Here is a 144,179-nt window from a genome sequence, read left to right as displayed (position 1 = left end):
TGATTCTATTTTCTGTCTGCTCAAATCTGCTGTTGAATCCCTGTAGTGAATTTTTCATTTCTTTTGTTGTATGTCAACTTCAGAAATTCTATTTTATTAAATAATTTTAATCTCTTTTAAAAGTTTCTTTTTTTAACATTTACTTGTAAGTATTTGTGGGCTACAGGGTGTTGTTTCAATACATGCATATATTGCACAATGATTCATTTAAGGTAGGTAGCAAAGTTTTGTATCTGTTAGTTAATACTCTCTATCTGGTGATATATCATTCTCCTGGTGTCCTATAGTTCCTTTACCATGGTTTCCTTTAGATATCCACACACATTTACAACCAAATATATATTTATTTATTTATTATTGTAACAGTTGATTGTACAATCTGTGGGGTACAGAGTTTAATATCAATACCTGTGTGCAATATTTGATGCTCAAATCAGGATAATTAGTATATTCAACAACATGCAATGTCATCAGTTTTTGTGGCCCTTTATCAATTCCTCCCTTACTCCACCCCCCACCTTGCCCCACCTCTCGTAACCTCATTTCTGTTCTCTTCTTTGAGAGTTCAATGTATTATTATGATTGTTGTGCCTTTCTTACTTCTTTTTTTTTCATTTATATGTTTATTTTTTAGCTTCCTTTTATGAATTAGGACATGTGGTATTTCTGTTTCTGTGCCTAGCTTATTTCACTTAACATAATTTCTCTAAGTTTATCCATGTTGCTATGAATGGTAATATTTCATTCTTTTTATGGCAGAGTAGTATTCCATTGTGTATCTGTACTACATTTTCCTTATTCAGTCATCTGATGATGGACATTTAGGTTAGTTCCAACTCTTGGCTATTGTAAATAGAGCTGGATCGTATGGCAGTTCTATCTGTAGTTGTCTGAGGACCCTCCATACTGTTTTGCATAATAGCTGCACTAATTTACAGTCCTATCAACACCCTAGGAGGGTTTCCCTTTCTCCACATCTCCACCAGCATTTGTTATTTTCTGTCTTTTTGATAATAGCCAGTCTAAGTGTGGTGAGATGATATTTCAGTGTGGTTTTGATATGCATTTTCCTGATGCTGAGTGATGCTGAGCATTTTTTCATGTGTTTGTTGGCCACTTGTATGTCTTCCTTTGCAAAATGCCTATTCAGCTCTTTTGCCCATTTTTTTTTTTAATTGGGTTATTTGTTTTTTTACTGTTAAGTTGTTTGAGTTCCTTGTATATTCTGGATATTAATCCTTTCTCAGATGCATAGTCTGCAAATATTTTCTCCCACTCTGTAGGTTCTCTTTTCACTTTGTTAATTGTTTCTTTTGCTGTGAAGAAGTTTTGTAGTTTGATATTATCGCATTTGCTTATCTTTTTGTTGCCTGTGCTTTGGCTGTCATTTTCAGAAGGTCTTTGCCCAGTCCTACTTCTTGAAGTGTTTCCCCTATGTTTTCTTTTAGGAGTTTTATACTTTATGGGCTTATATTTAAATCTTCAATCCATTTTGAGTTGATTTTGGTATATGTTACGAAGTATTGGTCTAGTTTCATTTTCTACATATGCATGTCCAGTTTTCCCAGAACCATTTATTGAAGAGGTAGTCTTTTCCCCAATGTATGTTCTTGGTGCTTTTGTCAAAGATCAGTTGGCTGTAGGTATGTGGGCTGATTTCTGTGTTTTCTATTCTGCTCCATTGGTCCAAGTGTCTGTTTTTAAGCCAGTACCATGCTGTTCTGGTTACTATAGCTTTGTAGTGTAGTTTGAAGTCAGGTAGTGTCATGTCTCTGGCTTCATTATCAGTAAGACCAATATTTGGGCTTCCTCAGAGACAATACTATATGAATTTTCTTTTCCTTATAAATGGGCTGTGCTTTCTTGTTTCTTTATATACCTCATCATTTATGTTGTTTTGTTGTTTAAAACTGTACATTTTGAGTATTATAACAGGCAAAACTGGAAATCAGATTCTCCCCCATCCACAGGATTGTTATAGGATTGCTTGTTGTAGTAATTGTTGTCTGTTTAGTGACCTTTCTGAGCTAATTTTGTAAAAACCTATATCTTTATCACATGGCCACTGAAATCTGTTTCATTAGTATTTTGCATTCTTTTATGTGATGGTCACTGAGATGAATAAACACAAGAGAAGTTCAGGAAAACAAAGCTTAATATACTGACAGCTTCTAGAGAGAAGAGGAACTGCCCCCATGCAGGGCCACATGGAAAAGTGCTAGGGTTAAGCCAGAGACTTCATTGGGATGTCTGCAGAAAAGGCAAGGCAGGACAGGGTGAACAGTTTAGGATTGACTAGTTTGAATAATTTTGGTGTGTTTTAAGCTATGGATCTGGTCCCTGGTTGTCTGGTACCTCGCCCTGGGATGATTAAGGCAGAGGAATATTGTCTCCTGTGGTGTAGAGGCCAGGCAAAAGAGGTATGGCTCTGGATTGGATAGTTGGCATATCAAATGGATGCTCCCTGCTCAGCTCTTTACTATCTCTAAGAATTAGATAGCCCAGGGAAAGGCAGTCTCTACCCAGATGCATTTTTAAGAGGTCGATGCATACTATCTACCCTAATTGTATCATTGTAGAGTATATGCATATATTTTTCAGCATTTCCCTGATTGTTGTACATATTTAAATAGATTTCAAAGTTCAAAAAGAGGTGACGCTGATAGTTTTTCCAAATTATTCATTGATTTTATGGAGGAGTGGAGTTTTGGAGTTCTTTATTCCATCCTATTTGCTGATGTTATTCCAATCATATCATTTAAAATAAAATACTTGATATTTTATTTCTTCATTTTTTATTTATTTGGGTCTTCATGCTTTTTATTTATTTTTCTTGCCTCATTGCAGTGGTTTTAACTTCTATTACAATGTAGTATGAAAGTGGTGATGGAAGATATCATTATCATGTCAACTCAAAGGAGAAATTTAAATGGTTCACTCTTTTAACAACTATATTTAGGAATAATTTGAACAACATAAAATAAACAACATGCATGACTTTTCTGAAATTTTCAGTTATGCACCAATAACCAAATCCCAATTTCAGAAAATTTCTGTTGACCCAGAAAGTTTTCTCAAACACATTTACAGTCACTCCCCATTCTCACCCAGAGCTCCAGAGCCACAGGCAATCACTAACCTCCATTATGCCTCTTCTGGAGATTTCATATTAAGGGAATCATAGCATATGTCATATTTTATATCTGTCATCTTTCAGTTGGCAAAATGTTTTTGAAATTCATCCATCCTCTAGCTTGTACTAGCACTTTGTTCTTTTATATTGTTCAATAACATTCCACTTGTGTGGGCATATCATATTTGTTTATTCATTTGCCAGTTGATGTACATTTGAATTTTTTCCAATTTGTTTATCATTATGAATAATATTGCCATAAAAATTTTTATACAAAACTATTTTGTGAATGTATATGTTCATTTCTCTTGGGTAGATACCTAGGTGAAGAATTGCTGGTTTGTCTGATAAAGGTGTCAAATCATGTCTAAAGTGGCTGGCACATTTGGCATTCCCATAAGCAAAGGATGAGGATTTCAGTTTCTTCACAATCTGACCAATATCGTTTTGTGAAGTACTATCTCATTATGGTTTTAATTATTTGCCTTTTCCTAATAATTAATGATGTTAAAAATTTTTGATGTCCTTACTACTCATTTGTATACTTTTCCCTTTTTTTCTTTTTCTTTTTCTTTCTTTTTTTTTTTTTTTGATGAAATGTCTATTAAAATCTTTTGCCTACTTTTAATCTTGGTCATTTGTCTTATTGAGTTGTAAGAATCATTTAATTTTTCTAGATACAAGTCCTTTGTCAGAAACATAATTTGCACGTATACTCTCCGAGTGTCTGGTTTATCTTTTCACTTTCTCATTGATGTCTTTTGAAGTGCAAAAGTCAGTAATTTTCATAAAAACCTATTTATTATTGTTTTCTTTAGAGATTATGGTTTTGCTGTTGTGGCTAAACAATATTTGCTTACCTCAAGATCACAGAAATTTTCTCCTATATTTTTTTCTGGGAATTTTACAGTTTTGGCTCTTGCATTGTTATATTATTGATTTTAGTTAATTTTTGCATGTGGTATAGGATTTTGTCTTTCTGTATATGGATATCTGATTGTGTTAGAACCATTTTTTGAAAAGATTATCCCTTTTTCATTGAATAGCCTTAATGCCTTTGTTAAATTGCTTTGACATCATTGGTGACCATCTTTATACAGCTTTAATATAAACAAATACATATTACTATTATTTTTGTTGTGGTTTCCGATGCTCTTAAGATTACTATTATTATTATTACACTCAGCTTTTTTTAGCTAGAAGTGTCCTAACAGCACAGAGATCTCAGACTCATTAGTATTGTCACCATTTCTTTTTATTTAAGTAGCACAAAGACATTCAAAAACCTGTCACATACTCCAATTTTTTCCAGACTCAGAATAATTTTTGATTTATAATTATTCTATAATCAAAAAGTATTCATATAAAACACTTTCCCCTAAATATTTAAATGTGTTTTATCCGTTCAAATTGTGAATAATGGTAGATTAAATACCTGAGTTCTATACATGCCTACACACACACACACACACACACACACACACACACACACACACACACACACACACAGACTTTACCATACTGTTGTGTACCTCTTATTACTCTTTTTACTCTGAATTAAATTATGAGTATATTTCCATGCCACTGGTCTTTATATTAGTTACTTTTGTGGGCTCATGAGGTTTTATAATGTGGAGCTTACAATATAACTGTAATAATTTTCCATTGCAGTGTTGATGTTTTTTTCTGCCGTCATTGTTTACATGCCTCTCTCTAAAACAATTAGATTGTTCCTTAGAGTTCTGATATCTCTTCTGCCTTCAGTTTCATATCCTAGATATGATTTGATCAAGCCTAGAAAATTCAACAGGATGCCTTTGCTTGGTGTTCTTTTGTAATTGCTTTACCTATCTCGAGACTCAATTGTCATATGTTTCCAATATTCAGGACAAGTTGACCAAACAACTACTTGAATTATCAATTGATGACTCAGAAATAATGGAATTTGCATCAGTCAGTTTATTCCACTCTGAAACATTTTCAAAAAGATTGTTTTTCCCCTGGAGATAGAAATGTGATATCAGAATAATTAGGAGTAACTTGTACTAGTATTATTTTGGCTCTGTTTTATACAATACAAGTTTTTAGAGTTAGAGTTAGTTTCTTGCCTACTCCATATCTCAAGCTTTGACTCATAAGGCATTAGTCAAAATGGGTTTGTTATTACCTAGTCTCACAATTATATAGGTTCACATATGGGGCATGTGTGTGGGAGGGTATATAATAAATATTTGAATCCTATTGAATAATTGGGCAACGTAGATTCAACCTCACCAGAGAGCTATAGTACTAAATGTTATTTCAATTTTATTTTTAAAAAACAAAAACTATTTTGTATACGTGTGAGTGTGCATGCACATATTTGTATGTGTATCATGTGCACATACATAATTACAGAATGACAGGGTGAATCACATTTTTTATTTCTTCAGTGCTACACATTGGATTTTAGAAAGGTAAGGCAGGTCAGCTGTTACTAGACATTAAAAAAAACACTTCAAATACATCAGACTTAAGGAGCCCTTTAAAAGTGTTAACATAGGAACATGTGAAACTGCTCAACACATTAAAACTGTGAGAATTGAGCAGGACCATGTATTTCTCTACCTTAGTGACTATGAAACTAACAATTATACAATTATATTACCCAGATCACTGCATCAAAAATTTTCATTTTATATCAGTGTTTTCATTCTTTGTTCATTTCTGGTTGCTTTAGAAGAAAACAGTTATTCTTTGTCAGGTTGAGGGCATTCAAGTGAACCAAAAGGTCAATCTAATTAAAAAAGGGAAAGAACTTCAAACCACAAGGGGAAAAAAAGATCCAGCTAAATGCCAAGGAATTTATATTACTGAATGCATGAGGTAAACAGTCAAACAATGAGATGAATGCACGAAAGTGTCAGAGAGAAAAAAAAGGTAGAGTCTGTGACCTTTAAATTAATATTTTTTTGTAAATTAATGATATTTACTTCTTGAAAGAGAAACATTGTACATTAGAAATGTTTAAAAATATAATTCATTTTTATCTCAGCTGAGTTTTGAAGAGCTTTATTTTCCTCCAGTAATTCCAAAAATATTTATACTCATAAACTGTTGAACAGGGAAACTAGATTAAAAGATAACATTCTCTCCGATTGACTTTTACCAATTATTTACTTTTAATTATTTTAATTTTTAATTAAGCATTTTAATTTTTAATCTTTGAAAAACTATTTATTTGGAATTGCCCTCCCCCCCCAAAACTTTTCAAAAAAATTGTTAAAATTCAGTTAAACCTTTTCAAGAATAGATTTCAAAAGCTGCAGTATTAATATTTGCAAAGCGAAATAGAGACAAAGGTTGTAGCTGGACCTTCTCACTTTGTTTCTTTATTTTTTTTTTCATACTGCCTCTTTTCTTTCTTTCTTTAAACCAACATGGTGGCAGCACAAAGTATATAGTGCAAATTTAGCAGTTACAAGAAGGGTGAGGAACATTTTCCTGCACTAAGTAAATTGTCTCATATTGCAATCAGTCACCAAGTGGTCTTAATGCATTTTAACACTCTAGTTAAATGCTGTATGGTAGAATAGTCTATTAACAACCACTAGCTCAGCAGAGACTTTCGCGCCTTGGTGGCTCAATATACCTCACCCCAGCATCTGCTACTATGTCTTCCTATGCAAATATCTCTCAGAATCCTGAATGCCGCCCACCTAGTTCAATATTTGACAGAACCATTGATTTGTGTTGCTCTGCCTCACATCCTGAATAAATTCTCATATTCATGGTTGCTTGAATCACAACGAAGCTCACTCTATATTTTCTTTACTTTGAAAAAAATTGATAATAAAACTGTATGTGTTATTGTGCACAACATAAAGTTTTGAAGTATATAAACATTGTAAAATGACTAAATGTAGCTAATTAATATGTGCATATATACCGGCCAGCAGACAAAACAAAACAAAACAAAACAAACAGCATGTGCATTACTTCAAAGAGTTATTACATAGAACTAGACAGTAGTACGCTTGGTTGTCAGGAACTAGGGTGGTTGGGATTAGGAAGGCTTCCAGTGGTGTAAGTCAAAAGATGCAACATTTCAGTTTGATAGAAGGAATAGTTCAAGAGATCTATTGCACAACATAGTGTCTATAGTTAATAACAATATATTATTTTATTGCAAAATACTGAGAGTAGATTTTTTTTCTTTGCAGAATTTCTTATTGAATATAATGGGGTTTCCTGGCTACTCCATAGTATTAACAAAGATGTGAATTTATAGTAATAGGATCAGAATATAGTTTTAATTTTTCAACAAATTCTAATTTTTGAAAGGATTCTGAACATGAAGCAGTACTACAAGGATGCAGAAAATCAACCTCTTTTGAATATTTTCTCTCATCATCTTTTATCCCCAATATTTCAAACATGTTAGACATCTAATGCATATTATTTTGTGTCTGAAGTTTTTGCCCAACTATATCTGTTAACATTTGTGCCTTGGTGCTATTGGTTGCCGGTAAGATACAGCCTCTGTAATGGGGTTAATTAGCCCTAAATCAGTTATATATTTATTGAGTGAGTTTTTACCTAGTGCTATCTATCTTGTCACTTTCCTGTTGTCTTGGTAAGTGTTGTCAAAGTATTAGCATATCTTCTGCCAATGCTTTCAGTTTTAAAACACAACCAACTGTCATTTTCACTAAAAATACAAGATCAATCATAAAGTGGTTGATTGCGTGTCTGCATATAGGGCTTGTCAGTTACTCCCTGCACTATAGACCTTATATGAAAACATTTCTCATAGGGTATTTTTTACGGAACTTAATATTTTTAATACCTACAAACAAACCAAAATCAAAGGATTCAAAAATAAGTTGATAAGTAATATATCATCCATGTTTCTTTTTCATTTTGACATTAAATCTTATTTTTCATAACAAAGTGAAGACATGTAATTTTCAAACAAAGATGGAACCATGTCTGTAAAATGTAAAATTATAATATAGAGAAGGTAATGTAAACATAGGAAACAAAATAAATTGGGTATATTTCCTTAAAGTTGGAAATATTTTCATTTAAAGAAAATCTATTAATATTCACTTGTTGCTTAAGTCTTCTGGAAAGCTTCCAGAGCTTCTTTGCTGTGAATGAACTGAGAGACATAGATTTCCTTTCTGAACAAGATTAAGTCAATCTAGGCCTCAAAGCAAGTAGAATAACAAGGAGGCAGAATCCCAGTGGGTCTGATTTGTGGAAAAGTAGAATATTTTTTTACACAGTAGTACCTGTGCTTACGTAGTGACTTTTTATAAACGTTCACCAGTGGTCTAAAGATTATTATGACTTGTGAAATGTAAAAGTATCCTAAAGAATTAATAGGTTTGGTGACTTAGAACATGATGTTACTATTATCTCCACTCACTGTTGCATGTCTTAGGGCACTTCTTTGCAGAATTTCTTATTGAATATAATGGGGTTTCTTGGCTACTCCATAGTATTAATAAAGATGTGAATTTATAGTGTTAGGATCAGAATATAGCTTTAATTTTTCAACAAGTCTAATTTTTGAAAGGATTCTGAACATGAAGTAGGATTATAAGGATGTAGAAAATCAACCTCTCTTGAATATTTTATCTCATCATTTTTATCCCCAATATTTCACACATATTATTTTTTTGTTTCTGAATTGATTGAGAATGTTGTCATGTTCCAGATCAGACTTGAAAGTTTACTCACGTTGATAATTACAGTAAGCAAAAGCTGGTATGTGTAATAGCAATGCTCCCTCATACACGCTTTATACAAGTCACAGGAGAACCAAATTAAAATTTGCCAATTCCTTGGTAAGTAAAGACCAAAATAAAGGAAATTAGCATTTTCATGCACCAAGCTTACACACATCAATGACATTTGGAATAAATGTATCTGATATCAGATACCAGATATCAAATATCAGTTATGTCTGGTAACATATGTCACCGGCTCTTGGGGTGCCAAACCCTAAGCTGTGAGCCGTGATTGGAAAAGCATTCCTAAAGCTGCCTTCTCTATATCTCCTTTTTCTAAGGTTCTATACCATCAAGCTCTTTTAAATTCTAATGTGTGATAACAAAGTTATAGCGTACATATTCTTTCTTTAGACATATTGAAAACTTAAATAAATCTTTCTCTGTGTGGTTGTGGCACTATTGAGCCTCTTAAAAAAGATGCTTCTTTCTGTAATGACCATTTGTTTGGTGATTATAGTTTAATTCATATACCCATTGTATTAATGGTCTTCCAGACACCTTACTGTCACCCCAAATCTATAATTTTGTGTCTAAATATGTGTACTGGGAGGATTTGATACTATAATTTCTCATTTCAGACAACTACTTCTAAGCTGAAGCAGGAAAACAGGAAAAAGCCGCAAAAAAATTCTTTTTATGCTCCTGTTACATATGCAACATGAGGACACAATTACGCAACACTTATGGTTGGTAAAACATTTCTTTATATAAATAGGAAGCCACCAGATGACATTAAATATTTTTAGAAGAAGTTGTATTTACATTTTTCTGACCTTCCTTTGCTTTAAAAAAAAAAATCATATATCTCAAGAAATTCAAAGTGTTGTTCTCATTTCGCAAAATCTGAATTTTCTTTACTGAAACTATTTGTCTGCCAAAAATTTTGTCACATAGTGAGGGCAAGTGTTTCACATTTATATGAGAAACTGATATTTTATAAATGAAGAAACCAAGTCACAGTAGGATTGCAAAACTTTTCTAGGGCTGACAGTTTGACAACAGTGTAACAGAAACATTCTTATACATGCCACTTCAAGCTTACAGTTTATTAAGCCAAATTATAGAATTCTAATAGTGTTTTCTCCAGTTTCTAAAATGGCATATATAACTTTTCTATTTTAATCTCTGTCTAGTTATCAACCTATAGAAATATTTAGGAAATGTCTAAACAAGTGTTCAAAAATCAGGATGTATTACACTCCTAGACCGTGTATTTCATTGGAATTTTAACTTGCTTACTATCTTTGCTTATTTCTATTGCCATGAGTTCTGTAAATGCTAACAGGCAATCTCTGGCTTTACTTGTTATTGCTAGCAATGAAACATGTTTTCACTGACCCTAAGACCCTTTTGAGGGACACTCTTCTAGGCATACAGAAACTACAGAACAGAGGCAAAACCAATCCTCTGTGGTCTCTGAGCAAAAAGACGTAGATTGACGTATCTCTTCACTATTACATGATTCTAAGCTTTTTTTAAAAAAAATATTTAATTGAAAAATAAAAATTTTATGTTGAGGGTGTACAACATGATTTGCTATATGTATACATCATGTGTGGACTACCACAGTCATATTAATTAACTTGTTAATCACTATCAACAGTGCCATTTGGGGTGAGGACACTTAAAATCTGTTCTCTTATCATATTTCAAGTAAGCATTATAACTATAGTATTACTAACCATAGTCACTATGCTATACATTAAATCCCTACAACTTATTCATATCGTTACTGAAATTATGTATGTTTTGACCATTTCCCCATTCTCCCCCATATCCCCAGTCCCTGGCAACTATTATTCTACTCTTTGCTCCAATGAGTTTGACTTTTTTAGATTCAATGTGTAAGTGAACTCATACAGTATTTGTCTTTCTGTGTCTGGCTTATTTCATTTCACATAATGTTCTGTAGGTTCATCCACGTTGTCACAAATGGCAAGATTCCATTCTTTCTTATGGCTTAATATTTCTTTATACATACACACGCACACACACATTATTCAGAATGGTAATAGTAATATAAGCTTCTGTAGCATAACCCATCACTTCTACTAACCTATGGAACTCTTAAAGTAATTTGATTCAGGGGTATAAAACAACTAAATTCCATAAAAGTTAATAACAGCATTAATGACTGAGAAGAATGGCAATTTAATATTTTATTATTATTTAATTAAAATGATTAAAAAATTAGGACAGGTAGGTAAATAGTTGTAGACAAGTCATTAAAAAGTGTTTTCAATTGTTCTTTAGATCATGAGAAATTCAAGAGATTTTTATAACTGGTGATCAACATAATTGGCAAGTCCAATTTCTGTGTTTGCAAACAAGCAGCTTGCATTTTGAATTAGGAATGTTGGTAGAAAAATAACAGTTTTGACTATGAAAAACTGCTAATGAAAGCTGCTACTTTGTGCTCAATGCATAGAAATTGCATAACTATGGCACTGAATCGATAGTTTCATGCCACAGAACTTCATACAGATACCAAAGAATGTAATTCATAGCTTAGCGATTTTTCTTAAACATCTAGTATCGAATGATGAAATCAGCTGCACAAGATAACAGAAGTTTTGTTGGTGAATATACACAAGAAACACAAAATAGATGTTGCTAATTTATGATACAAATTTCAGTACATAAATATCTCTTCTCCTATAAATGCAGAATTAATAACCAACCTCATAACAATACATACATAATAATAATAATCGAGTTATCCCTCGATATTTGTGGGGGATTAGTTCCAGAACCCTCTTTGGATATCAAAATCCACGTGTGTGCAAGCCCTTATATAAAATGGCATAGTATTTTAGGCAACAAATCAGCAGAGGAACCATTTCTCTTTCAGAAGGAGAGAAGAAATCTAGGGTTATCAGAGGTGGAAGCGAGAGGGAGAGAGGGATGGGAAGGGACTGGACAAGGGGCATAGAGAATAAATATGATTTGTAACAATATATATGCTAGTAATATTGATTTGATCAACATATGTCAATGTTAAACCCCAAAAATATGTATATTCAACTATGATTCAATAATTTTTTAAAAAATCATTGCACATATAAAATTCTATAGCCAGTGAAAATATCCTTTAAAAGTGAAAACTAAACAAAAGTATTTCCCAATGAATAAAAATTGAGAGAATTCAGTGCCATAAATCTAAAACTACACAAATACCAAATCAAAATCTTTAGACAATGAATGATCCCAGAATGACACACAGGAGCAAATATGGAGCTTAGGAAATATTACTGACTGCAAATAGCAAATATAACAATGTTCAAAATATATGTATAATTAAAATGCATAATAAACATAGCACAAAAGAAAGATAAAACAAATGGAGTTAAAGTATTCCAAGGCCATAGTGTTATCTAGATGGTATTATTACATTACTATAAGTCAAAGATGCATATTGTAATTATGTGGTATCTGCTGCAATACCTGATCTGTGGGAACACCATTAACAAGACCTTTTTTACTCTAGATGTGAATAGATTATCTTATCACAATTTACTTACCTTTAAGGGAAGATAGATAATAATAATAATAAAAAAAAACCTCAACATACCAACAGCTCAATATCAGTCATGTCTCTTCTGTGAGAACTCATAGAAAAATTAAGAGATTTTTTTTTTTGTCCTACCAAGTGAAAGCTTAGGTGTGAAGCAACACACCTGAATGTGAAAACAACTCTGTGTTAGAAGCCATAGGCTCCATATAAGAAGACTTGGATATAATTCCCAGACCCCTGCAAGAAGGTAACTCTTTATAAATCATTCTACATGCAAGGAAATTCAAAGCTGTGTCTTCTAACCAGATGTTTATAATTTATGCATGGCCCTCTTAATTAAGCTTCCAGGAGTTGACAGTTTAGTACGATACCTGAAATTCCACTATCATCAGGTTTCTAGGGAAACAGCTATGTGAAAGTTAACCCAAGTTCATTTTTCCATGTATAAAGAAAGTTTTATTAGCTGTATATTCACAGCTATAAAAATAATAGTAGAATTTGAATATTAAACTACATAATTCATAGAGAAGACAGCACAAGGGAGAAAAGAGGGGAAAACCTGGTAGGACAAAGATGCAGCACATATGTAAATGATAGATATAAACCCAAACTAGTAAGCCACTATATAAAATTTAAATAGACTAAATGTTTACATAAAACTTGTAGAGTGAGTTAAAGAATAGCAATACCTAAATAGCTTACTAGGATCACATCTTTAGTATAAGAAAATAAAGCTAAATATAGAAGAATAAAAATCATGTACCATAAAAACACTAAGCAAAAAAATAAAAGAAAAAAGAAAGAACAGTACTTTAAAACAAAATAGGGATATTATACAAGGAGAAACAAGTTAATGATTTAGAAATTACCAGAAAATTATGACATTTAAAACTGTAATTGCTAAATGAATTTTATTCAATTTATATAAAGTTTTTTGACTAAACTATATTTTAAAAATCCAGTTCCACAATTAGAGTAAAAAATTCTCAGATTACTTTCTTCATAAATGATGAAACAAGCAAAAATATATATAAAATTAGAGAAATGCAAATTAAAGCCACACTGAAATATCATTTCACCCCAGTCAGACTGGCTATAATGAAAAAGACTGAGAATAACAAATGCTGGAGAGGATACAGAGAAGGGGAACACTTCTACACTGGTGATGGGACTGCAAATTAGTACAGCCACTATGGAAAAAAGTATGGAAGTTTCAGATAGAACTACTATACGATCTAGCAATCCCACTTCTGGGTATCTACCCAAAGGAATGGAAATCATGATGCTGAAGGGATACATGCACTCCCATGTTCATCACAGCTCTATTAACAATAACTGAGACATGGAACAAACCAAAATGTCCATTGATGGACTACTGGATAAAGAAAATGTGGCATATATAAACAATGGAATACTACTCAGCCATGAGAAATGAAATTCTGTCATTCACAGCAACATGGATGAACTTGTAGGAAATCATGTTAAGTGAAATAAGCTAGGCACAGAAAGAGAAACACCACACGTCCTCACTCATAAGTGGGAGCTAATAGAGAAAGAAGGAAAGAAAGACAACAGTGCAGACGGAGAGAACAGATCTACTAGGGTTGCTGGAGGTGGGGTGGAGAGGGAGAGTGGTGTTAGGAACAGATTGGATGGGGGACATGGGGAATAATTGCAATTTGTGGTGGTGGGCATGCTGATAGTATTGATGTGATCTCCATATCTTGGGCACAGGGGCTGATGGTCAGCTCTGTGAATATCATCCTGAATAGGGAAAAGCTTTCAGATTAAAAACCAGAACAAGACAAGGATGACCATTATCACCACTCCTATTTAACAGAGTGTTAGAAGTGCTAGCCAGAGCAATCAGGCAAGATAAAGAAAAAAAGGCCATCCAGATTGGAAATGACAAATTCAAACTGTCCCTGTTTGTGGATGACATGATCCCATATATAGAAAAACCTAAAGACTTTTCCAAAACCCTCTTAAAGCTAATTAACTATTTCAGTAATGTTGAAGGATACAAAATCAACATACAAAAATCAGTAGCATTTTTGTTCTCCAATAATTAACTAGTAAAAAAAAAAGAAATCAAGAAACTAAGCCTATTTACAATAGTCACCAAAAAAATAAAATACATAGCAATCAATTTAACAAAGGAGGTGAAAGATCTCTACAAAAAGAACTAGAAATCACTACTGAAAGAAATTAAAGAAGACACAAAAAGATGGCACAAGACACGATAACACAAGAATGGAATGACACAAGATATTGCATGCTCTTGGACTGGAAGAATTAACATTGTGAAAATGTCCATTCTACCTAAAGTGGTCTACAGATGCAATGCAATCCCCATTAAAATATCAATGAAATTTTTCACAGAAATAGGAAAAACAATCCTAACATTCATATGGAACAACAAAAGATCCCAAATAGCCAACGCAATCCTGAGCAGAAAACTGGGCAGAGACTTTATGAACAAGACCTCCAAAGCAAAAGCAACAAAATAAAAAAAAAATGGGATTATATCAAATTAAAAAGCTTCTACACCGAAAAAGAAACAGTTAACAAAGTGAAAAGACAACCTACAGAATGGGAGAATACATTTGCAAACTATATATCTAACAAGGGATTAATATCCAGAATGTACAAGGAATTCAAACAACTTAACAGTAAAAAAACCAAATAACCCAATTAAAAAATGGGCAAAGGAGCTGAATAGGTATTTCTCAAAGGTAGTTGTATGAATAGCCAACAGACACATAAAAAATACTCAACATCACTAAGCATCAGGGAAATGCAAATCAAAACCACAATGAGATATCATCCCACACCAGTTAGACAGGACAGTATCAAAAAGACTGAGACTAACAAACTCTGGCAAGGATGTAGAGAAATGGGAATCCTCCTACACTGTCGAAGGGACTGTAAATTAGGGCAGCTGTTATGGAAAACAGCAACGGATAGAACTGCCATATGAGCCATCAATCCCACTGTTGGGTATGTACCCAAAGGGATGGAAATCTTCGTGTGAAATGGACACCTGCACTCATATGTTTATTGCATCTCTACAATAGCTAAGAGTTAGAACCAACCTAAATGTCCATCAACAGACAACTGGATAAGGAAAATGTGGTATATATACAGAATGGACTACTACTCTGCCATAAAAAGGAATAAAATCCTGCCCTTCACAGCAACATGAATGAACTTAGAGAAAATTATGTTAGTGAAATAAGCCAGGTACAGGCAGAGAAATACCACCTGTCCTCACTCATAAGTGGGCACTGAAAAAAATAAACAAATAAAAGGAAAAGAAAGATACAACAATCACAATAATTCCTTGAAGTTTCAAAAGGAGAGAATGGAATTGATGTGGGAAAGGGTTGGGGAGATGTGCTAGGGAGAAATTGGCAAAGTGCCACAAAAAATGTTTAAATTGTGTAATGATAAAATAAAAAAAATTAAATATTGATGAAATCAGTATATTTCAACTTCTTAACATACCTCTTTCTCTTCCAACTCCTGTTCATAGTAGATTATAAGATTTTTCTTAGTGCTTACCTTTAAACATTTAAGTATTTTTATATGGTTGGGTAGCAATAATAAATAAATAAATATTTTTAAAGAATATTTCTTAGCTCCAGATACCTTTACTAATGAGTTCTTACAAATACTTAAAGAAGATATAAGAAAAATCACAAATACTTTTGTAAAATAGAAAAAATATGGAATACATCTCAGTCACTTAATGGGATAAGGAAAATATTACAAGCAAAATTTGCAAGGACATTACAATATAAAGCAATTACAGTCTAATCATTATGATGAATATATAAGAAAGAAAATAATAAACTAAATTATTAACAAAATAACTCCAGTGGTATATAAAGAGAAAAGCATATATCATGACCATGGTACATTTTCTCACCAATGACAAGTTGGGATTAATATTCAAAAATCCAATAATTCATTTAGTATAACACATTTGATCATTTCAGTAGATAAAGAAAAAGCATATGATAAAATTCAATGTCTATTAATGATAAAAACTTTTAGTCAACTACATTTAAGAAGATACTTCCTTAAACCAAAAAAGAATATCTACAAAAACTGATGCATCAAATTTAATACTTAGTGGTGAAATTTTTAAAAAATTTTCACGAGTGAGACAAGAGTTTTCATTATCTCCACATATATTTAACGCTGTCTTGGGAAATGCCACATAGGGTTATAAGGTAAGGAAAAAGAAAAATAAAACATTTTAAAGTAAGAATTGACAAAAATAAATAAATAAGATCACCATCATTTATAGATGTTTGCATATGTAAACATTCCAAGCTAAATTACAGAGAAGCATTTATAATTCGTAAATTAAGTTATCAATATTCCCGTAAAAACGTTAACATGACTTTGTCAAATCTGTGTGAGTGTATGCGTGTATGCATACCTGCATAATCACACATGCACACACAACCACACCATTGGGCAACTCATTTTCAAATTTCAAGTCTGTTGGGCATAAAATGGAGATCCTGAACTAGTCCTTGTCCCCCTTTCTATGTACACATCACCTGAACCTAAAGAAAGTTCTCATAAGAAAATGCAGAAACCCATAAACTTTTCTTTCTTAGGAAAGGGGTCTCTTTTACCATTGTACTAGCTGGTTAGAGATCTCTTTTACCCTTGTACTAGTTGGTTGCTAAGGTTCCTTCCAGCTCTGAACTTCTATGGCTTTATGATTCATGGATATAGTCTACAAACCTGCATAGTCTCATCCTAGCTGGGTAAAAACCTTCACTGTTCATTTCCTGACCCTTGTAACACCCTCTCTTACTTCTTTTAATGTTTCTGGTACATAGAAATAACCTTCAACAGTTCCTTGAAATTGTTAAGACAAGTGAACAGATATATATTGGGCGGGGGGAGTAGGGGGGAAAGAGGAATGGGAAAAGGGACATGAAAATCAACTACACTGTATATTGAGAAATTAAAGTAAAAAATAAATAAATAAAAATAAAATAAAATAAATAACCTTCTGATCTTTTTGGACTTACTGAAATATTTTGTTGTTTAAAAAAGTGTTTAATTAATTGAATTGTAATTAGTTTTCCATAATTTACAACGCCTTATGAAGATAAATCTGTCCATTCACAATTAGTCATTGTGCAGCAGTAATTGCACATTGTACAGTACTATGTATATGCATATATACAGATGCAGAAATTATTCATGTTATCCCTTTTATTATTAATTTGCTGTCTTATGTCATCTAATATATGTTTAATACATATCTCACCAATACCTACTTTTGTCAGCTGTTGTATTCCATGTAATAGAGAATTAAAAATTTAATATAACACGCCCTTATACAAAGGCAATATATGTACTAGGAGGTAAAATGGATTCATCAGGGATTCTTGTTTTTAAGTAAAGCATGATGATACTGTTTAAGAAAGTAATGCCAAACTGGTAGTGCCATGAAAGCTCCTGGTGTAAAGGAGGAATAGTGTATTTATCCACGAAATTCATGCTTTTAGGATTTTTTTTTTTTTTTTTAGAATAATAGAACTGTAAACATTTTCATTTAGCGCTGAGGATAATGTAATGTTATTCCCACATTTTGAAAAGGGAGTAAAAAATGTTTTCCAACTGATTAATAATATAAAAATAGATTGTGACCCAAGGAAATGCAAATATAAACTGAAACAGAGAAAATGCGGTTCCACTGTTAGCATTGTGCCCTGGGACAATCTTCAGAGAGACAAAGCCCTTTGTCACTAATAGATGTCAGGTACCATCAGTAAACTTGCCTTGAGTTTAGAGAAGGTTTAATTAATTAAGTAGATGGTTAGATAAGGTGAACTTCTTTAAACCATGATTTCAAATTCATTTCACTTCCTAGCATTTAAGATATGGGTGACTTTCCACAAATGCAAAGTGAGAGGATTTCATTAGAAAGGCTCTAATATTCCTATTTAATATAATTGTTTAAGAATCTGTGTACATAGGTAATTAAAATTTGTGCATTTTAGGATGATATCATGGAAGAACTTAAGCATTTCAAAGAGGAAGGAGATGATTTCAATAATATGGATCTTAAAGGACTCAGCTACTGCTCATGGAGGAACATTCTAAACATAAGCAATGCAGGGTTGCAAATTTTGATGAAAAATATGTGGATTTAGGAGAGCATAAGCAACTAGCTTAGACAGGTAATTTGAGAGAGCCAAGTATGTAGTGATATTTCAGAGCAATAAGAAAACTGGATGTAATCCACTTGGTACTAGGTGGCAATTCTAGGCTGCTACAGGAGTGTCTAATAAACGAAATAAGTGTATGTGAGGAATAAATGTATACACCTTTTCTATAAGTTATCTGAATATTTAATCCTCCTTATTCAGTCAGCACATGATGAAGGAATAAAAAATAAATGTTCAGATTTGTAATTTATAACATACAGCTTTGTAAACTGAGTTCTACATGGGAGGGTAAATATTTTCTCTGTAGCTTCAAAATCATCACATTGCCTAAATGAGTGGAATGAACATAGTAGGTGTTTAATCAATATCTATTATCATGTACTTAATGATGACTATAGGATGTGTATACACAGAAGAAAAGGAATGATTACCAATATTAAATAAGTAGAAGAAAAAGTATAGCTTACTCTCTAATAAGTATTCTTTTATATATATTTTTTATTTTCTTAATTTTTTAAATTGACAGGTAAAATGTATGTATTTATCATGTACCACATATTGTTTTGAAGTAAATATACATTGTGGAATGACTAAAAATTGTACATATTAATAATGTACAACATGTTGTTTTGAAATATGTATACACTGTGGAGTGGCTAAACTGAGCTAATTAACATATGACTTACCTCACATACTTATCTTTTTGTGTGAGTGGTGAGAACACTTAAAATCTACACTCAGCAATTTTTGAGAATGCGATACATTGCTATTAAGTATAGTCACCATGCTGTACAATAGATCTTTTGAACTTGTTCCTCCTATTTAACTGAATTTTTTTTTATCCTTCAACCAACATCTCCACAACCATGCCTATCCCCCCACCCCACCCCAGCCAGCTGCTGGTAAACACCACTCTACTCTCTATTTCTGTGAGTTTGACTTTTTCAGATTCCACATATATGAGATTTCATCCATTCCCATTACAACATATGAAAAACAAATGCATTTGTGCAATTTTCATCAAAAGCAAAAGCAAGAATCTGTACATCATCCCACCTTAAAAGTTATAAAAAAGTTATGAAATGTAACCCATGAAAAGTCATTGATTTATTTTGCAAAATCTATCCCACATCTATGGCAACAACTCAATTTAATAAACATTATTGAAGTACAGTCCCCAACATTTAAACTTCAAAACAGTTGGTATTAGTACAGCATATAAAATATTCAAATCAACATCAACAAATATGTTAAAATGCTCACTATTCCTATAGTATTTATTTAAATATCCAAACTAATGTCAATTAATTTCTTAAGTAAGAAAAATTTATTTTAACTTCAAATTCATGTTTATATACTAAGATATGCAATTATTTTTTCATCTTCATTCAAATGCATTTTGGCACAAAGTGAAACAAAATGACACAAATTAAGACTTCATCAAACAAAATGCAGAATTTCATTTTATTATGACATCAAAACGGCCATTGTGTATACAGTTGCAGTTATTTCACGTCAGATATCAGTTTATTTAATTTCCATCCTGTTACACAATGTAGTGAGTCTAATGTATATGGTGCCATGCAATCAGACACTATTCCTAATAATCATAAAGTCAACTGTTTTCTGCTTCAGTGGTGTAGTGAATTAATCGAAATTAAGGGTATCTCAACACAAATTTTGAAATGCCTTTGCTATGTTCCTTCTTTTAATACATGCATGAATTAAAAATTCATTATATACCAAGTAAGTTACTATAAATTTTCTTAAACCTCTTAATTATCTCATGTAGTTTATGTTCACTACCTTGATTTATACAAATTGTTGGTATGTGAGAATTAGTGAGTCACCACATTGTATATAAGATGATATCTTCTCTTATTTTATTATTCCTTTATGATTAAAACGTTACATTCTGAAAGATGAGAAATATTACTGGCGGTGTGAGTTTCGATGTATACATCTTATTAAGCCAAGAGGATGTCAAGGCATTTTATTGCTCTGCTGAGAGAGTGAAAAACATAAAAAAGCCAAATGTGAGCAAACTAATGAAAAGAAATTATCTTTGCATCCCTTTAAGAATTAATTGACACTTTACCTTTATTTCTTTTACTAGTTTTAAAAATTGTGACCTTAGAATAATTGTATGTTTTTTGTACTAAGATCAAGTTTTGATTTTTATAGTAGACTATTTCTTCAATTTATAAACAAATAGCCAAATATTAATTTTCTGTATAGCTAGCTATTTATCCAAATGAACCAATGTTCTTTGGTGCCTAATCAGAATCCTAAAAACACCTTATATCAGTTTTATTTTTAGAAATTTTTGGACTCTGTTTTTTCCCAGGACACAAATATTCCTGGACTAATATTCATGTGTAAAACCTCATTATTTCCAGGGAGACTCTAAAAATCAGACCTAATCTGATTCATTAATTTTAAATTCTAATTTAACTTACTTAGATTTTTACTTTTTTATTACCTAAAATATAGAATTTATAATTATAAAAATTCATTTAAATTTGTTTTTATTATATGTATTAATATTTAATAATCTCATTAAAATCACACTCATTTTATCTTTAGTTTATGTATACATTTATGCTGTTTCACCACCTGTCTACTGCCTTGACTCACAGATGTAGAAAGGTTTAAAAGTTGAGCAACTTCCTCTGGTCTCACATAAGCAACTCAAATTCAACTTGCTCAAATCTCAATGCTTTATCCTCAAGAATTTGGATACTTCAGTGATTCATGTCCCACTTAAAGGCATTACCTTCCTCCAATTTTACCAACTAGAAACTTGAAATCATCTTTGACACCTCATTTCCTTTTAACATCCATGGATATTCAATTAATGTTTCTATAAACTTCAATTTTTTTTTTTTTTAACTCATGGAGTTTTCTGCATATTTATTGCAGCCATCTGGTCTATGTACCACTATCGCTATATTATTTATTTGCAAAAGATCCATAACCTATTTCCCAGCACTATTATAAAATCTTTTTTAATTCATTTGTTCACAGTAGAGTTAGAATGATTCTTTAAAAATAACACATTATTACAGGTTTAACATTTTTATGTCTGACATTGTGCTTTATGTAAAGATCATCAGACGAGACTCTGGATGAATACACACTTGCTGTATCAGTTTCCTAAAATGGCCTTCTTCTCTAGCTTCTCTGCACTTCATACTATGCTCCTTTCTTCCTCTGGACCTTTGCACTTATTTACACTGCCTAAAACTCTGTCCACCAAGTTGACTCCTTGTTGAATCTTAATCAACAATAGCTACCAAAGTTCATTGCCCATAACAGGACCCTCTCTAGTTATCTACGTCAAAAAGGGATTGTATCAGCAGAAGTGGTTGGAAGGACAGGAGTTTCTGAATGCAGGATAGACATGAAGGAAAATCTCCCAAGAAACAAAATCAAGACATTTAGGCAAGCTATTGCCTCTGAGGACCTATCTGGAAAGAGAAGCTTGACAGTTTTTCCTTAAGAGTTTTCTTATGAATTAGTTTACTTCTTACACTAGTTTGTGTGTCAAAAATCCAGAATCAAGACTTGCAATGACTTCCTCCACCACAAATAAATCTTGACTTTCAAGTAGCTACAGAATGGAAAATAAAAGAACTTCCAAATTTTACATGATCTTGTTTAATTTGTAGAAGCAATTTGAATCTAAAGTCATGTTGCAATAAAGTCCCATTGACTGTCGTGGTGACTATCTGTCTTCTTTGGTAAAGAACAACATTCTATGAGGAGAGGAGAATGTGGATTGAGCAACCTAATCCAAAGTACTGATCAAGTCAACTTTCAGAGAACAACATAATATCACTCACTCAAGGAAGCCTTACTTGACTTCCCCAAATCGATAAAAATTTCTGTGATGGGATGTGATAAAAGCCTCTGATCACAACTGTAGTTAACAAACACTTGTTAAATATCTGGCTGCCTCACTAGAGTAGATAGAATGTAGCTTTCACAAAGGCAGGGAATAGGGTTTTGTTCATTGCTGCATGCACAGCATCATGCGGACAACTTTGCATATGGTAAGTACTCCATAAATAATTTATTGAGTCAATCACGGTGAGAACATAGATTATCAGTAGGTATTGTATTTGTTTTTCATGGAAATAAATAATTTTCTCAAGTACTCCATCAGGATCATATGAAGCACTTTGATAGGTCGGCTCTGTATAATAAGGGCAGTTATTGCAGCACTATGGTAATTTTTACAGAAAGTCCAACTGTTTTATTTTAACCTCACTAGTTTAACATTGAAAATTAACTAGAAGCAGGAATAAGGAGGAAAAAAATAAAACCCAAACCTAAATAACATTGGTAGTTGCTACATATATCTTTAAACAACTACTTTATGTAACAAAAAAAAAGAAAAGAGAAAAGAAAAATCTGGGTTTTAAATGCAAGTAAAAAGACACACAAAAGTAACAATGAAAACATAAAAATGTCTTTGAATTTACACCAACATGGAACGTATAAATTGTCATGCAAGCAAAAAAAAAAAAAAAAAAAAAAAATCTTAAAAATGTTGAAAATATGTAATGTGGCTTGGCAAATTGATTCTTCAGTTACTTTTAAAAAATCATTTACATATTTGTTTATTTATTTATTTTCCTCAAAAATATACAAACCAAATAGAAAATAACCAAAAGGAAAACCCTAATAGACAACACAACAAAGTGAAATAGCGGAAATGAGGGAGTGTTGCATAATTTACCAACCCTTCCTCTTCTAAATTTAACTTTGCCTGTGTCTTACCCAATAATTCATTACATTGTACAATAGAAAGAATTTTAGTATAGATGTCAGGAAGACCACTATCTACCATTTAAGTTTCACATGTTTTTTTCAGAGTTGAAAGGTAAATATGCATTTCTATTACGAGTGATAAACATTTAAATTTAATTAAAATTGAGATTAAGCTAGTTTCATCTACTATAAAGCTCATTTTGTTTTCACATGTGATACTTATGAAAATTTTCAAATTACACATCACAATTTATGCTTTCAGGGAACACAGATAATGAACCAGCTACACGTTACTCAATAAGGACCTCTATAGCAATCATTCAAAGCCAGGTTGAAGGCCCCACTCCACTCTGCCAGTTTGCTTTCTATGAATGTAAGTTTATTCTAAGAGCCAAACATAACACGTGATGAGACTACACTGTTGAAAAAATTCAAAATATGTAGTTAACCAATGATATGATATTTGGTGGGCTAAATTGCAGAATTCTGAAACTGAGATTATCAAACTGTGCCATGGACAATGCACAGGTTGAGTTTTAGGGCATGGAGGTCTGAGCACTATTGTTACGAGGGTGGGTTTGAACTTCATCTTGAAGTCCAGTCACCTTTCCTTTCTAGCAACTCCTGGTCAAATCTACTGTGTCACATAAAAATAAAAATGCTAAAATGAGTGAATGAATGAATATTAGTTTGTGGGAAAAAGCGAGGATTAATGGAAGCAGCAAGATATTAAACTTAGATTTACCAGTGGTACTTTAAGCCATTCATTTCAAACAGCTCTGATACTCGTATATAGCATAATAAATACTGATAGTGATGTTAACCTTCTAGGCTTGCTTAGTAAATTAAAATTAGTAAATAGATAAATTATGCTTGTTAAACATTATTATTTCAATTAGTAAGGCATATCACTGAAACTCGTAAGTTTTAGCATTAAAGAATGCAGTGTTGTGACCATTTAGCCTGATTCTTGTTGGGTAAATTTAATTTCAGACCAGATGTATCTGCAAAGCATCAGTTTACATATTTCAGCCAAAGCTCTGGACATACAACTCATTTTTAAGAAGATTTAAAAGTTAGTACCAGGAATGCAAAGCCTGGTTTGACTTAAGGTTCTAGAATGTGATTTTCCTCTGAATTGAGGGAGGGGGATTTCTACCTGATTTAGCCTACAAATTCAAATGCCAATCAAAAAAAAGTATTGTGGAAAAATCATGTCGCTAGGGTAAAGTAGAGGTTATTTGCAAGCTCTATATTGCAAGGTATAGTTTTATTTTTTTAGTTTCCTGGGTACAAAAAGATATTGTTTTGCTTGTAGTTAAACAAACTAATAACTCCATTATAAGTATGTTATCCAAGACTCTGCAATTCAAGTCCTCCAAAGCTGATGCTGTGGAAATATCATTTATATCAGGCCAATAAAGTGTTTTCCAGTAGACTTTTCTATTCAAGACCTGAAATTATATAAGTACAAAAGGAATAAATACATATTATTATTATTATTACAAATCCCTGGGAGCAGAGTGCATAAGAGATGATCTTTTTAGATCCTCATCTTCCAGCTTGAGATAAAGACAAAGCAATCTGGAAACTGAAAGTATTGATAAAAGAGATTCAATTTGTGATTTTTGGATTTTCAATTATTCACCTATGTATCACTTTTAAATAAATTTCATATTAATTATAGACAGATAGTAAAAAGATTTAGAAAGGCTCAAGATTCTAAGCAAGGTCTTATCCTAACCATCCTCATCCAATTAGAATTTTAAAAATACATATTCAGTTTATCTTATTATACTATTACTAAAAAAATTTTACACCGAATTAAAATTAATTCCTCAGATTTTAACAACCGCTGATTTTATGTGATGACTACAAAGGGCCTCATCAGAGAATTTTTAGGGCTATAATGTGACCTGTACAGTACTGTGTCAGTGGATACATGATTCCATAGAAATCAATAGAATCATACTCTACAAAAAATAAACTTTATTATATGCAAATTTTTAAAAATCAACCAGTATATCAGGGAATCTAGGGATGGAATACTCACTGTGGGGAATGAATCTCATTGTATAAAAATGAATGGCATAATGTCACCAAAGGAGGTGGGAAGAATCAAGGGAGGTGACCTAGTTAACTTTGGGAAACAGTGTTTTGATTGGATAATGTACAGCTAACCACATAAAGAACTGTCTGCAAACATTATACTCTAGTTGGTAATTCTTTTTGTTTGTTTGTTTTGTTGTTGTTGCTGCTGTTTAAATTTTATTTTATTTTGTCAATATACAATGTGGTTGATTATTGTGGCCCATTACTGAAACCTCCCTCCCTCCTCCCTCTCCCTCCTTCCTCCCAACAATCTCCTTTCTGTTCACTTGTCATATCAACTTCAAGGAATTGCAATTGTTGTGTCTTCTTCCCTCACCACCCAGTTTATTTGTGTATTTATTTATTTATTTTTAGCTCCCACAAATAAGTGAGAACATGTGATATTTCTCTTTCTGTGCCTGACTTGTTTCATTTAATATAATTTTCTCTAAGTCCATCCATGTTGTTACAAATGGCAGTATTTCATTCTTTTTCACAGCTGAGTAGTATTCCATTGTGTAGATGTACCACATTTTCCATATCCACTCATCTGATGATGGACATTTGGGTGGTTCCAACTCTTGGCTATTGTAAAGAGTGCTGCGATGAACATTGGCAAACAGGTATACCTTCGACTTGAAGATTTCCATTCCTCTGGGTGTATTCTCAGCAGTGGGTTGGCTGGGTCATATGGTAGATCTATCTGCAAATGTTTGAGGAAAGTCTATACTGTTTTCCATAGAGGCTGCACCATTTTGCAGTTAATTCTAAAACTACATGCATACTAGGATTGAACAAAAAAGTAAGTAGATTGTAGAAAACAGGAACCAGGTTTCTTACTGGAAGAGGTAGAAGTTACAAGTAAGAGGGGGAAAACTAGAATGAACCCTGTGATGCAGGAATAGAGTCAGATAGATAGTTGAGGACACATAGATAGATAGATAGATAGATAGATAGATAGATAGATAGGAAGAAATATACATAGTAGGTGATTCTTAAATAAAGGTTTGTATATTTACCTTAGTATACATATATATGTTTTTTAGCTCTGTCTGCTAAGATGGCCTAGAAACAATGACCAATAGAAATGAGCACAACTAGCCCCCATATATATCTTGGTTTCTAAATACCTTTCTTCAATAAACAAATACAGGAGATCCTAAGAGAAATGGCTGATTATAAAGCTAGGGCAGAAAATCTAAGATGGGCCTGCAGTATCCTGTAGTAACAGAAAAAGAGAAAATGCCAATATGCCATCAAGAGCCACTGATGAATGCTAAAGTTAGTGAGCAAAACTTTAAAGAGAATAATATATTTGTGTGGTCTCAAGGCAGCTTGCTCAAAATATTTATTAATTACTCTGGTGGTTTTAAAATATCTTCACAAATTATTTAATATTCTTCCCTCCAGGAGGTGGAGCTTAATTACTCTCTCTTAAGAGGTGGCTGGATTTATTAGCTTGTTCCTGTAACAAATTGAATATGAAAATGGAAAAAGATTAAATTTATGTTTACGACACCTGGAAAATACCACCTTAACCAAGTGATCAAGGCTAAAATTACCAGTAAGAATTCATGCTGATATCAGGTACCCCCTGATAAATGTGAGAAAAAGGCCAATTCATTCGTGATATCCTTTCCCCAAACTCATAACCCCCATCTAATTATGAGAAGGCATTAGACAAACCCAACTGAGTGAGTCTATCAATACCACCAATATGCTTCAAAAGTGACTTCCAAGATCAAAAAAACAGAAACAACAAACAAATGACAAACAAAAAACAGAGAAACTGTCACAGATTTAGGGAAACTAAGAAGACATGATGACTAAGTGAATAAATGGCATTGTGTAGTGAATCCTGGATCCAAGAAAAAAAGGATATTTGTAGAAAAATGTGTAAAATACAAAAGGAAGTCTGTAGTCAATACTATTATGCTAAAGTTAATTTTTTAGTTTTAATAAGCACACCAGATCACGTTCATAAGAGCTGTTGACATTAGAAATAGCTGGGTGCAGGACACATGGGAACTCTCTGTACTATCTTTGTAAGTCTTCATTAAACCTAAAATCATTTCAAAATAAAAAGTAGAACAAACACACAAGAAACAGAAAGAAAATTTTTTATTTACTGCCAGTTGTCAGCTGAAGCTCAGCTTACACATCTTTTGTTTTTTGTTTTCCTTATTTTATATTGTTTCCATTTTTCTAGAATATGACTGCATTTGACAAACTATTGCTTTAAGTTTCTTTATAAGACTTCTGACTTTTAAAAATTGACTGGTAAAGGACAAAAAAACTTATTCCCTGATCATTTCTTTATGCTGCCAATGGCACTCACATCCAAGATCTTTGACCTATAATTCTTTTAACTAAATTTCTGCAGTGTTGACTGTCATTCAAAGAAACATAAATCACATCCTCTGTGAATTGTATGTGCTGTACGGAGAGCATTGCTATCTTTGAAATGATTCAGTTTGTTTTAGAATTCATCACAAAAACAAGTACATGAAAAAACAGTCTTAAATTCAGGCTGAAGTAATATGCATTTCATTGATATAAATCACATTTATGACCCTATCATTTAGTGTTTATTGTTTTTAGAGCGGTAAACATAATGCAGCAGAACTGGAAAAAAAAAAAAAGTGGGCATCCTATCCTAAAATAAAATATAGAATTAGTGTGCAAGGATCATAAGGGTCACTGCAACTTTAAGACATGAGTTAATGAGTACGTATCCTGGAACACACTGATTTCCAAGAATTGTATAACACAATGCTTTTAAGTGCCCTTGATGATTAATACTAGTTGTCTTTGATGTCTAGCTAGGGACTTTAAGAGAATTAGAATAGTTGTTACTTTCAAATAACTAAGTTTTTCCCAATGCTCACCCTTACCCTTAATCACCAGGCATGTAAATGGGCCCCAGATTCTTGACCAATTCTATCCCAAGATGTTAGTCATGGCCTCCACCTACACACAAAAAAAGGAAGGCAATTAGCCTTATGGACTTACCCAGAGTGACTGTTTTTAATCTTAAATTTCCACTTCAATGGTTCTTTATTATGAATCATATAATCATTATGTACCCTGTTACCTAAGAGTGAGGTAAAAGCCCTATGTCTGAGTCATAGTCAGTGGCAAGTTAAGGATAAAAGGGTGACATCCAGAACGAGAAGAATCAAGAGGAGGTAGTAATAAATAGAAAGTCGATAAGATGGTACAGATTGGGAAGTTTAAATAAAGTAGAGGTCAAGAAGGAAATGTTGCTCAAACAGTCTAGCACTCAGACATCAGGAAGTATGCCCAAGCTGGGGATCAATTTGGTCAGACTCAGAAAAGGTTTTGGACAAGAAAATCGGATATAGCCTGTAAGAGATTAGAGGACCTTTAGCTGAAATAAAATCTGACCTCAGACATGAATAGAATTTTCACTATATCTTGCTGCAATAAGATTAACTGAGTGTGGCTACTCAGGGTAAGGAAGTCCAAACTGCTGAACTGAAGTAATTCTGTTTTCCAAACTTATATTCTGAAATATACGAAGTTAAGCACATTATACTCATCCATAAAATGCAGTCGGTCTGTGCTTTTAGCTTCCTTGGCTTTGATAAAGATACTAACAATACTCAATCACCCATACTGAAATTTATAACCTATTTTCTAACCCCTCACACCCGTCCATGGTAAGTAGATAAGGGATTTTACCCACAAATGCCCTTGACATCATCCTTTTGTATTTATATTATTGATTTAGTTTCATTTCCTAACATTTCTCAGAAGACATTTCAATAACCTCTTAAATGTATTCCTTGCTAAACATCTTTTCCATAGTTAATTAACTTTCTAAAATACTGGCATGATCATATCAACCATAGTCCAATAACCTTTGACTGCTTACAGAATAAGCTTTAACATTTAAAACCATATTGTAGATCCTTCATGGCCAGGCTATATCATATATTTTCCTATTCATGCAGGCTTTGTTAACTTAAATTGGAGAACTTAATTTTCCTGACACTTCCAACATGTCCTCATATCGATACGATTACATTGCTACTTCTCTAGATCTCTTTGCCCTCATCTCCACTTGTGAAAATTCCCACCATCCTTTACAGTCCAAGTTAAATGTCACCATGCCTATCACTCACTTAATAATTTCTCCTATCAGATACTTTTTTCTCAGTCTCCATTCGACTACACATGATATTTACATCCTTACATTTCAGTAATCATATTGGCTTTCTTTATTGATTGGAGCCCTCTTCGGTTGAGTTTTGTAAAACTCAACTCCTATCTGAACTGAATAATTGCTTAAGAAGGAAGCTGACCAATTTGACAGGAAATTAGAATTTGTGTAGAAGACCAAGAGAAAAACAAAACAAGGAACAGGAACAAGGTAAGATTTTATAAAACCTCACAAGGATGGGAAGAATATAAACGTTCTAAGCTTTTTGCAGCCCTTGATTGCAAGATGGTTATTTTCATCAAAGGGGCATTAATAGGAGATCCACACTCTAATTCATCTCTACTATTATCAAGCAATTACCTTGGAATACTCCTAACCAACCACCTGAGTTTTTATTCCCGTGAGTTAACTTGCACCTTTTTTGCCATCTGACTCACAATTTGCTTGTTGAACTATATTGCCAAGGCCAAGAGGAAATTGCTTCCTTTAATTTTACCCTAATATAGATACAATCCTAAAAATATCAAGGGATAATTTTTCAAGAAAGACAACAGGAACACACATAGCCCTCCTAGACATAGATATGTCTATCCTCTATCTTTCGATCTGTCATCTATCAATCATCTGTTTATCACTTATCTAATCAAATGCAGACAAAATTGTCCCTTTTGTTCAGTTATTGTGGCAGAGAGAGTGCTGTCAACCACATATTCCATGTGTTTCACTGTATTACTCCCTGTAGTTATGTCAGAACTTGTGACTAATTCTAAACAACAGGCTGTAATTGGTGCACATAAATTCTTACAAATAGTGGAGCTGAGCTCTTCGTGTGATTTCTTCCCTTGTCACAGTGATCAAAGAGGCCACAAGACAGAAACAGTTAGGATCATTCGGTCTTTGTTTGAAGTCTTGAATAGGTACTGGGAATCACAGTGGATTTCCCACCTATGAGAAATGAACTGTTGTGTTCAGCTGCTTCCATGTTAGGGTTGTTTGTCATTGCAGAATATCCTAGCCTACTCTGTCTTTGCTTTCAGACAGTAGGGAGACTCAGCATGTACTGCTCGTGTTTAAGGTACTTACAGGTAATCAATTAATCAACATTTTGAAAAATCTACTTTGGAAATAGAGCACATCAATGATATTTATAAAAGGCATTTTCAACATCACATCCTGTACACACTTGCATTTCATGTGCTATATAGTTCGGTAGTTCTCAATCCTGGAAATCACATTGTATTCTATCACATTACAGATATATATATCTCCCTCTCATTCAAACTAATTAATTCTTACAAACCTCTCAATTCACACTAACTAAATTAGAATAACTGGGTTGGCCCTGAGCAACTAGATTTTCCTACGTTCATATGATACTCTTTCATAGTGATGGTTAAAAATCACCATGGGGTAAAGTTACAGCCTTATTTTTTTGCTTGCTTTTAGATAAATACATCTTTGCCATATGTCAAAATTTTAGGAACAAACTTTCATAGCACATATATTTCATAATAAATAATAATAATAATATACATATAATAATAATACAGCTGCATGATTAAACATCAACTGACTCCTATTTATTTATGAAATATCACCTATCTCATACTTTTAGCAAGAAATTGTCTGAATCCAGTAAAAATGCAAATCAGTGGAAAGAGTACAGATTTGGAGCCAAATAAATCTATGTTCTAATATTAGTCCTTCACTTACTCACTGTATGGCCTCAGGTAAATTCTTAGTCTTTTTGATGTCAATTTCCTCTTCTGGAAACTTGAGATAATACTCTCTTACCGCATTGTTCTAGGATTATATGAAATAATTTGCACAAAGTCATAATCACAAGATATTAAGGTTACTCAACAAAATTAGACACTTTAATGTAAAATCAAGGGTATTGAAATGTTATGATGGCTCCAGAATACATTTGATACTACTTTCTCAATGCTGATACTTCCAAATTTATGGTCTATTCTTTTGGTTATTCTTTGTTTGCGTTTCATATGCACTTTAGAATGGTGATATATTATTTCTTATAAAGAGTGTATTTCCTTCCAGCAGTGCCCTCATGTCCTCCTCAAGATTCTTTCTTGAGAACTATCTTTGAGCAAAAAGAATATTGGAAAAAGCATTTGGCCACTGGCCTTAGGAGAACAGAGATTAAATGGAAGTACAACAGAGAAATGACTTTGAAAAAGGCATGAGTTACCTTTGTTCTTTAAAATAGACTTATAGAAACCTGTCCAGGAAAGAAAGTATTATAAAGATGATTTAAGGATTTTGGTATTATTCATTCTTACTAAGCTCTTTCTTCTTTCAGCAAACCTCCATTCTATCTGAGACCCTTGTATGGTGCCATGTACTTAAAGTAACTTGGATTTGAAAAATACCCTGCCTTCAGATAGCTTTCACTGCAATAGGCAGGAGAGGGTCAATATAAAACTAATAAGTAATAAGAATATGGTAAGAATATAAATCTATATGAAATTAATGTACAAGAAGAAGAAGAAAGAATAATTGATAATAACATTGATCAATTAAAGAACACATTCCCATCAAATAAATTTTCATCTCTTTTTATGACCCAACAAAATGGGAAAATAGAATGTTTGTGGGGAGATGAAGGGGGTGGGAAAGAAGGGTTGGAAGAGAAATATTGCTTTGGATGCTCCATATTCTTAATGTCATTAACATGAGATAATAGATGCCTTAAGGTCGTGCAAACATCCAAACCACTTGCTCTATTCATATAAGTTGTTCAAACTGTTGAAAGAATGAATCAATGAGTAAATGAGTGTTCTAAGTTAATACCACTGACTTTGTCAATTTCCCTAAGCTTGATCCGTAATTATTGCACCCAAATATCTGGTAATTTGTTGATCTTACAGACTTTTGAATTAAAATCGACAGAATCTGGAAAACTCGTTCTAGAAAAACAAACAAAAAAAACACATAAAATAATATTCCCAAAATGAAAACATTTATGAAGATAATTTTTTTTCAGAAATCTAGCAAAACAACAAAGATGAGTATACGTCTCATACAGGTAATACAAGTTTACACACAAACACACACGCAAACAATCCAAATTAAGAAGAGGACTATAATGTTTTATTTAAGAAAATAATTATTCATGATTCTGACAGTGTACAAAAGCAATTTTTCTAGTCTGTCTCAATGCTTTGAAAAATTATGTGCCCCTATCACAGGGCATGGTACAAAATCAACATTGCATTTAATATTTTTACAAGATACCAGATGGCATTAAAGAAGCTAGTGAAGGTTGAAGAGATAATGTAAAGAAAAAATTGGAGATGTTTCTCATTTTGTTTTGTCTGGCATACAGTTCTTCACACTCTGCAAATGCAGGGGAAAAACATTAGTAGTGAAGACATATTTAGGTTACTACAGTTATGCTTATTTAATTTTTTTCATAGAAAACTTTTCTCTAAGAAACTTGAACCATTGCTTTTTGAGGAAGTCAAGTGATTAAAAGAGCCTAATGAGGAAAAGAATCAATGACACAGAAGAAGTGAAATTAGAATTAAGAATTAATCAATTTTGAAAAATCATACTCAAAGGGAATATTAAATGCAATTCCTCTAGAACTATTAAGTGTATAGTAATAATATGAGTGCTTCTAAAGTGGAATATTTTGATTAGATAAGTTTCAAATATTCAGTGGTCAGTTTTGAAGAAAATTTCTCTGAGAGACATCAATAAATTCTTTCATTAATGAAAATAACATGAAGCCAGCGAGGGAAAGCTCCTTCATGAGAAAAAAGCAAACTCATGATTTGATAGAATCACTATCTTTATATAAAAGTATGCATATTGACACGTGTTGTAGGAACAGACAGGTTCTAGTTATAAACATAAAATGATTAATTTGCCCTTTCAAAGTCTCTTCCCTCTTGTCTTTGCTTTGAATGTAATTAGATTATTACATTTTGCTTTTGCCTTAAGAAACAGACAGTTATAATCTAATATATTGCTGTTAAAAGAATGAAACAAAGAGTAGAAAGCTCTTCTGCAAATACTTTCAAATTATTTCCTATTGGAAAGTATAATCTTTCCATTGTACTCTAAAATCAGAGAATTTCTGCAATTAATGTTGTTGGGAAATTAGCCATCCTATTGTAACCATCTTTTATTGTTTATGAAGTGTCTTAGATGAGCAGATGTGTTTATGTAATTTGGTTTGATAATTTACAGAAAATACAAAACACACAAGTGCCAAAGATACCAGGTGCTGAATAAAAGAACTCTAAGGAAGCATTATTGAATTTCATAGATTTATCATTTAAATTCCAAGAGTATATGATAGGATAAAACTGTAGGCATTAATGAAACACTAGGAAGCTTGATAAGCATGCATTCAAAAGGGGAAGAATTTATTTAGATAAGGCTGCCTCCTAGGAGATCTTCTCTCTCTCTTTTTCTCTCTCTCTCAATACACACACACACACATGCATAAGTATATAACATAATATGTGTAATTTTTCTAATATGTAATTTTTTGTGCCTGCTCAACAGACTAGCTGAGTGCATGGTTGATTGCATCTAACCATTAATGGTATGCAATGAATTCAATATAAGAATACTTTATGAAAATGAAATTTCTATATAGTTTATTACATTTTCAGATTACATAAGGTTATATTAATCTGGAGGGCAGCCAAAGTATAACTCAAAGTTATTATTTTTTTGACAACCTTTGTATGAACGTTCCACATTTATACTATTAACATGAACACAGACCATTGTGCTATAGGATATTAAGAAGTTAATATTAAAATGAAAGGACTTTCCTTCCTATCTCAAACAGGTCTTTTTTATCTTTACAAAAAACAAAACTATAGTTAATACAGTTGGAAATGGTACATTTAGAATAGTAATTTAATTTATTCATTTTTATTTTTCACAGAAAAATTAAAATCTTTTGTATTTTAAAGAAAACCAAAGGCAAACCATACTCATAGAAAATATTTACAAAACATGTATCTGACAAAGAGGTTTTATCCAGCTTACATAAAGTATGCTGAAAACTCAATTATAATAAGAAAATTAACCTAATTTATAAAGTGGACAAAATATTTGAAGAGACACTTCACAAAAACAGATAAAATGAATGGCCGATAAACACATAAAAACACGCTTGACACCATTTGGTGTCAGAGAAGTGCAAATTAAAACTACTTATGCACACATTAAGTTGGCTAAAATTAAAAATAGTGACAACATCAAGTGTTGGAAAGAACTTGGAATAACTGGAACTCTCTTATAGTGCTTTTGTCAATGCAAAATAGAACAGCTAGCTTGAAAGGCAGTTTTCAGTTTCTCATAAAGTTAGACATACAATTAATTTAACATACCTCCCAAGAATTCCACTTCTGGTATTTATCAAAGAGAAAAGAAAACATATGTTCACATAAAGACTGAAATGTATATATTTACAGTAACACTTTTTTTTAATATTTAATTTTTTGAAATTTTAATTGAAACATATCGATTGTACATATTTATGGGCTCAGAGTTATATTGCAAAACACATATACAATGTGTGTTGATCTACTCAGGGTAATGAGTCTGCTTATCATAGGAAAACTTAATCAATTTTTGTGATTTGCACATTGGATCTCCTCTCTTCTAGTCATTTGGTTACATGCAGTAAAAGCATTATTGGTTATAGATGACTGGGTTGACTGTAAACCAAGAGGGGTTATTTTTCTTACTTTGTTGTACTTCTGTGTCCATTAATTAGTCTTTCATTATCCCTGATCTCCCCTCCCTTTCCCCAGTTCAAGTCTCCATAGTTTTTTTCTCCTTTAATGGCTCAACTTACTATTACTATTTAGTTATTTTTGTTTGTTTGCCTTTTTGTTTTTTATCTCTCACATGTGAGTGAGAACATGCAGTATTTCTCTTTCTGTGCCTGGCTTATTTCACTTACCATAATTTTTTTTCCCCATGCTCATCCATCCAGCTGTGAATGGCAGAATTTCATTACTTTTTATGGCTGTGTAGTATTCCATTGTGTATATATACCACATTTTCTTTATATCACCTGTTGGTGGACATATATCCTGGCTATTGTGAACAGAGTTGCAATGATCACGGAAGTGCAGGTATCCCTTCCATATGATGCTTCACATTCCTCTGGGTATATACCCAGTAGTGGGATTGCTGGGTTAAATGGTAGTTCTACCTGCAGTTGTTTGAAAAACCCTCATAAAATTTTCCACAGTGGCTGTACTAATTTACAATCCCACCAATAGTGTATAAGGGCTCCCCTTTTTCTGCTACCTCACCAGCATTTGTTAATTTCTGTCTTTTTTCATAAGATCCAGTCTGACTGGGGTGAGATGGCATATCAATGTGGTTTTGATTGGCATTTGCTGATAAAATGGTGATTGGAATAAAGCTTATTCAATATGCTACTGATGAAAAGGAAATTTTCAAAAAAAATGGTGCATTGATAAAGACTAAATATTTTCAAGTAGACCTTTATAATAATGCTTTGCCTCAGAGTAATCATAATTACCATCAATTATCATCATAAAAGTCAGCTATCATTGAATTCAGACCCTCTAAAAAGTAAGTCCTAGGACTACCATTACCTCAGTAACAAGAAGTTACTGAAGTTTTCAGCTAATTTTGAGGAAGAAAAAATAACAGGTTAAATAATTGGATTTGTAAAATAATTCCATACAATTGTGGTCAGAATTTCGGTAAAGGTGTAGATTTCTGTTCATGTATCTGAATGAAGCTGGAACTCATTTCTTTATTGTGTATATTCAAAACTCTCTTCATACTCTTTCATTTCTACTTTTCCCATCTTGAATATCTCATTTAAAACCTGCACTGTCACTGGACAAGCCTTTTTACTGCTCCCACAGTACCGTGTGTTGAATGTGTACTTTTTGCTTTGCTCTGGCTCTGTAATGTACAGAGATTAATCTGTTGTTTCCTTTGTTGCCTAAGAATATTTAACTAAAAGTCTTGTATATTGTGATTATTAAGGGCACAAGTTCTTGCATCAGACTCCCTGTATTCTAAACCTTGCTGTACCCCTCTACAACTGAGTGACTGTGGACAAGACAGTATTTCTAACCCTCAATTTTCACTTTTATGAATTGAGAACTGATAATTCAGCTCTATTTTTCTGGGTTTTTGTTTTAAGTGAGATAATATAGAGAATGTCTTTAGTATTAGGTATTATAATTATCTTAGTCTTATTACACTTCCTTCCCTTAATCCTCATGTTGGTTATCTCCCATGTCACTTGACATACAGATGTTTGCTTGTGCCTTGACTATGTTACAGACTTATTGAAAGTAGGTACAGTGCTATATTCTATATTTCACATGCATTACTCTTAATGAAAGTTTCTTCACTGTGAAAACAGAAAATACATGGTATCTTAGCACTCTCTTGCTGATCTCATTGTGGCTAAGGTGAAAGAGAGTGGCTTGAGTAATTGGAAGCAATAATAATAACTGTAATTTTTAATACCACAATATGAGAACAGTATGATAGGCAATTTAGAGTATTTTATCTTATTTAAATCTCACAAAACATAATATAGGTCACACAGCTAGAGTATTGGAACTGGGCTACAAATATGGGTCTCTCTCATTTCAAAACAAAACTAGATATTAGAAAATTGGCATAGGTAAGAACATTTATTTTTTATTTACAGAATTATATACCTTTAACTCAAACTATGGTAGTTTTACAGTACATTAGCCATGCCATACAACTTAAGCCCCATCAGTTAAAGTTACTAACCAGTGTTCTTATTTACAAAAAGAGAATCAAAGCCAGAGAACTAATTTTTTTAAGTTGGTGATGTGGTTTTCAGAGCAAGAGTCTCTTTTTTTTTTTTTCCAAAGCACTTATGGAATAGACTTTTTAAAATTAAGTTAAAAATATTAGGTCCTGGTTTTCTTAGTTTGAGATTTATCTTCTGCAACCCAGACCATCATGTGGGCAAGCATGGTCTGGGACAATCCACATCACCCACCTGGGACTTGGGGACAAGGAGATCTGATGTAAATATGCTGATGTTCATGTTGCTTTCTGGGATGTCCTGTTGCCTGTGGCTACCTGAAGCCTACCCTTCTTTGGTGTCTACAAAAGTAAAGAAGACACAGTCTCCAGCCCCAGAGGGAACTTCCCACAGCCCCAGCAGATGCCAAGTTGAGCAGAGCCCCATGCACCACCAGGGGCACAGACCCCAGCCCAAGAGGGATACACCCATAGCCCCAGCAGGCACCAAGGTGAGTGGAGTCCCACATGCCTTTGGAGATCCAGACTCCAACCCCCAAAAACCATGCTCACTGCTAGAACAGGAGATAAGGTGGTGTATCACAGCCACTGCCAAACCTACTGTCACCACATGGATGCTCATCACCAGAGTAGCAGCCAGGTTCAGTCTACAGACAGCCTGCCACACAACTGACTACATTGATACCAGAAGAGTCACTACAGGAGCCTACAAATAGAGGAAATCTTTATCCTAATAGCCAACCCCAGAGTAATAGAAGCAAGTCCTTTACCAGATGACCAAATATCAATGAAAAAATACTAGAACTACAAAAGAAAACCAATAAGATGTGATTTCACCAAAGGAGTACAGCAATGCTCAAATACCAGACCCTAAAGAAAAGAAAACTCTTGAGATGTCTGAAAAGGAATTCTGAGCAATGGTCTTAAGAAAACTCAAAAGATAAGAGAAAACTCAATTAGAGAGCACAATGAATCAAGAAAAATATCCAGGACATGAAGGAGGAAATTTACAAACAGATTAATACCTTAAAAATGAATATAGCAGAACTCCTAGAAATGAAAAATTCACTAGATGAAATAAAAAATACACACACACACACACACACACGCACAATAGAGAGCTTGATTGGAAGGCTGGAGCAAGCAGAAGATAGAATTTCAGATGTCAAAGTGGTCTTTTCAAAATAATCCATGTGGACCAAAAAAAAAAAAAAATGGAAAAAGAAATTAAAAATAATGAAGAAAATCTAAGAGAGCTAGTACACAATCTCAAGCACTCAAACATTCAAATCATGGGTATTCCAGAATGGGAGAAAAGAGGAAAAAGCATTGGAAATCTATTCAGGAAATCATCATGTTGAAGGGATACCTGCACTCCCATGTTCATTGCAGCTCTGTTTATAAAAGCCAAGATATGGAACAAACCTAAATGTCCATCAGTGGATGATTGGAAAGGGAAAATGTGGTATATATATACCATGGAACACTACTCTGCCATAAAAGAAGAATGAAATTCCCGCATTTGCAATGACATGGATGAGCTTGGGGAAACTTACGTTGAATGAAATAACAAAGCACAGAGAGATAAATACTGCATGAACTCGCTCATAAGTGGGAGCTAAGAGAGAAAGAAAGAAGGAAAGAAATATGATAGTGGTGTATTGAACATGCAGAGGGAGAACATACATAGGGATACAAAGTGGAGTGGGGCAAAAAGAGATGGGGAGGGAGTTGGGGATAATTGGGTGGGGACACAAGGTATATTCACAATTTGTGGTAATGGACATGCTGCCTATATGGATCTAGCCATCAGATCTTGGGCATGAGTGGTGACAATCAGCTTTGTATCACATGAATATTCATAATCAATCAATAAAATAAAATAAAATAAAATAATAACAAAAAATTTCTAAGCACAGGGAAAGATGCAGACTTTGAGATCCAGGAAGCCCAAAGATCCCCAAACAGATTAAATCCAAAAAAGATCCTCTCCAAGACACATTATACTCAAATTTGCAAAGCTCAAAGACAAAGAATTCTAAGAGCAGCAAGAAAAAAGCATCAAGTCACATCAGACTAACAACAAACTTCTCAACTGAAACCTTACAGGCCAGAAGAAACTGAGATGATATATTCAAAATACTAAAAGGAAAAAATTGTCAGCCAAGAATCCTATATCAAGCAAGGCTCTTCATCAGAAATGAGGGATAAATAGTATATTTCCCAGACAAAGAAAAATTGTGAGAGTTCACCACCACACAACCAGCCCTGCAAGAAATTCTCAAGTGAGTCCTGCATCTGGAATCTGAATAACAATAACCAATATCACAGATACACAAGAAAGAGCAAAACTTGCCATTAAAATAAAAAGGCAAATGAGAAAGAGAAAGAAGCTAAATCATGCCACCTCAAATTTACAACTGTTTTAGTCTGCTTTGTGTTGCTATAACAGAATACCTGAGACTGGGTAATTTATCAAGGAAAGAGGTTTGTTTGGCTTATGATTCTGGGACAGCAGCATCTGGCACAGGACTCAGGCTGCTTCTACTCAGGGCAGAAAGTGGCAGGCTGCCAGTGGGTATGAGCAGATCACATGGTGAGAGGAAGCAAGAGAGGGAGAAGGTGAAGGATCTTTTTAAGCAACAAGCTCTCGCAGGAACTAATAGAGCAAGAACTCACTCATTAATCCATTCATGAGGGACCCGCCCCCATGACTCAATCAATTTCCAACACTGCCACATTGGAGACCAAATTTCTGTTTGAGTTTTGGAGGGGAAAATACATCCAAACTCCATCAACAACTAAGTTTGAAGATGAGAAATAAAAGGGGAAGAAATGAAAAAAAGACATTTAAAACACCTAAACAAAAAGCAATAAAATGACAAGTATAAAACAATACCTGTTAATAACAACCCTAAATATAAATGGATTAAACTCCCTATTCAAAAGACACAGACTAACTGATTGCATTAAAAAGCTAGACCCAAGTATATACTGTCTACACCTGTAAAGACACACAGATTAAAAGTGAAGGGATGGAAAAAGATATACCATGCAAATGGAAACCAAAAATGAGCAGGAGTAGCTATTCTTATATTAGGTAAAAGACACTTTAAACCAAAAACCATAAAAAGAGAGCTTCTGGTCAAGATGGTGGAATAGACAGTCCCCAGTGTCACTCTCTCTGACAAATCTGCCCAGTGACAACCACCGAGCTGCCACATGAAACACCCTGGGATCCTGAGCTAGGGTGGTGGGGGATGGAGTGCCTCAGCCTCACCCCCCCCCGACATCTGCAACCAGACCAGCAATGACCAAGCCACCACTGGAAGCCCCCTGCTCTCCCCTGACAGAATAAGGAGGGTACCATGGGCCTCAACCATGCCCTGCTTCCTTCTCTTCCCACCCTATTTCTCTCTACTTACCTATCCCTCATTCCCCTCCAAAAGCTCCACAACAATATCTTAGAATGTAAATAAATAAATAAATAGGTAGATAGATAGATAGATAGATAAATAAAAATAACATAAAAAGAGACAAAGAGTACCACTATATAATGATAAAGGGATCTATCCATCTAGAAGACATAGCAATCATAAATGTGTATACACACAACACTGGAGAATCCAGGTATATAAAGTAAACACTCTTAGACCTAAAGGAAGAATAGACCCTAATACAATAATAGTGGGTGACCAGGAACACCCCTCTCTCAGCATGGGGCAGGTATTCCAGGGAACAAAGCAACAAAGAGACACAAGATTTAAATCACACCTTAGACCAACTGAGCCTGGCAGATATCTATAGAACATTTCATCCAACAACTACAGAACATGCATTCTTCTCATCAGCACATAGAACATTCTCCAGGATAGACCACATGTTAGATTACATCCATATGCAAAAGAATGAAACTGGACATGCATCTCTCACCATATACCAAAATCAATTCAAAATGGATTAAAAACTTAAGTGTAAGTACAAAGGGAAAATATAGGAGAAAAACTTCTGGAACTAGGTTGGGTCACAGACTTTATGAGCAAGAGCCCAAAAGCACAGACAACAAAATAAAAAATAAACAAATGGGACAATATCAAACTAAAAAGCTTCTGCCCAGCAAAGGAAACAATCAACAGAGTGAAACAACAGTCTACAGAGTGGGAGAAAATATTTGCAAAGTATACATCCAACAAGGGATTAATATCCAGAATTTACAAGGAACTCAAGCAATTACATAGTAAAAATAATAATAATAATAAATAATAATAATAATAATAATAATAACCCAATTAAAAAATAGTCAAAGGAGCTGAATAGACATTTCTCTAGGGAAGATATACAAATAGCCAACACGTACATGAAAAAATGCTCATCATTACTAATCATCAGGTAAATGCAAATTTAAAACACATTGCAATATCACTTCTCCCCTGTTAGACTCACTGTAATAAAAAAGTCAGAATAGCAAATGCTGGCAAGGATGTGGAGAAAAGGGAACACTCTTACACTGTTGTGTGACTTTAAATTAGTACAACCGCTATGGAAAACAGTATGGAGGTTTCTCAAACAACTACAGATAGATCTTCCATATGATCCAGCAATCCCACTTCCGGGTATATACTCAGAGGAATGGAAATCATCATGTTAAAGGGATACCTGCACTCCCATGTTCGTCGCAGCTCTATTTACAATAGCCAAGATATGGAAACAACCTAAATGTCTATTAATGGACAACTGAATAAGAAAAATGTGGTATACATACACCACAGAGTACTAACTACTCTGCCATAAAAAAAAAAATGAAATTCTGTCATTCACAGCAACATGGATGAGTTTGGAGAAACTTATGCTGAGTGAGATAAGCCAAGTACAGAGGGAAAAATACCACATATCCTCATTCATAATTGGGATCTAAGAGAAAAAGAAGGAAGGAAGGAAAGACCACAAAGGTGTGTTGGACTTGCAGAGGGAGGGAGCACACCTAGGATTGCAGAATGGGGTGGGAGAAATGAGAAGAGGGATGAGGTCGGGGATAAATTGAGCAAGGGCACAGGAAATAATAGCAATTTTTGGTAACGAGAATGCTGATAGTATTGATCTGGCCATCACATCTTGGGCACAAATGCTGATGTTCAGCTTTGCACACCATGAATATTCATAACCAATAAAAATAAATAAATAAGTAATAAATACTTGGTCCACTTACAAATATGTTGACTGAGAATGAAGCCTAGATTTAAAAAAGGAGAATGTGATCTTTTTTAATCTCTTACTAATATTACTTAATATCTATTACTAAAAGAATAATGTCATACTTTTTTTTATTTTTAACTATCACAAGCTTCCAACTTGCTTTGCACCTCTGAAGTATATATAGTTACATTAGACTGAGGTTAAAAAAGCAAACATTATTGGAAGCAATAGATGCATGGCTCAGATAGATTTATAAAGCAATTTTATATTTGCTTCCAGAGGACAATTAGCTTTGTAACTAACATGATTTATCATAGAATGATAAGGTGGGAATGAGCTTGAGATTCCATAAACTCCATTTTTTTCCCTCCAAATAGAACCCAAACTAATTTATCTGAAGCAGATAAGAGTGTTTCAAAGTAACCAGAAGATTGTACTATGAACGGCTACTCTGTGGACCCATACTATAGTGCCGCTACAGATGAATTGGTTACTGATACCATGATATGAAAAATTGGTTAGTGTGAGAATCCCTTCTTGGGGAAGTAAGTTTTCATTCCCCTCAAGACTCTTATCACTGGTGTGACTTAATGCATCAGCTGCTCAGTACAAAGCAGCTGCAACTGTGTTTATACTAAAAATCAAAGGCAAAAACAAAAAGACCATTGGCTTCAATAAGAAAAATAAAGTCTTACAGAATTCATGTTTGTACTGACGAGGCAATCCATTTTCTGCTCAGGTTCCATTTAAGAAGTCACATTTTTTTCTCTAACCAAAGTGAATAACAACAACAAAAAAATTAAAATGACTCTTTATTGCTGCATCACAATGTGCAAATATAGGACCCAGCATACTCAGGTCAGAGGTAGTCATTAAAAAGCAACAGTAAGAATACGTGCTAAAGACTTCCAGTTTCTGATTCTGTGTGAAACAAGCTTAGAAGTATCCACTCCATTCTAACAATAAGAAAAAAGCTGAATAGAATGAAAAATCAAGAACTCTTCTTGGATCCATAAGGAAGATGAAGACATAGGACAAATTGCTGCTGTCAAGAGAGGAAAGACAGGTGAATACAGGGAGTCATGGCTTATCAGAGCAGAGACTTATGAGCACAAACCACTACTGGAGCAAGTGCCAGGGCAGGAAAATTTGAACTGTAACTGGTAAATTGTTGGGGGCTCATTGTGATCAAGCATGAGATTAAAAACTCTAGAGATACCCAGTCATATGGGACGCCCCCAAAATTTTGTGAGATTTATCTCCAGAAGTTTGCCAGTTTCACACAGTAAATACTGAAGAAAAATCCCCTGGTATTTCTGGCAAAGGGAGGGTGAAATGAACAATTTTGAAGTACACCAGAGCATCTGTTCTTAAAAAGACTCACCTTCAGGAGGGACTAGTTTATGAGAGCCTAACCTGCTTTGGTATTATCTGAGTGTAATTGACCCAAAGGAAAGAAAATACCCAACTCCAGTCAGTTCTGGCCTTCCATGAGGGAGAAGGGAAATACTTCCAGCCTACTCTAGCCATCCTTTCCTACTCCAGGGAGGAGAGAATAAAACTGAGAAACATTTGTGAAGTTCAGAGTTCAGAGTCATAAGCTCATTAAAAGACTGAGACCTAATCACTGTATTACAGAATGCTTCCCCTCCACTCACTCATTACTGAAACCCTATTTACAGCCAATTCTTTTTGCCTGGTACATTATGTCTGGCTATCAAGAAAAAATTATAAGGGATACCAAAAGGCAAAAAAACCCCACAATTTGAAGAGATAGATCAATCATCAGAACCAAACATGACAGGCATGCTAGAATTATAAGACCAGAAATTTGAAACAACGGTGATTAATATGTTAACTGTTCTAATGGATAAAGTAGACAGCATGTCAGCAAAGGTCGAAAATGTATTCAGAGAGTTGAAAATATGAAGAAAGTACCGAAAAGATATAATAGAGTAACATATCTGTAACAGAAATAATGAATGATTTTGATGGGCTTATTAGCAGACTCAACACGGCTAAGGAAAGAATCTCTGTCTTTGAAGTTATAGCAATAGAAACTGAAAATTGAAAATCAAAAAGAACAGAGACTGAAACAAAAAAGAACAGAATATATAAGGACTGTGTTGTATACATGCTCATTTATGACTAAAGTGAATGTCAAGCAATTATACAAGGGACAGTAGGAAGGAATTAGAATTATTGTACTATTATAAGGTACTTTCACTATTTGTGAGATGGTGCAGTGTTATCTGAAAGTGGACTTTTATTAGTTGAAAATATCAATTACAATCTCTAGGGCAACCACTAAAAGGTCTTATATAACGAATATATACTAAGAAAGGAGAGAAAATGTAATCATAAGTGCTCAATTCAATCCACAAAAGGCAGAAAAAGAATGAGAGACAAAAATAGGAACAAGAAACAAGAGTAACAAATAAAAAACAGTAAACAAGGTAGATATTAATTTAACTGTATGAATGGTCAGTTTGGCCATCAGTGGCCTAAATGCACAAATTAAAAGACAGAACTTGTCAGAGTGAATCTAAAAACAAGACTTATTTTTTTTCTTTTTTTGTTTGTTTTTCTTTTTTTTTGTTTTTCTTTTATTTTTTCAATAGATAAGGGGATTGCAACCCTCAGCACAGTGTTGTCTGCACCACGCTCAGCCAGTGAGCGCACCGGCCATCCCTATACAGGTTCTGAGCCTGCGGCCTCGGTGCTCCCAGTGCCACCCTCTTCCGAGTGAGCCACGGGGCCAGCCCTGTTTTTCTTTTTTTAAACATGACTCACCTACATATTATCTACAAGAAAGCCACTATAAATACAAAGACATATAGATTGAAAGTTAATTGTTGAGAAAAATAAACCATGGTAACACTAATTTTTTTAAAAAAGCCAGGAGTAGCTATATTAATTCCAAATAGAGCAGACTTCAAAGCAGGGAATCATGGATAAAGAAGAACATTGCATAATGATAAAAGGATCAATTCTCCAAGAACACATAACAGTCTTTAACCTGTAAGCAACTAAAAACAGAGCATCAGAGTACATGAGGCAAAAACTAATGGAATTGCAAGGAGAAATTGATTAGTACACTATCCCAGTTGAAGACGTCAACACTACTTTATTAGAAATAAGCAAATCCAGTAGGCAGAAAATCAGCAAGGACATAGTTGAAGTCAACAACACCATCAATTAACTGGATAAAATCAACATGCATAGACTACTTCATCAACAGCAGCAAAATATACATTTTTCTCAAGGTCACTTGGAACCGAGATAGACGGCATTATGGGCCATAAAACACACCTTAACACATTTAAAGAGTAGGAATCACACAATGTCTGTTCTCAGATTACAATAGAATTAAACTAGAAATCATTAAAAGATTACTAGAAAATCCTGAACTGTGTGGTGATTAAACAACACACTTTTAATAGCACACGGGTCAAAGAAAAAAATCTGAAGAGAACTTTCAAAATATTTTGAAATAAATGAAAATGAAAACACAATTTACCAAAATTTGTGGCATGCAACAAAAGCATGGCTTAGAGGAAAAAAAAAATAGCATTAAATGCATGTATTAGTAAAGAAGAAAGCTCTAAAATCAATAATCTAAATTTCCACCTTAGAAGACTAAAACAAGAAGAGCAAATTAAACAGAAAATAAGCAGAGGAAAATAAATAATAAGAATTAGAGTAGAAATCAATGAAATTAAAAACAAGAAATCAATAGAGAAAATCAACAAAACCAAAAGTTGGTTTAAAAAAAAATCAGTAAAATCAACAGCCTAAAAAAGAAAAATCACCTTATCATTTCAACAGATATAGGAAAAGCATTTGACAAAATCTATTGCCCATTCATGATAACCATCTCTCAGTAAACTAGAAATTGAGGGGGGTGTCCTCAACTAGATGAACCATAGACAGTCCCCTGCTTACAATGGTTTGATCTAGCAATTTAACAATGGTGCAAACTAGATATACATTCTGTACACTCTATACTCCTCAACTTATGATAGTGTTACCTCTGGGTAAACCCATTGTAAGTTGAAAATATTGTCAATATCAAAGACTATCTAGAAAAGACAAAAATACGGCGATGGTAAAAAAAGATAAGTGGTTGTCAGGGGTTGAGGAGGTAATGAATACGCAGAGCAAAGAGGGTTTTTAGGGCAGTGAAAATATTCTCTATGATGCTGTAATGGTAAATATATGTCATCATGCATTTTTCCAAACCCACACAATGCACAATATGAAGGGTGAACCCTAATGTAAAGTATGGACTTTGTGTGATAATGATGTGTCAATGTAGGTTCATCATTTGTAACAAACGTACCACTCTGGTGGGGCATGTTAATCATGGGAGAAGCTGTGAGTGTGTATGGACAAGAGATATAAGATAAATCTGTGCACTTTCTTCTTAATTTTACTGTGAACCTACAACTTCTCAAAAAAAAGTCTTAAAAAATATGTGACAAACTCTAATCAAGGAGCATTACATATTTTAACTCACTTAACTCAATTACTTGCTAAGAGATAGAAAATTCATTCCTTATATAATGAGTATATCATGAAATGCATTTTGCAGAGATTAAGAGGAAATAACATTCCTCAGGTATACAAACTATGTTATTTAATACATTTTGAACAATTGTGGGTCTGATTATGGGTTTATCCTTGATGTAAAAATTGGCACCCACTTCCAAATTTGGATTTGTTTACTCAAAAGTATTTACTAAAGGATTTTCATATCATGCCTGGGAACTGAACAATGAACCACACAGATATGGCCCTGCCTTTGTAAAGGTAAACTCAACAGCTTGGGACTCACAGAAGTTATGAGGAGAACACAGAAGAACAAAGCTGAAGAAATTCAATTTCTGTGTTACTCTTATATTGGTTTTTAAAATAATTTATGTAAAATAATAGGAACCTAGAAATTCATATCAGACTCTGTTTAACATTTGTAGTATTTAAACATAATTATGGTTATAAACATGTAGTAAAATATATATATTATTATTCAGTATTGTAGCTTTAGCCATTAAACTGTTAAAGAATTTGACTAATAATTATATTTCATTATATTTTACAGAATTTCCCTTATAATTATACTCCTGGTTTGTCATGTGTAAGCCTCTGCCATAATAAACAGTATGTTATCCTCTCTGGATATATTATTTTCTACTAAATTTTAAATGTTTTTATCTCTATTTTCAAAAATATCAGAATAGAACTTTGAGTCATCAGACCACATTTAGATCCCAAATTTTTGAAAGTTAACTGAATCTTAATTATAATACAATTTTTCTATAAACTAGCTAATACTATTGACTGAATATGGTGAATTTTAGGGCATAGTCTAATTTTATCAACACATATTTTCTGATAAATTGAGCTAGGAAATCCAGAAAGAGGGCACCATCGGGTAGTGCTTCTTTCTGAACCTCAAGCACTTGCATATAGGTGTGATTAGCACATACTAGAAATCCCATCAGCAATATTTCTTCATAGTGGTGTCTTTAAAACCTCAACGAAAAGAGTTCAGGGTGTGCAAAACATAGTAACATGGACATTTAATAAATCACTGTTTGCACCTATTTGTTTTTGACAAAGTTTTAAAAAATTCAGAAGTGCTATCTCTGAGTACCACAGTCAGAGTAGAAAAGCATTTGGGTGGAAGAAATATAATCTTATATTTCACCCCTCAGATTAGAGGCACATTAGAAATTTAAAATATTTGAGTAAACAGAGTACTGTAAGGAAAAAGGAAAAATCTCTGCCCCGAAATGAATTTTTCCTGTAAGATTTATTTAATTAGAGAACCTCCTTTAAAGATGCTCTCTGAATAACATGGGATAAAAAAGGAAATGATGTATACAGTAAATCAAAAAAGTAAGCTGACAGTGATAAAAAAGCAAATATTTTCCTTGTAAAAGTTAAAGATGACATTGTACTGGAATTGAAAGTCCAAGGAAATTATCATTTCATATCAAAAGCAAATCTGAAATATGATTTGTGTTTTTCCTTATCTCTGTAACTATTTTTTGGCCCCATAATCAATAGATCAAAACTATGCATAATATAAAGTCATATAGCTTGATTTATTTCATATATTGTTATTTTGTGTATGTGTGTGTTTTTAACATACACAAAGGAAGTAAAGTGAACATTTTTATTATAGTGTCTCATAAATTTTAACTCTCAATTTGGAACAACTTATTACATCTATTTCCCCAGAAGGTCACAACTTTAAATTTGATGATCACCAAGGGAAATCTACTGTTGAATTTATACGTTAAACCTGTAATTTTCACTCAGTTACCTCATCCCTATTGATGACTCGCTGAAAAGATCTTCATTTTTGCATTCGCCTTTCACTCTCATGCCACTGTGTTTACTTGTGCCTGCTTCCAAGAAAAGCTAACGACTTGCCAAGAAAGAGTTTAGGAAATTTAATTTTGAAAATAGTGTTATTAATATAACAGTGTTTGTAAACTTGACTCCATTTTACTAGACAAATTGACATTTACCTATTCAATTTACTGACCTTAACAGAGCTGTAAATTATAGTGAAGAATACTAGCAGGATGATGGCCAGATTTTTTGCCTGATATTCATGTTTTCAAATAGAAGAATTACAATCCCATTCTGAAAATATTCCCATGTGGAATATTTTGCTTCAGTCTCTTAATCTACAAAATCCCATTATTTTTCTGATTGGGTAACGCGTGCTTTGATTCCAAGGAGAACATGACAGTAGCTTCTTGGAAAATTATAACGATGTTTGTATTTTTGACATAACTTAATTAATAAACTCTCACACATGATACTAGATGTCAAATGCCTCTCGCATGCTTTTTGTTGATACCCTGAATCAGCTATCCAAGTGAATAGATTTAAGGAGTTAGATGTGGTTATTATAGAAAACTATGTAAAACATGTTAAAAACCTCTTCAACCAAGAATTAAAATGATCAGTATGAATCTGTGTAAATTCTGAATTATATATGCTTTTCTGGAAACATGAAATTTTACTAATAAAGCTAGGTAGTAAAACTAGTATATATAGTATATAATAAAATATTATGTATTAAATAATTTAAAAATTTGTTTTTAATAACTGGATAACAGTAACTTGTCCTTATTAGATAAGTTTTAGTGTAGGAATTTATTTTTAGAGTTTGTCAACACTTTTTTTTTTTTTTTTTAATATTCCGCTTTTAAACCTATGGACTTATTCAATTTAAATAATAATTTAAAAAACAATGATGTTTCTACACAATCATGTACAAATTGTCCCCCGAAAAGTTTTAAATACTAAAATGATAAGAACACCTTCGTAATGATTTTATTTACTATCAAACTAGACTGAGTGTCTAAAAATGTAACTTAGCATCCTGTGAGAATGTTCAAGTTAGAACTGTTTCCCATCTGATTGTTTTACTATAATTTTGATGAATGAAAAACTAGAGCAAAAGTTCAAAATCAGAACTTAAATTTAATTAGCCAATGAAAAGTCTAAGTGCTGCTATCATATTTCATGACTACAGTCAGTTCATAATTTATAGTATAGTTATGGGAAAGAGCCATTTACTCATATATAAACAAATCTGCAATATTTTAAGGGACAATCAACATGTCCCAAAGCAAGTGATTTTTTTAAGCAAACTTGCTGTACCAAGATGCAATTTGCTGACATGCTTAAAACATGCATCTTTGATGATGTTGCTTAATACATGAACCCCAAATTCATCCATTTTATTTTCAGCCTGCAAACTTTGAGTTTTAGTTTCACATTACATAGAGAACAAAGTTCAAGAACTTTAAAATGGCAACAAATCTTTACTTGATCTAGTCCCAGCATCATCCCCCATCACTCCAAAATGTGCATGCTAGTTTCCTGCAATTTCAAAATGCCTGTAGCAGCTCTCATACACATTAGGCTCTTTCTTACTTGAATGTCACTGAGGTGCTCTTTAATTTCAGGTACACTTGATTAGTTTTTAATTATACAGTAAGACTAAGTTAAAACTCACCTGGAGTAAACCTTCCTTGATACTTCTAAATGGGAGTATTCTAATTGGTCTCATCTTCTTGTCAGTCCCAGAACCTAGACATGATTCTACTATGGCATTATTATTTTTTCTTAATCCACAGCATACCAAAAATTAAGAAATTAGTGAAGACCTGATTAAATTAAATATTTAGTGATTTAAAAAAAATTAATATGTATTATCTATTTTAGAATATTTCCCATAAATCAATGCTATGCTCACCATACTACAGATACCTCTATTTCAATATTTATCACTTATTGATATAATTTACAATCAAATATATATGAAGTATAAGTAAACTAGACTAGATAAATGAGATATAAAATGTTAATGAAGCACAGACTTTCACTTGGAAATCCCTGATATCTAAGGCAAAAATGGAAATGCCATGAACTTCATATCACTATTTGCTAAAAAGGAAATATATATTGGCTGTGTTAATCAGAATTGTTCAGGAAAGCAGAAACCACTCTATGCCTTTCACACAGAAAAGATTTAGTTGAGGGGGCTAGATGCTTCCAAAACTGTTGTTGATCCAGAAATATGAAGATCAGGAAGGTTGATCCATCTAGTTTTTATGAAATTAGTTTTTAGGAATTGCTGGATAAACACCAGTGAGATCAAAGTTACCTGCAGAACTAAGACAGGTAGTTTTCAGAAAACTCCTGTACAATGCTTGTTTATCAATGCCCATGAGCATGCCTGCCACTGCTGGAGGTACACTGGCATGACTTCTGCTTCTTTTCTGCTTTCCAAATCTTAAACGAATACCCAGAAAAATCTAACCTAGACTCTTGCTTGCAAAGATTCTGAAAACATAGTTCTCAATCTTTCATTTCGTGTGATATGGTAGAGTACAGATGAGAAAAAAATGCTGACAAGAAAGAGTCACATTCTACCACCTTGGCTATAAGCATTCCTATAGCTTCTTCTATCCATATATACATTCCAAATAACAGTCACACATCAGCATTCTTAGCTATCATAATGCAACTATCTTTGAACAAAACAAAGACATTCTTTGCCTTGACAACTGCAAAATGGAAACCCAAAGTGCCATCTGCCACTGTATCTATCACTGGATATATATTTTTTTCCTCTTCTGCTTCAATCCTTAGTCCTTCCTGTGTTTTAAAAACTTAAACATTAAACTTTCAATTTATGTGCTGTGAACATACTATTGTGTGCTGTAAACACACAATTTTACTTAGTGTAAAATAGTAAAGTAAAGGTATGAGGGGAAAATTACATTGGATACAAGTATATATGTATGTGTGTGTGTGTATTTACCATAGTTACTCCAAATACTCATTTGTACAAATAATCATGAATTTAGAGCTGATATTTATAATCCTTCCTTTCACTAATCATTTTTTACTCTGTTCTCAACTGGTTGTGTTTTTTACCTCTTGGACACACTCAAACCTTCCATTCTAAACGGACTGAAATATTAGTGACTCTCCCTGTATTGGGTAGCTGCAGTTGTCCATTGACACTTAGCATTGACCATAGAATTGCTAAGGGCCCAAGAGACTCTCCTGGATTTTAATTATAGCTTTTCTTACCTGCATTGTTCACCAGTGATGGAATTTGGATGTGATGTCCCCTCCAAAACTCATGTGGAAATTTGATCTCCAAAGTGGCAGTGTTGGAAACTGATTGAGTCATGGGAGTGGATCCCTCATGAATGGGTTAATGCTCTCCCTGGGGGATGAGGGGTAGTGAGTGAGTACTCTCTCTATTAGTTCCTGTGAGCGCTGATTGTTGAAAGGACCCTGGCACCTCCTCTCTCTCTCTCTCTCTCTCTCTTGCTTCCTCTCACCATGTGATCTGCTTGTACCCGCCGGCTGCCTGCCACTTTCTGCCAAGAGTAGAAGCAGCCTGAGGCCCGTGCCAGATGCAGCTGTCCCAGAATCGTAAGCCAAATAAACCTCTCTTGTTTATAAATCACCCAGTTTCAGGTATTCTGTCATAGCAACACAAAACAGACTAAAACAGAAAATTGGTACCAAGGAGTGGGGTGTTGCTATACAGATACCTGAAAATGTGGATGTGTCTTTGGAACTGGGTAATGGGCAAAGGTTGGAGGAGTTTGGAGGACTTAGGAGAAGAGAAAAAGATGAGGGCAAGTTTGGAATGTCTTAGAGACTTACGTGGTGGCAAGCAGAATGCTGATAGAAACATGGACAGTAAAGACCATGCAGATGATGAGGTCTCAGATAGAAATGAGGAACTTATCAGTAATTGGACAAAAGATCACCCTTGCTACACCATAGCAAGGAATTTGGCTGCAATGTGTCCATGACCTTGGATTTTGTGGAAGATGGGACTTAAGAGTTGTGAACCAGAGTATCTGGCGGAAGAAATTTCCAAGCAGCAGAGCATTAAGGATGCTGCATGGTTATTTCTAACAGCCTATGCTGAGTTATGGCAGAAAAGGCATGATGTAAAGCCAGAATTTAAAACAGGAGCAGAGCATAAAGAATTGGAAAATTTGCAACTGGCCATGTGGTAGAAAAGCAGAGAACATGCAATAGTGCAGCCCAGCAACCATTAGCTAAGAAGATTAGTACAAAGGAAAGGGATTATCAAGAGAAGGAGAAAAAGGCACCGAAGGCATTACAGAAGCCTTGGTGGCCAACCCTTCAATTTCAGGCCCAAAGGCCTAGGGAGACAGAATGGTTTTGGGGAACAGGCCTGAGGCATCCTCCATGGGCTCGCTGCCCAGGACCACCTCGAGAAGCTGCTTCCAGCACCAGCACTCCAGCTGCTTTGGCTGCTCCAGCTGTGGCTAAATACGCCCCAGGTGTGACTGGACCCCCCGCTTTGGAAAATACAATCCAGAAGTCTTGGCGGCGTCCACATGGTGTTAGGTCTGCAGGCTTACAGAATGCCAGAGCTGGGAATGCTTGGAAGTCTCCACCCATGTTTCAAAGTATGTATGGAAAAGTCTGGGGGCCCAGGAAGAGCTCTATAGCAGGGATAGAATCATGGCAGACAGCTTTCACTAGAGCAATGCCAAGTGGAAACGTGGGGCTAGAGTTGCAGCAGAGAAACCCCATCAGTGCCATGTCTAGTGGAGCCATGAGAGCAGGATTGCCATGGAGATCCCAGACCTGTGAAGTTACTAGAGTGCAATGCCAGCCTGCAAGAGCTAAAGAATCATCTGAGAGCAGGAAATCCATAGGAGCAGAGCTGCCAGAAGATTTAGGGACCCAACACCCACACCAGCATGAAGAGGACATTGAACATGGAATGAAAGTAGCTGATTCACCAGCTTTGAGATTTAATGTCTGCCCTGCTGGGTTTCGGACTTCTTTGGGACCTGTTAATGCTTTCTTTTGGCCTAATTCTCCCTTTTGGAATGGGAATGTATACCCAATGCCTATTCCACCACTGTACCTTGGCAGTAGATAAATTTGGTTTTGACTTTTACATGTTCAAAGCTGGAAGGATTTTTGCTTTTGGTCTCAGAGGAGACTTTGGATTTTGGACTTTTAAGCTGGTGACAGAACAAGCTAAGACTTTTGGGACTGTTGGGATGGAAAAACTGTATTTTGTATGTGAGAGTGACATGAGTTTGGGGGAGCCAGGGGCGGAATGATGGAGTTTGGATGTGTTGTCCCCTCCAAAACTCATGTGGAAATTTGATCTCCAAAGTGGAAGTGTTGGAAACTGATTGAGTCATGGGGGTGGATCCCTCATGAATGGATTAATGCTCTCCCTGGGGGATGAGGGGTAGTGAGTGAATTCTCGCTCTGTTAGTTCCCATGAGAGCTGATTGTTGAAAGGACCCTGGCATCTTCTCTCTCTCTCTCTCTTGCTTCCTCTCACCATGTGATCTGCTTGTACCTGCCAGCTGCCTGCCACTTTTCTGCCATGAGTAGAAGCAGCCTGAGGCCTATGCCAGATGCAGCTGTACCATACCAGAATCGTAAGCCAAATAAACTTCTTTCCTTTATAAATTACTCAGTCTCAGGTATTCTGTTTTAACAAAACAAAACAGACTAAAACAACCAGCAATTCCTTTGAAATGCTGTTAGTGTTCTAACAGGACATAAATACACAACTGGAATAGGTGAGTTATGGATCAATGTCCCTCCAAAATTTAGTCCCCACTGTGACAGGGCAAAGAGGGTGGGAAATCCTATGATGGTAATTGAAAGGTAGAGCCTTGGAGAGGTGATGGGATTGTAGAACCATGTCATAGTGAATGGATTAATACTAGTGGTAAGAGGCATAGTTCTGAAGGCTTTAAAAGGAGAGCACTTGAGAGTCTCTCTCTCTCTGCTCTGCCATTTTCTACCCTGTGAGACCCTTGCATTGCTATAAACCACCGCCAAAGAAGACCCTCAACAGATGTATTCTCTGGACATTGGACTTGCCAGCCTCTGAACTGTAAGCAATAAATGTCTTTTTCTTATAAATTACACAGTTCCAAAGATTTTGTTATAAGCAACAAAAATGGACTAATACAGAAAATTGCACAAGAGAAGTGGGGTGTTGCTTATAACAAGTAGGTGACAATGTGCAAACAGCTGTGGAACTAGGTGTTGAGGAGAGGCTGGAGGAATTTGGTGGAATAGGCTAGGAAAGGTCTAGATGCTAGTGAAAGTTTAGAAGACAAGAAAACCAGGGAAAGTTTGGAATGTTTCAGAGACTGGTTTAATAGTGGTGGCTAGAATGCTTATGGAAATATGGACAGTAAAGACCATTCAAAGGAGATCTCAGATAGAAGCAAAAAGAAATTTACTGGAAAGTGGGACAAAGATCACCCATGCTATGAACTGGCAAGAAACTTGGCTGTATTCTGTTCATGCCCAAAAGATTTATGGAATGATTAACTTTAAGGTGCTGACCCAGAGTTTTTGGCAGAAAAAAAATTCTAAGCAGTATACCATTAAAGAAGCTTCATGGCTACTTGTAACAACCTATGCTGAGTTATGGCCACAAAGACATGACATAAATCCAGCATTTAAAACGGAAGTAGAGGGTAAAGACTTGGAAAATTTGCAGGCTGACCATGTGGTAGAGAAACAGAGCATTTTTAGGAGAAAAACTACAATGTCACAGGTCGGTGGCCATTTGCTAAGAAGAGTACAAAAGAAAGGGATTATGAAGAAGAGAAAAAAGACCTTGAAGGCATTTCAGAGATCTTGAAGGCTGCATCTTCCATTACAGTCTCAGAGGCCTAGGGAGACAGAATGGTCACAGGGAACAGGCCCAAGGGGCCCTTCACAGGCTCCCTACCCATAACTTCTTCAGGAAGCTGATTCCAGAACCAGTACCCCAGCTGCTCTGGCAGCTCCATCTGTGGCTAAATTGGCCCCAGGTGTGGCTGGACCCACATATTTGGAAAACAGAAACTGGAAGCCTTGGTGTTATCCATGTGGTGTTAAGTCTGTAGGCTCACAAAATTCCAGAGTTCTAGAGGCTGGGGAACCTCTGTCTTGATTTCAAAGGATGTATTAAAAAGCCTGGGCCGCCAGGAAAAGATCTGTCATGGGGTAGATTTGTTGCAGACAGCCTTCACTAGAGCAATACTGAGTGGAAATGTGGGTCAGAGCTGCAGCAGAAAACCCCACCAAGGCCATGCCTAGTGGGCCATGGGAACAGAACTGCCAGGAAGACCCTGAACTGTATAGCTAACAGCATGCAACACCAGCCTTGCAGATCAGAAGCATGGCCTCAGACAGAAATACCATAGAAGAGGAGCTGCTGAGGACTGCGGATCCAATCCCCACATCAGTGTTCAGAGGACATCAGACATGGAGTCAAGGTATAGCTTTAGGATTTGATGCCTGCCCTACTGGGATTTGGACTTGTTTGAGACCTTTTACTCCTTTCTTCTGACCTATTTCTCCATTTTTGAATGAGAATAATATCCTGTGCTTGTCCCACCATTGTATAATGGAAGTAGATAATTTTTTTTGATTTCACAGTGGGACTTTGAGACCTCAGACGTTTGAGTTGAAACAATTTAAGACTTTAGGGCTATTGGAATAAAATGAACACGTATGTATGTGAAAAGGAGATGAGTTTTGGGGGGCTAGGGGCAGAATGCTATAGATTGATATTCCCCCCAAATTTAGTCTGCACTGTGACAATGTAAAGAAGGTAGGAAATCCTATTATGGTAATTGAAAGATGGGGCCATGAAGAGGTGATTGAACTACAGGATCATGCTGTAATGAACAGATTAAAAATGGTGGTCAGGGGCATGGTTCTGAGGGCTTTCAAAGGAGAGTATTTGAGAGTCCTTCTCTTTGCTCTGCCATTTTCTGCCATGTGAGACCCCTGCACTGCTATAAAGCCACCACCAAAGAATACCCTCATTAGATGTGTTCCCTGGACTTTGGACTTCCCAGCCTCTGAAACTGTAAAGCAATAAATTTCATTTTCTTATAAATTACTCTATTCCAAGTATGTTGTTACAAGCAACAGAAATGGACTAACACAATTAACAAAGCTGACTGTTTACAAAGGCTTGGATGTTGCGAAAGTATAGTGGATAGTGCATTAACCAGTGGTTGTGTAGCAACTGAGCTTTTACGTACCTCATGCCTAAAAAAACCAAGGAGTGGAGTGAATATAAAACTGAAAAGGATCTATAAGATCACCTTTCTTTAGGCAAGCAGTGCCTTTCAGTACAGGTGAATAATTAGCATGAGGAAACCTCAAAGGGAGAGTCCTGGAGCACAAATATCCCAACTTCAATTTCCTCTGTCCTTCAGATCTTTTGCCAAAATTCCTTCATTGGCTGAAACCAACTAGAAAGCAGAGATTGCTGATATGATTTTTACAAGTTAGTATCCCATGAAAGAATGAAGAGTAGAAATGGTGAAAATCAGGAAGGGCAAATAAAGATATGCTCTGAAACAACTAAAGTTAGTTACTCATGTGAAAGAGTACAGGAATACATTGGACTTCCCTGTTGGTTAAGCAGCATGAAGAATCAGGTGGTAGTATCAGCATGAACTTTGGTAAAAACATTGGCTATCTTAGTGGAAATATTATTTGAAAATTAAGATTTTTTTAATCAGTGGCATTTAATTCTCTAGAGATGGGAAGCAGCATTTTGTGATTGGGCTTTTAAAAATCAGTAGTTAGAAAGCCACTTCCAGTTTTGCCTTTGGTTCCTGGACTCATGCTTTCCAGTTACAGGAGAAAGAAAACCATCTATCGGCTGTTGGCTCAGAGCATAACTGCATTTTGTAGGACATCCCTCCATTCCCAGTAAGCATCTTAAAGTTTTTAATAGACCAATCAATAGGGTCAGCAATGTCTTCCTGATGGAGTATACGGTGGCAAAACCTCTTAAACTTAGAGACTTCAATCTCAATTGCCCCACAAATTTTCCTCTACAATTACTTCCTTGGTGGGTAGTAAAATTGCGTGGAATACTATGATCTTCTGCCTATACCCTAGGCCGAGTTTTATAGGAAACAATAGACACGTTTCTTAGAAATGTGTATGGTAACACAGGGAATTTACTGGGCCCTAGGTTCCTCATAAGAAGAATAAGAATATGGTTTAACATCTAGTTTATATGACAGGCCAGTGAATCATCTGTCAATGTATGTGTGTGCTGGTAAGATAAAAATTCAATGATATTATTCTTAGAGTACTGCATTAGTCAGTTTCTCTTGCTTATAACTGAATACCTGGAACTGGGTGATTTGTATAAAAAAAACAAAAAAACACAATATTTATTGCTTACAGTTTCAGAGGCTGGGAAGTCCAAATTCTAGGGGACACATCTGGTGAGGGCCTTTTTCTTGGCAGTGGCTCTACAGTGACCTGGGTGTCTTACAGAGAATGGCTTGAGCAAGAGAGGACCTCCTCACTTCCTCTTTTAATGCCATCAGAACCCACCCATTACTGAATGAATGGATCAGTCCCTTCACAAGAGCATGGTCTTCACAATCTAATTACCTCTTAATGGCCCCACTTTTCAGTTTCCATAATAGGATTTTCAGTCCTCTTAACACTGTCACAGTGGGGGTTGTTTCAATGAGTTTTGGGGGGCATTCAATCCACAGCAGGGATCTGCTCAAATTCTTACCATGAGACCAGGTGGTCTCAGACTGAGCTCGCTTTTTCTCAGTTCTATCTATAGTGTACTAGTTTATGTGCAGAATACGAGAGAATATTTCACTGAGAGAAAACTTGTCATTGCACAGTTGTTTATGGGTGACTAGCTCAAGAATTTATCAGTCCCCACAGCTTGCTAAGATGAAAAGTTCCTTTTAGATCGTAAACATGCTGTGATACAAGTATGCTCTTTCTCTTGTCCCACATAACTGAATAAAATGGATGAAATAAAAATAAACATATTGTGCCACAATAGTGTACACCATTAAAGATGGGGAATAGATTGGATTAAGCTTAATTTATACTAATTTATCTTATTGTTCTAACATAAATTAAAAACTAAAGATGCATGAACTCCTCTGGAAAGTTAAACATTGTATTGGTTAATGTTCTGAAATATCACCCTACCCTTTTATTAAAGGAAAGTAAAAACAAAACAAAACAAAGCAAAACAAAGACAGATATTAAGTATTCTTTGGAAATAAAATGTCTATTGGCAAAAGATAAGTTGCAAAAAAATTAAGTAACCCATTGATTAGTATAGCAGAATTAGTATGTGTATTAATATGCAACCTTCTCTATACAAACTTAGATTATACCCACATGCTATCCAAGGTAAGCAATATCAAATATTTGATTTTAAAAATTAAGTCAAAAGAGTATTATGAAGTAAATGGTACCAAAATAATTTCTTAAATTAAGTAAATTAAAACGTTTCAGTTGCTTATTATAGTTGTTTTCAAATTGAATCAAACTAGTTTGATTTTTAACATATACCTTTGGAAAATCTAGTGTAGCCATATTAATTTATCATCTTTAGGTAGAATAAAAGCCACACAGGCACCACTCTCTGGTTATTTTCATATCGACTATATTTATCCCATTCTAAAAGAAAAGAAGGTTAAGACAAATTTCTGGATAAGAGGCAATACCTGCATTCATGATTAAGTTATGGCACAAATCAATACTTAGAGTGTCATGCACACCATGTATTTAACACAATTATACAAAAACAAAAGAAAAAAAAGAAAGAAAGTTTAATAGAGATTAAATTTTAATCATTTAATAGTTATGACTGTACAAAAACAAAATGTTGCAAAAGTTGAGTTAACCAAATGTAGGTTCTGTCAGAACACTTCAGTCCTGCAAATAGAGTAAAATCAGAGCTAGATCCTGGCCTTTCCTCATCTGTGCTGTGAGGCAGTCTTTGAATGAGATGCATTTTCTTGCTTCAGTGTTGTTACCATTTTGAATTCTTTGTCTTCAGTAAACTGGAGATCCTAAGCATTATAATTTGGGGTCCTGTGAGAGTTCTTTAGCACTGAAATTGTCTGACTGCCACAATAAGTGAAGCCTCATACAAGAAAAACAACAACAGCAACAACAACAACAAAAACAAATTAGAAAAATCAGAAGAAACTGAGATAATGCAGGGAAGAGACAAAAAACAAAAAAATTCAAAAAATGCATAATTTATGGCTTCAAAAAGAAAAAAGAAGGTATTCATTGCATTCAAAACAATAGACTTGGAGGCTATTGAAAAAAAATCTAGTACAAAGTTTGAAGAATAAAGTAGAGGAATTTTACAAATCAGTTAAAAATAGGCAAAGAGATAGAAATAGTGAAGATCCACATATAAATATCTTTCTAATAGAAGTTCCAGAATATCATTGATCAGAGAAGATGGAGAGGGGTTAAATAACAAAGAAATAATTCATTATTTTACATAGAAGGAAAAAGCACGTCTCCCTATTGAAAGGTCATTCTCTAAGTGCCAGCCCAATGACTTAACGTGGTCCAAACCAAAACACATCATTATCACGCAATTTTGTAACACCAGAAATAAGAATGTAAAGTTTCAGAGAGAAAAAGGAAAACACACCAAAACATAATATTCTGTGATTATAGAATTTTAGCAACACAAAATAATATCTAAAAGATGTCTTAAAGAGAAAATTTTTGCTGTTAATAAAAAATGACTCAATTACAAAGTCTCAAAATTTTAAAATATATCTCTATATTGGTAAGTTATGGTTATAAGCATACTCCTCCAAAAGTGCATCGAGATTTTTTTCATAATATGGGACAAGAAGTACTATAGGATTTTTTTCTAATGGACATGCCACGGATGTCTGTGTAATCTTTGTGAAGGGGCCATGCTAATCTTCTCTATCATTTCAATTTTAGTACATGTGCTGCGAAAAAAAGCACTAGTACATGATTTTGTTTAATATGAGCACATTAACAAAAAGAATTCAATCATGAAAATCATTTTAACTTTTGCAAATAGTGATCACATATTACTTCAAGAGGAGAGACAACAAATCTTTCTAAATCACTATTTTGTGTGGGAACTGAGGACAATAAACAATAAAATAGTGGTGCATTGACAATTCTTTAAGTATTGGATTTCTTAGAAAACATTAGATATTTTAATTTAAAAAAATATAATTGTGAAAACTTACAATTTGATCACTGAAACACATAACAGTGACTGGCTTATGTCCCCAATAATCATGGGTTTCTATATAAAAGAGAAGCATAAGCACTGAAGAACATCTGTCACAGGGAGTGCCACTTGAAAAGAGGAATTTATCATTATATTACTTGATCCATTCCTGTGTTATGCAGTCTGGATACCAATGCAGCAGACAATTTAGCCTCTGTATTTCCAAAAAGTATATTCTAAAGGCACTCTCTATAATTTGATTTTTTAATTCCTTCTTAAATAAAGACATCTCTTTCCTTTCCCCTCTTTTAAATAGAATGATGTGCACCTTGTGCAGGGAATACCTAAGAGAAATATGTTTCCTTACCATTAAAATAAAAACACTTTCATAAACAACGTGTTTCTGTGGACTTAGTGCATGTGTGTGTGCATGCGCTTTCTTCTTCAGGGTTTAATCCTCAACTGTACTATAGATGATTACTGAGCACAGGCTTTCTATTTATGACATCATTAAAGTGATTTTTGAAGGAGGAGTAATCTTTGTACTGTTATTTATCTTGTGCACTGCAGCTCAATAAATAAATTGTACATAGATACAGTTTATTGTATACAGGAGTATCTCTGCACAGAGCAAAGACTACTGCATTTGCATGCTCAGTGCACTAATCTCTCATGATTTTTGTGTTTGTGCCAAAGTACTTTCGGTAATATTAATTGAGAGGAATCACATGGCATTTTAAATAGAGTCATGGGAATTTATCCCATTATACAGCTGAGTAACTATACAAAACATCCATCAGTGCTGGCCACACCACTGAATATCGCATCGTGGCATCAACCCAAGATATTGCACTTATCTAATCATTTACTTTACATTTACCTCGGCCTATTTCAAGACAAGAAATGAAATGCTTGCTGCAAAATTACATTTCCAGCAATTTTTGATGAAGGAAGGACATGAACTTTGAATAGAGCAATTGTTTTCTAAATGGATTTTTAAGACATGTTATATTGAGTCTTGAGTTCATTGATTTGTACTGGGCCAAAAGGCACAGATTGCAAGGGAATATCTCTCTAGTAGAAGAGAGTTGGAAGAAGATTGCTTTTCCCTCAATCAGAGGCCTCAAGCCAAATTTAAGAAACTGCTCAGAGCAAATTTCTTTTGATTCTTTAAAATAAAATTGTGAAATACTATAAGCACAAAGGCATCTTACATCTTTTGAGACATTTTAAAGAGAAGAATGCATTAGCTCAATAGATGGAGTGAGAAAGATTGGAAATGGGATATAGGACCTTTCACCCCTGGGTTATCATTTGATGAATGGAGCCCAAGTTAAAAGTGATCATAATTCTTTTCATTGTGTTACACTATGATAGTCTAAGGAACAGTCATAAGACTTTCACCAAGATAGAAACCTTTGCCTTCTCAAACAAGAGGATATTCATGGATCAATTAATTTAATTTCTGAACCTGGGGGCAAGGGGAACTATGCTAGTAGTTTCTGAGAATGCATTTACTTATAATAAACAAAATGGCTATTTTTCCCCAGCTAAGCATCTAATTCTATTACTGAATCATGAAAACTTATAGTCTTTATTTTATCCCCAGCTAAAATAACTACAGATAATCTTGCCACTTATTAATTCAGATCTGTTTTTATTGCCATTAAATTCTTTGTTTCAGTATTATCCTGTGAAAATAAATTATAATAATAATTTTTAATAGTCTAATTCTTGTCTTAATATTATTAATTGTACTTTTTCTTCCTTTTAGCAGATGAAGAGCAAATAAGGATTTTTTTCACTTTTCAAAATTTTGGAAGTCACACTCTCCACCACTCAGGACAAAGTGTGTTTTTTTTAAAGTAAGTCTCTTTGGACTTAAATTTAAGTTAAAAACACATGTAATATCCATCAAATGTTTTTGTAACCAATGACCCTTCTGACCTGTATCTTGCTTTCAGCCCACTGTGAATTCAGAGGAGGGTTATGTTCAGAAAATCTGTCATCAAGGGATCTTGTTCTTAGGAACATCTGATGGGACTCCCCGGTGATCCTGAGGATGCATTCTATTTAAAGAATCAGGTCATGCAGTACTCTAGCAGAGAGTAGCTTATACTTCCAGAGGAAGAATGTTAAAAGAGACGTACTAAAAGAGCAATGCTGTTCTTGTGACTAAATCCAGGGTTATTTGATTTTGAATTCAAGATACCATGCTTCGAAAAGTGTTTTTTCTCCCTTTGTCCAAAACATAGATAAAATAGATGGCCTTAAAATGGAAAAAGAATTATTTCTGGCTATTTCAGAAATCTGAGTAATCCATTCAGAGGCCTACATATGGATGCCATGTATAAATACATAAATTTCAAGCTATTTCAAAGAGAACCTGAGAGGTATTATTTTAATAATTTCTAATGGAAACTGCTGTAATTACATACAAAATGTGTCTATCCCTGTCACATTGTCTTCAATACTCAGACCTTTCTTTTACTCTCTTTTTTCTGTTCTCTCTCCCCCTGTATCTCTCATTTTCTATGTCATTCTCTAAAAGGAAATCAACATGTTTATCTTCTGACTTTTGTATTATTGCTTCAGTTTTTGCAGGAAATTAGGTGATATATAGCCTACTGGCTGTGAAAATAGACTGAACATATAGATTTACAAATAGGTTGATGTCAATAAAATATATTTCTGAAGAACCTAAACACATAAGTTATTCAGCAAGTTTCTATTTATGGTGTTGAATTTCACGTTTAATAGTGGAGTCATAAGTCTGAAGATGGTAAAATTTATAAAGATAATAGTCTGTTTGAACATGGTGATTTCAAGGCATAATTCATCATTTTGAATTCTTCCATAAAATCTGCATCCTACAAGACATTCTAAATGTTCCAAAAAAACAAATTATTAATGGATAAACATGAAATTGAAGTATTAGAGACTATATCTTACAATATAAGTATGTCATAATAACTAATATACTATATGCACTACACTTTATTAAAATTCTCTAATTTTGACTTTTTATAAGATGTAAAAAAATTGCATACATATATTACTCACAAATAAATGTATGGAAATACTTCTTTTTAGCATGTTTTATATGTGGAGTTACTTCTGTAGTTATTTTCATTTGGGGATTTTGTTTATAATTTAAATTAGTTTAGCTATTAGCTATTGTCACTCTACCCTTAAATTATCCATGGTATTGACTTCAATCCACATTTTGCAGTGTGCAAAAATCCAATGATAATATACACACACCCACCTCTGCCCCAAGATCAGGGTAAATATCTTTATGGATTACACCCTCATAATCATCTGCTGCTCAAAATTTCTCCTTCCACCCAATTAATTCACTTCATGGATCAACTAAGTATCCACCCATGCTTCTCATTTACGTACACTTGAATGTAAAGCTGCCCACTTAGAAAACCACACACACAATTTCATGAGGTATTTGGGCTCTTCCTAGTTTACTGAGCATTTTACGAATGGTAGCAATCATTCCAAAAATAGAGCCTACTAAAGACTGGATAATAGCATTTGTTGTTCTAAAAGTAGTTTGTCCGAGTCTTCACTGGTTATTATTCACTTGTTTTGCCTGCTCAATTAGTGTCTGTTCTCATGACACCTTTTTGATTGTTTTTTCTTCCTTTCCTTTTCTACCTTTTTATTGTGAAAACATCATTAAAGCAAAGGAATTTAGTCCTCCTTCATATTCTCCTCTTCGTCTTGGCTCTGCCAATGACTTTTTTTCTACATCAAAGAAATTTCTAAGCAAAGATGGTTATCCCTGAAGATAAATTATATTTTTCTTCTTTTTAATACTAAAAGTACTTATGTAGATGGACTGTGAGACAGTTAATGTTTACTTATCTCTGTGATAACAGGCTTATTTTATAAAAGCATACTTACAATGACTAATTTACTTTTAAAATGTACAATCCATTTAACAAAAGTAGGTGAAATATATTATCCATATGTAATCCAGTTTTTCAAGATCAAATTTCCCCCCCCCAAAATATAAAAACCCAGTAACCACTGAGCAATTTGTCACTGATTAGCATCTAAACAAATATCATATAATTATCATTCTGAAATCAATTATCTTCCAACCCCAAATGTACCGGAACAGCACCAATGAAATCTTTGTTAAATTCACACACTAGGATGTTGATAGCTTTAACAGTTCATTTCGTTGTTCAAAAATTCATATGGATACTTCAAAAAGTTTGTGGAAAAAATTAATTGAATTAGATAATACAGATCTTTCCATGCAATTTTGAAAACCTTTTGTATTCAGTCCCTACTATGTCCCAGTCAGAGTATGAGACACTGAACTGAAACTATAGACAGAGCTGTCCTTCATAGAGCTCACTGACCGAGAAGGGAAATCTTTCTCAAATAAATATATTTTCTGATGATTTAGCTTCCATGTCCCCCAGAAAAATCTATGATGCCAGGTGTACTTCAGTTTGAAATAATGTATCTTGTGAATGTCTCCCGGTACCAACTAAATATAAATGACTAATAATAGTACTGTTAAATGCTCCTTTGGCATCATCAGTACATTAACTGATAATAAACTCCCCAAAAGATCATCAGAGAAATGTATTGATGAAGCAAATCTATGTTTATTACTCTTATTAGAGTAAAGCAGAGTACCATCTTGACAGATTTGGTAGTGGCTCAAAAGGGGAAATTCAGGAGAGGATCCTTACAGAATTCAAAGCCAGAGTTGGGTGTGTGTGTGGGGGGGGGGGTAGTTATTATATGGTGAGTCTTCTAAGTCAGGAAACTGGTTGGAATTGACATAATAGCTTTGGATTAGATAGCAAGACTTGAGAAAGACATAAAAAGTTTTTATAAGTAAGTAATTTTAGTTGCTTCTTAGTTTTCTAGGAGAATATATTTTACAAAGCAAGTAGCTAAATTATTTTAGCTTGTTCTCAGTAATATTTAGCATAAGAAAAGAAAGTATACCCAATCTCAGCATTGTACAGTACAGGAATCAGAAATTAGGTTTGTTTCAGATTGAGGCTCACTTAGAAAAAAAATACATTAGAATGTTCTCAGAAAAGTTTTTAGACATTTTTATAGGGCATATTTGTGAATCTTTTCATTGTGTTCAAATTTCACCTTCGTTGTCATTCCTTTTTTTATATACTGCAGTGATACGGTACTTAACTAAAGTCAACATTATTTCCTTCAGTTGGGGATAGCTATATCCCAAACTAAATGAAATAATATGTAATATTACCTAATATGTTATATATATTATATATAGAGATATATAGTTATATCTATATATAGTTATGTATATGATATAGTTAAATATAACTATATGATATAGTTATATAGATAGATATAGATAGATATAGATATATATATTAGGTTTTGCTATTTTGTTTTTTACTTCTTCAGGGGATCTTTCCATAGTATTACACCAAAGAGCCTGTGCCCTCACTGCTATCAAGCTCTTTTCTCTATAATCAGTCCTGCATGTGTTACCTATAAAGGGCCATTTCTAAAAAATAAGCTCATCATGATAGATCCCTTCAAAAATTCCTTACAATGACTTCCAAGGTACTACAGAGCATCACCTGAAATTTTGATTGGTAAGCTCTTTAGTGGCCAAATCTCATTGTGACCCAGCACCTTCATATCTCAGAATATACCACTTCCCTTACTATCTCTACCAGGTGCTCTAGATATGTTGAACTTTCCACTATTACCTAATATACTTTTCTTGTTTTCATGAAGTGCCCTTATTTCTCTGTGTGCCCACATAACTTTTTCTTATCCTTGAAGAATCATTACAGACATTTCATTCTCGGGAAAAATTTCTCAAATGGATTAAAGCAAAATTACATATCCTTAATGAAATAGTGCATTATAAACAGCTTTGAAAATTTCAGTGCTTCCTAAGAAAAGCATTCTAACTAAACTTTGTTAATAATCGTGAGATATATTCATGTGAGTAGTATTAAGAATTCATTAATTCATTCATCATACAGAAAGCAAAGAAGGAAAGTTAAAAGAGATAGTCTCACATAAGAAACCAAAGGAAGAAAACTGCATTAGGAAAAATAAAAGAAAATCTGTACACAAGGTTAGAAGTTTGAGGTAATGACATGTTTATCAGGTAGTTTCAATGTAAGGGTAAGAATAAAATCAGACTGAAGGGGTTTAGGTGTGATTGAGAAGAGAAAGACAAGTACATACCACACTCTCCAAATGTTGAATGTGAGAGGAGGAACGGATTGGGTAGGAGGACCGCATTGTTGGTGCCAGGGGCTCTTTTGCTTTGCAGGATGGAAATACAATGAAGATGTAATATTTATAACTCAGGAGAGAAAGGTAGAAGATAACTGTTTTATCAAAATCTGAGAAGAGTTAAAATGAGGTAATAACTAGATAAAATGTGTAGTTGTATTACTCTTAAACTGGAAAAGTGGCATAAAATCCAAAGATGGCAAGAAAGAGGGAAAGAATGAATGCAGATGTAAATAATCACTCAAACGATGAGTAACATGCATGTGCAGATGGACACAAGGCAATCTGCTGAGAAAGAACAGTATGTTGGCTGGGTAGGAGACTTGAGGAGAGGAGGTCTAAAATAGCAATTGAGGATAATAGAAATTACTGATCACGGACAAGTAAAAAGATTGCTTTGAGAGGTCAGCTAATTGCAAATCGAGAATGTATAATGGCAACAAAGTACAAATTTATGTAATTTTTATGAGAAGCCCTTTAGAACATGAGCTGATTTCAGCTTGAGAAAATCACGTTTTAGGATGGAGGCCTTCTTATGGATTCGGTAGTGGCTCTTATGGGCATTTTTATTTTTTATTTTTTATTTTTTTTGCATGTGAAGCAGAAAAAAACAAGGGGAAAAAGCATTAGGAGGACAGTGAGAGATACTCAGTCATGAGGGTACATGAATCAGCTTCTTTTTTGGTAACAAAGAGCTTTAAAACCTCAGTGGCTAATGGCAACAAGCTTTATGCCTGGCTGACAGATCTGTAGGTCAGCATTGACTGTATTTAGCTTTGTTTTAGTTCCCTTGTCTTCTTAAAAGAATCTTCTCTAACATGGCATTTGTCATGTTTACTGACATTCCATTGACCAAAGCAAGCAATTTCACATGGCCAAGCCTGACCGTGGGATAGGGATACACACATTCTACAAAAATGATTGGAAAATGTAAGATATATAAAATTCTTTCAAGGAAGGGAGTGGGTAATTTGAAAGAATACAATATATCACATTAAATAGGACAAACATGAGATTTAATGGTAGTTTATGGGCTAAATAAAATGGAAAGGAGACTGAAGATTAAAATAAAACAGTGATGAGTTTGATGGGAGGGGAGGATTGAGGCATCTCAGAGTTTATGTTAGATGGTAGGTTATTAAAGTATCTGAGGTAAACCATTTAGCAGCAGTGAAATGATCTAGGATATGGTCATGAGAGAATGTTGCTGAAATAGTAGGCTGACGGTCGATTTAATTAGAACTGTGGAGGGCAAGTAATTGTGTGACTAGAAGTTGGGGCTGACATTGCATGAATGTTAAAAGTATCTACTTTTACAATAAGATAAATGGGGGAAAAGAAGTCAGTGAATTTCATTTATGGCAGAAGGATAGAAAGCATTTATATTAAATGTTAAAATAGACAATAGCAAAACATATTGAGTTGAGTATGTTATTCAGCACGGATGAAAGTTGGGTCAAATACAGATTTATTTACCCTTTACTTTCTGTTTGGCCTAAAATATGTTTAAATAGGCAAATTGGAAGTAAGTAGTCATAAAAGTAGGTCTGAAAGAAGACATGCTATTTCACATAGGATGTATGTTGTGATAACACAAGGGAATGTAGCACAGTGATCATTATAGAGCCAGTTCAAATTGTGTCTATCCACTAGAAGGAAATCTGCCTCCTAGAGATATTATTATTTGAAGTTGTTCAGAGCAATAAGAAATGTACTTAGGAAATCAAGGCACATTTTAATGTACTTTTAAATATTTTTTCTGTTTATTTTTTATCATAATGAATTTCAATTCTCAGAATTCTTTTAAAATTTAAGTGAACAGTGAACACTGTTATATGTGTCTTGGAAAACTTTAAAAGCACCTGTTCAAGCCCACTGCTATTTAGGTACGTTTTGACCTTTAACATTGCAAATTACATCCTTTTTTTTTTTTTTCTTTAGAAAAAACATTTTAATAATATTAAAACTCATGGATACTGGCTTGGCTTGGTTCCATTGAATTTTTACCTAAGTTCTTCAAAATGTTTACTTACTTGTCACACATTCAAAAAAACAAAAACAAAAACCAGAAAAAGAAGAAAAAAATAAAAAAACCCTCAGTTCCAAACAAGTAAACGTACTAATGTCAAAGCTTACATTAGTTATGGATTGCTGATAACAAGTCAGCCACACCAGAAATTAATGGCTTAAAGCCACTAAGTTACTATCTTATAATTGTTGTGGGTCAGGCATCTGGGCATGGCTTAGGTGAGTCCTCTGTATCACAGTCCTTTACAAGGCTGCAATCAAGGTGTTAGCCACCAGGGTCCACAGTCTCATCTGAAGTCTGGACTAGAGAAGGCTCCAACTTGAAGCTCGTTTAGTGGTTGTCAGTAGCCTTCAATTCCTGAGTGTTCTTAGACTGAGGACCTCAGTTCTTCACTGGCTGTTAGTCAAAGGACCCTTCAGTTTCTTGCCATGTTTGCCTCGCTCACATGGCAGTTTCCTTCAACAACCATGTAAACCAAGAAGGTAACAGAGAAAGTCTGCTAGCAATTCAGAAATCACAATTTTTGTAATGCTTCTCCTTTGTTGTATTTTTTTGGTGAAAAGTAAGTCATATACCCCACCCATACTCAAGGCATCAGGCATAAGTGTTGATTACACAAGGACATGAGTATCAGGAGGTATGGAGCACTTGGAACCACTTTAGAAGTCTGCCTACCACCTAGGTCTCCATAGATTTAAAAAATGTACCTGTATTTCACCTGGGTCCAGAATACCAAGCATCTATGATCTGTTCATAGAGGTTTATCATCATGATTTTTTAAAGACTTGATGTTACCTAACATTGGCTATTAACAGATCCAATTTATTACTACACTAAAAGTTATTATACCTCCTGTGTTCCAGAAGAGAAAGTGCCTCAATAATCATTTTCACTTAGTGATAAGTTGCTTTTCAAATGACTTTACCTCAATCTGGCCATCTTTGAGGACTGCTTTTGAAATTTCAACTTTAAAATTTGACATGATTGGAGAATAAGTCACTCAAAAACAAGCAGACCAGCAATTGTCAACCAAGAGTGCGATCTTCATTTATTTATTCTATTCTGGGTAGTCTATTAAATGCCAGCTTTCCAACTTTAACTGATTTCCCTGAGCTGCCTTCTTTTTCCAGATATTTTACAAATTGCATTGATACAATTTCTAAAACAATTTCTACTGTATTTCCACTGCAAGCAATAACTATCAAAAACAAGTATTAAATAGGGCCTTGCCAATAGCCAGACACTTGAGATACATTACCCAACTTAATTCATTACATCAATTCACAGTATAAACAAATTGTATGGTGATAATTTTAATTAACTTAAGAAAAAAAATATCTAACAATGATGATTGGAACAGATGACTTTGAAACAACTTTTGTATGCTGGAAAGTTACTCTCTCTTCTAGTCCAAAATCCTTTAAATATGGCATTAAAGGTAAATGCAGAGAATGAGAGAATGATTACAATAAAGTACCTCTGTAAAGCACAATGCATACAAACATCTCAAAGCATCTTTTATTGTGTTATCTCATTAATCTTTGTGGTATCCTACTGAGTAAGGGTGGGAGTGATTTTATTTCACTTTTATGGATTTTTTTTTTTTTTTAAGTTAAACAAGCACTTTAACTTGCAGGTGCTTTCTCCATAACATGTCAATGATTGCTTAAACTGAAAGGTGGTAGGCTTAGACATACTATTACAAAATACAGTACTTCACTAATTTATTAAATCATTCTTTTAGCTAATAGTTATTGAGTGCAAATGTACACTGCATAATTATTAAATCGAAGGATCTGAAAGAAGGCTATAGTCTAATGAGAAAGGCCTTAAACATCAGGCTAAGAGTTTTTAATGGGTGTGATAGGCATTGTGGGCCCTAGAAGAATTTGAATTCAGGTGACATAATAAAAGTTGCAATCTAGCATGACATGTATATATTGTTTTACAAAGTAAACAGGGAAGGAATTTCTCATGAGCTTTGTGCAAAATCCCTCCCTACAACTTATGGCTTAACAATTCTCTATTGTTATATTAAATTTTTACTGTTATATAAAAATCAACTATTTTTAAAAAAGCAAGGAAAAACATCTACTATGCAAAAGTTACTTATCATACAATTTATTTGGTGAGTAAATACATGAAGAAGATCTATCATGACAGGAAAGAATGATTTTGAAAGGCTTTTAGTGCCAGGTTTACTTTTCCTATATTATGACAATGCACATATGGTTCACCACAAAGCAAAGCAATTTTTGATTAATATTATGTTAAATAATTTAATTTTGTGTAACAATTTATTCATAGTTTATTTTTCATAAATATTCATAATTATTTCATGCTGCATTCTCAGTATTTATTTTACCCAACACTTCATGTATACTATTAAGAAATTATTTCTACTGCTTCTAGCTAGCCTGTTTAGTCTGGAGGCTTAGTAGATAACTATCATCTTTCAACTTCTTTCATCACCCTCATGGCTTGTGTTTACTCTTCCTCCTTTCTGATTTACTCTTCCGGTTTGTTTATGCTTGTCTGCGAGTAACATTCCAGATAAAAGCGTGTAGCAGATAAGATACCTAATATTTAAGTATATATTCATACTTTAAAATTTTAATTTGGTAGGCATACAACTCAAAGAGAAAAATCACATTCATTTAAAAATTTGCAGGCATTTTCCATTGCCCATTGTCTTTTCTTTTTTCTTTTTTTTTTTTTTATTATACATACATGTGGGGTACAACATGGATTTTCAATAATTGTTTAGAATGTGTGGTTGTTAGATCAGTATAGTTGGCTTATTCATCATTACAATATGCAATCATTCTTTGCGTCCATTGACCAATTCCTCATAAGCCCCGCTCCCTCTCCCCCTCCCCTCACTTTTCCACCTCTAGTTTTCTAAAAGTTCAATGTATTACTGTGATTGTTGTTTCTTTCTTTTGCTCTATCTCTCCTTATTGTTCATTTGTTTACTTATGGGTTCAGCTCCCAGTTACGAGTGAGAATATGTGGTATTTCTCTTTCTGTACCTGGGTTGTTTCACTTAGGATAATTTTCTCCAGGTTCATCCACATTGTTGCAAATGGTAGAATTTCATTCTTTTTTATGGCTGTGTAGTATTCCATTGTGTATATATACCGAAATTTCCTTATCCAGTCATCCATCGATGGACATTTAGGTTGGTTCCATCACCTAGCTAGCTACTGTAAATAGAGCTGCAATAAACATGGGAGTGCAGTTATCCCTTTCACCTGATGGTTTCCAATCCTCTGGATACATCCCCAGGAATGGGATTGCTGGATCATATGGAAGTTGTATCTGTAGTTGTTTAAGGAAACTCCATACTGTTCTCCCTAATGGCTGCACTAATTTATAGTCCCACGAACAGTGCAGGAGGGTTCCTCTCTCTCCACATCCTCACCAGCATTTGTTATTTTCTGTCTTATTTATAATAGCCAGTCTGATGGGGTGAGGTGATATCTCAAAGTGGTTTTGATTTGCATTTCCCTAGTGATTAGTGACGTTGAGCACTTTTTCATACACCTGTTGGCCATTTGTATGTCTTCCTTTGAGAAATGTCTCTTCAGCTCCTTTGCCCATTTTTTAATTGGATTGATTTTTTGCTATAAAGCTGTCTGAGCTCTTTGTATATTCTGGATATTAAACCCTCGTCAGATGCATATTTTGCAAATATTTTCTCCTATTCTGTAGGATGTCTTTTCACTCTATTGATTGTTTCCTTTGCTGTGCAGAAGCTTTTTAGTTTAATATATTCCCATTTGTTTATTTTTTCTTTTGTTACCTGTGCTTTTGTGGTGTTATTCATAAAGTCATTGACCATTCCTAAATCCTGGAGCATTTCCTCTATGTTTTCTCCTAGGAATTTTAAAGTTTCTATTTTGTCTCTAATCCATTTTGAGTTGATTTTGTTATATGGCGAAAAGTACGGATCAAGTTTCAGTCTTCTACAAATGGATATCCAGTTTTCCCAGCACCATTTATTGAAGAGGTAGTTTTTTCCCAATTTATGTTCTTGGTGCCTTTGTCAAAGATCAGTTGGCTGTATACGTGGGTTGATTTCCGAGTTCTCTATTCTGTTCCATTGTCCACATGTCTGTTTTTATGCCAGTACCATGCTGTTTCTGTTACTGCAGATTTGTAATATAGTTTGAGGTCAGGAAGTATAATGCCTCCAGCTTGATGTTTTTTGATCAGGATTGCTTTGGCTATTTGGGGTCTTTTGTTGTTCCATATGAATGTTAGGATTGCTTTTTCTATTTCTGTGAAGAATATCATTGGTATTTTGATGGGGATCATATTAAACCTGTAGATGGCTTTGGGTAGTATGGAAATTTTTACTACATTGATTCATCCAATCCATGAACAAGGAATGTCTTTCCATCTTTTAGTGTCTTCTTCAATTTCTTTTGGAAGTGATTTGTAGTTCTCATCATAGAGATCTTTCATGTCTTTGGTTAGATTTATTCTTAGGTATTTTATCTTGGGGAGACTATTATAAATGGGCTTACTTTCTTGTGTTTGTTTGTTTTGTGTGATTTTTATTTTTCTTTTATTTAAAAAAAATTTTTCAATTTTATTTATATGTATTTTGTAGGGTACAGCGTGTTGTTCCAATACATGCATATATTATTGTCCACTGTCTTTTATTATGCAATTTATAGATAAAAACCCTGATGCCATTTTAATTTTTACTCACTTTTTAAAATTATAGTATTCTTTTGTGTTGTTTTGTCTTTTATTTTTCTCTCTATAAGCCATTTGTTACTTTCTTCTTAAGTGGTATATGAATAAAGTCATTTAGTGTTGTTTAAGTGAAATTTGTGAGTGTGTCTATGTGCGTGTGTGTGTGCTTAATCTTTTTCTACATTTAATATGCCTTATATTTTGTTTTTTAAGGAATTTTTGTTATTTGTCTGTTTCGCTACATGAAGTATAGCTGTATGTCTCCCAAATTTTCAATTTCTTAATTGTGTTGCTCTAAATTCTAGTTTTTCTCAACTCATCTGTCACTTTTTAGCATTTCTAATTATCAAGGTTTTTTTCTGCCATTTTTCCTATTTGTCATAGATAATTAAAAACCAGATTTTTTGAAAAGTATTTTGTTGTGAAAAATATATAACATATTTGAAAACTACATAAAGTGCATAAACCTGTAAGTACAATTTCACAAATCATTATAAACTGATCACCTGTCATAGTTATTATCACAACATTCAAACTACCCCCAAACCAAGTAGTATAAAACATTTGTTTATTGTGCTTATGAATTCTATGAGCCAGGAATTTGGACAAGGCATGAGGATGTGGCTTCTCTCTGTTCCACTGTGCCTGGCTTGAAGCGAAGGCTTGAAGGCTTATTCATTTATGAGTCTGGTGATTAATACTGGTTGTTGGCTGTAGGCTTCAGTTCCTCTCCACTCAGGCCTCATCATGCAATCTCTTTTCATAGGTTAATTTGGACATACTCACACCAGGGTAGGCGGGTTCTAAGGACAAGTGTTCAGACAGCAAAATAGAAGCTGTATCCTGCTTATGACCTAGCTCTCACGATATGCTATTTCTCTGAGTAGTCACATATACACGTTCTCTTTTTGGAAGTGTTAGTCATAATGGAAGAAGACGTAGAGGATAGTGTTGCTGTCTGTGGAAAACACCATCCACCCTCCCACTCATGTATGCAATCACCCAGATCAAGAGTTAAAACATTGCCAGAAGGGTGCATTCTACTTGTGCATCTTTCTTGATTTCAAATCTCTACATTTCCCAGAGGTTATGACTGTCCTGGTATTTTCAGCAGTCACTTATTTCCATTTGTTTATGATTTTGCTACCTTTGTATCCCTAAATGTTACGTTTTAGTTTTGGCCAGTTTTTGGACACTCTATGTATGAAATTATACTACAATTATTCTTTTGTACCTTGCCTTTCTCAATCAACATTATATACTTGAGATTGATCCATGTCAGTACAAGTAGTTCTTTGTTTATTTTCATTGCTGGCATGCAAACCAAAACTCCCGAAAGATACTATTACAGAACCAACTTGGTACAAATTAAAAGTAATACAATATCAAGTGTTGGTAAGGATGTGAAATATTAGGGATACTGATACCTGCAGGTGGTACAATCAATTTTGAAAGCAATGTAGCACTTTCTAGTGATATTGAAATTATATATACCAAAAGTGAGTACACACCATGCATGGTCAAAATATTCTCAGCTGCATTATTTAAATGTTGAAAACAATCTAGATCTCTATTTTTGTTAGACTGAATAAATAAATTATCATACATTGATGGATTGAATACCAAACTATGATATTGACATGTTATTGTATTCATTTATGTACTTGACTGATTCCAAAAATGAACATAGGCAACAAAATGTGTGCAGTGAAATAAAACAGAGAAAAAAGGAAGAAAAGACAAAATTAGTAAAAAAATAGGGTCAATAGATATGTAATGAAGCCATTAATATAGTGTTTAATATTCATGCATGCTACATTAATGTCAGAAAGTCATTCCAAAATTGTGTGAATTTAGTTTTGTTTCTGTAACATTACAAGACTGTTGTTCTTATAGCCATATCTAAACATTTTTCAATATAATCACTTGTAGGAGTACAATTAACAATATTCAAGAAATGTTTTCCTTAATTTCTTGAAACTAAAAGACTTTCATTAAATACATGAGTGTCAGACTCAGCTTTAAAGCTCTGTTATAGCACACCGAATGATGTACGATGGCATCAACATATTATGCCTTTCCTCACACTCCCACTAGTATTGATATTATCATATACACTACAGTAGTATGTGGGAAGTTTGCACATAAATTCTCGTTAGCAGCTAATGAAATCTCTGCTTATATGGTGTTCTATTCTGTATGCACTAATATGAAGGAATTCATCTCTGGATCTAGAAGAGCATACTTAATGTCTCAGCATAGCTATAACCTATGCCCATTGTTATAAATGTAATCTAATTGTGTAGCTAGAATAGGATGTCAGCAGACTATGAGCATTTTTAAAGACAGTTTGTTTTTCACCCAGTAATATTTCTATGTATTTTAGATTAGAACTGCACTAGAATGTTCTTTGCCTAATGCTTCCTTTTGTCAAAGAAAAAGTGATTTTTCTTCTTTCTACATGTGATAATTTTCTCATTGGGTCTTATTCTCTCCAGTTTTTCCTTTGAGGTACTGACTAGTTAATTATACATTTTTTTCCTCCATAGCTGCAATCTCCTCTGGTGTCTCACCTTAAAAAACAGGCCCAATTTATCAAAAATTAAAATAAAAAACAAAAACAAAACAAAAAACACCCCCTTAATCCTCCCATCTGTTATCTTGTTTCTTTATTCTTTTTGTTCCCAATTGCTTAAATGTTCATCAACTTCTTAAGAAATTAAATTGAGTTTCCCCCTCTTAGCTTTTTTCTAAACCTGCCCTTGCTAAAGTAGTCAACTGTTTCTTATTGCCTGGGACAGCAATCTCATTTTTTTTCCTTGTTGCAATATTCCTCATTTTAACATTGGCCTCTAGTGAATACTTCATATTTCTCAAAATCCTTCCTAGGGTGTAGTCATGACATTCTTTCTTGGCTATTTCTTACCATTTGGGCCATTTTTAATCCTTTATTTTCTCTGGCATCTCCCCCTCTCAGTGCTGGTATTCTCAGAGGGTTGCTTATGGCCCTTAATTCTCCTCCTTTTACACACTTTCCCTCTCAGCAAAGTGATTGTTTTCCATTCCTATAATTTGTCACATCATCTCTAAGCTACTAACTACCAAATTTTAATGATTTCCACTCACTTTCTTGGGCTAAAGACTGGCATTCACCATTGCATCCTGGATCAGCCCCTTCACTTGTGTCGCACAGGCACGTTAAGAACATGCTTAAGTCACCTGTTTCATCTTCCTTTAAAAATTCATTTTTCTATTCATATGTACATTGCCACAAATTCTACATATTAAAAAATCTGATTTTTTCATGAATTACTTCCTTTTTCTCTTTTTAACTTCGCCTGCCCTTAAACACATACACACATAATCTATTAGAACATGAAATTTCTATCTTTAAAATATTCCCTAGTAGATAATGTGTATTGTGTTCAAAACTCTACCATTATTGCCTAGTCCGGTGAATAGCCCATACCAGACTCACTCTAAATAAATGATTTTAAGTGAGTGAGTATAATATTACATTTTTTTCCCCCAAACCCAGTGCCACTGCTTAAATTCAGGATTTCTGAGCCTGTTCCCTGGACATCACAACAAACCTTCTCACTGTTTCCTTTCTAACCATCTGTCTCCATTGTAATCGATGCTTTGAAATCTGTCAGAATTGCTTTTCATATATTTTCGTGTTATGAATTACATAAATATTAATTCATATACTCCATTATTGAAGAGTTTTTCCAGCTCCTAAAGGCTTATGGGAAAAATTTAGTATACCATTTGATGTGTCATAGAAGACTTTTTTATCTTCATATCCTGACCCACCTTGCCCTTGTTAAAAGGAACACTTCAGACAAATTGAATTTAACAAAATTTATTTGATCAACAAAAGATTCATTAATTGGGTAGCACTCAGAATCAGGAGACGTTCAAAGAGCTCCACCCAACAATGTAAGCAGGCAGCATTTATAGACAGGAATAGAAATACAGAACAGCTTCATTGGTTACAACTCAGTATCTGCCTTATTTAGGAATGGTCTAATCAGTTGGCAGCCTGTGATTGGCTGAGGCTCAGCTGCTATCATTGGCTGAGACTTAACTACTTGCTATAAGAGCGTACCCTTAGTTAAGAAATTGCAGTTTGCTGTGTGAATCCAGAGTACAGAGTCAGCCTCAGACCAAATTTCATTTAAATTAAAAAATTCCTCCCTTTAGTCAGCCTCTGTTTTAAGAGATTGACCAAAAGATTAGGCATTGACACCACTCTTTCTCACCATCATAAAAAACTGGTTTGGTGTCAACAGGGAATTCACAATTCATAATCTCAGGTCAGTTGAATATTTCTTTATGTTCTCTTTGTGTTTTAGTCATTCTTACTATAGTGAGATCATTTTATATATAAATGATGCAGATGAGTATTGAAGATTCTTGAGAGAATGCAATGCACCAGGAAGACTATTATAATGGGTATCAGGAGGATAATACTAAAAACAGAAGTATATTCCTTAATAAGAGCCCCCACAAATAAAACCAATCAAATCAAATATATAAAAAATGGGTCAGGGAAAAAAATTTACTTGTTTTAACCAAGTGGTTTGTTTTTTGATTTCTTGTCACCGAGATTCTGCCATACTATATGGATTTATAAAGGTGCAAAAGAAGATGTTAGCTATCACACACACTCCTCCCTGTTTAGCAAACAGATATTTCAAAGCAATCCCATCATCTAAAACAACTTTAGCAAGAGAATTTAAAGAAGTTTGCTGAGCACCTATGGGCAACTATAGCCTTTGTAGTAAAATCAGCTATAGTAGCTAATGTTTGAGACATATTTTTAATCATAACCCCGTTTACATTTGTGCCAAGACAGGAAACAAGCAATCTACCAAAAGACATCCATTTAGAGGGATTTATGCCTGCTTGCAAAATCCTCTTTATTATATAGTCCAAATTAAAAGATATTCAGTTTCCAGTTTGTTATGGTGTGGTACCACCAGAATCTCTAATCCACATTAGCTCTTTACTTTCTTCTTCTTGATAGATGGAATTGCTCACATGTATGGTTGATCATTAGATCCTGCAAAGATAAAAACATATCTTAGAGGGGCACAGCAGACAATTCCCTGTGATGCTTTGTGCATTAGGTCACCAGAAGGGAAGCAATAGTGATATTTGTCTAAGGCTTCATTATTGAACCATTGCATGGTTGGAGGCTACCTACAATTAAGGTATTATGGTTATAAAATTGTCTGCAAATAATCGAATTATCTTTCTTTTGATTTTCTTATCCAATTTCTGGTGTAATTTAACAGCAAAATCCTCAATATAGGTTTTGCTTACTATTAGAGTTAAATAAGAAATCTGAATTAATGAGACTAAAAGCCTAACCCTATAAAAAGGACCAGATATTGCAGTTGGAATATCAGTAAAATTTGTTACAGGGTGAACCAGAGAATCTCTAGGATCATGTAAGGATTTAGGTTTAACATGACATATCCAACATTCAGTTAAGTTCACTGTGGAAGCTATTGATCATGAAATCTTAATTATCACAGTATTTTACCAAACATTAACAGAAAAGAAACACAGGAAACAGAAGAAAGGGGACAAAGTTACCATTATGACAGAGGAGAGAAGTTTGTTCTGTGATCGTAGGAAAGCTGTCCACATCTAGGATGCCATCTGCTTCTGAGGAGAAACTTCTTTGACCCATATTACTTTGAGGTCTCCAATGGGCATATAGTCCTAGGAGTCTGGAGGGGCTTTTTTGATTTGAGATATGTAGACTTGAGGCCCTGAAGGTTTGCTTCAGTGTGGGTAGTGAGAATATCTTGGGACAGTCCCTTACAATGGGGTAAAAAGGCAATCTTTCTCTGATGCTAGTTTCAAAAGACACAATCTCCAGAATCTAGATCATGAGGGCCTGGTTGTCAACAAGTTGTGTGACCAGGTCACCTGTTGCTGTTTATCTCTGGCACTCAACTCCACTGACAACAAACAGAATATCTTTCTGGCTTCTTCCAAGCAGAGTTTGTCATTCCTTTTCTCTAAATTCCCAAAGTTCTTTTCTCTTATCAACATTGTATTATATACCACTTTGTGGCAGAATTACCAAATTTTATATGTGTCTCTCTTATAAAAATAGAAGCTCCTAAAAAATAAATCTCAAGTTTTCTCTTTTGGTTCCTATTAAATCATCTGGCATTATTGTAGCACTTAATACATGCTTGTGGAATAAATTGTGCTTTGAAAATTTTCTTCACTATTTTTAAACCATTATTAAGCTTCTAATCCTATTTTAAAATGCATGATGCAAACATGTTCATATTGGTTTATAAATAGACAGCAGGGTAATATATATTATAGTTCTTAATTTCTAATTTTTTAAGAGAGAAAAATAGATTTTATAAAAAGCACTAAAAAAGTAACATTTCTATATTTCCCAGTTTTAAGAATGTATCACATTATGTTTAAGATTTTATTAATAAATTATGTTTGTAAAAATTATTGATTGCACATCTATTTATTTCCAAGCCTATTGAATTGAATTTAAAGCACTGTTCCCAAAGCCCTAAAAAAGTCAACGATGTAAAGTTCAGCAATGTAGCATTCTGTAAATGGCAAAAGTTTGTTATCATTGTTTCGTAAATTAGTTTGTGGAATAAAGGAAAATTCATCATAGTAGCTAGAGCTGGAGAAATAAAACATTTCATCATTTTATTGTAAGTGTGACAAAACTGAGTCATCCTAATTCAGCACCAACATGTGGATGGAGTAATTCTTTTTTCTCTTATTTTTAAATCATCCAATGCTCTCTTAATATGATACAAGTAAAGTTCCCTGTTTCAAGCCCACTCTTAATAATCCTGATGTCTGGGGCCAAAGTACAAATCATGATTCATATTCCAGTGTTTAATGTATAAATCCAGCTTCCCACAATCCGGCATGCCTTCTTACCAAGGGCTTCTAGCTCTTTCAGCATGGTTTCCCCTCCACACACAGAGGCTAAAGGATATGACTTGTGACAATGCTAGATATTTTATGAAGGAGGACTGGAAATAACAGAGCATTAAGTGATGCTGGGCCAAAGATTCCTGGACAGTGGCTGCCCCCAGCCCCACTCTAGTTGTTGAATGATTTGGTCAAGCTTCACAATGAACTGGGGTGAACTGGATCCCCTCCATCAGCATCATTTCTCTGACTCAGGACTTCCAATACAAACTAAAGTGCCTCTCCAAACTACCTCAATCAAGAGGGAAATAGCACAAACCAGGAAAACACTCTGGTGTCTTAGGGAAGCCAACTTTTAACAGAAGCAATCATCTTTCATGGGTTTCCAAGGGCAAAAACTCTGATTTTCTCCACTTCCTCCAAACACTCGCAAGCTCATAGTCCCTCATCCTTTGGCCTGAGGATGCCAGTTTGATTTGAATGATTCTTCAACATGATTGCAATTTGTTAACAAACATTCAAAAAATGTCCATATGGGCAGAGTTGGAAAAAAAGAGTCATTGTGTTTCAGTGTTTGTGATTTGCAGAGGCTCTTTAACAAGTCTCACTTTTGATGCCTGTATCTAAGAAAGGTACTGACCTAATTTCTAAACTCAGCAATCTTGAAATATTTTTATTGTAACAATAGTCATAATGAAGTCTTAAAGATCCAGACTTTTGACATGCAGTATGGTTCACATTGATTTCAGGATGGGTATAATCATTTTAACACATAGACAAGGTAAATTATGTTTTTTAACCTTTTGGGGCACATAATAATCTTTCAAAAAGATTTATATTTGTACATCGCCATGCCCTTTGCTATACAGTGAAGAATTTGTGTATGAATACTTATAATGATTTTAGAAATACTTATAAACCAAAGAAATATCTCTATCACATTTTGTTGTTAAATTATTAGTGATACTATAAAGGTATAAGATAAAATATGACTCTAGTAACCATTTATGCACGTTGCAGTGTGCACATGAACATTTTGGCTCAGATTAAGTTTTCCAATGTTAATGCCTATAATTATTCAAAAATTCATTACATTTAAACTGATTATTTTAAATGTAAAAATACACATTGTTCTTTCAAATCATAAAAGCTGAAGTTAGAATAACTGTTTCTAGGCTTTGTCCCAGGTGTGATAAATATCACTAAGTTATCTGTACTTGAATTTTAGATTCAGTTTCATCCACTGTTTAAACCTCATTTTACAAATCAAAGCCCAGTAAGGAAACAAAAGGAAATGCGTCTTTCAGCAGCATCCTCTGACAGTATACAATAAACAGCATCATTCACAGGACACTCGTCATACCATTTACATTTAGGAAGAAGAAAAATGCTGATTAAGCTTCCATTTGGCCCAAGTCTTCTAGTTCACAGCTTGTTAAGCAATTCAGTCTTTTTGGTTTTCAAGCCACACACATCACTCATCACAACACGCCAGAAACAGTAAAACTACCAGAATGAGTGGAGCTGTTTACTTCTGACACATTATAACATTTGTGAGCCAGCAGTGTCCCCCAAACATGTGTTATTATTATCGCTGGATTGTAGCTCAGCACCCAAGGGCCCCTTCCTCTCCCCAAGGTTTGTATTTAAAGCCCACAAAGGGCTCCCTTAAATTAAGTGTAAAATTTTATTTCTCGTTCAATGACTCATTTCTTTGCTTCAAAGGGAAAATATCATCTGATCTTTTTTGCAATCAAATAATTTCCATGTTTGTAGAACAGTTAAACAAAATAAGAAATTGCTAAACATTGCTGAGTTTTATTTATTAGATATGGTGAGAATTGTGCACGCACTAAAATTGCTCATTTTTGTTTTTGAACGTGCTGACCATGGTAGTTCTCTGAGGGTAATACCAAGGATTTATAATATCAACAGAAGAATGTGAAGAGGAAAAGCTCACTACTTCATAAAAATTTCAGAAGATTTGGTCAATATCTGAGTTGACACTGACCTTTTTATTAATCATGAAGAAAAATATCCCTGTATATAAAATTAATAGTACGATTTTGTAATTGGCTATTTAAAGCCATACCAGAAATAGAGTGTTTAAAGCACTCTCTAGGATTTCAAAACATTTTTATTTTGTCAACATATCTACTTTAAATAGTTTTTATCAACTCCTTAAAGCAATTTCTAACATATTGCTCTAAAATCCACTTTAAGTTACTGAATGTAGTTAAAAGAAGTAGAATACTTGTATTTTAAAATAGTTTACAATTTAGACTGGACTTCTATTAGTCCAAAGTACTTAGATTTTTTTTTTTTTTTTTTTTTTTTGCCATTTAGAAAACTCTTGGTTGGTAGCTAATATTCTTTCTTTATTATGCTTCATTTACTTTAATTATCCTTGCAAAAATACTATGGAGACAAAGAAGAATACATGTGTTTTAAATTATCCCTTATTAAAATTCAGAAAAAGGATAATGTAGATGATCAGTTCTTATAGAATAAAGGCTGTAAAATAGGGCTTTGAAGACATTTCAAATCATCTGAATATGAATAAAATATTTTATATTAGTGAAATTTCAAATCATCTGAAGAATTCTGTTTTTGTTAGTCACCGAATGTTAGACTTTTCATGCTGTGTTGGGGTAAATCCATGCATGTGTGTATATATACACACTGAGAGAGAGAGAGAGAGAGAAACCTAACCTGGATTGCCTTTAAATTTATTACAAGGACAAAATTCAGAAACTAACTCTCTGTCTTGATCTGAAGCAAGTTATGGTTCAAGTCTAAGCCTAGATCACTTCTGGACATCCTGATCTTCTCTAAACTACAGTTATTGTTCTATTGAATATGCATTTTTCATACACTGTCTTGTGTGTGTGTATGTGTGTGTGCACTTGTAATTTATCTGTCTCTGTAATGTTTTTTTCTACTATGTATTTCTCTTTCAAGTATAAGTTTAAATATCACGTCCTCTTCAAAGCCTTCTTAGGCAACTCCCAAATTAGGTCAAATCCCTTAATTTTCTATTCTCACAACACTCCACACTTGTTGTTTAAAGGCTTTTTCAAAACTGTGCTTGAATAAGTACGTGTGTATTGACATGTACTGTTTCCTACTCCTGATTTTGTGCTCCTTGAGGTAATTACTCTTTCTGCAACTCCATGGCTCTATTACCAGGAGCCAGCACAATGCACGGTCATAAAATGAGATGTAGTTTCATGAAGAATGAAAACACAGATGAGTGAATGCTTAATATTTTAAGATCTTTGAGGATCATAAAATTATATTTTTTCATCTGTGTGCATATTCCTTGGAATTACTGCTAGAAAAGAGGTACCATAAGTGCTAGGGGGTGACAATATGTTCACAAAAATGAACAAGGTGTACTGGGGAGATAGGAATATAAATAACACTGTAATAACCATATGATAATAAGAGAGAGAGAGAGAGATGATACTATAGTAGTTATATGAGAATATGTATTAAGCTGATTTCCTCAAGTCAGGATATCTGTCCTTGTTTTCTCTGAGGAATTTAAGATAGAGCAGACATCTGAAAAATGAGTAAGATTTAATTAGTTGAACAGCAATAGGGGTGGCTGAGAGGAAAAAACCATTTCAGTTAAAGGGAATTGCATGCACAAGGAAAAGAGATGTGGCTGTAAAGAACAGAGCATTAACAAGGAGCAGCGCCTGGAGCAAAGCAAAGGAAGTTAGGGGATAGATGGGAGCAGCAAGATAGGGCACTGGAATGTCAAAGCTAACAGAAAGAAAAGGCATGGATCTTTTTTGAGCCATGGATGACCAAAATCATGCACCTGTCTTTTGAAAGGATGATTCTGGCTTGGAAGAATGTTAGAGGAGAGAGAGGAACAGACATATAACTCAGACAAGTTAGGAGGTCATGACTCTATTCCAGGTAAGAGACAATTAGTACATCTATGAATAGTGCCTCCAAAAATAAGAAGAGTTTCTAAACTCATTTGATCAAGTATTCATTTTTGTTTATTTGTTTTTAATTTACTACATTTTTAAACTTGTGTGCCAAGGAATAGGCTTTGAGTAAGGCGGATTTAATATTATCCCATCTTTCAAACGACAAAACTGGGGTCTAGAAATGTTTATAACTTTGCCAAATATGCAGCAAATTTGTGGAAGGGCAAGATTAGATCTCAGGGCGAAGTGTAAGTAACATTTAATGAAGCATCATCAAGCTCTAGGAACTGCCTTAGAACAGTCTGTTTTTATCTAACTTAAACACTCCCTCTCCCTCTCTCTATCTCTCTGCAGAGTTTCAGTTCTCTGTAATCTAACTCTTGGCTTCCCCCAAAGGAGAATTTATTACCTGAATGATCAGCAAGAAATGATCTATTGAACTACGTTAATTTACTAATTTTAATCACCGTGCTCTAAAAAACAGAGAAATTCATATTGATTCTCAGATGACATTTTTTATACTTTCTCTGAACATCAATCTGTCTGAGTAAATTAAACTTAAGCCAGTTGTAGAAGGAGCTGCCTCATTCCACCAGTCTCTACTCCATTCAGCATAGCAGCTTGGCAGGTGCCCACCTGTCTTCAGGAACGTTGGCAACGTTTTTTTATCTCTGCATGATTGCCAGTTTCTACTTCTTGTGGCTTGTGACCAAAAGGAGATCAATAATATCCTGAGTCAGATTCTGTTTCAGTGTAGATAGAAAAGAAACCCTTATTCTGGCCTGTTGGATTATTCATGTAGTTCAACCAGACAGCTCCACGGCTCAGCACTGGAAGTTGCCTGTCTTTGACCTTCCTAAACTGATTAATTTTCCATATGACTATTACTACTGTGTGTATTCCTTCTAGGAGACTTCCTGGGTACTTGTGGATATAATATTTATGGTAAGATTTTGTCATCCCTGATTCGCTGCTATAATACCATCTAAGACACATGGTTAGCAAATCACAGCCCATGAGATACATTCTACTGGATGCCTATTTTGAGGACAAACATTTAGTGGACATAACCATGCCCATTCATTTTTGTATCATTTCTGGCTACTTTCATGCTACAATGGCAGAGCTGAATAGTTGCCACTGTTGACACTGTAGACACTGCATGGTCTACAAACTTAAAATTTTTATTATCTTACCCTTTACAAAAAGAGGTTTCTGACCCCTGATCTAGACTAATATTTACGCCTAATAATGAGCACTGTCTTCTTGCTAGTTCTTATTAAGAAATTATATTATATTAAAAAATTCTTTGACTGAATCATCTTATAGGAATCCTGAGAATTTACAGTAACCTAACTTTGTCAAGAAGAAATCATGCAGTTGAGTAAAATAATATATTTTCTTACCAATAATTGATATATATAAGAGAGAGTAGAGGGCTTAGAAAGACTTAAATTTTCCTCTACAGTGAAATGTGCAAAAGAACCCTTTAAATCTTTTATGTTCCCCCATTTTTATACATCAGCTCTTTTGTGGTTTATTTCTCCCTTTGAATCTCCTCCTGGTAATTATGTCAACAAGATTTCTCTTGTACTCTTAAAGTTGATACTGGGTCTCATTCTACCCCAGGGAGGCTTTGCCTGAGGGGTCTTGATAAATAGTGTTTTCTGGAACAGATAATAAAGAATGTGTTCCGTAGCACGTGTGTAAGATCAAGGATGATCGTTGACTAGTTAGCTCTGCTGACAGCAGTCATCTAGACTAAGTGGTGACAGACTAATATAACAATGACATGTCAAAACAAAACAAAACAAAAAAACACATACATCAGAGATGTATTTTTTTAAATCCCTTATGAATCAAAGATTTTTTTATGCTGACACTTTTCAAATTAAATTAATGGAACTATCAAGTAGCATGATATGTTTATGAAATATTCCAGAATATTTCTATAATGATACTGCTTCAAACTTCAATGAAAACAATCTGAATTAAAATTTAAGCATCGCCCTTATTTTTATTTAGTGTAAATAAGAGAATAAAAAATATTAAAACTGAATGCCTCTGTTAAGCGTATGACAGTACTAAAGGACTTTCCTGTCATTATGATTATTTGCCAATAGAAATTCCTCAGGCAAATCATTAATCTCTAAGGGCTCATTTATTTCTCCTCTCAACATTGATTAAATGGCATATAAAATTTAAATTACTTACAGCTGATCTAAATAGATTACACTGCTATCCTATGGTATGTCAAGTCTCCTCAAAATTCATGCAAGAATGACAAGGCTGCATGCACTCCATTGTATTTATTTTATAGATGATGAAATCAAGAAGATTTAAACAAGGGCAAATACATACCTTAAGCTCAGCTGATAATTAAAGATATGCGTCTACAATCAAAATGCAACATGAAATGTCAGCACTACAAGTATGAGGGTACTTCAAAACGTTCATGAAAGTATGTGTATTATGTTTTAACTCTGTTTTTCCGTGAACTTTTAGAAGTACTCCCATACTCTTCTGGGGGTAGAATGCCAAATTTATGGAAACTTAATGCTATTTATTTGATTTGTTTTTTTTTTTATATTTTATCTAACAGTTGCAGAAAACTTAAAGAAGCAAACAGTACTGTAGACTAGTAAAGAAATCAACAGTCTCCTAATCCTCAGTTCAAGTTTCCACTCCCCAGAGGTAACCACTTTCAACTCTTTTAATTTATTATTTTAATAATTATCTCTAAATATCTACATTCATACTTATATTACTACTTTTTGATTTTTGACTTGTAGGCATTCTCTATTCACATCCTTCCATGGAAGGTAAAGATCTAGATCTTGTTTTTACTCCTTCTCCAACCCCCACACACTCACACACACTTCCTATACCCACATGCCCAAAACAGTGGTACTGCAATTGTCATTTAGGTCACAACAATGCTCCCTATATAAAATGTATAAATAATATGTAAATGGTACCAACAGCTGAGTACTGTTGCACGGAAGAGGAAGGAGGTCTAGGTTTCAATATTAAACTTTTAATAGTGTTTTTTTTTTTTTTTTTTTTTTTATTCTGGCTTCGCATTTACTCCCACTTCCAAAGGGGACACGTGGTTCCCTTTTGAGCGTTCCATAGCATAGCATCGGATTTCTTATCAGCTTTCCTCAACGTCAGGTAGAAATCATCTTTCTTAGGTTTCTTTTTTTTTTTTTTTTTTTTTTTTTCCCTTTTTGATCAAAACATTTTTTTTTTTTTTTTAATTTTATTTTGTCGATATACATTGTAGCTGATTATTGCTTCCCATCACCAAAACCTCCCTCCCTTCTCCCTCCCCCCCTCCCCCCCGACAATGTCCTTTCTGTTTGCTTGTTGTATCAACTTCAAATAATTGTGGTTGTTATATCTTCTTCCCCCCCCCGGTTTGTGTGTGTGTGTGTATGTGTGTGTGTGAATTTATATATTAATTTTTAGCTCCCTCCAATAAGTGAGAACATGTGGTATTTCTCTTTCTGTGCCTGACTTGTTTCACTTAATATAATTCTCTTGAGGTCCATCCATGTTGTTGCAAATGGCAGTATTTCATTCGTTTTTATAGCTGAGTAGTATTCCATTGTGTAGATGTACCACATCTTTCTTAGGTTTCTAAAGTCATTTACCGTGTATACATCTGGCTCTCACTTTTTTTTAACATCGCACTATTTCTTCTATCATCTTTGCCTTTTTTTACTGAAGTTTTTTTATGAAATCCTTTGTTGTAAATTTATTTGTATTTCAAGAATAAATGGAGGATCATACGTGTGACCAACGCACATAATTACTGAAAAAGAGTGATTCAAATTCCCTAGTAACTCTTTTTTAAATAAGTATTCCCTGTTATATTTAATGTACATTTTTTCTTTATGAATAAATAATTAGCACTGTTGGAAATGTCTGATTATTCAATTCAACTCTGAACATTTCCTCTGAGTTGCATTTTGTGCGCTACATGTATCACGTGAGCCTAAAGATTAAATGAAGAAATGAGAAAATAATCTACAGAGAGTCAGCACACGTCCTGAGGATGCTCAGGAGAGTGGGAGGGAGTGTTATATGATCTGTGTGGTCAAAGGAGAGTGGGTATTAAGACATGGTGTATCGAGGGGTGTGTGTTTGCATAAGACCTTGATTTTTTTTCTTAACAGTATGTGGCATCCCTTTCGCTCGGTCACTTCGTGAATTCATTCGCATCACTAATTAGGGAGAATCCATCAATTCAATTTCGAACTATTTGTTAATTTCCCACCATCCGGAATTCATTCTGGTTATCTGGTATATTTTGAGTATTTTTATTATGGTTTTACCATTGGGGTTAATTATATTTCAAAACAGAGAGGATTCACTCTTGATAAATTATAGCCAAGACACTTGAGAAATAATGAACAAATATGTTCCAAATCAAGGCTATGACAGGCGAAGCACTTCATTAGAAGTCAGGAAACCTGAAGTATATTGTATTGATTAATCCAGCATTAATAAGATAAGCGACCTTGGGCAATTTAAGATGCCTAAATCTTTTATCTTGAAAAAAACTATGCGGTCACTAAGGGCTTTTTTCATTTTGAAAACTAAGTAATTCAATCAGAGATATGTATTATCATAGTTTTATAATACAATATAAACAAAAAGAAACTTTGCATAATGGGAGCATATGTTTTCACTTCCACAGAATGGTATGCACAGTAAGGCAATCTTAAGTTGTCTACAGGATTAAAACCATCGTGCGGGTCAGATTTCTGAAGAATTCAGAGTCTCAGTTGGCAAATATGCAGCATGAAATGCAGCATAAGAGACAAATATGTACTAGAGTGAGTACAAGGAGGGAAAAGATGAGATAAAATGCATGTCGTATTTTCCTGAATTCTTAACACATTCCCTGAGCTCTAACACCAAAGAATTAAATGAACAAAAGGACAGAGAAGAGGAATGGGTTATTATGACTCTTCCCAGTAACATCATCTCCATGAACTCAGTACTGCCTCTATTAACCTTGGAGTAAGAGCCAAACACTTTACTGAAGCCAGCTTCATGTCTTCACCCCTTGGATAAATACACCATGCTAATGATATATTTGCTATGGAATTGGAAACTCTAGATTTTCCAACTTCGTTGGAAAAACTACAGAAAAGCTCTTAGGAAAGACACCTGTCTGAGCTCAGTGTATTGTTTAGTTGGGATGAGAGAGAGGTGAAGAATAAGGATGAGAATATGCTGTTATTTCTGAAAAACTAACGATATAGAAAAATGGAAAGCCTTCTTGAAATGCCTTGTTCTGAAGTAATCTGAGCAGTTGTTGTTTTTAACTTCCCTTCGGTTAAATATGCTTCCATCATGCTGTCTGAACAGAGCATGATTTGTTTTGCTGTCACTGTTGGCAAAGCAGGAGGTGTAAATATGTTTCTCAAATCCTCCAGGGGACTACTGAGGTCCTCCCACCCACCCCCACTCGAAGATTAGTTTAAACTTTGGCGGGCTTCCATTCATGAGGCTGAAAGCAATCCTTCTCCATCTGGAATTCTCAGTGATTCGATCCTAGCAAGCCCTTAGAAAACAAAGAAGTCAATGTTTGCCATGAATAGTATTTAAATGTTGAAATTCTATGAGAAATGTACATATAATGTACTGATAATAAACTTGTCTTTCACAATTGGAGCACTGGTACCAGTGTGCACGTGCACACGCATGCACGCACCCCCCCCCCATTCTTCCTATGAATATCACACATGCGCAGAAGGGACAATCACAGGTACTAAAACTATAAATGAATCCTGTCCTGGCCTTTATTCTTGGGTATTTAGTGCATGGCTTTTTAACAGCCACTTGCCTACGTACTTTAATTTTCACGTGGTTACCATCCCTTCCAGAACTATCACTTAGAAGCAAATTAAAAGCTTCTGTCCACCAGAAAATGTCATCTGGAAAAAAAATACAAGATATATTCGCACCTAAATAAGTGGCTGATTCCTAAGCACTGCATTTCCTTGGTTATAAAATGGGCATAACTTTTAATGTAAACATTACTGAAATTGGGAAGTATTACACAGCCAATATATACCCTTAATATAATGTTTCTTTATGTTTTGCCAATTTGCTATCATTAAAGAGATGGAATTGTTTTACAATCACTGGCAACTTAGAATGAAGGAAAAGTGATATATAGAAATAATCCTTTGACAATTAATTGGTAAGTGGAAGACAGTGTCATCCTTCCTGTAGTCATAAACTTAGGATAAATTAATGTTGGTCAACATTGATAAACCTGGAACAGGTCCAACAAATATTAAAAATGTTAAAATAAAAAGTTTTGTGGGCCGAGCCCGTGGCGCACTCGGGAGAGTGCGGCGCTGGGAGCGCGGCGACGCTCCCGCCGCGGGTTCGGATCCTATATAGGAATGGCCGGTGCGCTCACTGGCTGAGTGCCGGTCACGAAAAAGACAAAAAAAAAAAAAAAAAAGTTTTGTGACGTTTTTTCTGTCATTGTTTTAAATTAAATTATTATCTATAGCATCCAATAACAAAATATATAGGAAAAAAATCTTCCTATAATCTTCAGCAACTGGTCAGCATGCCTTCCTTGAATTACCTGTATGCCAAAATGAGCATCTAAATTGCTTAAATTCAGCAAGATCCCTCAGGTCGGTAATCCCTGCAACATCCTCCGTTATTTTTGATGTTAGTCCATATAAATACAAATACTATAATCTTCTGCAATTTCAGTGATACAAAAATGTTGTGGAATTGTATATATAAGGTAGAAAAAAGTAGGAGAAAGTATTAAAATTTAATTATAACTGTTTTATGAAAGACCAGGTTTTGCCACTTACATGTGATGAAATCCAGTATCAACTGCTGAATCTCCCTCAAGTCATCAAAACAAGCTGGAAAGAGTGAAGAGATGTTAAAAACATATGGTTGACTCCAAACAAAAATACTTTAATACACAAGTAACTGAAGACAAAAATTAGCTATGCTTTACAATAAATGATAACTCAATGACATTCTTTAACCAGGACAAAAATGGTACTCACAAATGAAAATTAAAAGCCTTCAGGAAGTAGAGCAGAAACTGGCTTGAAAATGAGTGGCGAAGATCACAGTGGATTGGTGAGACACAAGGTACTGTGTCAGAGCCTCACATATATTGGCACAGGAAATATTGGACCTGGAATAGAACGTTTAGATCCCAACTCTAGGAATACTACTCTGGTAATTAAACTACTGGAGGAAGGGGACTAGAAGCAAAAGTTCCAGCTAAAATATGATTTCAACAGCCTTTCAAGAAGTGATGTCGATGGGGAAAGGAAGATAGCAATGAATACAAGGGGCTTGTAGAAGTAACTTACTGTATCTGGAGAGCAAGAAAGTGAAAAAGGAATTAGAAACAATACAAATTTTTTACACTTGAGTGTCCCGGAAGATGGCAAAGGAAATATGAGAGGAAGTAAAGAAAATGAGAAGACAGATACGAAATGTCAATTGAATGTGGAGCTGAAAATTGTAAGCAGGATTTGAGAATTAATAGAAAAAGCCTGTATTCAGAAAGATCTTCGTTGAAACATATCTCTCCATACTGTTAGCTCTATGATCTTCTTCATGTTTCAGTCTTATTATTTGGTGGGATTATTTTTCTTTTTTCTTAATCTACATTATTCTGATATTTTATAAGTCATTGCTGCTGTATGTAATATCAGTGACTAATATCATGATGGTTGTAAACACTAACTGACAATATATGTCAGTGCATAATAAAATGACCTAACAGTAGTTATATTTCAGATATATCTAAATACTCATAAAAATATAATAACACTATCATACTCATCTCACAGTTTAAGAAAAAAGGAACATTTTCAAACAGTCAAATCTTCCATGTTCTCATCTGCCATGCCTTAGCGTTAACCTCTACCCTGAATATGGTATTATTTTTGCTATTATACCTAAAAACATATAATATTATTTTGCATGCCTCTAAACTTTATATAAGTAATACTATCAGCAATTTGTCTTTCTGGTATGACATTTATGTTTCATAGATATAGCTCTAATTCATTGATTTTCACTGCTCTTCACTCTTCTGTTGTATGAATATGGCACAAATTTTCACTGTCCTATTAATAAATATTCAAGATATTTGCCATTATTTATGCCATTACAAACAAGGCTGCAGTGAAAGTTCTTGTGCATGTCTTCACGTGCCAGTAACTGAGAGTTTCCCTAGGGTGATGCATTTCAGGATTGAATCACTGGTTCACCGGGAATGCGCCATCTTCAGTTTTAACTAGATATTGCTGAACTGCTTCCCAAAGGTTCTATTATTTTATATATCCACTGGTCATGTATAAGAATTGCTTTTGTGTCAAAGTCTTGCTAAAATAAATTTGTCAGACTTTTAATTGTTTAAAACCTGTATGTAGCATGCTATCTAATTCTGCTTTTAATTTGCACTTGCACAATTAATGGTGAGCTTGAGCAAGCTTTTGTCTGCCTATTGATCACTTTAATTTCATTTTCCTTAAACTGTGCTTCAAAATCTTTGCCCAATTTTGTCTGGGGTTGTTTATCTTTTTAAATCAATATTTAGAACGCCAATACATATCCTTGTTACTAATCTGATGTCAGTTACATGCATTGTAAACCTGTTCCCTCAGTCTGAAGATTTTGCTTTTAACTTGGTTTTTGTTAGCCTATGATAAACAAAAATTGTAAATTTTGATGAGATTACATTTATCAATGCTTTACATTTAAAAAATACTCTTAAATCATAAGTAATTTCTTCTATGCGAACTTCTATATAAAATGCATCTCTAAGTGGGAATTAAATTCAAGTGATTTGAACATCAGAAAACGTTTTTAAAACAGTTTTGCTGTGTATTTCCATCTGCCATCCATTCCTTCATATATTCTTATTCTTTCTCCTGCTCTGCAAACCAGGAGGCTCCCACTTACAGGCTACACTGCTGGGGTTCCTTGTGGAGTCTGGCAGAGGGAGAAGATAGATGGCTGTAATCTCCTTTTTCCCCCTCTTCCTTCCTGCCTTGGCATCAGGATTCGGCCAGTTGCTGTGTCCCACTACAATCACAGATCTGATGGGGTCCTCCTTTCTTCCAGTAGCTCTCACTGAGCTCCTGTGAAATTACGTCCTCCCCTTTTCCATTGGTAGCAGGGGTGGTAACAGCTTTCCACCGTTAACAATTTCTAGGTACCTCAACCTCCCTTAATAAGTTTTTCAATCATGCCTAATATTTAGTTAAAATCGCTTAGTTAAAAATCTCTTCAGTTAAACCATCTATTGAATTATTTTTCCTGACATGACTTTGAATGATACAAAGATACATTATGAAAATTCTCTCTCCTGAATCCCATCCATCCAATTCCTATTGCCTAATGTTAATACTATCTCACTTATCAATACTATTTAACAAAGACTTTTTATACCTATTAAGGCAATTAAAATATGTGTTCTCACCTTCTCATTTATCACAAATAGTAGCACACAATAGACACTATTTTTCCACTTGTTTTTTCACCTAATAATATATTAACATGATAATCCTATCAGTACATAAGGAGCTTCCTTGTTGTGGTTTTTAACTGATGCATAGTTATCTATTTTATGGACACAATCTTTTTTGTTGTTGTTTAGCCCTCTAATAATGGATATTTAGATTGTTTATTAATAATATCATGCAATCACTAACAGTCTTTCAATAAGTAACAGTACAAATCAATTCTCATGTACATTTGCTGGTTCAGAAGTTATATGAATCTGTTGTTTTAATAATTCTGTCAAATTGCTGTCTTTGTGGATTGCAGCCATTTGCCATCCCATTTGCAATGTATGATAAGGTCCATTATTCCACAGTCTAAGTAATATGGTATTTCATCAGATGTCTGTAGTTATACCAATCTAATATTTGAGACATGGTATTTCCTGGCCATTTTAATTTGCATTGCTTTATTGACTGAGGGGAACATTTTTTCCTTTTTTAAAGTCATTTTAGGACTGCTTGTTCACATCCTATACCTACATTATATTGAGTTTTAGTCTTTGTATTTTCAATTTGCAGACATTCTTTATTAATATGCATAAAGAGATTAACCCTTTCTTCTCTGCGAAATAAGTTTCATCTTTTCCCCATTTTCTTGTTTTTCTTTTCACATTGTTATTGTTGGATATTACCATGATGAAATTTTTCTACTTTTCTATAAATAATTTTTTTCAGTCTTTTCTTTAATGGATTCCAGATTTCTTATTTTCAGAAGGAACTTACACACTCATGGATTATAAGATATTATTCCAGGGTTCTTTCTAGTAATTTCCTCAATTCATATTTTACATTGAAATCTTGGGTCCAGTTGAAATATTTATCTGATGCAAAGTGTTAGATGTGGATATTATTTTTCCTTATTGAATAATGTTAGGTATTCAAAGTGTCTTACTTTATCTCTTCAACTCTTTTATTTGGTTAGATCTTTTATGCTTAGCTTATATTGTTTCCAAATTTTTAATACTTACAGTTTTTGAGGATCTCATTTTGCTGCTTGTTATTTCTGATAATTTGTAATTGTGGAAGCTTGTTTATTTCTTCTTTTGGAAATTTCATATTGTGAGTTGAACTATGGCTGGGTTTCACATGTGATAATCTTATGTGTCCTGAACTGAGGCTGAATCTTTTCAGAGAATATTTGCATTTCTTTCTGCTAGTCAGCACTAGGCAATAACAACTTTTACACTGATATTTCAACTTAGAGTTTCCTGGACCATATAGGTAATAAAAATAACAAATTTCAATCCCCAGTGAAGGAAGAAAGACCTACACATGTGAAATCTCAGGAATTATTTTATTTTTGCAAGATTCTAGGTTAATAAGATGTGCAAACAGCCTCATGGCACCTGTGGTTTCAGGACTCTCATAAAAAACTGCGTTCTACTTTATCAGTCTCATCACCTGTAGATGTCACTTACTTTCTTGAGATCATAAAGTTTGTGCTTATATTTTACCTAGCATTTTTAGAAGGTCTACAGTAGGAGGAATATTTTTTTCATGAATACCTAGTTAATTGTCTTGCTGGGGATGATGTTATAAGATGGTTTTTAGTATAAACAAAGATAGAGAAATAGCTTAAAGAAAGAACACCATTTAGAATACATTTATTTTAAGACAAAAACATTTTGACCATGTTTTTAGGCAGAATATAAGGTGTAAGACCTAAGAAAAAATGAAATATGCCACATGTAATATCAATTAAAGGGCATTGCAGAGAGAAAGAACATAGCCAGCACATAGAGAGGGGCCAAAAAGCACAGGATATCCTAGAGTGAAATGAAAAGTGTCTATTTTTGGCTGGAGTACAAAAGCAGAAGTAATACTTAAGATCACAAATGATAGTGTGTTCCGATTATAGAGAGTTTGGGATATGATACCGAAGATTTTAGAATTTAGTCTGAGTCTAAATAAAAATTTTAAGTTAAACACTGGCATTACTGAGAGATGGGCCTTAGCAAACTAAAAATGAGGCTAAGAGCCTCATTATTGCACTCTGTATCCTTTTATTCTAAGCTGTAGCCTTTTGACATGTTTAGTTCTTTCTCTAGGACCAGCCTGACTTGAGACAGGGAGTTCTAACATGACGAAATAATTTAGGCTGTTCTTTCCATCCAGACGTGCCTGACTGCTTGCATTGTTTATGTTCTCTCTTGGTATTAAGTGATGATTTGAAAATGAGTTTATAGAAATTTTTTCAGCAAACATTCAGTAACTTACAAAATTCTTACAATGCCCTGTGTCAGGTAAATGTGCTTCTAAGAGTAGTAATGAAACTCTAGAGGAGCTCATTGAATAAAGGTAAAGAAAGATCAGTAGACTTTTTAGACAAATGAGAGGGGAAAAATAAAGTTAAAAAGATAGAGCCAAAAGTTTCAAGGACTAATGCAGTTTGGGACAGGGTAAGCTGTTGCCAACTGCTGATAGTTCCTCATTAAACCATCTTGGGAAAGTAATTTGGATTATTGCTGTGGGTGTTTTCTGGCCATTATCAGAGACATGGGCTTGGATCCAACCTTTCTTTTAGTGCAACCCTCCTTCCAACAGCCTACACACACAATATGGGTACTCAGTGATAATCAGACAGATGCTAGAACCTCTTGGGGAAGTCTTCTTTCCAGAATACCCACCTGTTACTCTGAGGAATGGAAGGATTGTTTTATTCATGTATGTACGTATTTTTACTCTGTATGTTAATGCAAAGATATGTGTCTTAATTGTGTAGATGTCAATAAAATTTATTTTGTCATAGATTAAGAAGAAATTTGGAATTCACTAACCCAAGCTTAACTAAAAATAACTATAGTACAAATACTGGAGTCTCAGAATTTGGAATTTCTGGCTAGCTTCTTCAGTTTTTATCTTGAACCCTGAACCTTAAGTTTTTCCCTTTTTTATCTAAAGCAAGTTGCTATTCTATTATAGTTGTTATCAGTGAGAATCTGTGTTATTAATAGACACAGGTTTCTCTGGGGAACCCTAATATACCTGTTAAGTTTAACATGCTACATTAACTAATCACTTTCCAAGTGTTATCTAACAAATCACTAATTACTGCTCAAGTATTATCAATAAATCCCAATATTTAGATGGTAGAGATTGTTGTTTGTGTTGTTGTTTTTAAACGAGCACCCTATCATCTTTGTGGCTTCTGTTTTAGTAATACAACCCACCTGGAAATGTTAGTTAACACAAAATGCTTTTATTTTAACTAACTAGGCAGAGCTGACTTAGAAACCTATGGGAAGCCTGTGGAATCTTGTTTTTTCTACAGCTGGTATGAAGGTTAATTCTAGGTGTCAACTTGATTAGATTAAGGAAAGCCAAGAAATGTTTTTAGGTGTGTCCATGAGGGTGTTTCCCAAAGAGATTAACATGAGAACCTGAGTGGACTGGGTAGGAAAGATCTGCCCTCAATATGGGCGGGAATCACCCAATCTGCTGGAGGCCAGAAAAGAACAAAAAACACAGAAAAAAGGCAAATCGCTCTATCTGCTGGAGCTGGGATACACTTTTCTCTCCTGTCTGTGGCCATCACAGCTTGAGACTCTTGAGCTTTTGGGTTCTGGGACTTACATCAAGGACACCACCAGCTTCCCTGGTTTTGAACCCTTCAGACTAGGATGGAACTACGCTATTAGAATCCAGTTTACAGATGGCCTATCGTGGGACTTGTCTTCACAATTGTGTGAGCTAATTCCCCTAATAAATCCCCTCTTATATATTTATAGCACTGCCTATTGATTCTGACTCTTTGGAGAACCCTGACTAGTACAGATTTTGATACCAGGAGTGGCTCTAGAAAAACAGAATCTTAAAGATGAATTTCTTCAGTTGGTTTCAGGGCTTTAGGCCTAAAAATGCTAGCATCTCAACTTCTAATAATACTGGTAGTCCGTGACGTGAACTGCTTAGAGATATGCAAAATAAATCCATTTGATACTCCTGATTCACCACTTGTAAAAGACACAAGGGATTCAGTTACTCTATACATAATAACTTTGAATATTTTTTGAATTCCACGGAATATAATGACATTGGTTGTTTACTCCTAGCATCTCTGGACAAAGTTAGGAAGAAAAGAGCTCAGAGTTTAAAAAGTCTCTGCTCAAGCATCATGTAGATGACTTAAAAATTTCTAAGTGTGCTCTAGGCCAGAATCTTCTGTCCAGCAACCACAGGGCTGAAATTGCCGAAAATTAAATACAAGCCATTATTATAAGATGGCTGAACTACAAAGACAGTTGAATTATCAGCCTAGCATGGTATCTACTGTTAAAGTGAGGGCATTAGTTGGAAAAGAATGGGATCCTGCAAATTGGGATGGGGACATGTGGGAAGACCCTGATGAGGCTGGGGACTGACCCCAGACTTATAGAGCTACCCAGAGCTAAGGCATCACCTGAGACCAGAAAACCCATATGAGTGGAGCTGCCTGAAGGCTTGGGGACTCAACCTTCATGCCAGTGTGCAGAGGACATCAAACATGGAATTAAGGTACATGATTCACCAGCTTTGAGATCTAATGTCTCCCTGCTGGGTTTCAGACTTGCTTAAGACCAGTTATCCCTTTCTTTTGGCCTATTTCTCCCTTTTTGAATAGGAATATGTACCCTATGCTTGTCCCACCATTGTATCTTGGAAGTAGATAGCTTGTTTTGATTTTACAGATGGGCCTTTGGACTTGAGACTTTTGAGTTGGAACAAGTTAAGACCATGGGGATGGGATGAATATATTTACCTCTGAGAAGGACATGAACTTTAGGGGCTGGGGCAGAATGCTATGGATTGAATTGTGACCCCAAAAGTTCATATGTTAGAAGCTTAATTCCCACTGTAACTGCTGAGGGTGGGAAATCCTATTATGGTAATTGAAAGGTGGGGCATTGAAGAGGTGGTTATATTGTAGGACTGTGCTGTAGTGAACGGATTAATAATGGTGGTCAGGGGCATGCTTCTGAGGGCTTTAAATGAGAGCAATTGAGGGTCTCTCTCTCTCTCTCTCTCTCTCTCTCTCCCCTCCACCACCATTTTCTGCCATGTGAAACCCCTGCATTGCTGTAAAGCCTGCACCCAAGGTGACCTGCACCAAATGTGTTCCCTGGACTTCGGACTTCCCAGCCTCTGAAACTGTAGCAATAAATTTTGTTTTCTTTATAAATCACCCCATTCCAGCTTTGTTGTTATAAGCAACAGAAATGGACTAATACAGCTGACTTTGAGTAGACACAGGCTAATGGAATATGACTTATTTTATCAAAATAAGTTTTTGGTGTTAGAAGGGAAGAAATAGTCATTTTAAAAATAAAAATCAAATTATGTTCATCCTGCAAGATATATGATGCTGTGCAAATTTATAAATACTGAGAGCTACCAACCCCCCCTTCTCTTTGATTAAGAGCTACTCGCTTCATTCCTTTCTCTCCCTAATCAGTCTTTCTCCTTTCCTTTCTTTTCTTCAATAATACTAACTGAGGGAGAACACAATTTTGCAATAGCAACCCCTGGTACAAAAGCTGTTAGCTCCAAACCAGTTTTAGCTAAATTGGGAAGTTTGCACACTAGTCTTAACTATGCCCCTGATTTCACCTTCTGATGATAGAAGGCCAACCCGCCTTCATTTTAATCTTTAAATATCCACCCCCAAGAGAATATGGGATGCATGTAACATACATGATGCTGCACTGTGCACGCAAACTTATCCTCACTTAAATATGCATATGAATAACCCAGTCCTTGTTGAATATGTGTAAGTTTCTGTACCTAAACTCTTAGAAGTTGCAAGTACTGCATGCTTGGGAAGCTTAGTTTATTTTAGGTCATGAGATTGACCTTGCTCCTGGCTTGTGAAACCCAAATGGAATTTCTTTCTATTAAATGCTCAAATCCCCTGTTGTGTTTCTTCAGACATTCACAACAGACAAAATCCCTGTGGGTGTTTACCCATGACAACAATACTATGAATACTAGTTTATTCAGCAGATATTAATTATTCAGATGATTAAACAGTTTGTCAATGAAGATTAATGGTGCTTGTGAAGGCACACCTCTATCTCGATGGTTAGAAGTCTAGCCATGGGGATAGCCCTGCTATAATATATTCTAACAAGGCATCAGTTTTGCAATTTTATATATATGGCATACAAATTTAAATAAAATTTATATTTAAATTATATTAAAAAATAATACTTTTGTAGTGGATTGAATAGTGTGCCCCCAAAACTCTCTGAAGCTTGAATTGTGTTCCCCAAGTTTTACATATTAGAAACTTAGCCCACACCATGTCTGTTAAGAGGGTAGGAGATTCTATTGTGGTAATTGAAAGGTAGAGCCTTGAAGAGGTGATTGGGTTATAAGGACCCTGCAGTAGTGAATGGATTAAAACCAAGGGTGTGGTTCTGAAGGCTTTAAAAGAAGAGAGTCTCTCTCTCTCTCTCTCTCTCTCAGCTCTCTCTGCTTCCATTGTCTTGCAATATGAGACCCCTTGGTCATTGTTGCCACCACCAGACTTTGGACTTCCCAGCCTCAGAAACTGTAACCAATAAATTTCATTTCTTTATAAATTACCCAGTTCCATGTACTTTGTTGCAAGCAACACAAAACGGACTAATACAACTTTAAAGAAAAAATGTTCAGTTTCATTATTTAGACCTGTTTTTATAGTCATCACTCAAAAAAAAAAAAAAGTCCACAAAAGAACACTAGAGTGATATTATCCACTGGTTTACTTATTCGATAAATATGTTTTTGGTTAGTTCCAGTCTAAAAGGGAAGATGCAGAAAATTCTAGTCTAGTGGGAGAGGCAGAAAGTAGCAATTATAGTCAAGTATAGTACCTATGAGAATCCTATGGAGTACTTGAGCAAGTATACCTAAACTATTAGTTTGTGAGCAAAGGAATGTTTCATAGTAGAGTAAAAGTTGTATAGAAGATATCCTGAGATGAGCATGCTATAGGTAAAAGAGGAGGGCTGTTTTGAAGGATCTGAGCATAGAAAACTCAGAGTTCTCCAGGCATAGATTTGAAGGAATTTTACAACAGAAACATAGAGTTTGGTGTGTCTATAGTTGGGGTACGGAATGTCAAGAAAGGAAACAAGTTACACAGAGATCACATGTGTACGTTCTATAAGGCCTAATTAAAGACTTTGGGTTTTATCCTAAAGGCAAGGGGGAAGCTGTTGGAAAATATTTAACAAGATAAGGTTAACAAGGTTAGTTTGTATTTTTGGCATATTACTCCAGGCTGATTTTATTTTTATAATAGCTTTTTTGAGAAATAAATCACATACTGTAAAATTCTCCCTTTAAAATGTATATTTCAGTGATTTTTAGGAGGTTCACAGAGTTGTTTAACCTTCACCATTACCTAATTCCAGAATATTTTCATCATCCTAAAAAGAAACCTCATGGCAATTAGCACTAACTTTTCATTCTCCCCTCTCACCAGCTCCTAACAATTGCTAATCTATTTCTGTCATTATGTATTTGCCTTCTCTGGACATTTCATACCTATGGAATCATAAAATATGTAGTTTGTTATGACTGGATTATTTCACTTAGTACAATGTTCTCAAGGCTCATTCATGTTGTATCATATATCAGTACTTCATTCCTTTTTATGACTGAGTAATATTTCATTGTATAGATATACACTTGTTTATCATTTATCATTAGATGGAACTTTGGGGTCTTTCCATTTTTTGGCTATTATGAATAATGCCATTATGAACATTCATGTCCAAGATTTTGCATGGATATATGTTTTCATCTCTTGGGTACATACCTAGGAGTGGATTATCTGTGTTATACGGTAACTCCAGGTTTCATATTCTGAGGAACTGCCCAAAATGTTTTCAAAACAGATGCACCATTTTACTTTCCCACCAGCTGTGCATGAGGGGTACAATTTTCTCCCCAGCTTCGATGATCCTAGTTAGTCTTTTTAAAAAATATTTTAACCATCTTAGTGGGTATGAAATGGTATCTCATTGTTCTTTGATGTTCATTTCCGTTATGACTAATGATGTTAAACATCTTCCATGTGCTTGTTGGATATTTCTATATCTTTTTTGCATAAATGTCTTTAAGTCTTCGGGTTTTTAATTGGGTTAATTTGTCTTTTATTGTTGAAATATAAGATTTATATGTATATATATTCTAAATACAAGTCTCTTTTTCACTTTCTTGATGGTGTTCTTTGAAGAATGCAATTTTATAATTTTGATGAAGTCTAATTTATTCATATCTTCTTTTGTCACTCCAAGATCACAAAAATTTTGCCATACATTTTCTTCTAAGAGTTTTATAGTTTTAGCTCTTACATATAGGTTGTCCATCCATTTTGAATTGATTTTTAACATAAAATGACATGGGGAGTGTCTAACTTTATTCTTTGGCATGTGTATGTCCAGTTGTTCCAGCATTATCTCTTGAAGAGACCATTTTCCACCTTAAATAGTTTCAATATTCTTGTTAAAAATCAATTGGTCATAACATATGGATTTATCTCTGGAATTTGAATTATATTTTATTGTTCTATATTTTATTGCTCTATATGTCTATATTATATTTTATTCTTTATGCTATATAAGGAAACATTCTACTACATTGTTCTTACTACTGTAGCTTTGTAGCAAGTTTCAGTATCAGAATATATGTATCCTCCAACTTTATTCTTCTTTTTCAAGATGGTTTTTGTTATTAGAATTAACATGCCAATTTCGGTGAAAAACAAATTAAAACAATAAAACGGGTTTTTATAAATATTGTGATAAATTTTTAGATCAATCTAGGGCATATTGCTGTCTTAATGATAATAAATCTCCCAATCTATGAACACAAGATATATTCCCACTCACTTAGGGCTTCTTTCATTTTTTTCAATGATGTTTTGTAGTTCTGAGAGATAAGTTTTGCACTTCTGGTGTTAAACATATTTCTAAGTTGCTTATTCTTTTGGCTGTTATTGTAAATGGAATTTTTTTATAAATATCATTTCTAGATTGTCCATTGCTAATGTATAAAAATAAAATTGATTTTTCTATATTGATCTTGTATCCTAGAGCCTTGCTGAGCTAATTCATGAGTTCTAATATATTGTGTGTGTTCATCACAGATCTATTTACAATAGCCAAGATAAGGAAACAACCTAAATGTCCATCCGTCGATGTATGACTGGATAAAGAATGGTGTATATATACACCATGGAATACCACTCTGCCATAAAACAGAATGAAATTCTGCCATTTAAAGCAACATAAATGAGCTTGGAGAAAATTATGTAAGTGAAATGAGCCAGACAAAGGGGAAAAATATCACATGTCCTCACTCATAAATGGGAGGTTAAAGAGAAAGAAGGAAGTAAAGAAAGACCACAGTGGTGCATTGGACTTGCAGAGGGAGAAAGCATACCTAGGGTTGCCAGAAGGCAGGCGAAAGGGAGAAGGTAGAGGGAGGTCAGGAATTAATTGGGTGGGGAACACAGGGAAAAATCGCAATTTGTGGTAACGGGCATGCTGATAGCATTGATCTGACCATCATATCTTGGGCACAGGTGGTGACAATCAGCCTTGTACCCCATGAGTATGCATAATCAAAATAATTAATTAATTAATTAATTAATTAAGATAAAATTTTTGTGTGTGTAGATTACCCTGTGTTTTCAATATACAAATAATGCCATACATGACACATAAACAGAGTTTTACTTTTCCTTTCCAGTCTTGACACTGTTTATTTCTTTTTCTTGACTAATTGCCCTGGCTAGAACATCCAGTACAATATTAAAAATAAATGTTGAGAGCAGACTTGCTTGTCTTGTTTCTCATCTTAAGGAGAAAGTATTTGTTCTTTCACATTAAACATCACGTTATCTGTGGGGTTTTCATAGATACCTTTATAAGGAAGAGGAGGCTGTATTCCTATCCAAGTGTTTTTAATCAAGAAAGGGTACTGGATTTTGCCAAATGCCTTTTATGCGGCAGTTGAGATGGCCACGTGTTGTTGTTTTCTTTTTTTTCTTTATTAATATAAATTACATTGATGGATTTCTTTATGTTAAACCACTTCATCATTCCTGGAATATATTCCATTTGGTTATGGTGTATAATACTTTTTAAATGTTGTTGGATTCAGTTTGAGGGGATTTTTGTTAAGGACTTCTGTGTCTATGCTCCTAAGGGATATTAGTTTGCAATTTTATTTTCCTGATGCTTTTGTCTGGTTTTGGTATCAAGGTAATACTGACCTCATAGAATGAACTGCTTGAAGTTTGAAGAATAAATTAAAGAGAAAGTGATAGTGCCAGGTAGACCAACGAAGAGGCTGTGGCAATCATTCAGGTGTATATGATTTATACATATTTTACAGTAGTTATAACGAGAATAGATGTGTGGAAAGAAGAAGCCAACATTTAATATAAAGAATAAAAAAGCCTTAATTTATTCTTCCTAATCAAGACAGAGTTATGCATGTAGGACGTAGGTAGCATCTCTGAACTACACAAACTGCTGATTTTATGTAGGCTTTAAGAAGAAAATTAAAATGAATTGAAACGTTCGGGAATTGTCAGACTTTCATAAGTGGGTATGTGCGGAGTGTGGCTGTGGCTCTTAGTTTGCTGCTACTTATTGACTGGCTTTCAGAAACATGGTTACTGATACGAAGTTGTAATTGATCAATTGGGGTGGATTTAAACTTATTGATATAAATTTAAAAGTTATTCTGGTGATTACTTAATATTATGGACAAAGAAAAATAGGCATATTTTATTCTTAGACAGAAATGAGCAAATAAAAAGTGAATTCAGGGCATATGCTGATTTAATGGAGTGGTTAAAAAAAAAGAGGAATATGTTAAAAACGTCTTTTAGGTTTCTGGTCTGGATGACTAAATGTGAGAGATCTGCTAGGCCAAGAATCTATCTCTTTTGTTGACTAATGTACTCCAAGCTTCTAGGGAAGATCCTGGTATGTGGAAGGCACTATATAAACTGTACTAGGCACTATATAAATATTTACGAATAAAAAAGTTGTTTCCGTTAGCACAGGAAACGTTAATGAAAGCATAAAATTCTTTTTTTAAAAAAATTTTTATTTTGTCGATATACATTGTGACTGATTATTGCTCCCCATCACCAAAACCTCCCTCCCTTCTCCCTCCCCCCCTCCCCCCCAACAATGTCCTTTCTGTTTGCTTGTCATATCAACTTCAAGTAATTGTGGTTGTTATATCTTCTTCCCCACCCCCCGGTTTTGTGTGTGTGTGTGTGTGTGTGTGTGTGTGTGTGTGTGTGTGTGTGTGTGTGTGAATTTATATATTAATTTTTAGCTCCCACCAATAAGTGAGAACATGTGGTATTTCTCGTTCTGTGCCTGACTTGTTTCACTTAATATAATTCTCTCGAGGTCCATCCATGTTGTTGCAAATGGCAGTATTTCATTCGTTTTTATAGCTGAGTAGTATTCCATTGTGTAGATGTACCACATTTTCCATATCCACTCATCTGATGATGGACATTTGGGCTGGTTCCAACTCTTGGCTATTGTAAAGAGTGCTGCGATGAATATTGGGGAAAATGTATACCTTCGACTTGATGATTTCCATTCCTCTGGGTATATTCCCAACAGTGGGATAGCTGGGTCGTATGGTAGATCTATCTGCAATTGTTTGAGGAACCTCCATACCATTTTCCATAGAGGCTGCACCATTTTGCAGTCCCACCAACAATGTATGAGAGTTCCTTTTTCTCCGCAACCTCGCCAGCATTTATCGTTCATAGTCTTTTGGATTTTAGCCATCCTAACTGGGGTTAGATGGTATCTCTGTGTGGTTTTGATTTGCATTTCCCGGATGCTGAGTGATGTTGAGCATTTTTTCATATGTCTGTTGGCCATTTGTATATCTTCCTTAGAGAAATGCCTACTTAGCTCTTTTGCCCATTTTTTAATTGGGTTGCTTGTTTTCTTCTTGTAAAGTTGTTTGAGTTCATAAAATTCTGAACATATTCAATTTCAGATCTCTTTAACATATCCAAAAGAAGGTACCTCCAGAAGGTCAACTGGAATATTTAGGACAGGTATTTATTCTGACAAGATTTTGCACAGAGCCGCGGTTGGTCTAGCGCGACGGTCGCGAGAGTGTGAGGTGACCCGTGGAGTGTCGCGCGCAGTTAGGCAGCAGCAGCAGCAGGAGCAGTAAACGCAGTGTGACGGAGCCACGAAGCACTATGAGGTGAAGATTCTGGACGCAAAGAAGAGGGAGAAGCTGTGTTTCCCGGACAAGGTGGAGCCCCACGCCACCATTACTGAGATCGAGAAGCTCTTCACCAAGACCCATCCGCAGTGGTACCCTGCCCACCAGTCCCTTCGCCTGGACCCCAAGGGCAAGTGTCTGAAGGGTGAGGATGTTCTGCAGAAGCCGCCTGTGAGCACCACGGCCACACTCTACTTCCGGGACTTGGGGGCCCAGCTCAGCTGGGTGACGGTCTTCCTGACGGAGGACGTGGGCCCCTTTAAAGCAACCTGCCTTTCTACTTCCCGGTGCCCTTCATCTACACCACCAATACGACTTGACGTCCAGCCGGCAAACGGTGGTGCACCTTGCCTGCGCCTGCTGCTCGTTCCACTACGTCAAGCGCCTGCTGGAGACGCTCTTCGTGCACCGCCTCCCCCATGGCACCATGCCTTTGTGCAGCATCTTCAAGAACTGTACCTACTACTGGGGCTTCACCGCGTGGATGGCCTACTACATCAACCACCCTCTCTACACGCGTGGATGACCTACTACATCAACCACCCTCTCTACACGCCCCCACCTACGGCAGGTCAAACTGGCCCTCACCATCTTAGTGATCTGCCAGCTCGGCAGCTTCTCCATCAACATGGCCCTTTGGGACCGGTGGCCTGCAGGGTCCAAGACCAGGAAGATCCCATATCCCACCAAGAACCCCTTCACGTGGGTCTTCTTGCTGGTGTCTTGCCCCAACTACACTTATGAGGTGGGGTCCTGGATCGCCTTTGCCATCATGACACAGTGTCTCCCAGTGGCCCTCTTCTCCCTGGTGGGCTAAGGGCAAGCACCACAGCTATCTGAAGGAGTTCCGTGACTACCCGCCCTATGCATGCCCATCATCCCCTTTCTGCTGTGAGCTGCTCACCTCATCTGGGCTCAGCCAAGCTGGCCTCTCATCTTCCCACCCCAATGTCATCCTGGGAAGGAGTGGGGCCAGAGCTCTCCTGCACTTGGAATAAAATCTGCCTGCCCTCCCCCTGCAAAAAAAGATTTTGCAGACATCAGCATATAGATGATTATTCAAAACAAATCAGATGCAAAAATCCCATAGACATTATAAGAAAAAAAGACTACTAGGACAGACATCTGACAAACAAATATCAAAGGAACCAGAAACCTATAGAAACTGCAAACGATACTGACAAGGAAAGACTTAAGGTAAGAAGAAAGAAAGTACTGAGAGGAATGTGGAAGCTAAGGGAAGTTGTTTTGTTTTTTGTTTGATGGTTGTTTCTTTTAATTTCCTCTCGTAGAAGGAAGTAGTTAAACTTTCTTAAACGATCTTTAGAGAATGAGCAAGAAAAGGAAAAGGACTAGAAAGTACCCATGGATCCACAATGGGATCCTTGGTTTTCCTGAGAATCGTTTCAGTCGAGTGGTAAGTGCACTGTGCAGAGGGGGTCTCAGGAGGAAAGCGAATAGAAGCTTAGGCTGTGAAGGAGGACGGCAGTAATATCTGAATGCAGGCTTTCGTTCAAGACAAGGGGCTTATTTTTATTTTTTAATTAAGGGAAACTAAAGCATATTAAATGCTCATTGGAAAGAAATGGAAAGACAGAGGTTAAAATACAGGAAGGAGAAAGGATGATCAAAAGGCTAACATATAACATATAAGAAGTGAGAATTTATGATTCTGATTTTCTCTGACTTTCAAAACCCTTGCACTTCTAAACTATGATTATTTGAATGATCTGATAGAACATAGTCATTTATGTTTTGTTATTCCTGTACTGTTTGATAATACAATATTGTTAATAATGTATTGTTAGATATCTTATTACAAGTAATCCAAAGATATAATGAAGTATATGCCAAAATTAATAAAGTCATTTTTATTCTTTCATAGGGGATATATAACAGAGTTGAAAAAAAATCACTGTACTTTTAAACTTTTTCGAAAAGTTTATATCAAAAGACTTTTTAGAAGAACTTTTTTGATTTTTGAGGAACAGAGTATACCCGTTACCTACACGTAACAGCTGTTAATATTTTCCCACATTTCTCTCTCTCTCTCTTCTCTAGTCTCTTAATAAACCATTTTAAGATTAGTTGCAAATATTGTGACACTTTACTCTCTAATTAATTCAGCATGAAACATTAATCATCTAAGAACAGGGGCATTCTTTTACATAGTCAAAATAAAATTGTCATGCAAAGGATGTTTACAATTAATACAATGCCATTATCTAATATTCAGTCTATATTAAATTCTACCGTCAATTATCCCAATAACATCTGTTATAAACATTTTTTAGCTCTAAAATGCAAATAAAGTTTGCACATTTCATTACTTGTTATATATTCCTTAGTTTCCTTTACATTATAACTTCCCACAGACTTTTTGCTTTTTAAAATATTAGTATTACAAAATGTTGACATTTTGAAAGAATCCATTGTAGGTTGTTTTACAGAATTTCTCTTAACTTGGATTGTCATTGTTTTTCATGACTAGATTCAGGTTAAAAATTTTAAGTGGAAATATTAAGGGGGTGATTAGTTAATCATATTGCACAGTACCTGATGTCGATTTGTAACATTACAGGTGATACTAAATTTAGTCAGTTTGTTAATATGTTCTTCACATATCCAAAATAGTAAATTTTCCCCTTTGTAATTAATAAGTAATTAGTGAAATGTTGCGTTGAGCCTGCATGAATATTATGTTTTCAAAGATATTTTAATTGTTGCTTTAATCATCTACTGAGGACTTTTTCCTGAATCTGTTACTGCCAAGGTGGTTGTAAAATGGTGATTTGCTCTGTATCATTTCTTGTATATTTAATAGTTTATTTGGTGTTACATATTTTTGTAAAAAAAGATGTCTGTCTCCAAATCCTCCAATTTTACTTTTTAAAATAATTACTAGTATGCAATCATAGAATTATTTATTTTTCTGTTTTGTGTTTATTTTTTACTTTAACATTTACTTTACATATTTGTGGAGACAGTGTGTTGCTTCAATACATGCATATAGTGCTCAATGATTCACTTAAGATGGATAGCATAGTTTTGAATTGTGTGTCCACCACTTCTCCCTTCCTTCCTTCTCCCCTCCCAGTCTCTGGTAACCACTATTCTACTACTTCTATGAGAACCACTTTTTTTTTTTAGATTCCACATTTGAGTGAGATCATGCAGTATTTGTCTTTCTGTGCCTGATTTATTTCAATAACATGATGGTTTCCAGTTCCATCCATGTCACTGCAAATGACAGAATATCATTTATTTTTATAGCTGAATAGTATTACATTGTGTATACATATCACAGTTCTCTTATTCATTCATCTGTTGACGGGCATTTAGGTTGATTCCATGTCTTGGTTATTGTGAATAGTGTTGCGATGAACGTGGTAGTGCAGGTTTCATTTTGATATATTGGTTTCATTTCCTTTGGGCATATACCCAGTAGTGGGATAGCTAAGGCAGATCTGTTTTTAGTTCTCCAAGGAACCTCCATGCTGTTTTCCACAGTGGCTGTACCAATTTACATTCCCAACAACAATGTAGGAGCGTTTCCTTTTCTATACATCCTTGCCTTCATTTGTTATTTTCCGTCTTTTTGATCATAGCCATTCCAACTGAGGTGAGATGATATCTCATTGTGGTTTTAATTTGCATATCGCTGAAGATTAGTGATTTTGACCACTTTTTCATGTGCATGTTGGCTATCTGTATGTCTTCTTTTGAGAAATGTTGTTCGGGTCCTTTGCCTATTATTTAATTAGGTTATTTGTTTTTTGTTTTTGTTTTTTTTTTTTGCTATTGAGTTGTTTGGGTTACTTATATATTCTGGATATTATTAGCCCTTATCTCTCACCATAAACAAAAATCGACTCAAAATGAATCAAAGACCTAAATTGCAAAACTATGAAACTACTGGAAGAAAACATAGGGGAAATGCCACACAAAATGGGAGTGGGAGTGGGCAGCAGTTTTTTTTTTTTTTTTTTTTTCAGCGAGTCTACAGAGGCACAGGCAACTAAAGCAAAAATACAAAAATGGGAGTACATCAAACTGAAAAACTTCTGTACAACAAGGGACACTGTCAACATAGTAAAGAAACAATCTAGAGAATGGAAGGAAGTATCTGCAAAATACACATCATGGATTGATTTTAAAGTCAATATGGCTATGGTGTAAATGTTGGTGTTACCCAAACTTCATGTATTGGAACCTAATATTCAATGTGACAATAATCAGAGGTGAGGCCTTTAGGAGGTTATTAGGTCATGAGGGCTCTGCCCATGTAAATGGAATTAGTGCCCTTGCAAAAAGTCTCGAGGAATGAAGGCTGTTTGCCCCTTCCATCCTGTGAGGAAACAGCAAGAGGCCCTGTTTTTAAAGCGGAGAGGCCTCACCAGACATTCAATCTGCTGGCACCTTGATTCTAGACTTCTCAGTTTCCAGGACTATAAGCAATGAATTTCTATTGTTTATAAATTACCCAGTCTAAGGTATTTTGTTACAGCAGCTTGAATTGAATGAAACAAATATTATAATCTGTTTTTCTCAGCTATATTGAGGTATCATTGACAAATAAGAAATTGTACGTATTGAGGTGTACAACATGGTATTTTGATATAAGTATACTTTGTGTAATGATTTCTACAATCAAGCTAATTAACAAATCCTTCACCTGATATAGTTACTTTTTTTGTTTGGTAAGAACACTTTAAGATGTATTTCTTTGGTCCCTAGAACTCATCTTATAAATGAAAATTTGTACCCTTTGACCAACATCTCCTTATTTTTGACCAACATACACCCATTTCCCCCACCTCTTCAGAGTCTTGCCACCACCATTGTACTCTCTAAGTTAGACTATTTTAGAATTCAGATAGAAGTAATTTTAGGAAATATTTATCTTTCTTTTCTGGCTTATTTCAGTTAGCATATGTCCTCCAAATTCATATATGTTATTGCAAATGGCAGAATTTCCTTCTTTTTTAAGGCTGAATAATATTCCATATACTTATATACACATACATATACATGCACATACCATAATTTCTTAATCCATTCATCCATCAATGAACACTTAAGTTATTTCCATAAATTGGCTATTGTGACTAATGCTGTTATTTCTATAATCTGTATCTATCATTGTTTATTTTGATTCTTAGTGTGTCTTAAATTTGGCCAGTGACACTTTCCTTAAACTCTTTCCTCTTGTCAATTCATTCCCATCAGTGTTTGAGTATTTTCTTATATAATTATAAAATTGCATTCATATAAATTTACAATTATGCATATATGCATATGTAAATATGTATGTGCTATGTATATATGTGTATATATGTTTATACACATAAATATATGTATATATAAGTTTATTCTGTCTGTAATTCAAAGATGAGATGATTTTCTTTCTCCTCCCATTTTCTACCATATTTCCCTTTTCCACAGTTAAAGCCTAATTTCCAAAAATATCAATATATTAAATCATTTTCTCAATTCTATTATATATGAGTACAATCAGAATAATTTCAGACTTACTGTACTGATACCACTACCAACAATATTATGTAATACTGTAGTGTAAAATATATTCTATCTATTGATGGGAGTAGTAACTGAGTAGTTCACTCAGTCTTCAAAAAATAAGCCTACTGATAGATTTTTAATTAAAACAAGTCATAAAATAGCTTAATTAATCACAAATGCAATTATAATGATGTATTAATTAAGAGAAAGCCAATCAAAATTTAAACCAACATTATACTGCCCCATTTTTTATTTTTCTTTTGTGATAACAGGTTAAAAAGTGACATTTGAAGGAATTATTTGGATGTTAAATTCTTATGGCAACCTGGGGCACAAAAGGCACAAAATTAGAATTCCTCTCTCGCAATTTTATTAAAAATTCACCTCAGAGTTAGATATTTCATGGAGGGAGAAGAAGACTACTGGTGCCCATTAAAAATAATAATGTTCATTTCTGAAGGTCTTCAGAGACACATACTTTGGGGGTAAAAGCCCCCTGGGTGGATAAAAAGGTATGAGGCAACTTAACAGACTCCATTTCACTTTCTATTTCTTTATTATTTCAAAATGACACCTGTGCCGTTTAGAGAGAAGAGTAGGCACTATTATAACTAAAATAGCATAAAATTCCAAGCTGTGTCAAAGACATTGTTTGAATTCACTTGAAAGTGCTTCATGTCACTGTTCACCAGCTCCCCTTCTCTAGTCTTGATCAGCCTGTGGCAAACTGTTTCTCTACAGGACTGAAAAGATTACTCCCACAGATACTCCTCTGACAGTGTGAATATTGACTTGCACTTATAAAGGTCAGACAGTTCTACTAGCTAATAGGAGTGAGAAGAGCAGCTCCAACAAGTCTCTTTGAAAGGAATTTAACCTTCAAATTACAAAGCATGCTGCTCTGTGGAACCAATTTTGGCAACTAAGGAAATACATGCTTCCCTACTTTCCAAAAATACTAACAGGAGCCTGAAAGTTAGCTTTACAAAAGGAAAGAAGCATGTGATGTAGCAGACAGACGTCTACAGGAATGCCATACAGAATGTGCCTTGTGATTTTTATTTCTTAAAGAGAGTTGGGTACTGTAGAGTAATTCTCTGGGCCTTTAATTTTTCTCAATATATATAGCCTTTTCGACTTCTAAGAGCCATGTGCTGTGAGATGATAAGACACCATGTATATTTTTCTCAGCATCATTCTGACACAAGATCAAGAAAAAGGTTTATTCCCAGTGGAGCATGGCATCTCCACACCTATCCTTTGAAAAGCCCTTTGCCTTCTGTTATTGTCTCATGACTGAGGGTTCAGGAAAGGCTGACATAATTTAAAGCCCCTGGGAATGTGGCCTATCTATTAATAGCGGTGTTCTGAGGTACAATGCAAGAAGGATGGGAGTGAGAAAACAGGGCTGGAAATAAGACTGAGACTTCACTTTTCATTCTGATGGAAAGTAAAACCAATATTTTTAATTTTTAATAAAACACATTTATATTGTGGCAGCAATGGCAGAAAGAATGTGCTGCATATAAATGAAGATGATTACCTAGTTTGTCATGAGCCGTGGAAGGCAGGACATAATGATGAAGAGGGCCTTTTACAAGGAATAAGTACAAAGAAGAAGAAGTCCTGGGTGTCTGGAAAAGCAAAGCTTTCATGATTCCAGAGCATATTTTAGAAATGGCATTATGGCTTTTACTGCTTTAAGTTTGGCATCAGCGAGATTTTAGATTTTGTTAAAACCATCCTTAATGTCCTTTCTGCCTCATCAGTGGGGGACCATTCAAGTAACAAAGTGCCAATCAGGGGCTCTTGTTCCTCTTTAGATGGAAGATATTACTGTGGAGGTTTTTCTGAGAGCATGATCTCTACGCTTGAGATGCCCTTTATTATGACTATAGTTAAAGGTCTGCTGACTTAGCCATTATAAACTCCTAATGTTCTCAACTACAAAATTTTGCTCTAAAATAAAGCTTAGCATACTAAGTTGGAGCCCAAGGGAGTCTTGATTCTGATAAATTTGAAGGGAATAAAATAGTCATTTTAAGTTAAAAAGAGAATAACAAAAATATAAATATCAAAGCTATTTGAGTTATGTGTGTCACTGCTCAATATCTCCAAATATAGCATCATTAATTAAAATGAAGTTGGAAAGTAATTAGTCATAATGTGTACTAATCATTTTGGGAAGTTTGGGATATAAAAATGTAATTAAGAAAAAGACAAATGAGTTATAGACAGGAAGATTTTCTCGATTGAGAAAATATCAGTGAATTTTTAACATATATTTTTTGAAAATATAGAATCTGTATTGCTATCACAGCATCTCTGAAGTCTTTTAGTCAATGAGTCAGATACTCCTAATGCTTAAGTCTCTACCTATAAGTTTCTTAGCTATCTTTAAGATTTTTATTAGTTGAATTAATCTAGGAACAATAATTTCTTAAAAATATAAGAGCAGCCTGGAGGCAGGGTGTTACAAAGGAAGAAGTAGGAAATAGATCTCAATATTTTATAATATAAACATTCTTTATTATTATTATTAAAAATGTACATGTTTCGCATCCTGTTTTTGGAAAAAATACCTAAAGGACATGCACTTTTCTAGTGATAGAGATTTTTTTTTTCCGGAATTTTAAAGCATCAAAACATGTTTATAATAAGCTTCCAGCATACCAGCCTTTCTGTAGATAGCAACCATAACCTCAGAACAAAATTAAACAACACAAACAAAAATCTAGTGTAAGGCTCCAGACAGTGAACAATGGTAGTTATTCTGGAGATGCATTGAGGCCTCTCTGAGGATGTCATATCGGAGCTAAGAAGTGATGGATAAAAACTAGCAAACTAAAATTTTCTGAAGGAAGTGTATTATAGACAAGGAGAAGAACTATTGCTGAAGTACTAGGGCAAGGCTCCAGAAGTAAAATGGAAACAATGGAGCTGACGACCAGCAATTAAGCAGTAGAGTGGTGAGAAATAAAGTCAGAAAGGAAGACAGCAGCCAGATCACATATCCAAAAGAAATTTAGCTACAGCCTATTTTTACCAGGGAATATATACAGAAATACAAATAGGATATGATTCTTGCCCAAAGGGATCTATCTCTCAACCCAGTGAGGAAATGGAGATTTTGGGTCTGTTGTCATTGCCACTTCTTGCAGGCAGATCCTAGTCATGTCTGTACTGTCACCTCCAAGCTTTCAGTCAGGCAGAGAAAGTCCTCAAGAAATGTTTTTCTGGGTGGACAGAAGGATAGATAGATGAATGGACACATGAATAACAGACTGGGAAAGTCCAACTGGCTGCTCTTAGTGCAACTCACAGGTGAATTTTCCTTGGTATTTTCACCACATATGGACTCTGAACTTCAGTTGTAATTTGACAGTTGATAACTCAAACCACACTGTGAACCTGTGTGTGTCTCCCCTGTTGACCTCTGATTAGTTTATGGTTTAGAGCAGGTTGCTTAACCTCTCTTTCCTCATCTATAAAATATCCATAATCATAGCTATCTTCTAATGACCTATACCTGTTTTGCTTTGTTTTTGAAATATCATATGTGAAGTATAACAACTATGAATAACTAGACCCAGGCATTTAGTATTATCATTTTATTTGAAGTTGATCATAATTGAGAAGTACTAATAGTAATCAGACTTACAAAAGACTGAATCATAAACCAGATATTGGTTTTGAGATACTGGTTTACTGAAAGAGATTAATTTGGCCAAATTTGGCCTGATTGTTATATGCCCTGTGCAATGCCTCCTTTCAAAAACTAAACTGCAGACTTCAAGGCAATATAGAGATCAGAGACTTGTAACAAAAGAAACTAATTTATTACAAAATACAGCTGCCAAAAAAGGGTAACTGAATGAACAGCTCCTTTCATTATAGGCATACTTATGTCAGGGTAACTTGATCTCTCTTCTCGAATCAGATTGCCACTTCTAAACTAAGACAGTGATGGATAAATACTGACAGCATTTGATTGTTCAATTCTCTTTCTATGTGTATTTCAATAGTCTCAAGATATTAGTGGATCTCTTTGAGAATCTTCTAAAAATCAGTGAATTCTCAAACACACAGTGCCTTTGATCAAGTGTTCTCCAAAAATTTGACCCCAACAGTGTTATGAGGGTGGGAAATATTATTATGGTAATTGAAGGGTTGGACCTCAAAGAGCCGAGTAGATTGTAGGACCATGCCATAGTGAATGGATTAATAATGGTGGTCAGGGGTGTAGTTCTGAAGGCTTTAAAAAAGGAGCGTGAAGAGTCTGTCCCTCTTTCTGCTCTGCCATTTTTCTGCCATGTGAGACCCCTGGGTCGCTGTTGCCACCACCAGATGTGTTATCTGGACATTGGACTTCCCAACCTCCAAAACTGTAAGCAATAAATTTTGTTTTCTTATAAATTACCCAGTTCCAGGGATTTTGTTGTAAGCCACAAAAATCGAATAACACACACAATATGATCCTGTTTATATATTTATATAAAATGTCAAAACTATCAAAACAAAGTAAAGGAGACTAGAAGTGGACACGAACAAGGTATGTTCAGTGTGAGAAAATCAATTAAGCTACACACTTACTTTGGCTTTTACAGCTAAGTTATATTTCAATAATTTTTTTTTTAAATAAAATACATTCATTTAGTTTTTAGTAAAATACTATAGTATAATATTTAGAAGTGACAACTCTAGAGTCAAAAAGGACCTGCTTTAAAATTCAGGTTTTATTACACTCTAGCTATACAATCTGAGGCAGATATTTAACATGGTCTGTACCTTAATTCATCACCAATGTTGTAAAGAAACAAATTCCTTTATAAATTGCTGTACAAATATTAATCTATTTCTTATAAAGATTGGTTTATATGAAGCCCATATTTCTTGCTATTCTAAGATTCTTATATTCTATGAAAGAACAGGGTAGACAGTCAAAAATGCTGGTTTCTCTAAGGTACAAAGTTTGTGCAAATGCTGTAAGACAGAGTAAATCAGTAATAAAAAAATATTTCAGGAATAACGATAGTTAACAGCACTACAGGTACAAAAGTCCACTAGGTAGTTTTAAGTAAGCAAGACCGGATATCAGGGGGATAGAGAAAGAGTTTGGTAATCAGCCAAATAAATTTTATTAATGAAGATGCAACCATATAGAGTATGTACAAGGAAGAGGGAATAAAGTTAGAAAATCTGATGGAATACTCATTCTATGAGCACAGGTTATAAAGCAAGAGGAAGAAAAATAACTAATAAGGTATGCCTGGTTATATTGAATATGTACAAAAACAGTGTAGAATATGGACAAGAACAATGTAATACTAGCTGTGGAAATACAGAGAGGGGAGAAGTCCAAGGAATGTGTGTAGTTGACCTTCCTAACTATAATGTTTCAGGATGTGGAAATTCAACTGGAAAATTATTTTTAAAATACCATTTGATTTGACAACTGTTTGCTCACCTGATCAAGTAATTGCAGTTGAATCATTATTAGGGGCCATTTAGGCCACAGGAACAAAGTATTATGAGTATGTTGGAGATGCAAAGGAAAATAATAGATTGGTAAGGTGAAGACATTATAGGACACAGACAAAAAAATGTATTTTAGGGTAGAACTTCCAGAATGTTCTTTTGACAAAGATCATGGGTCAGTTGAAAGAGAGAGAGATAGACAATGTTAGAAAAAAGAAATGACTAATGTGACCCAGGAAAACATGGAAAGACATAAAGCTCAGGGCATAAGTAAAGAAGTGGTAGGTAAAGTAGTCAAGGAGGAAAATATGAATCAAAAAACAAAACAAAACAAAAAAAATTTCAGTCAGTTAAGTGGGGCAAAATAGAAAATTCAGGATATGTCTTCAGAATACCTTAATCTTTTATGAAAGGAGGAGAATGTGGATAAAAATCAGTGGATGAATCAATTGAAGAAAAACAATACATATGTAGATGTAGATGTAGGTGCAGATGTAGAGGTATACAATGTTTTCAACTTTCTTGAATGAAATTGAGTAGTTCTAGAGCAATAACTAAGAGTAGAAATGGTCTAAGTCACCCAATGAGCTAAAATTTGCTGGTCATACAAAAGATCAAGGAAAAATGAGTTTTTTGGTTGCTAGAAAGTAGAGCCTCCTCTACAACCCTAGTTCATAAGTTTTTCCCCTCACTTTACAGTATTATTATCCCTCTCTTTTTACTGACTATAAAAACATACTCAAGTTTCTCATGTCTTTAACGCTGCATTTCCAACTACCCACAACACTATTTCCCTCCTTTCTTTCATAGTCAATCCTCTAGAAAAAAACGAACTATACCCACCATGTCCACTTCTCCACCTTCCATTTACTCTCCAGTTGCTAAAATATTCCCATTACTTTTCCGAAACTTTTTCTCTAGGAGTTTCAACTATAAGTTTTTATTCCAATCATACTCACCTTTTGTACCTTTTGCCTCTGTTAACCACTGCACCTTTCTTAAAATTACTTTATTATTTTCGATTACACAAATTCCTTCTGATTCTATTCCTGTTCTTTTTGTCAGCATTCCTTAAACAGCAATCCCTTTGGTGTTTCCACAAGTACCTACTCAAACCACTTATTTCCTTTCTCAATGTAATTTTCTTGGGCAACATTTTCAACTCTCACAATATTAACTACCACATATCCTCTCATTACTCATTTGACTGGCATTTTGGGAGCACACAATCAAAAATATAGTCACACCAAAATTTAGAATCTGGGGATTCTACCTTCAAACCCAGATTATAAATTATCTTTAAAAAACATGGGAAGATCTTGAACACTGTCCCCACATTCAAGCATAACATCTGCCATTTGGGGCCAAGTTACACATATGCCCTTTAAAGGAGCCCTTTAGAAGAGCATGTGTTATCCAGGGTGTAACAGTCAGACTAATGTCCTTCATTTATGCTGCCTGAATGAGCTCAGTAGGCATTCAATTCAATACCTCAAGTAAGACAGCCCGCATACACATAAATTCAATATGATGCAGACTATATTAGGCACCACCCCCCTCAAATTTCTCATCTTTGACCTTACCGGTGTACCAAATATCAATGAAGAAAAATATTCTCCATATTATGTAAGCCAAAAAAGCAGGGTCCTTGAAGTATCTTCCCATTACTGTAATATCTTATCAACCCTACATCATATTGATATTCTCCATCATAAATATCCTTCTAATTTTTCCTTCCCTCTTTATTTTAGGCACACATCATCTTTCCCCTGTAAATGTTGTAGCAGGCTCCTGACTGCTCTCCTGGCCTGTTCTTGTTTTCTGTTTGTCTATCTGAAAACTTCCTATACACTCTTCAAGTCTCAGCTCCAGGGCTATATTCTCCATAAAAGTCATCTGAAACATAGGAAGAAATTGATCTGTGCCTCTCTGAATCTGGTAAATTATTATTAATGTAGTATTTTGTTAGAAAAAATAATAACTGCAACAACAATAATAGCCAAAATACACTAAGCACTTTATACAGAACAAGGGCTATTCTAATCACTTAGTATATATGTCTTATTCTGTCTGTACAGTATTATGAGATACGTTAAGGTTATCATCTGCATGTAGAGATGAAGAAGTTGAGGAACAAACATTTATTAAGCTAACCAAGGTAGGGATGGGGCTTAACCTTGGCTATTCTGATTTTGGAGGAATAGTCCCTCTTAAATCTTTCTGTGATTTTTCAACTATTCAACAAACAACACTGATTTATTTTAGGGCTTTAAAAATAGATTTGTAGTTTTTTATAATCTGCGTGATGTATATAGCGATAAGTCAAAGAAGTTTTGTTGAATAACTGAATAAGTGAAATAGTTCATTGAACTGGTGAAGTGATCATGAAACAATCAATCTCCTTTTTGTAGTCTAAGGCTCCACAGCTAATACAACTTAAAAGTGAGATTGTTTCCCCCTTTGTCTTATGGCTGTCCTCTAAAATAGTTGAAGTCTACAGGTCTTAGATATTAAACATGCTATAACACAGTCATGATAAAGACATTTGCATTTAGTCTTCAATGCTATGTGTCATTGGCTTTTAACTTGATGTTTAACATAGTGACTCTTTTCTGGGCAGTCCCAGGTTTTGAGGGCCTACTTTTGTAGATTAGCCACAGTTTTTAAATCTGTTTTTTTATAATAGCCAACTCATAAAGAGTAAAATAATCTGTTTCTAGTTCCTGGTAAGTAACTAAAAGTTTGCCTTTGAGTAGACTAATTTACTGACTATGAAATCTAGGTGCAATTGAGAAGTGCATGTAACCAGGAAGAGATAGACAGGGTAGGTATAGAGAGTAATTATGGTAGTGAAAGAAACAGAATAAAGAGGTTGCAAATTCAAACTTTGTGGGGTTAAAGCGTTCCAAATGTTGATATGCTGCCAGTTTGAATCTACTGCTAAATGACTGAATTAAAGAGGAATGAAGGTTATAAATTTAAGTAGTTTGAGAAAATTTAAGGTCAAATTAAAAGTTCTAAATATGAATATTGAAGATACAGCACTTGTTGCCTCTACCACATACTTGACATTAAACATACTATTTTCCTAAAACATCTGCTGTCTAATATGCAAATTTTTAAGTAAGTAGATTATTTTTTGTTGTTGTCATTAATGAAATTATAACTACCTGAGGACAGATACTAATTACTATACTTCTTGCATCTACCATGATGCTTAGGACAGTACACCCACTGGACCTGCAAAATAAAGATAAACTATTCATTATCACTAAGAAGGAAGCATTTTCACCACAGTTAATTCAAACTCTAAGGGTTCACAATCTGATAATCTGTAATTTAGATTTGTCTGTCCCTTATGCTTTTCTATTGTTCTTACAACTTTGAAGTAGGAATTTAATGATTCCAAATAATTTTATTTGAATAATTATATTCAAAACAAATAAGGTTTAAGAAAAACACTGGTTAAGCTCTATTTTTTTCTGAAGAAATATGTATTTAGACTGTCAGAGCAAACTAATAATTTTCCTTCATATCTGTATTAATTTCTCACAGAAGAACAAGAGAGGCAATTTTTGTTTCTATAACTTCTTTTGTGGTAGTGGGATGATTCATATCAAATGCAGTTTCTGTCAGATGTGTCATTATAATGTAGAACTTCATAGTTCCTTTTGTTAAATTATAACATTATAATATGTACTGATGTCTTAAGTTTTCATAATCACAATATAACTTTGTGAAACATTTGCTATTAAGAGAATAAATCCAGGCATTAGAGAAGTTGTGACAAATTTGAAAATTATTATGACTCACTTATACTCTAGCTTACCCTCAACTTTAGAACTGCATAATTAAATTCCAAACACAGTTTATGCATCTATCAAATGTTGATTACACTGACAAACATTGGAAAGATAATATTTAGCAGGAAAATTAGCTCCCTTTAGATAACAGTAATGAATTTTATAGACCATCATTTCACAAACGAGGGAACCGAGACTCAAGAGATATGCCCAAGTCCATGGTATTAACTGGTGCTAGAAAAAGGTTTAAGAACTAACGTGAAATTTTCTTCTACAACCTGTGATTTATAACTGGTACTAAACTAGTCCTGTAATAGTAAACAACTATAAATCTGAAAAAAAAAAAAAAAAAAAAAAACATATGAGCCAATTCTTTTCAGGCATTGGATTACAGGATGTGGAACACTCTGGTCCCTGAGAGGAGACTCAAGGGAATATCACAATAGCCCAGGCTTTCTTCCTGGCAAAGAAGGGAAGCAGAGTGTTGGAGCCAGAGAACTCCACAGGAAGTGGTCTCAATTGTTGGCTGTGGAAAGAGCTATTAACACACAGGGTGAGATTATTAAAAAGTTAACAGAAAGTGGTTCTCTACAGAGTTGAGAACAAAACAGAGATGCTAGAGGTCAAGCATTTCTGGGAGATGTTGGAATTCTCATTCAGACAGAGTAGAGAACTTCAGTATTACTTTTTGTTGTTGTTATTGGACATAATCACAACTTAATTATTTTTAACTTTTCATATTTAGGTAATTATAGATATATATCAGATAAGTGGTTGAAGCAGGATGGGAGGTGGAGTGCTGGAAATGTTTTATATCTTGATTGGGCACTGACTATACATGGGTTTATACATTTGCCCAAACTCACCAACTTGTATATTTAAAATGTGTGCAAATTATCCTGTGTATATTACATTCCAGTAAATTTCATTAAAAAAAAAAGATAACTGAGCTTTACACTATTTCCTCTAGAAAATAATCATCTCTGGCTTAGCTCTTGTAATTTGCAAAATTTTAGTTAGAGAGATTTTTGTAAATTATTGCATCCTAAACTCTTAATGTATAAAGGACAACTAAATTGTTAAAATATAAGGGAATCACCTCTCTATTCTGAGTTTTTAACAGAGTTGGAGCTAATGTCCACATTCCTTAATCATTATCTAATGTCATCCATGACATGATTCGGTCCTCCAACAAATTAGCCCAGTAAGGGATGTAGAATACTTTTTATCAAAGTTTTACTGTGATAAGTATTCATACACTAAAACGAAAATGGCTCCCTGTGGTTTGATATGTCTCTTTAGTTTAAAAAAGAATAAGCTATAATATTTTCAAATTTTATTTTTTAAAAGTTGTTATTTTGTGAAAGTTAAGTAGATATCTATAGAAAAGTGACAAATATATAAATGTAGAATTTTGAAAATAAAATACAAAAATCAACTATTTTATTACTGTAAAATCTTGTGATTTGTAGGGAAGTTAAAATCTGTAGGAAGTAAAATCTTGTGATGTGAAATGTAGGGAAGTTTTTCATGTAAGGGTATAAGAATATCCTTCAATATTCAAAATCCTAGGGCTGGAAGAATGAAGTTCATCTAATGTCTGTCCAGAGCCTTTGGACACCTCCCTACATCCTCTCAACATAATGTTTCATACTCACACATATCCTAAGATTCTGGGGTTAGAGTACAGGCGGTCTAAATGAGAACTGAAGAAGGGGCTGTGGTGGAATCGTGTGAGGAGGAGATAACTGGAAGGGAAATACTTTTCTCAGGCCTAGATATCTGAAAGAATTTACTCTCTTAAACCTGTTCTTACTATGTCTTCTGAAAGAATAGTCTAGACTTGAAAGATTTAAAAGTACACTACCACCTGAAGAGAATATGATGACCAAATTTTTTTAGTAATTACTTTACTATTTTATTCATTTCTTTTTACTGAAACATAATTGATTATACATATTTGAGGGTGCAGAGTTGTATTTCAACACCTTTGTACAATGTGTGATGATCAAATCAGGATAATTAGCATATTCATCATTACAAAACGTAATCCTTCTTTGTATCCATTAACCAAATTGTTGCTAATCTTCCTCGCCCTTCCCTCTCTCACCTCAAGTAACCACAGTTCTGTTCTCTCCTTCTGAAATGCCAACATGTTATTATGATTCTTCTTTCTTATTATTTATTTATTTTTTAGTTCCCACTTATGAGTGAGGACATGTAGTATTTCTCTTTCTTGCCTGGCTTATTTCACTTATCATAATTTTCTCCAAGCTCATTCATATTTCTGTGAATGGCAGAATTTCATTCTTTTTTATGGCTGAGTAGTATTCCATTGTACTCATATACCACATTTTCCTTAGCCAGTCATCTGTCAATGGACATTCAGGTTGGTTCCATATTTTGGCTATTGGAAATAGGGCTGCAATTGGCATGGGAGTACAGGTATCCCTTTGACACGATGATTTCCATATCTTTGGGTATACACCCAACAATGGGATTGCTGATGATATGGGAATTCTATCTGTAGTTGTTAGAGAAACTTCCATACTGTTTTCAATAATGACTACACTAATTTATAGTCACACCAACAGTAAAGGAAGGTTCCTCTTTCTCTGCGTCCTTGCCATCATTTGTTATTCTCTTTTTGATAACGGCCAGTCGAACTGGGATGAAATGATATCTCATGTGGTTTTGATTTGCATTTTCTTGATGATTAATAATGTTGAGCATTTTTCCACATACCTGTTAGCCATCTGTGTGTCTTCTTTTGAGAATTGTCTATTTACCTCCTATGCCCATTTTTTAATTGGATTATTTTATTTTATTTTATTTACTGTCAAGTTGAGTTCCTTGTATTTTCTGCATCTTAATTCCTGGTCAGATGTATAGTTTGCAGATATGTTCTCCCATTCTGTAGGTTGTTTTTTCACTCTATTCATGGTTGCTTTTGCTGTGTAGAAGCTTTTCAGCTTAGTACAATTGCATTTGCTTATTGTTTATTTTGTTGCCTGTGCTTTTGAGGTCCTGTTCATAAAGTCTTTGCTTAGTCCTACATTCCAAAGTGTTTCTCCGATGTTTTCTTCCAGGAGTTTTATAGTTTCAGGTCTTATATTTAAGTTTTCAATTCATTTTATTGATTTTGGTATATAGTAAGAGGTACAGGTCTAGTTTTCATCTTCTACACATGGATATCCAGTTTTCTCACTAACTTTTTATTGAAGAGACTGTCTTTTCCCCCAATGTATTTTCTTGGTGCCTTTGTCAAAGATCAGTTGGCTGTAAGCACATGGATTGACTTCTGGGTTCTCTATTCTCTCCCATTGGTCCCTGTGTCTGTTTTTATGCCAGTACTATGCTGTTTTGTTTATTATAGCTTTCCAGTATAATTTGAAGTCAGGTATTATAATGCCTTGCAGCTTTATTTTTTATTTATTTATTTTTTGCTCAGGATTTCTTCAGTGGTTCAGAGTTTTTTGCTGTTCCATGTGAATGTTAGGATTGTTTTTTTCTACTTCTGTTAAGAATTTCATTGATATTTTGATGGGGATTGCATTGAATCTGTTCAGAGCTTTGGGTCATATGTTCATTTTTACAATGTTAATTCTTCCAATCCATGAACATAGAATGTCTTGCCATCTTTTTGTGTCCTCCTCAATTTCTTTCAGCAGTGATTTGTACTTCTCATTGTAGAGATCTTTTACCTCCTTGGTTAAATTTATTCATAGTTATTTTATTCTTTTGGCAGCTATTGTAAATGGGTTTGGTTTCTTGGTTTCCCTTCCTGCTAATTTGTTGTTCAGGTATAAAAATGCTACTGTGCAAAAATTTAAAATAAGACCTTGTTTACCTATAATAATATGAAAGCTCAGAGTAAGAAAATTCTTTTTTTTTTTTAACTTTTATTTATTTATTTATTTTTATTTATTTTTTTTTTTAATTTTATTTTGTCGATATACATCGTGGCTGATTATTGCTCCCCATCACCAAAACCTCCCTCCCTTCTCCTTCCCCCCCTCCCCCCCAACAATGTCCTTTCTGTTTGCTTGTCATATCAACTTCAAATAATTGTGGTTGTTATATCTTCTTCCCCCCCCCCCCCGGTTTGTGTGCGTGTGTGTGTGTGTGTGTCTGTGTGTGTGTGTGTGTGTGTGTGTGTGTGTGAATTTAGCTCCCACCAATAAGTGAGAACATGTGGTATTTCTCTTTCTGTGCCTGACTTGTTTCACTTAATATAATTCTCTCAAGGTCCATCCATGTTGTTGCAAATGGCAGTATTTCATTCGTTTTTATAGCTGAGTAGTATTCCATTGTGTAGATGTACCACATTTTCCGTATCCACTCATCCGATGATGGGCATTTGGGCTGGTTCCAACTCTTGGCTATTGTAAAGAGGGCTGCGATGAACATTGGGAAACAGGTATACCTTCGACTTGATGATTTCCATTCTTCTGGGTATATTCCCAACAGTGGGATAGCTGGGTCGTATGGTAGATCTATCTGCAATTGTTTGAGGAACCTCCATACCATTTTCCATAGAGGCTGCACCATTTTGCAGTCCCACCAACAATGTATGAGAGTTCCTTTTTCTCCGCAGCCTCGCCAGCATTTATCGTTCATAGTCTTTTGGATTTTAGCCATCCTAACTGGGGTTAGATGGTATCTCAGTGTGGTTTTGATTTGCATTTCCCGGATGCTGAGTGATGTTGAGCATTTTTTCATATGTCTGTTGGCCATTTGTATATCTTCCTTAGAGAAATGCCTACTTAGCTCTTTTGCCCATTTTTTAATTGGGTTGCTTGTTTTCTTCTTGTACAGTTGTTTGAGTTCCTTATATATTCTGGATATTAATCCTTTGTCAGATATATATTTTGCAAATATTTTCTCCCACTCTGTTGGTTGTCTTTTAAAAGTAAGAGGGCCTCTCCTTAAAATATAAAAATACATCCTGAAGTTAAGCCAAGCTTCACAACTTTATTTTCTGAAATTATCGTTCTGTAATATAGGTCAAAAGCTAGGGTATCAAAGGAAATAAATATTGGAAGGGATTGAGTTTTCTTGATACATTGATGGTGGGAAGTAAATAAGCACAATGTCTGTGATAAAATATAGTACAGATGAAATCATGCATACTCTAAGACATATGTCATTTCTTTTTATGTGTTCTCAGAAAACAAGTACAAACATGTTTATTGTGTGATTATTAACATGAATAGAAAGCACTTTGCTAAACGATGCCTTCAGTATAATTGAATGTATGTTTCAAACATGAAAACTTTACATCATTCAGGTATTTATTGAAATGTCACCTCCTCAAAGAGGCCTTCCCTGGGTGTCCTACTTAAATTTCAGCCAGAGATTTATTTTTTTTCCCTCTTATATTGTCTGTATGTCCCACTAGAAAGTAAGATTCATTAGCACCGCACTCTCCCGAGTGAGCCACGGGCCGGCCCAGAAAGTAAGATTCATGAGGATAAGAATTATTCTTTTTTGTTGATTGTTATTTCCCCAATACCTAGAATAGTGTTTGACATGCTGTAGCACTCAATGAAAATATATATCAAAGAATTTAAGTCATACATGGTAATGAAAAGTACCAAACAAAGAATAGGAGCTCTCTTCAAGAAAGAGAAGGAAAATTGATTGAATTGGTTATTCACAAAGGGCTTAAGCTTTACCTATTGTATTTTATTTTTGTAAAAAACTTCAAGAAAAATATGATAAAATATTATGATCAGAAAAACAGATGGTAGTTACATGGTTGTTCAGTGTTTCTTCTCATTTGCTTTGCACTCTAAATGGTCTCTTAAAATATGTGAATTTTCAAAGGAAAAATGAATGGAGTAGGAAAGCGAGAGGAAAGGCAGGGTCCTGAAAAGTTTGGACTGGTGAAAGGGTAGAAGAAAATGTGAGAAAAAGATGCGGAAGGAACCATAGAAATAATAGCATTTTTATGTGATAGAAGAGTTTAAGAGGGCAACTTAGCCCTGATCTTGCTTTCCAATGTTGACCCTCACTTAAATGCATCACAAATCCCTATTTTCATCTAGTTAAGTGAGACTACACTATATTTGGTCATGATTTTTATCACCTGTTACATTCATTTGCACAAAAATATATTCTGTCTTATATTTTTGTCCTGTCTTGTATTATTTAGCCAGAGGGTGCCTCATCGTCTCAGCTAGATAGCATGCTCTTTGAAGGTAGGCTGCCTGCCTTTTTAAACTTTAAATCCCATACGAGACTTTTCACAGTGCTATGCATACACCAGCTGCCCAGTGAAAATGTGCTATGTGAATGAAGACACGAAGAAGAGGAAATTGGGAAAGAAGACCTAACAACTACAGACTTCAGTTTTATTCAGCCTTGAACTTTTGCATATGATATACTGTGGACCCTGCAACAAATTTCCTCATAAACTTAAAGTATAGAAAGAAATACAGATTCAAATTAGCTAAAGTCTCCAGAGAAAAAACTCTGCACGGACACAAAGGGAAATACGGCAGAGAGGAAATGAATTCTACCTCAAGTGTACAGCTTTAGTTAGCATCTGATCCGTCCTTCTGTGCCGAATTTGGTCCAAGATAAAACATCCAAGTCTCTCTGTCTTGTTTTCATAAATCCAGATCTTTATTTTTCTTGTAATGCACAAGAAACATACATACCTCAAAGAAATACAAAATAAGACAAAATGACTGAGCACATTGAGAAGATTGCTTTTATGTTCTTTCTGTAGGGATGTCACTTCATTTACAGACCATTAGAAACAATTATCACCTTCCCCCTAAAGAGAACTGTTTGCTGACTTTTCTTTTTAACTTTGATGCTACTCTTTTTTTTTTGACATAATATTCAGTTTTTGCTATCATCAGCTAATACTTCCTAACTTATGACATCTAACTTTGCATATAAAAATAATTTGTGGGAGTATATCTTTTAAGGACTATTTTTTTTCTACCTCTACTACTCTAGAAATGCTTTTATTAAATGTATAATGACCCCCACTTTGCCAAATCTGAAACTTGATGTACAGTCATTAACCTATTTGACTTTTGTTAACACAATTGTCTTTCTTTACCATTCGAACTTTTAAAATTCTCTCCTCCCATTAATTCCTGGAAACCATGTCCTACTTTACCTCCTATCTACCTGAAAATACTGTTTCTGTCTCATTTACTGGCTCCACTTTCAACATGTATTATCACATTTTAGTATTCACTGAGGTTTTGTCCTCGGCCCTTTTACATTTTTTTATTCACACTCCCTAAGATAATTTCATAAGAGTTGCTTCTACCAACACATGACTGGCGACCCTCAAATCTTTAACGCTTCTTTTGTTCTCTCTCGTGATCTCCCAATCCAGTCACCATCTGGACACCTCTAACTCAACGTATTAGTCTGTTTTTGAGTTCCTATAATAGAATACCTGAAACTGGGTAATTTATAAGTAAATAAGGTTAATCTGGCTCATGATTCTGGGTCTGCTGAATCTGGTTCAGGCCTCAGGCTGCTTCTACTCATGGTGGAAAGTGGCAGGGCAGCCAGTGGGTACAAGCATACCATACAAACATCATGAGAAAGGAAGAGAGAGAGAGAGAAGGAGGTACCAAGATATTTAAACAGCCAGCTCTAAAGGGAGAAAGAACTCACTCATTAGCCCACCCCCTGGGAGGGTATTAATCTATTCATGAATGATCTGCCCTCCATGACCCAAACCACTCCCAACATTGCCAAGTTGGGGATCAGATTCGACATGAGTTTTGTGGGGGACAACATATCCAAACTCTATTACTCAATAAACCACTTACAACCAAAACTTAATATATCAAACACATTCATTATATTCATACATTCCAATCTGTTTCTCCTATATTCTTTATCGAAATTATTGATCTCCAGACATCCAGGTAGACATGTCAGTATTGTCCTTGATGTCTTCATGCTCTTCACAGACTATATTCCATTAGCAAAAAGTTTTATATGTTCAACTACTAAAACATATAATTTCAGATTACTTCTCTTTGTCCCCACCACTACTGCCTTCGTTCAGATTCTCACCATTTCTTTCCTGTATCATTAGGGCAACTTTCTTTTTAGATTTCCTGTTGCCGGTATTTCACCTTTCCAGAATTTCCCCTACATGATCCAACCTGCTGTTAGAATAAACTTTATTTAAAAACCTAATCTACCTCCCCTGTGTCGGGAGCCATATTTAACAATAGCCGCCATTTTTAACAAATAACAGCCATTTTATGTAAGCCTTTCTCTTCCTCCTCAGAAAAGCCCGCGCTCGCCAAGCCAACACCCCTCCCACCTCCTCTTCTCATACCATGCCACTATCACCCCCTGCCTTTCTGCCTATCATAAGGTGCCATACCCTGTGACAGCCCACCCCTTCTTCACTATGCATATAAGCGATCGCCTAACAATAAAATTTTGAGGCTTGATCAGAATCTTGTCTTGCCTCCATTCTGTGTGTCTCCTGTCTCTTCCTCTTTTCACCAGCTACAGGTAGTCCTCCTCGAGCCCACGTTCTTACCTGTCCCGCAGGACGGGACACCCCTGCTTCAAGGCATCACTAGATATACATTTCAAATCTATAATTTCTCATAAGAGAACCTTCATTACCTGTCTTCAAACTACTTCTTCAACCTCATTGTCTCTTATACATAATACATCAAGCAAAAAACCTTTTGTTTTGAGTACCCTGACTGAACTGCTGCTTTTACATGACTGTGTCACTGTATATATTACTGCCTCATGTTCACATTTCTTCTCTTTATTATTCCACTTGGAGTCACCTATTTTACTCCTCAATACTTAATTAAAATTCTTCTTTCTTCAAGACAACATTCCTTCGAGATAACATACACACAAACACATATTTACACTTATACTTACAAAGAAAGGGAAATATTAAGAACTCTGATTTTCCTGCTGCTTACAAAGGAAAGCATTTTCTAGAAGAAATCCCTTCAAAAAAATAGCATTGAAAGGGAAATTCTTACTCCACTGTTTATTAGTTCTTCTCAGAAACCCATAGAATTAAAACTGGATTATTATCTTATATTCAAACATATCTTTAAAACACAGATACGAGACAACTAATTTCAAGTATAAATTAATAGTTAGGTGATAGATATATATTATCTAACCTTGGAAAATGCACTTTACCTTTCTGTACATTATTTTTCTCATCTACAAAATGAAATGTTTGAAGTAGATCCTAAGGCTTCTTTCATGTATACAATTTTATTTTAAAGGGCTTTAAATTCATCCTCATGTTTTTCTCAGAAAAAAACACATTTACATTAATTCCATCACTTAGATGATGGTCATATTGTGTGTGTAGATTTGATAGTCATTATATAAGTTTCATATGTTCTTGAAATCTTTTAATATTTGACGTATGATTTTAAAGCTGAGTTTATAACTAGAGAGAAAATACAGATATGGAGATATAAGCAGAACATATTTGCATCTGCAGTGAGATTAATTAAAGTCATATTTTGTATGCACAGTAGTTCTAGTTTGTAAAGCATGTCTCTGCCTTTGGAAATATACCGACAAAAGGTTAAGTTAGATATTCTATTCTGTGCTACTACTGCAGTTTAGCCTCTTTAGACCTTTATTAACTTCTTAAATTACTAGCTCACTGAAGACATTGTTTCTCTGGGTTGTTAAAAAATGTGTATTAAGAGGCAAAATTCCTTAGTGTCCAGGCAACCAGTTTGAAAGTCCAAAGACTGAGCTCCTCTTTTGTCACTGTCCTGGTGCATAATCTTGAGTAAGTTCCTTATCAGTCGGTGCCTCTGTTTCCTCTTGTGGGCAGTGGGGTGTGAATAATACCATGTCTTTTGTTTCCTCTAAAGGTTGTTGTAACTATAAATAAGCTAATAGGTATGGGAAAGAATTGACCTCTTCAGAAAAAAGACACTTTATCACCTGATAAAATATTTCATATTAGGGTATACACAAGTTTATTGCTTTTTATCATCTTTATTTCTTCATACCTATCTAGCTGAAAACTAAAAGATATAAATATGTGAGCTAGAATCCTTGTTTGTCCTCTGCTTTCAAGGAGACACACTGTTCCTTGGTAAGGAAGGGAGGGAGGGGGGCACGGAAGGATAGAGGCTTACACAGTTATTTTTTTAATTGTTTAATAAAAGGAAATGTATTACCAGTTTTGTTATATTGTGACTCACACTCAAGAGAATAAGAGAGAACAAGGAATGGTCCTGTTTTGACATTATCAGTTGGGACAAATGCCATGCAAGGAGTTTAGGCAGCAAACAAAAACCTAAGAAAAAGAGGTGGAGTAAGAGTAGGATAAGCTTATGGGAATTCTCATAATTACCAAATATTCATTTCTATATACCTCATGCCAACTATTGCCACTGACTTCACTGTAGCAAAGAAAAGACTAAAGTATCCATCCAGGACAAAATTGGGAAAGATGTAGAGAAATTTGACATGAACAAATAAATTTCAGGATAAAGAAATTTGCTTCTCTCTGGCATGAAATTTAATCATGGGCATTGCACTAGGTCTTGATAAACATGCATTGCTCTGACTAGATATCATCTTAGCACAATAGCATTCCAAGATAAAATCATATTCATCGACCTCCTGAAGCATTTCACAGTTTTGCTGAAAAAATAGTAGAAAGATTTAAATACATGAAACCTGTTCACTGAATGCAGTGGTAAACATTGCACAACATGAAGCAGAAATGAAAGTCTACAAGTGAATGTAGAGTCAGGAGAAGAGCAACTTCCCCTGCTTTTTTTCCTTATTTTAAATATCCTATTTAACCCTTAATCATATTTATTTCCTCAGTATTGCTTAATTTTCAAAGCTTGGGGCAGCACTTCTTTTACCTTAGAGTGATGGGTTTAAATGCCATCATTCTAAATGTAATTTTTTTTTCACTTATGTGAATTTCTGAACCTTTGTATTGATGTCCTCTGAACACTAATCGTTATGAACTCATCTTAGTCGATAAATTTTGCAAGGTCCTAAAGCTTTTAAATTGGAATAAGGAGTCATATACATTTTGTTTAGCAGAGAATACTTTCCCTTACATTACCAAATAAATAAACCATAAATATGTGAGATTATTAGATGTTGTACAAATAGAACTTATAATTTTAAATATTATCATCACACAAAATAAAACCTTAAAATGACTAATTCAAATTTCCTATTTTAACAAATATCTATCTTTTATAAAGCAACACACAAATAGCAAAAGAAAATTTTCTAAAAATATCACTGTGCTGGAAAAATTGCCTAAAAAGTGTTAAGTAATGAAGAAAATCTTTAACAAACTCTATATTTATTCCAAGATTAATTAAAATTTTGATGGGCATAAAAATATAAAAATATATCACAATTTTTAAAAAAGCTTTATCTTTATAGCTTTCGTTTATAAATCCACTTCAGTTGTGTTATTATCACAAAATACTTAAGAATTCCAAACCACCTTAAGATGTCCCTAAAATTGTATAGAAGGTATAATCTATCCTTCCTATTTTTAATCTACATCATCTACTGTTTATCCTGATGTAAAAATCACAGGTGTGATTCAGAGGATCCAACTTTCCAGTTCTGAAACTTCAAAACAGCTGATGGAACTTGGTCTGTCAGTGAAGATGTAAAAGCCTCACTGTGAATTCTACTTACTGAATACAGTTGAATTTGGTATTGTGGAATTTACAGATAAAGATAAAATTTGGGAACGAATAATATACTTGTGAGACTACCAGTGGGCACTTCCATGTTGATGCTTCTTGACTAAGCTCCATTACTGACCATATGATTTGGTGGAAGCATATATCTGTGACCTATAACTATGGCTCAAAGTGAAGAACACCTGCTGAAAATCAACAGGGACCCCTTGAAGCTAATACCATTAGAACTATCTCTATCTGATTCTACCCCATTTTTTAGTTAGTCTAGACACAAATATGAGTTAGAGAACTTTTTGTATGCTTAAGCACCGATGCAGTTATATGAATTCAATTTGGAACTATTGTGTTTGTATGTGTGTTTAGCTATTAATATCAGCTTCTAATTTCTTGTCTGCTGTTTCATATGTCATTATTATAATGTGTGTATTTTACTATTTCTTGGTTCTTTTCTTTGGAGAATTCCTTTTCCAATTACCGTATCATCATCAGACATATGCTTCTTCCATATTTTTTGCCTAGAAATAACAGTATTCCTTATATGTTTTCATTTAACTTTATTATCTTATGTAGAAGAATGTCTTGCTCAAAAAATAGGAGTCTAGCTCACTCTTTCTTACTTTAATTAAAAACTAGGTACATATGGTAATAGTTTTGCTAGATACATTTCAAGACTCCTTTCTATCTCTAAGTGTTTTGTGTCTATGAATATCTGCCTGTAATATTTAGAGGGTTTTATATATATATATATATATATATATATATAAACTTGTGGTACCTATAGAAATTGTATCTAGGTTCAGACTGTATAAGGAAGAAAGCAATTACCAGGACATTTTTTTCTATGCTAAAACAAGAATTACGTTAATGGAGAATTTAGTAGCCTGTGACATAGAAAAGGTTAGCTGTTGTAATTTTGGGCCCTTTCCTATATTATTGCAAACATTAAAAAGGCCCCTTAGAGCCAGGATGTGGGAGAGGGGCATGAGGTGTCAAACGTACAAGCCAAAAATTTCATTTCCAAGAATGGGGTGGTGGTGATTGCATAGACTCGCTCTTTCTCATGGAGAACCATCCAATTCAAAATATTAATGAAAAGTGATCTTTATGATAATGACAAGTCTAGCACTGAGTCCCAAATTTCCGTGCACTCTTCCATTATACAAAAAGTAATTTCTGTCAGTATTCTGGGTGACCTCCATTCCATAAAATCTGAACAAATCTTTACAAATGAAAGCAAAACTTGAAATATGTTCTTGCCAAATTTCAGATTGATGCATATAAAAAATTACAAACTAAGTGGGTCATGCTGAAATGGGTCCTAGTTCTTTTATTCAATTCTTTAATCTACTCAGAAACTAAGAAGTTCTAAGTGTGGCTTGTCTGGATAACCTTGATGAAGTCCCTGAAGTTCCCTGAATCTGTACTTCCTTATCTTTTAAATAGAAATGCTAAAGTCTTAACCAATTATCACTCATTTTTAAAATGAAGTGCTAAGGTGGCTGGCACTCCATAAGCCTGTAATAGGACACCATTTTAAACTCATCATTAACATGTGTCCTTAGGGTATGCAGCTCAGGAACTAGCAGTCCTTAATTGGACTTTATTAGACTTCAGGGAATCCAGGGCTGTCTCCTCAGTGATAACAGCTCAAGCGCAAACCTTGGAGTCAGAACAGTCATGGAGAAGGTCAGAAGAAGGACAAAGTCACATTCTCACTGTTCTAGGAATAGAAGTGATTATCCTCCTTGCTTTGATATCATCAGCATGCTTTCACAATTCCACTGGCCAGAATCGTATAATCAGAAGTCACTTGGGTGGCCTAAAAGAACTTTTTGAACTGATGAAACAGATTTGTAAAAACCCCACACAAAACACACACACACACACACACACAAACACACACACACACACACACACACGAAAACCTGCACCTGTGACCCTGATAAAGTCCCAGAAAGTAAAATGATCATGCTTTTGAGTGATTGAGCAAATGTGTATAATGTTCCCGAGGCTGAAACTTACAACACGACATTATAAATGCTAGAGATGAATTTAGTGTTTGTTTACAGACTTTGAAAGTATAAAGCAATATAGAAAAATAATGTTATCAGATATAAATTTTGTGGTATATACTGAAGAACTGAATATAGGAGACACTCTAATCAAGTAAAAAGCAGATCTCAGAGAGCCTGTATATTTAAGTTAGTCAATAATATCAGGACAAGATAAGAAATGGATGGGAAACATAGCAATAGGACCAGAGTAATCATTTGATAAAGATGCGTGGTCACAAATGAAATGAATGATTTTTTATCTTATCTTTAGTTCATAATGTGTTAATTAGGTTGTAAAGAGTCTGTCTACAAATACAAATATTTACAAATATAATCTACAACAAAAAAGAGCAGCTTAATATGGCCAGTTTACTTGCAGTCTCTGAATTCATGGAGTTCCACCCTTCTCTGTGTCTCTTTTAAGCTTTACTGTTTGGTATTTGTAACAGAGACTGCTTGTGTTCACCAATATCTTGTTTCCTCCTCTTTCTGGGCATATTATATTTCCCAGTTCCCGTGTGTGTACTTATGTACTACAATCTTCTAATTCACTTTTACTTTATGGCCTTCCGATTGCCAGTGAAATAAAAGTGAAAGTGTTTTATAACATGGGGGCCTGGCCTTATACTTGCCAACACAGACTCTCATGTTATTTCTTTTTACCTACTCATGTAGCTGAAAGGAAAGGACCCCAAAGACTTAACATATGGAGAAGTCATATGACAAAGATACTTGGATTCCTGAGTCATCACAAATAATAGATGACAAAGACCAGAAGCAGGCAAGGTGCATGCCCGAGGTCCTACACAGGAACCAAGGGCAGCCCCCTCCACCAAGAAGCAAGCTAGTAGCACGCCTAGGCAGGAGCCAAAGGAAGCACGCCCTACCCAGGAGCAGGCAAGGAGCACGCGAAAAACACCATTTCTGCATGGGTGGTCCACTGAAGCCACCACCACAACTGCAGCAAAATCAGTTTGACGCCACAGCCAGCATGCAGGCAGTCTGCCAGACACTCAACTGCATTGACACAAGGAGAGTCACACATGGAGACCTGAAAAATAAAAGGACATCTCTGTCCTCAAAGCCCACTCCAGAGTAACAGAAGAAGCAACCACTGTACAACATGACAACACATCATTGTAGACATACTAGAAATATGAAAACCTGAGAAAATATGACACCATCAACAGAGTACAATAATTCTCAAACATTGGACCTATAGAGCAGAATACCCTTGAAATGACTGAAAAGGAATTCTGAGCAACAGTTTTAAGGAAACTCACTGAAATAGGAGAAGACTCAGACAACATAATGAAATGAGAAAAAAAAAAAAAAAATCCAGGATATGAAGTAGGAAATTTCCAAAGAGATTAATATCTTAGAAAAAGAATGTAGCAGAACTCCTGGAATTGAAACTCAGGAATTCACTCAACAAAATAAAAATCACAACTGAGAGTGTACAGAGCAGGCTAAAACAAGCTAGACAGCCTTTTCAAAATAACCCAGGCAAACAATAAATAAATAAATAGATAGATAGATAGATAGATAGATAGGAGAAAGAATTTTTAAAAATGAAGAACATCTAAGAGAGCTATCAGATAACCTGAAGTGTACAACCATCTGAATCATGGGTAAATAAATAAATAAATAAATAAAAAGGAGAAAGAATTTTTAAAAATGAAGAACATCTAAGAGAGCTATCAGATAACCTGAAGTGTATAACCATCTGAATCATGGGTGTTCCAGAAGGGGAGGAGAAAGGAAAAGGCATGGAAAACCTACTCAGTGAAATAATAATGGAAAAGATCCCAGTTATAGGGAGAGACGTGAACCTTCAGATCCAGGAGGCTCAAAGATCTCCAAACAGATTCAACCCAAAAAGATCCTCTCCAAGACACATTATAGTCAAACTGGCAAATCTCAAAGACAAAGAGAATCTTCAAGGAAGTAAGAGAAAAGCATCAAGTCACCTATAAGGGAGACCCTATGAGACTAACAGCAGACTTCTCAACAGAAATTCAATAGGCCAGAAGAAAATGGAATGAGGTATTCAAAATACTAAAAGAAAAAAAAAAACCTGCCAGCCAAGAATACTATACCCAGCAAGGCTATCCTTCAGTAATGAGGGAGAAATGGTATATTTTCCAGGCAAAAAAAAAAAAAAAAACTGTAGGATTTCACCACCACACAACCAGCCCTGCAAGAAATCATCAAGGGAGTCCTGCATCTGGAATCCAAAAAACAATAATCACTACCACGAATACTCAAGAAAGAACAAAACCTCTAGTAGAATAGAAATGAGAGAAAGAAACGACATCTTACCACAACAAAAAAACCCCATAATGACAATGAAACAAAAGCAAACAAACTCTCTGTCTCTTTGGAAAATGACAGAGAAACAATTCATTTTTCTAGAACTAGTAAGTAAAAGGGAAGAGTCAAGCATTTATCCTGTCTTCCCTATATGAATTTTTCCTCAAGGTTACCAGAAATAGCCAAGGAGGGAAAATTTCTATCTATTGAAGTATCTCAGCTAGTAAATAAAGAGGGAATAAAATAATTAGAGTATGGTATTTTGCAACCCCCTGTTGAAATAATGGATCTAGCAAATGATCATCAATGACTGCTAACAACACAGAGAGACAATCAGACACAGTGGACCTCCAGAGTAAGAACTTATACCTCTGAAGCTAAATCTAGCCTGAGTGAGACCAAGCCTCAGGATCCAGCAACCAACCATCAGGAAATTCAGGAGATGTGGAACATGTTAAATGACACTACCAGGATGGAGCCAGAAAATCCAGACCTTTGGAAAGTTTATGGGGTAAAGGGGGAAAAATTAAATGAAGGGGGAACCTATAGATTAAAAGAAACTTGAGACAGCTGACATAAAAACCAATGCAACAAGCAGAACTTGTTTGGATCCCAATGTAAACAAATCAATTGTAAGAAAGGAAAGAAGGAGGGGGAGAAAATTGGAGAAATTTAAACATGTTTAATATTTGATTATATTAAGGAATTATTATTGATTTTTATGTGATTATATACTGCAAAAAATTTTTTAAAAACTGAAGGATAATCCAATTAGAGGAGTGGGGAGTTTTCTTAATATTCTGCGTTATCAAGTTAATAAATTAAGACAAAGAGGTCATGCATATATGTGTGAAATAACATATCTAGGATCAGAATAGTCAATGAGGGGTGGTGGGTGAAGTCCACTGAAAGCAAAGAACCATGTGTGAAAGAGAACAACAAAGTTAAATGCTATTTGCTATGAATTTATAACAATAGCTATCATATAGAGTTTAGTAACCTCAGAAAGCAATCGACATATAGTGGATTCTCAAAAAAAAAAAAAAGAGAGAGAGAGAGAGTAGATGACAAAGAAATCTAGATTCCTGAGTGCTATGGTTTGAACACTTGTCCCCTCCAGAACTCATGTTGAAACTTAATCCCCAATGTGGTAATATTAAGAAGTGAGGCTTTCAAGAGGTGATTGGGTCATGAGGGCTCTTCCCTCATGAATGGATTAATCCATTTGTGACTTAATGGATTATGGATTAATAGTTTATCATGGGAGTGGGACTGCTGGCTTTATAAGATGAGGAAGAGAGAACTGAACTAACATTTTCCACCCATTCACCATGTGATGCCCTGTGCCACATCAGGACTGTGCAGAAAGTTCCCACAAGTAAGAAGACCCTCACAAGATGTGGCCCTTCAACTTTGGACTTCTTATCTTCCAGACTGTAAGAAATAAATTTGTTTCTTTATAAATTACACAATTTCAGGTATTCTGTTATAAGCAACAGAAAACAATCTAAGATACTGAGTCACCACACAGACTAGAGGACAAAAAACCTAGAGTCCTGAGTCACTGAACAGAATAGAGCTGCTTTGGAGACACCGGAGGAGGAACTTAAAAATAGACTTTTTTTAAAGACATTGGGATTTTTGGAATTGTTTACTATAACAGTCTATTCTGAATATTGCTAATATGCTGCCAGAACAATTTCTTATCCCAGCTTTCCAAAGATTGCTTCAAGTGGTGTCATTTAGCAATCTATCTGAACTATATACTTTGATGTTATCTTTTGTTTCTATATTTTATTTATCCAGGTTCTCTATTATTTCTTTCCCAATATGGGTTAGATTTATCAATTCTTATGATTTACCAATAAGAATCCCTAATAAGAAGGTCCTAAAAGAGGACCTTCCCAGTCCTCTTCTCTGGAATATTGCAATAGGATCGTAGTGAACCCTCTGTTTATAATCTGCCTTTTATAAACCATAAGTAGTACTGGGTTAATCTTTGGATCTGATTAATCTGGCTTGAAAGGTTCTGGGTGATCTCAGCTCTTTTACCTCATATGGAAGGCCCGTTATAGTTAACAAGTCCCCTAAACTCCCCCATCCTGACTTGTGTTTATGGCTTCCTGGATTCAGAATGACCTTTTATTTTTCAATTTCCATGTATATATTTTATGATCTATAACTTTAATAAAATAACCAACATGCTCATAGTGATAGATAGTTCTGATCTCCTTTGTGTTTTGCCTTAATGTGAATTGTTCTCAGATTGTTTTATGTGTGCATTACAACAATTTTAACCCTTTATTCTCAACACTATCATCATAAACAACAGTCAGTGTTATTTTCAGTAAAGGATCTTAGAATTCTATTCAATAAATGATCTAAATTTTCCACTTCTTAGTTACATGAAGAATTTATTATTCAAGTTTAAACATTCAAGAGACAATCAATAAACATTTTGTTAAAAAGAAAGAAGAAAGGAGAGAGTAAAGTTAAGAAGCCAACTTGAGTTTGAAGAAGTTAGAATTAACTAGTTTTAATCTCTAGAACAATGGTCCACCTCTTTCTTTTTGATGAAGATTTTCAAAATGCAGAGTTCTAAGCCTATTGATGGTGAGGCCCAGGCACTTATATTTTCTTAAATAATCTCTACAGGAAATTCTGTTATACAAATAAAGTTGAACATATCTGACTCCAGAATATACCCCAATAGTCTTCTAATAAAGAATTTTAATTTCATAGTAAATAAATCAGTTTTTTTCTTCTTGCTTTCCTATGACCACTAGGCTAAATTACTATATTTCGGCATCTTTATAATATATGCTTAGTAGTATAAAAAACCAGAAAAGTTGGAATTATATAGATGTGGAATAAGATTATGACTCTAACCCTTACTGGATCATGACTGTGAGCAAGTTATTTCATATCCTTAAGGCTGTTTCCTCATGCCTAAATGGTGGATAATACTTAACACATAAATCGTATTAAGATTAAATGACAAAATTTAATAAAGGTCATAGTAGAATGTCTATCTGATGTGCAGAAAAAGTCAATAGATATTAGTGCCACCATCTTTGTCTTAATGTGTCAATGTGAATTCAAACATTTTTAAATTTAAGGCCAAATCAATTTTAACATATAATTGATGCTTTTCCATCAAGAAAATTTTAAAGTAGTTGAAATATATAATATATATATATATAAAATATAATTTTTCTTCACATTTTTTCTTTTCTGCCTCTCACACACTGTCTTTTCATCTTTTCTCTCCCAACAAATAGTTGGCAAATGACAATTATATACCAAAGAATATAGTAGATGACAAGAAAAAGAAAAAGTGTCTTTGTTACTTCTTGCTGTGTAACAAATTGTTCCAAAATTAATGGCATAAAACAACAAGTATAACAGCACCTTACTGAGTGGTTCTAGTTAGGATCTCTCATGAAATTAGGTCAAGATATTAGCTGAAGCTTCAGTCACTTTAAGACTTATCAGGATTAGGTAATATAATACCAAGTTGGCTCAATCACAGCTAATAGCTAGAAGCTTCAGTTCTTCACTGGCTATTGTTAGGTAATCTTGGTTTCTCAAAATGTGAACTTTACTTAAGTGATGAATGTCTTCACAATATACTAGATAGTTTATCCAAAGCAAGCAGGAACTTTGAGGGTCAAAATTATATTGGCAAATATACTTCCAGTTTAGATTGTCCTTTTCAGTCCAAGTGGTATTGTTACCACCAACATAATTATTTTAAAACTGTTTGTCTCTCCTGTTAACCTTATTGTGCCAAAAATCAAACCAATAAATATCTTTATTATATGCCCTTTTCTACCTCATAACTTTGCTAAGGGGCAATATTCTTAAGCTTCTTAAAACTCTATCATTTGATTTAGAGAAATTGTAAGACACAACCTTAAAATCTTTATAGGGCTTCCCTCCCCCCCGCCCCCCGCCAACTGAATGGTACTCTGAGGCCTCCCCCTAAATCTTTATGTGGTCTTAACAAAGATTTTACAGTCATATCCTTGATTTCATTCTCAGAGCATGTTTTCCTAGCAGCATTTGCCAACTGTAACGGTGGTGACTTTTTAAAGCAATCAGGTCCTTGCTCCTTTGTGTTTAAGAGTAGTTCATCTCTCTCTTCGCACATTTTAACATAAGCATCAAGAAGAAACCAGGTGGCATCATCAACATTTGGTCTGAAAAGCTCCACAGCTATACATCCTAGCTCACTAGGTAAATTTTCTACATTCCAACTTTTTGTATTCATCATTGTTGCTAAGATTTCTGCTACTTCATTGATGAATCTCTTTCTTCCAGGTTCTAGTAAGATTTGATAATTATATTTTTGCCCTCATGAACCACCTTCTAAATTGTCATCATTCTTTTACATAGAGCTTATTCAAGGCTCTTAAAACCTTTACTACCTTTCTTTTCAATGTTCTACCAGTTTTCCTTTGTTGTACAGTCCCAAAGTGGCTCTCAGATTTTGCATTTCTATCAAGCCAGCATGGTGAACCACTCTCAGGTATTAAAATTTGTATTAATTATGACCAAACCTTGGAAGTTACAGCTGTCATTTCCACTACATTCTATTTGTTAGAAGAAAGTCACAAAGTACAGCTTGTACTTAAGGGAAGGAAATCTTATCTCACTCTTTGGAGGGGAGTGTCAAAGTATTTTATTTGTGGCCATATCATAAAACACTGGAGAAACCAAAAATGAATAAGCTCTGTTTTTACTTCAAGGCTTTCGTAACTAGTAAAAGTAACAAATACATAAATAAGCCTGATGCAATATAAAATATACTCAAATTTGTGTGAAATTTTTTTAGGTACAGAGGAAGGAATAATATATTTATGTAGTTTTGACAAATGCATAAACATAAGGGCAAGTAGTAATTCACAATTCAGAGAAGTTTAGAACTGGTATTCTAGGCAGAGAGAACAGCACAAGAAAAGTCAGAAATACGTGAAAAGCACGGCCAGTTCTGGGAGTGAGAGTAGTCCATGAAAGATATCACATAAGAATGTAACTAGTGAAGAGTTACAGGATATGGTGGTAGCTGGTGTCTGTCCAGTTGTGAAGAGAACTATATACTGGGATAAGGAGTTTGAAATCAAAATCCAAGATGACTGATTTTACAAGCATTATGTTTCTTTGAGGTTTCATAGTTTATTATAAAATTCATATGGCATTTCATGCTGTTCTATAATAAATTAATATTTTACTTTAAAAGTTTACCAAATCCTTAAGTAAAATTGCTATGACTGGAATAGGTATAATAGCTTTGCTTTCACATACACATCAGATGTTGCTGGATGACTTTGACAAATCCACAACACAGATGCAATCCACAGCACAGTCAGTTATGCTGAGACATAATGAGTTATTTTTAAAGTGGACATCATAGTCAAATCTGTGTTTGAGAAAGTTGACCCTGGAAATAATGAAGACTATAGCCTGCATTTTGGGAAATTAGGATGATCATGTTGAATGATATTATGAGAGACCATTGATGTTTAAACAATAGCAGTGTAACTTGAGAAAAGGAACAGCTTTGAGGGAGTTTACAGCATAATGGATACTCCCTGAAATTAACTGAATTATTTATATTTCATAAAGTGTTTGTTTTCAAATAATTGGCTCAGATAACTGTATGCACAGAATGCATTTCCCTTAGGGAGCCACTCATTCACTTCCCGGTCCATCTTGTAACAATCACCATTGGACAGAATTTTCTAAAATAATATAGACAGAGCCCATTCTACTCCAGAGATTCTACTTCATTTTTCATAATGACTAGCTATTTCCGTAGCGAGTCTGGAAAAAGTCTAATTAGATTAAATTATCTTTATTTATTTATTTAGCCAAGAAATCTAAATGGTGTCATTTGTGGCCTTAAAATTGTTGTGTTGAAGAGGCCAAAACTGGCTCAGAGAGTATATGTTATGCCTATATATTCCTAATCTACCAAACTCTTAATCCACAAGTAAATTTTCACAGGAAGAAAATGTGCATGTTGCTAGCACTCTATTTTCAAATGAAAATGTAGTATTTTTCAAATAAAATCATAGTATGAATGTATGTTAGTGTGGCACTTGAATCTCTGATCCTTCTGCCCCTTCCTGTAGGCCGTGAGTCAGTTAACTGAATGAAGATATCTGACAGCTTTATGTAGGGTAGACATATTTTATTCTTCAGATGTGAGCTTCACAGACATGCTTTATCCTCAGACACAAGCTCAAGCTCTATTCCACTGACCCGCCATGCTCTGCTATCCCCTCTGCTGCTC

General features: G+C 34.6%; 1 non-coding gene and 1 pseudogene across 1 annotated transcript; one reads left to right on the top strand and one right to left on the bottom strand.

Annotated features, from left to right (window-relative positions):
• The first annotated feature begins 37,770 nt into the window (after nucleotides 1-37,770).
• Nucleotides 37,771-108,012, top strand: LOC134372721 (very-long-chain enoyl-CoA reductase-like; annotated as a pseudogene).
• LOC134374206 (U6 spliceosomal RNA) lies at nucleotides 60,932-61,036 on the bottom strand. The gene has a single exon (XR_010023079.1). It is a non-coding gene; the product is annotated as a U6 spliceosomal RNA (small nuclear RNA).
• Nucleotides 108,013-144,179: the final 36,167 nt, after the last annotated feature.

This window comes from Cynocephalus volans, chromosome 3 (assembly GCF_027409185.1).
Source record: "Cynocephalus volans isolate mCynVol1 chromosome 3, mCynVol1.pri, whole genome shotgun sequence".
NCBI classification, from domain to species: domain Eukaryota; kingdom Metazoa; phylum Chordata; class Mammalia; order Dermoptera; family Cynocephalidae; genus Cynocephalus; species Cynocephalus volans.
The sequence above is the reverse complement of the archived record's forward strand: the minus strand, read 5'-3'. Positions and strand labels throughout refer to the sequence as shown.